Raw genomic sequence first — 144179 nt, forward strand, 5'->3', positions numbered from 1 at the left:
TACTATTGTTTCAATGAAGCAGGATGAATATCACTGTGTGCAAAGGTATGAAACATCGCTATCCTTAAGAATACCAATTTGGTTTGCACAGGAAGAAATACAAAATAGACTCAAGAGCTTGATCCTGCATTCAGCTGGTGATTCTGGGAGAAGTTCATAGAAGGCGGACTTGGAAGAAGTGGACCTTGAGGAGGTAGGACCTGAGCTAACCCCTAAAGGATGGGATTTGAACTGGCAGGTGGTAGTTGAGGGAGAGTGTATTTCAGGCATTGCGTATTAGCATTGCCACAGGAAGAACCAGTGACTACAGAGAACATTCACTGCATTCTTTAGGATAGTTTTAATATTCTCATTTTAATCCATATGAATAACTTTGGGCAAGTTACGTAGCCACTCTTGTCCTCTTTTTCTTTAGCAGCAAGGAGGGAATAACAAAGCAGGGCTGCATTACAGGGAAACCAGGAGGCATCCTGAATATGAAGCATTATAAAGGGTTTTATTCACATAAAGGGGAAGGAGAATATGCTCCACAAAATTCTACAGCCAGAATTTCAAAGCATCATTGTTGCCTAATGATGGTTTTAGCTTTGCCCTCAGTGAATATATAGTTGGAGTTTTGCAACTGAAAAATATCTTTGTTATGTTTTGCCTGGATCAAAGCACACATAAAGCCTGATCGAATGGAAAAAAAGGCACAAGATACAGGCGAGCGCCTCAGCATGACAAAGAGCGGCCCTCAGGTTTCTGCTAATGCCCTACCCGGTTAAAATGTTCTGAAACTTTTGTAAGCAAAGACTGAAAATCCAACAAAATTACCATATATGTATCTTATCCAAAACAGGTGCTCATGCATTACTAGAGATCAGAGAAAGACCTGAACTCCAACAGGGTGTGAGGCCATGCCCCCAAAGAAGAAGTATTTGTTAGAAGAAAAGCGAAACTGGAAAAACTCAGAAGATTGTAAGAGAGGGTGAAGATAAGGAAATTGGTTTAAATGAGAATGGGTCAGTTGTAACAAAATCCAGATTTTTTAGTCTTAGGGACAGAATGGAATAAGGAAGTTTTATAAAGATAAGTATCTTATGAGTAATTTATCAATTGTTTGCCTATAAATGAGATTTTTAAAATGAAAACTAGAGAAACTTTTCTTAGAATGAGTGAGATTGGTGTTTGTTAATACTGGGTCCAGAGACAGCTTGTTCTCCTAAAGCTGTAGTTTCTAATGGCACCCACGCACACTGAAGTTATTTTTTATCATGATTTGAGACAGAAGTGAAAGCAGGAGTTGTTACCATTCATTCTGTAAACTCCAACCGAACCTGGTAGAATCTTACTGTGATGCATACTTCTGGCATTGTTGGCATCTCATCTTCTTTAAAGAACTAATTAATGTCTGGTTCTTATCTTTGACTTCTTGAATCTTCTCTTTACCTTTTTCAATAATTCTATTAAGATCTTCTAGTGTCATCATATTTCTTTTTTCCTCCTTAAAGGATAATTCTTTGGGGTCCTGAAGTCCCTTTGCTACAAATGGGCTATGTATAATAGGACAGATGGAAAAGTAGGAAATTCAGTTTAGAAAAGATATATGGTTCTTGAGCTCAAAATAAAAAATGAAACAAAACCACCTAATTTGATTGTCTATTTCTTTTCTCACTAGAATGACTATTTATATAACAAAATTCAACTATATTGTGAGCTTCTGAGGAAAATTTTCTTATGCTTTTTTTTTTTCACCCCACACCTCAATGTTTAGGATAAAGTCTTATCCTTAGAAAATGCTCAATAAATGTACGTTGATTGAATTATTATATATGTACCAAATTGACTGGCTTGTCAACATGCCATTGATATTATTTGATTTCGATTTCTCAGAATATTTTGGTGTTTTCTTTCTTTTTTTTTTTAAGATTTTATTTATTCATTCATGAGAGACATGGAGACAGACAGAGGCAGAGACAGAGGCAGAGACACAGGCAGAGGAAGAAGTGGATTCTGTGCAGAGGGCCAAGGTGGGACTCGATCCTGGACCCTGGGATCACGACCTGAACTGAAGACAGATGCTCAACCGCTGAGCCACCCAGGCATCCCCTATTTGGGGTTTTTCAATGGAGACATTTGGAAGGGATGCCTTCATGGACCATGCCATATTTGTCTTCATATCCCTTATACTGGTTAACCTCATTCTCTGCTCAGCGCTTCCTGTAGGTAGAGGCTCCATTTCTGTTTATTGAATAAAAAATAGTTTCCATCGTTGAGCAATAGCTCCTCAATTAAGTTCTGTTATGAGGACCTGTACCACCAGATTAAATTTAAAAACAACACCAAATTGTTGCTATATGACCTGGCCTTTCAGTATTGAGAATCTAATATAATAATAAAAGGTTATTTCCTTCAGGGTATATTATCTCTCTAGCCAGCTGTTCATTGTTACATGCATGACGAGCTCCTTAGAGTGAAAAGGTTCTCCCTTATGTGGATGGAGGAAAAAAATGAAAACCACTTACCTGGTCAACATTATTTCATAGGGTGCTGAGGAATAAATCAGGCTTGGCATGACCTTCATTGAAATTTCAGATTTATTTACAGAGGTTTGTGCTGATCGCTTTATCTACTGGAGGCTCGGTTTCCCCTTGGTGACTCATAAGTAATGTGGTCCACGCAAACCCGTGTAAATAGAGCTAATATTTCAAGGGAGGTCATGCTATATACTCTTCCCCTGAGAATAGATGATGGCTGATTGCTGGGCTGATGTGAAATTTATCTTTGTGAAGGAGAAGAGGGAGTGTGTGGTCTAGAGGGCAGTATCCAGGGTTTGTGAATCCTAAAATGGGCTGAGATACAATGGGTCCAAGTGTTTGTCTCATGTGCTCCTACTTATGGGCAAAGATTAACAAAAGAAAACAATGTAACCCACTCAAGTCAAGTCTTTAATAGTCTACAAAGTCAGCATTGGTTTTTCTCACTTTATTTGTATATATTTTTTTCTCTGAACCACTAAATCCAGTGGTCTCCAAAGAAGAGTTTGGACCCATTAATAAATAGATCTGTAAGCTAATTGCCTCTATCAATTCCATTTCTTTTACTTTATTCTACTTTCAGTCTCTCACTATGTCTTTCTTTCCCTGACTTCAAATGTATTTTGCTGGGATTTGTTACACATAGTAGCTCCTTTCCCCCAATTCTATTTAGGTCTCTACAATCAGCAGCCTACTAATTTACCACTCAGACACTTCTCCATACATATGGAGAGATATCCACCCATCTACCTGTACCTAAAAGATGAATATAATGTTTCTGGAAAATGAAGACAAGCTTCTCTTTATAAAATATTTATTTAAAATATAAAATCCTGTATTCTAGGATTTCTTGTATCTGCTTTATATATTGTATTAAACCTTATAAATGTTATTAAGATGTCTAAGAGGAAGCAGATAATTGTATTAGAATTAATCAAGAAATATACATTAAGGGCATTCTATGACCTAAGTATGTTGTTGCTTGCTTTGTGAGATAAGGATCTTGTCCTCTTGTAGCTTACAATGTGTTTGGGGAAACAAGACTAACCCTGGGGGGAAAAAACCCTGAAAACCAAAAGATTGTACAGAATTTCCTGTGTGGCATGGACTTATGTGACATTCTAAATACATATGTGGTCATGGCAGTCTTCTTAAAATAATACTGAGGAATAAAGTCCAGAGCCCTTTACAGTTCTTGGATCCATAAGAATTTTGTAACCTGGCCCCAGCTCACCCAACCATGTCTCCATGCCAAGAAACTCTGTGTTTCAGATTCATGAAACACATCTTAACCACTATTATATTTATTCAGGGATGAAGAAGCTAAAGATAAATAACTTATATAAGATCATAAGGCATATTAGTTATAGTTACTTGACATGTAAGGTCCTTTCCAAATGTATTACCTTATTACCTTTATCTTCTTTCAGCTTGGAATGTCTTCCACCACTGTCTCCGACTAGGAAATATCAGTGTCTCAAATCGTCCCAGAGCTGAATGAGTTATTTCTTCTCCTGAGCTCATATAGCACTTGCTTCTACTTCACTGAATTTTAAGTTATCTCTTTAACATTCTCCCCCACTAGACCATGAGCTTTTTGAGGGCAAATGCTGTGTTTTATTCACTGTGGATTCCCCAGTGCCTAGCACCACAATGTTTTATGGGTGTTTTAAGGGTGAGTAAATTCTCAGAAAGTGGCAGCATGATCTTCTAAATGAGTAGGGAATGCAGCCACCTCATGAGATCTGAGGTACTAAATAGAACCTTCACACTACAATATCTGCTCCCCACCCCCCCCAACCTGCCTCTGTAGCAAAAGAATCCATGTATAACCCTGGGGCTAAGGTGGCTATGGTCTGATCCTGTGACCTAGAGCAAATTTTACCCTTATGTTTATCGTAGTATCTTGTATTATCATTGTCTGCATCATTTTCAGAAAAAGCATCAACAAGGTACATGCCTATAGGGCTCTCTGCCAGGTACTGTGGGTACAGACAGTCATAAAACCCATCTTTGCCCTGGAGAATCTAATATGACAGTAAAAAACAGAAACAAATTTTATATAATAGCACAGACCTTTCCGTGTAATACAGCTATCTTGGAACACTTTAAAAATGAGGATAAAAGGTACTACATCCATTTTCTGCAGGTTTATAATGTATAGTAACATGATGGAAGCTTTCTGAAGTCTTGTGATAAAAATATGTTTAATATTTTTTAATATATCTTTTTATTGAGATATTATTACATCCAGCAAGATAAACAGTTTTTAAGTACAGGGTTTAGGTTTTGAACCATGGATACACTCTTGCAACCAAAATCCTAAAGAAGATCTAGACTATTTCTACCACTCTAGAAGGCTTTTTCATGATCCTTGCCAGTCAATCCTCTTCCCCCTCATCCACCCTGCCCCTAAGAAACTATTTTGATTTCTACTCCTATACGTAGAGTGGTTTTGCTTGTTCTTCACACTTACTAGACAGTCCTTTTTAAATTAATTAATTATTATTATATAAAATTATATTATTATAATTATATTATATTATTATAATATATATTATTTATTTTTATTTATTTAATTTACTTATTAATATTACACATGTATTACATCGTGAAATATGCGTTGAAAATGCTATTTGGCTTTTAATGGATTTTCATATCCATTATCTGATTTACTTCAAAATAATGATATAAGGATACCTTGGCGCCTTAGGAGTGAGTGATTCATGCAGTGGTTGCTATAGGAATTGAGATGAAAACATGTCACTTTGGGTTTGTTTGAATTGCAACGGCTGCCCAGTGGTTACTGGACAAACTTTACCTGGCCCCTCCCTACGGCAGGATGTAGACGGGCGGAGAGAAGAGGAGTTCCTGGACACAGCAACAGAGCGCGCGAAGACTTGACGACGGCCATGTAGGTTTTGCATTAGTAAAGCAATCAGGAGACTAAAGCCCTGGGAATAACGCTGCAACCACACACCCTAGATCCTGCCCGCCCCCCCACCCCCCAGCCCTGAGGGCGCTCTGTGCCCTAGACAGGGAGGGAGGCACCGCCGCTGGACCCGGGGAAGCTTGGCTCCCCGCATGGTTTCACCAGAGGCGTTTCCTTAGCAGGGCTGAGGTTTCCATAACCTCCTTTTAGGGACCCAACTCACCTTGGATTTGAGCTGTTTTTCTTCTCACGCTCAGGGACACGACAGCTAGTGCTAAAAGAGGCTGTGAGGATGGGGCAGTGGACTCACCTGCGAGTCGACTAGGCGGGGGGCATGGCAGCTCCTCAGACGCCCTCTGACCTCCGTGGGAGCCATCTTCCAGCGTGCAGCCGCGAGCCGCACCTGACGCTAAGGCCCCCTGGGCGCATGCGCAGCAGCGCCCACTTCCGGCCTCCCGGACCCCGCCCCGTGGAGATGCGTTGCTCTGCGGGTCCTCGACCAGCCAGCCTCCTGGGTGAGTTCTCGGCTCCTGAAACCGCCGGTCTGCGGGGCCAGCCTCTCTCCAGTCCCTCCTCACCCTCCCGCCCTCTGTGTACCAGGTCCGTTTTGAAACGCACCCTGGACCTCCTGAGGTTGTGGACCCACCGGCTAGCAACAAAACTTTCTTCATGTTTGTTAGTAAATTTTATATAGGAGACAGAAGCTGCTCACAGCTTGTGCTTAAATTCCATCACCGGGGAAATGTTTGCAAAGATTTCTCATGTCTTGTAAATGTTGGGAATCCAGATTTGCCTAGAGCGTGGACGGAGAAGATGACGTCTCCACTGGTAGCTTCCTTGGCTCATAGCACCTGCTTCCCAGGGAATTCCTCTCCAAACAGGTAGGTGGGATTTTTGGTAAGCAATTTATCCAGTGGGATCACAGCATTTATGCTGAATCACTGACTCTGACAATTTTTGGACGGGGTCTTATATTTGTTTTCTGTTATTAAAACCAGTAGTGAGAGAAGCAGAAGAGAAACACACAGACTCTACAATGTGGTCAACATCACACTAAATTGGAGGTGCTGTCTTAAATAGCAGGAAAGAAGAAAACGGATACAGTGTAGACTTAGTTTTTGACACAATAAAAATTAGTTGCATTTTTGGCAACTTTTTGCCTTCTACACCCCATCCTGGCCCCAGCTCATCCACTTGAGCCTTTGTGCCCTTTTATTACCTCCCAAAGTTGTCTGCATCCACATTGCCCCATCCTGTGGTGAGAGCAGCCGAGAGAAGACTGTGAAGAGATAGGATAGGTGGTCCTTTTAGATGAGGTTCATGTTCATCTATTATCATAGATATGCAAAATATACATAAAATCATAAATTTTTTTTTAATTTTTTTAATTATTTTTTATTTATTTATGATAGTCACACACAGAGAGAGAGAGGCAGAGACACAGGCAGAGGGAGAAGCAGGCTCCATGCACCGGGAGCCTGACGTGGGATTTGATCCCAGGTCTCCAGGATCGCGCCCTGGGCCAAAGGCAGGCGCTAAACCGCTGCACCACCCAGGGATCCCCATAAAATCATAAATTATTAGAAACTTTCCATGCTATCTATTTTTTAAAAAGATTTATTTATTTAAGAAAGAGAGAGCATGCACACGAGTGGAGGGAAGAGCAGAGAGAGGGAGAAGTAGACTCCCCACGGAGTAGGGAACCCAATGCAGGCTCAGTCTCAGGTCCATGATCTGAGCTGAAGGCAGGCGCTTAATCAACTGAGCCATTCAGGCGCCCCCATATTATATATCCTTCTATGCTCATTTCACATATGAGGAAACAGGTATTTAAGAAAAGGAAATCCCTTTTAAAGTTCACAGTGAGTTAGCTGTAGGACCAGAGTTAGCACTCAGCTTCCTGGTTCCTTTATAGCCTGTTACCTCGTACCCTGGTAACTCATGAAATAGAGAGACAGTGGCCTGTGTACGTGGTCTTCTACCAAGGCAACATATGATTCCCTCTCTGTGGAACTCCATCACCTCAATCTCTACCTAGCAGATTCCTCCTCATTCCTGTGTTTAAGGTAAAATATGATCTTAGCACCCTCTGAGTTCCAGGCTGCCTTCCACACTCTTTAGAAGGGCCCTGGCTTCCTTTGCTACATGTTATCCTTCTAATTACCTATTAACTGTCTGCCTTGCCCTACTGTGAGTTGTGTGAGGATGCAGTGCCTGACACAGTTTATGTTCAATGAGTATTTGTTGGTTGAATAAATGAATATGGATTGAGCCCTTAGGTAGGCCTGTATATTTCAGACACTTCACAAAGATACACTGTGTATAGCATATAGACATGTTATTGTTACTTATTAATTTATTTTTAAATTCGGTTTTCATTGTTCCGCAACTCTGGCTAACTAAAGCAAGAATGAAATTTAATGGAAGGATACAGCGAACTTACAGAGATGGCCAAGAACTAGGCTTGGAAGAAGATAGGAACGGAGCCAGCTCTGGAGAAGGAGAAACAGTAATGGCTGAAACAGTCTCCTAGCAGAGAGAGCTGGGTCAGGGGCTGTGGCTAATCAGTGAATTCTTACTATTTAAAATCTCTTCTGTCACCATGAACAAGTTTCATGTGTCAGGGAAGGAGTACCCAATTAGCATAATGTTGAATCTGCTCCGTGGCCCCTTGATTTCTCAAAAGAAGATGCTGTTAGAAAAAAGTAATGAATTCTGAGTGAGATGGAAAAACAAAATAAGACATGTGTCCACTGTACATATACACAGAACTGCCTCAAGTCTTTCTATGCTTTCACAGATGGAGTGAGGTGTTCCTCAGCATGTTGGGTACCTCTCACATGAGGGTGCAGTTCTGCCAAGATCTCCGCCTTCTCCATGAGTGTGTGAGCTCCTGAGGCCTGGCATATACTTGTTATATCATAAATGTATTCTGAATGAATGAAAGGATAAATTTTAAAAAGGTGGTATGGTGATTATAAAAGACAGCCCTCAGAGAGGATGCCAGAGACAAGGATGCGATATAAGGTAGATATGGGCAATAATAATTCGACTTCAGGTGTATATTCAGTTCTCAATTATTTCTCATAACAACCTTGTAAAATAGGAAGGATAGTTATATTCCTTATGTTACTGATAAAGAAATTAGACTTAGAGTAAGTGATTTATTCAGGGTCACAAAACTAATTATTTGCAAAGCTGAGATCAGAATATAGGTCACCTTTCTCTTACCCCAATGCTTGATATGATGATTGAGTAATTTTTTTCATGTTTTTATTCAAATATTTGGTGATGGATGATAAGTCAGAGATGGATATGGGGTTTTGTAGGGAACAAAAGAAGCCTGAGGACATTTGAAAATAATGAGCAGTCTTGGAAATGAAGCTAATGAGAAGTACCACGTTTACATATACATAAGGTATGATAGCGGTGGGGGGTATGAGAGCAGGCACCCCATGGAGTAACAGTTCACGAAAAGAGTAGACTCATTACACACATTCAAGATATTTTAGATTGAGTGGTCCTATGGTACAGAAGTATTGCTATGGGATGAAAAGTCCCTTACAAAATACTTGTGAATACCCTGAATATGGAGACAAGACTTTTGTAGAGGGACCAGAAAAGTTTCTGATATGCCCACAGCACATATCCTTTTGGGATCCTAGGATTCTCGTGGATTGGGGCAAAGTGGACTTTTGCCCTGCCAGCTCACCTGGATGAGTTACCTCACCTCCTTTTGTTGTTAGTGGCTGTTAATGGAGGTATGTTATGTAGAACGCTCTAGTCTTCTCATATCCCAGCTTTGGCAGGAAAAACAAAGCATTTTGATTCAAATGTTTATTTTCCAGCCAACTCATTCCTCAACTCCTTGTTCTAGGTTAGACTTGTCATCTTGAAGCATTATTTAAAAATCTAGATTCTGAGACTACCTGTGAAGATTAATCTAAGATGGAGAAGGAATAATTGACACCTGTGCTTTTTCCTAATCTCAGCCAGTAACTCCAACATGCATATCCATTTCGGTGAATTGATTTCTGTATGTAAGAGAGAAAGGGGAAGTACTAGAAAAAAAAAAGAACAATGAGTATGGTGAGCCCTAATTTCCTAAGATCATAGGACAATAATATGAAGGTTTTTTAAAAGGTTAAAAAATAGACTGACCAAAAAAAAAAAAAAAAAGAAAAAGAAAAAAAGAGCAAACATATGATCCTGAGGTACCACTTCTCAGTATATATACAAAGGAAATGAGGTACTATGTTGAAGAGACATCTGCACTCCCATGTACATTGCAGCATTATTTATAATTGCCATGATACAGAAATGACCTAAGTGTCTGTTGAGGGATATATGGATAAAGAAAATGTGATATGTACACACACACATACACTTTGTCTCTTCTTAAATATTCAGTCTTGAAAAGGAAGGAAATCCTGCTATTTATGAAAACATTGATGAACCTGGAGGACATGATGCTCAGTGAATTAAACCAGACACAGGAAGATAGTTATTGCATGGTCTTGCTTTTATATGTGGAAGATCGGGGAGATGGGGATATGTAGGTCAAAGGGTATAAAGGTTCAGTTATGTAAGATGAGTCAATTCTGGAGATCTAGTATATAGCATGATGGCTGTAGTTAATACTGCATTATATACTTAAAATTTGCTAAGAAATGTTCTCATTATGCACAAACAAAAATCATAACTTTCAAATAATGGATATATTAATTAGCTTGATCATGATGCTCATTTCACAATGAATACAAATATATATGAAATCATATTCTACACCTGTGTAAATATATATAATTTTTATCTATTAAGTATACTTCAGTAACGCTAGAAAGAAAAAAAGATTGGAGCAAACCAATTCTTAGAGAAGTATTTCTGGAAGCAAAAAGTTCAAGGAAAAGGCAAGAAAGAAAACGAGAGGCATATGGATCCAGAATGAGGTGAACATGACCTATAGGCAGTAGCCTTGGTTGGAGAAGGGACCCCAAGAAAATCTTCTGCCAGGACAGGAAAAGAACATTACCACGTCCCATTGGATCCTTGAGAAACTTCTCTTATGAAGGTATCACTATTTAAGTAGGGGGAAGTGGGAAGGAGGAAGAAGAGAGAAAATTTTAGAATTCATTATTGGCAGCATTTTAATAATGACAGTGATGATTCTGTTCAGAGGTTCAACTTCACAAAGAAGGTGTTCTGTCATTTGGTGGTAGAGAAGTTTGGTTACTAGTATAAAGAAAGAAAAATCAATTCTTAAAAGTGGTGTTTTACATTCTCCCCTCAGTTATTTTAGCCCTAGTTTTTCTAAGGCAGAAGAGGAAAGTCACATTTCCCCTAAAAGTCTTGCAGACTGTAAATGTAAAGAGGAAAGGATTCCTGAGATGTATGTTTTGCCTTTCTATAGAGAGCAAAAATTAGCATTCAGTCTCCTTGTTACAAGTCCCATTTTGATCTTTTTTTAATTGCCAGGGAAAAAGTAATGAAGAGCAATTCTAATTTAGCCACGAAAATCCTACAAATGATAAAAAAGCCTGAGCTGACAGGTGCGCTGAAAATGGTCATGTCATTCCTCTCACTTTGAGGCTAACTACAGTTAATAATGGTCTAGAGTTATCCTTTGAACTGCTCATGGTGTCTTTCATCTGGAGAGTTCAAAGCCCTTTATAAACAATAAATAATTAGATCTCACAAAAGTCCTCAAAGTAGGAACATGAGAATTATGCTGTACCCATTTTACAGTTGAATAATGGATCACCCCAGGCCTAGAGCTGGCCATGGAAATGCAGTCCTCTAGGAGTCCTTTGTCCTTGACTGCTCTCTCATGTTGAGGGCCTCTCAACCTACTAGGAAAAGCCACCTCCACATTCTCATCTTTACCCTGTGCCAAACCCACTAATGTATGCTCCTTTCTTCCATCTTCCATTTTTGATCGTCCCTCTCTTGCTTGCTTTTCGGATAATCATTGTCTCTGTTGCTTCATGAGAATTATTATATCTCTGGTTTACCCTGTACCTTAAGAATTAGAATAGGGCTTCTGTTCCTTTTTAGAAAACAGTTAATGAGTAGATCTTTCTTAGTTATCTCATATGTTTGCAGCAGTGGCCCAAGCACTGCAGGTGCTACCAAAGGAGCACCTTTTAAGCTTAAATTGAATTTAAGCATAAAACACAGATCCAACCTTGTAGAAGCTTTAGGATGGTGAAGGGAGAGGACTGAGATTCAGGGTACAGCAAGGAGCCAGGCCCTGCATCAAAGGCTTTATTGTGTATTACCGAATCCTAGGGATCCAAGAATTCAGAAGGAAGGTCTGGGGATCTGGGGAGTCAGGCTTCTTGGAGGAGCTTGGGTTTGGTGGCAGTAGAGACTAAGTAGATTTAGGAGAGGCTTTCCAGGTCCAGGGCCAAAAGGTCCCTGGGAGGCCAGGGTGATGGGTTGTTAGAGGAGCATAACAGACAATTAAGTCTTTCTGTAGCATGCAGCATAGGCCCTTGAACATGTTAGCTATTCAAGGAAATGGGGTGTGTGACAGATACATGTAGCAGCGGGTGCAGAGCTCAGCGCAGCCCTGTTCACCGTGGTTGGAAACTTAATCTAGTAACCTGCAAAGAGGAGATTTGCTTCCTGTCAGACAAACTAAAGTTAACCTTCTCTTAATGAAATTGCTTATTCTCATTTTATTTTAACTACAGTCTAATGCCTGGGATCTTGAAGCTTGTTTCATGTATGTCAAGACAGAGGGAGGGCTCTGCTATATAACAGTATCTTTAAATCTAAAGTAGTCTAGGCAAGGGCTCATATAAATGAATACGCAAAAGAATGTTTCTTTTCAGGGGCTTTGTTCAGTGCTGGCTTCTGGGGGGAGATAAAAAGGAGTGGAGCTTCGATATGGATTGATAGAGAGCAGGGCACGAGTCCTGGGAAGAATGTAATGAGGATGTGCAGTGGGGCAATAGGAGGTACATATTTGGTAGGAATATGCAGCACTTAGTAGTTTTCAGAAGCTTTTTTTTTTCTGTCTACAGTGTTTTGTTTGATCCTTTTGACATCTTTGAGAAGTAGGCATGTTAAGTTTTATTACCCCATTTTATAGATGAGGAACGTGAGAATGGAGAGTTAGATTTTCCCTAAAGATGATATAGGAGTCTAGTAGCAGGGTGGGTCTAGAATCTGATTTTTGTTTCTCAATCCAGGGTTCTTCCTGCTAATGAGCTGTGGCAGGCTTGGAGCAAGGTGGGGCAGTGCAAAGATTCTGCACCTGACAGGTGTTGGATGATGTTTCTCTTCCTGTCTCTGGGGATGGAGAAGCAGCCAAAGAATCTAGGAGGCAAAGCTAGTCCAGGCTTTGTTGACTGGGACCTCTGCCTGAGCTAGTATTTTAACAATATTTCCGTTAGACAGCAAACTTAGTGCAGGGCCACGCACACAGTAGGTGTTCCATAAATATTTGTTGATGTTGTGGACTCAGTACAACTGGCTCACAGCAGGCCCACCATACCTAATCGCCTCAGAAAGGACTGGAAGAGATTGAAAATAAAAATCTCATCAATAATAGAATCTGTTGTTTTCCCTTCTCTGCCCAGGGAGACTTTGGTTCCTCAGTTGCATTTCCAGTATTTTAAGATGGGAATAATTTTCACAGTGGCAGGTTCAGCTGGTGAGATGCTGTTTTAATACGAAGGAAAATGCTAGAATAGAATTTAAGAATATTAAGAAGGGATTTGGTTTCTGACAGAAATATTAGCTGTAAAGGCCGGTATGAAGATTTTAGAGAAATTTAATTAAAATTTAATCTTCTTTCTAATTAAAGTTTCCTTTAATTAAACTTAAAATTAAATTTGCTTTAATTGGAGGAATTTAAAGGGTATTACCTTTTGAGTGTCAATCATTTTGAAAGAAAAAAAATTATGCTGCTTTGTCTGGTTTAAAATGAGGATTGGTGTCAAATTTCCCAAAAAGTAATAAAAATATTGTATTTAAATATAAATCAGCTCTCCTTGGTGTTTGGCTCCCCATTTTCCTGGTTCAAAAACATTTGGCTTGAGTTGCAGTTTCCCTCTATGTGGGAGATCTCTAGAGGAGGTCAGGTTTAGACCATCAAGGGCTCCCATATGACAGTTCTATATTTCTTTCTCCATTATTCAGGTTCCCTGGGGAGCTGCCTCCCTTCTGGCTGAATTGCTGTAAGCCTCCCTCATGCCTTTTTTGGAGAACCTGGTCAATTGATAAGTTTGGGGAAATGGCTGCCTCTTGTCTTTCTCTGGAGCTCCAAGCCCCTTTCATGCTCATTCCTTCCTGAAAGCCTTTTCTATGTGATATATTAGAATCTTTTCAAGCCCCAAATGTCATCCCTTCAAAAACGGGCTGAAAGTAAGTTAATTTCTTCTTCTATGATGGCTCTCACTTATGACTTCACCATTTCCAACAATAGCATCCTCATCATTTGATAAGTCCTTTATGGCAGCCAACACGGCCATAGCTTTAGTAGGCTCTTACTTCATTTCTGGGTGGGGGAGAGCAACAGCTTCTAAGATTCTCTCTCCCATCTATCTTGCAGGCTATTGTCAAATCATTAGTCTAAAAATATCTCTCCTTGTCTCCTGAATAAACTCCAAACTTCTAACCTTGGCATTCAAGGACTCTAACAGTTTGGCTTCAGTTTACCGTTTCCACATTCATTTCCCTTGACTTAGCTAACATACTTTTTTTTAGAGGGAGGGGGAAGGGCAAAGGGAGAGGGAGACAGGGAATCCCAAGCAGATTCCATGCTCAGCTCAAAGCCCAAATCAACTCAGGACTCAATCTCACAACCCTGAGATCATGAGCTGAGCCAAAATAGAGTTGGATACTTAACTGACTGAGCCCTTTTTATTTTTATTTTATTTTTTTTTAATTGAGAGGACTTTGCTAACATACTTAGCTTCCTCCTGCCATCCTAAGCATGTTCCTTTTTTAAAAAAATATTATTTATTTATTTATTCATGACAGGCACTGATTGAGAGAGAGAGGCAGAGACACAGGCAGAGGGAGAAGCAGGCTCCATGCAGGGAGCCTGACGTGGGACTTGATCCTGGGTCTCCAGGATCACACCTCGGGCTGAAGGCAGCGCTAAACCACCAGACCACCGGGGCTGCCCCTAAGCATGTTCCTTAAACACACCCCAAGCTTTTTGGCTTCTGGGTTTTTTTTTCATACCATTCTTCTAGCCTGAAATGTTTTCTCTTTCTTTAAGATCCTGATGGAATTCTAAATCATTCTCAAAGCAACCCCTTGTCTATCTGGCCTGGCATGGTGGCTCATTGTTCTGTAGCTCTGTAATGTTTATTCTGCACACTAATGTTTATATCCTTTATTCATATGTATCCTATATTTGACAGTTTCTCAAGCTTGCAATGTTTTATCTTCTCATTTGATCACTTGAGCCAGCTGTGACATATGTCACAGAAGTATCATTATTTGTATTTTATATATGACCAATATGTAGCTCCAGTTTTTTTCCATATGTTTTGGCTTCCTTAAGATCTCATAGCTGGCCGGGACACCTGCACCCCGATCCGGGACACCTGCATCCCAATGTTTATAGCAGCAATGTCCACAATAGCCAAACTGTGGAAGGAGCCTCGGTGTCCATCGAAAGATGAATGGATAAAGAAGATGTGGTTTATGTATACAATGGGATATTACTCAGCTATTAGAAACGACAAATACCCACCATTTGCTTCAATGTGGATGGAACTGGAGGGTATTATGCTGAGTGAAGTAAGTCAATTGGAGAAGGACAAACATTATATGTTCTCATTCATTTGGGGAATATAAATAGTAGTGAAAGGGAATATAATAGAAGGGAGAAGAAATGTGTGGGAAATATCAGAAAGGGAGACAGAACATAAAGACTCCTAACTCTGGGAAATGAACTAGGGGTGGTGGAAGGGGAGGAGAGCGGGGGGTGGGAGTGAATGGGTGATGGGCACTGGGGGTTATTCTGTATGTTGGTAAATTGAACACCAATAAAAAATAAATTTATTAAAAAAAAAAAGATCTCATAGCTGGTGAGTGACAGAGTAAAGATTAGAACTCAGGTTCTCTCATCCATACAGTTTCCAGCAAAACTGGGTTTTGGCTATTCTGTTCAGATAGTTTATTTTTTTTATTTTTATTTTTTTTATAAATTTTTTTTTTAATTTTTATTTATTTATGATAGTCACAGAGAGAGAGAGAGAGAGAGAGAGGCAGAGACACAGGCAGAGGGAGAAGCAGGCTCCATGCACCGGGAGCCCGACATGGGATTCGATCCCGGGTCTCCAGGATCGCGCCCTGGGCCAAAGGCAGGCGCCAAACCACTGCGCCACCCAGGGATCCCATGTTCAGATAGTTTAAATGCTTCAGAAGAGAGGACAAAAGCCTTTTAAGAACTCAGATTTGAAAACTGTTAAGATTTGCTAAGCTATATATAAGCTAAGTTATATAGGTAATCTTGCTATTTTATTCAAACTATGTATGACACAAATAAAAATCTTCACAAGAGGTTAAATGAAGTGACTTGTCATCACTAATGGAGAGATATACTCTTAAGGACATTTCTCTGTTTCCTCCCTCCCTCCTTCCTTTCCTTCCTCCCCTCTCTCCTTCCTTCTCTCCTTTTCAGTTCCTCTTGGTTCCTCCCTCTCCTGCCTTCCTCCTTTCCTCCTCCTTTTGGAAAAGAGTAAAAGTAATTGCAGTAAAAGAGAATGATGCAAGAAAGATAAATGGTTAAAACAGTAGATAAAATGAACCATGCTTTTAGGATAGTCCTTCTGTAATTGCTGCTCTGAGTTTTGAACACCTGAGAAACTGCTCTCCTGCTTTTGTCTGGGCCAAGGAATGGTTTCAGTCAAGGGCAGCCATGGAAAAGCTAAACATACAGGAAGCTAGTCACTGTACTTCATGGAATAAGGCATCAATCCAACCAGATAGCTTTTCTTGGGAAAATGAATGCTGTGAGCACACAGGGCTGGTGGCTTGCTTGAGGTCATGGCAGGTCCTGGAGTAGATGAGCTGTTTTCCTTGGAAGTTGGAAGCTCTAGGACACAGAATGACTATACTACTCCTGAGACAATTGCCTTGCTGTCCTGCTTCTCTTTGTGATCTTATAGGATTGTTACAGAAGACATCTTAAAATGTCTTAAATCTTAAACACTTAGAAGGTCCTGATTATGTCACTTTGTGTCTCAAAATCCTTAAGAATTTTGGATCTAGTAACTTTCAAATTATGATCAGCCTGTTTTGAAAACTGCCTGTCACATACCCTTCTAAACATTCCTCTACTGCTTTTCTAGATCAGGACTCAGTAAGCTTTTTCTGTAAAAGGCACGTTAATAAACAATTTAGGCTTCTCAGACCCCACAGTCTATATTGTAACTACTCATTTCTGAAAGTGGCTATAGACAATACAAGGGGATCCTTGGGTGGCTCAGCGGTTTAACTCCTGCCTTCAGCTCAGGGCGTGATCCTGGAGTCCCGGGATCGAGTCCCGCATCAGGCGCCCTGCATGGAGCCTGCTTCTCCCTCTGCCTTTGTCTTTGCCTCTCTTTCTCTCTCTGTGTGTGTCTCTCATGAATAAATAAATAAATCTTTTAAAAAAAATGATTGAGCAGGACTGTGATCCAGTAAAACTTTATTAATAAACACTGAAATTTTATTTAAAGTTTATACATTTCATTTCATTTTCACTTATACTGAAATACTCTTTTAGACAATTTTTTCCATCACTTACAAATGTAAAAACCATTCCTTAGTCTCTACAAAAACATATGGTAGATCAGATTTGTCCCCCCTGCGGGACCTAACTTTATCATCCCCACTGTCTCCATAGATATTGTACTCTTATCTCACTGGGTTTCCTGGGGATACTTCTTATTTTCTTACTTCCATGTCTTTGTTGATGTTGGTCTCTCAAACTTATCCTCAGCCTGGGTTTGTTGAAATTCTGCCGATGTTCCAAATCTAGCTCAAATATAGAATTCAGATTATATTCCAGATTTCCTATTCTCAAGCCATACTAGGAATAGGAAATGGTTAAGACTTTGAAATCATACTACCTAGGTCTGAATCCTGGTCTCACTGCTTACTAACTCCATCATCTTGGGCAGCCTAATCTTATTAAACCTCATCTGAAAAATGGAGATAATAACAGCACTCAATTCACAGTTCAGAGGGCTATTGTAAGAATAAAATATTATAAGCAAGTAAAGAGCTTAGCACAGTACCTTACCAGGATGAAGTAATCTGTTCATGTTAGCAGTTGTCAGCTCTTTGTCCTGGGTCCTGCACTTAATGGTATACTGTCCTTCTGCAGTTTATAGAAGAAACAATTTTGCTCCGAGAGCAAACTATGTAATATTCCCTGTTTTTGATTATGTCTTCATTCTTACATGTACATTCTAATTCCTTCCACTTGGTTTAGAAATAAAAGAGCAAAAGTATTTTTTTCCTTCTTTGTCTGTACTCACCTCCACAAAGGAAATGTTGTAATTTTCTCCTTTCTATTCTTTTTTAATTTTAGGTTTGTTATATGTGGTGATAGAATTAATGTGTTTCTCCCGTTAACAAAAATTTATGCTCTCAGAGTCTTATCCTACCACCATATCTTGGTTTGGGCACTAGAACCATCAATTTATATCAACTCAGTTGCAGGAATAATGTTGTTTTATTAATTCTTTCTGTAGAGCATAGAAGCAGGGCCAGGAAGCTCTGCTGAAAGAATTTATTTCCTTTCACTTGCTTTTTGATAAAGTGTGAAGAACATCAGGTAATTAGGAGTAGGAGGGTAAGATTTTTAAAAATCTAAACTCATTTTAAACCATGTCAGATACAAGTTGGAAACCAGCTTAAACTTTTTGAATTGAAATACAGTTTTTACAGTTATTTGCCTTCTATGGTTACTTCATCTATTATTTCATTCATTCAGGGCATTTAATGAACAGTTAGAGATCACCTTAGCTAGGTTGTCTAGGTGAAAGAAGATGAATGAGGGATAGTCACAATTAACTCAAGTAGCTTCCAGGCCATGAGAGTGCAGAGGCATACAAACAATGAGCTCTAACATCAGACAGAGTAAAATGCCTGGATTAGGCACACACCACTGTATGGTAGGAAGGAGTAGCTAATAGTGCTGGTCTAAGATGAAAAGGCTCAAGGGAAGCTGGATATGTCTTAAGGACTGGTGAAAGGGCTCCCCCATCTAATGGAATGGGATAAATGTGGTGTGTGGCAAGTTCAGGAAACAAGAACAATAACGATGGTTTGTATGAAAAGCAAATAATATGTACAGGAATATAAGGAGAGATGGAACTGAGAAATCTACACTCACCATTGAAAAGCTTATTGCATCCTTCTTAGATGAAGGCAAGGACACTCAACTAAAGATGATAATTATCTTTTCAGAAAATGTTCAGAAAACATTATAGAACTGTATATGTAATATGATAATTCCTGACTTTTCAGTGGTGAACTATGAGAATAGTAATCACCAAAAGCAATCTCTAAGAATGAAGCACACACCTTTTGATAAGCATTGTCAAATTCTCTGTCTCTGCTTCAAGCCAAAGAATCATAAAATCTTAGAATAGAGGGTCACCTGGCTGGCTCAAATCAGTAGCATGCGACTCTTGATCTTGGGGTCATGAGTTCAAACCCCATGTTGGGTGTAGAGGCTACTTAAAAAAAAAAAAAAAAGCTTGGAATAGAAAGCAACCATAATTGGCCTCTGATCCAATATATCTAGACATTTTTTTTTGGTAAGGATCCCTTAAAAATACTAGAAAACTTCAGGGCAGCCCAAGTGGTTCGGTGCTTTAGTGCCACCTTTGGCTCGGGTTGTGATCCTGGAGACCCGGGATCGAGTCTTGCGTCGGGCTCCCTGCATGGAGCCTGCTTCTCCCTCTGCCTGTGTCTCTGCCTCTCTTGCACGCTCTGTGTCTCTCATGAATAAATAAATGAAATCTTTTAAAAAAAATACTAGAAAATTTCCTAGATTCTCCACGTAATACTTGTGCTCTGTGATGAAAAAATTCATAATTATAAGAAGCAACTATGAATTTAGTTAAATCTTATTCACCTTTGCATGTATATTATGTTGAAGAAAAATTATCATAAAAGTGTATATATAAGCTATATTGTTTATTCAGGCTATAGCCAATGCTGGTACCCAGTAGGTTTGCGATCTCCTTGCATAACTTAAAGAAGTGTCTTCCCATATCCCAGGCCTCTAGGCCTGTCACCTCTGCTAAGTCTCCTGAGTGACTTGTTGCCTGGTTAGGTAGTGTTGCAGTCAGGGTAAGACTCCAGAGAGATTCAGTTAAATTCAGCTTTCAGTGATCAGATACTTCCCATGTGTTTAGTATTGTGCCAAGGCTCTGATGCACATGGAAGAGAGCCAGAAGATGGGATGCTTGCCTTCAAGGAGTGTGTGGCTTGGGACACCCAGGTAGCTCAGCGGTTGAGCATCTGCCTTCGGCTCAGGGCATGATGGTGGTCCGGGGATTGAGTCCCACTTTGGGCTCCCTTTGGGGAACCTGCTTCTCCCTCTGCCTATGTCTCTGCCTCTCTCTCTGGGTCTCTCATGAATAAATAAATAAAATTAATAAAAAAAATTGTTAAAAAGTAGTGTGTGGCTTGAGTGTTGCCTCAGTATATTATCTTTCTGCAATATATTATCTTTAAAGTTTCTCTTATTACAATTCAGTACAATTCAGTACAATTCAGTACTAATTACTGATATAGATCAATAAATGGAAAAAACACTCCATCAGAAAATGGGCTTTTTTTTGAACCATGGATTTAGCTTGTGACGAGAACCTTCATACACTTCAGTTTGCATATTCTCCATTCTGCAGTGCGAATGTCCCGCCCTAGACTTCAGGGATAGCTTTGCTCTTACCACCAATTCCTATAAGGGATGCTTAGGCAGTACTGTTACTTCTTTTCCTCGCCAAAGATCACTTTTAGTGTTGGTATGTTGGAATTTAAACAACGTACAGAGGCAGTGTTAACTATTTTGATGAGGTTGGGTAAAGCTTTTATGGACTCAGGGACGGACATTAAATGAAACAGTGGACAATCACTTTTACGCAATTATTGAATCAACAAATTATGCTGTGGTAGAAATGACGTGGGGCTAGATGCTTGATGACCTAGATTTTCTTCTTGAATTTTCAGTTCTTTTATGTGAATGGTAGTATTTCAAACTGGTGCCCATGAATGAGACCAGTGGGATGCAAATCCTAGCTCTGCTCCTTACTAGCTCTGTGGCCTTGTTCTTTAATGTGTCTGTGTCTTGGTTTCCTCATCTGTAAATGGCTGTAGTTCATGTATTAATAGTGCTTGCATCATAAGCTAACTAATATATGTGAAGCACTTAACCCAATGCCTATAGCATGACATCCAAAAATGTTAGCTATTACTATGTGCTAAAGAATAATAAAGTTTTTTTGGATTCTGACTTTTGGAGCTGGAACACTGACATTAATGGATTAAATGGATTAATTCTGACATTAAATGGATTTTAATTCTAGCTCAGTGACTTGCTAACTGGGAGACTTTAGGTAAGTTTTTAAACCTTATTTCTCTAAATCTCAGCCTCTTTTGTAAAATGGGGGAAATAATATGTATTACATTGCTCTGAAGATTAGTCCCAATTTCTTAACACATTCCCTGATACACAGTGCATAGTGTACTCCTTTCCGTTTATGATAACATTTAATGATAGTGATTTTTGGACATATTCATGATTGGCTACTATGTAGAAGGTCGAGTGCTAGTAATTTTGAGGAATAAAGTATCCTCTGTCCTCAAAGAACTAGCTACCTAGCGAGGGAAGTAAGAAATACTCATTGTTAGGGGTGCTTGGGTGGCTCAGTCAGTTAAGCATCTGCCTTCAGCTCAGGGCATGATCCCGGTGTCTTGGGATCAAGCCCAATGTCAGGCTCCCTGCTCAATGGGGAGTCTGCTTCCTCGGCCCCTCCCCCACTTCTGTTTTTTTTTTCTCTCTCTCTCTTAAATAAATAAAATCTTAAAAAAATACAAATTATTAACAATAAAAATGGGGTGTATGTCATGCAAAAGATGGTACAAAACATGATAATGATTAACTTCAGTTGTCTTAGGAGTTCAAATAAAACAAAGAGCAAAGACCTGTGATTATATAATAAATGAAGAGTCTATTATAGAAATGTATTTTTGGAAGATGACAGCAAGCCACATATTACCCCTTGTGAGTTTTAGGAATTCTTCATCTTGTACATTCTTTATAACCACTGTATTGTAAGTGGAAAATGCAATGTCTTAAATATAACTGTATTTAAAATTGGCAACAAAAAAAATGTACAAAAAAGTGAATAGCAACTTTCCCCCTGCTCAAAGTCTGAGAATGACAGATGTCCAAATTGGGAAATCTGCTATTACCATGTACTGACCATATTGGGTCCTGACCAGATTGAGTCATTTGAATAGAATGTTACTTCCAGTTTATTTCAGGCAGTTTGTGGGTTTATCTTCAATGACCCCATTGCTACCTCTCTTGCCATTCCCCACAGAAGCCATCCTGCCATCTCATCACCTCTTGGTTAGGAGCTCTTCCCTTGCAGTAGAGCATACATTTACTTTCTTTAAATCTCATTTTGTTTTTCTAATACCATCTTGAGTGACATAGAACTATTTTTCACCTCTTTTGGGATTTGTGATCTTTCAACATTTGCCCAGTTCCCTCCCCAGCCCTATCACCCCATCTAGATAACTCAGCTCTGATATTAGTAAAAATGTCCCCAATTTAAATGCTAAATCACTAGGTTATTTTTAAAGACTGTGTGCTGGGAGAAGTGAGGAGGGAACAAGAAAAGGCTGTTGATTTAGTGGAGCCAATTGCAAGCCTGTAGAGGTATGAATGACTGTGTGTTTTGGTGAGCTACCTGCCACGTTCCTTGGCTGGTGAGGAGGGGAGAAGTGGCAGTAGTCAACAAGAGACCAATTAAAGTCTGACCTCTTCATCGGTGCAGGTCCTGGCTGCATGTATCTGGGCCAGGAGGTGGCCTCTAACTACCTCTCAAACTATGCAGCTGGTTTAGGAGCTTCTATTCTGAGATTAGACAAAGGTGGGTGGAGGGGCATCCTGGAAGGACACTGTGGCTTGAGAATGGTTTTCAGTAACATGGCTCCTTTTGGAAGCAGGCAGTGAAGATGAGTAAAACCTTCAGGGAAAAAAGCAAGCAGAAGGTATAGGAGAAAAGAGTGCAAAAGAGCAAAATAGGCATTGCCAATTTGTTTTAAAGAACAAGAGGGAAGAATTTTCAAGGACAAAGTGTGAAAAGCAAAAGGGGAAACAAATACACACCCTGAAAACACATCACACACACATACACACACCCCACATTCAGGGGGATTCTCTGATGTTCAATGCAGCAGGATTGACAGGTACTTGTCTGCAGGCTCTCTTTGTCATCCAGAATCTATCAAACAGGCAGTTGCGAGAAGGCACTTTTCTGGGATGACAGTGTTAATGATTAAGGACTTTCTTGTTGAGTTTAGCTTTCCTGACAAACTGGTGTTACCATAATTAAATTCACAAACCTCCCTCCTACCCTTCAAATTACCATTACATGAGGTTATTTATTTATTTTTTTTCTATTTGCTTCAGTTGCTCTTGGCACCTCTCCCCTTGAACTCCTTCCTTTGAGAAAGATTTCTGCAGTATTCAGAATTTTTTTTTTTCCTGAGAAACTACCTTGTTTTCTTAGTCTGGCTGAACAGAAGTTGGATTGTTGAATATTTCCAGCTTTTTTGTGCTAGAGATTTCTCAGGCTGGCCAGGGCACCTCATGTCAAAGGTGAACATGCAAGGCCACTACCAAATTTTCTGAAATCATATGCCTTGGCTCTAAGAGTTCAACCTTAATCATTAATTAGTTCTGTATTTTGACCCTATTGAGTAGGCATGGTTATAGCATAAATTAGTAAGAATGATTGATGTTACGATTTTAAAGCAAGGACCTTACCTTCTAGATTTATTTCTAAAGTCTTCAGATTTATTTCCAAGTACTTTCCAACATATTCCTTTTGATAAAATGAGGATAATTTCTGTGAAGTCCAAACATTTTGGGCTCCTGGCCTTTGTTCATTGTAGTTCTCTGTTTTCACTAAGTTTATCCCAATTCCACCCTCTCTCAAGTTCCAAATCAAGGTCCACCTCTTTTTCTTTTCTTTTCAAGATTTATTAATTTATTTGAGAGAGGGGGTGCATGCACGTGCTGGTAGGGGAAGAGGCAGAGAGAATCTTCAGGCAGATTCCCCACTGAGTGGAGAGCCTGTGGTGGGGGCTCTAATTCATAACCCATGAGACCATGATCTGAGCTGAAACCAAGAGTCTGACACTTAACCAGCTGAGCCACCCAGGTGCCCCAAGGTCCACCTCTTCTAAGAAGCATTCTGTGACTGCCTGTTTTTGACAGATCATTTTAGATGACCTCCTCTATCTATCTATCCATCCATCTATCCATCCATCCTCTGTCTCTTTATCAATTAAATGAACTTTTTTTTTTACAGCAATTTTAGGTTCACAGCAAAATTGAATGGAAGGTACAGAGAATTCCCATATACCCCTTCCTTCACACATGCATGCCATTTATTTTTCATTTATTCAGAACATTCTTATATTTTTATAGCTTTTTGTCAGTGTGTAACTTTCATCTTCTTATTAGGGAGGGTAGGAGTCTTGTCTTCTCTCAGAGTGTCCAGGATGAGTTTAGTGCCCAAAAATGGCATGTTGGTTGATAATGCCATTATTTTTCCTTAGTCATAGAAAAGGTAAACATTTATGGTACATTTCTTGTATGATATCTTGCTTTTCAATGTTTCTATTGTTTTCATGATACACTAGAAATAATAAATACATGGCTAAATGTTCATAATGTACCATATCTTTATCCAGATTTAGTCTTAGGGAGACACCAACCTGGTCTTGGCCAATCATTTGAAATAAAAGGCTGTTTGTCACAAAAGCGCCTATTGCACAAGAAACTGTATAGTTGGTTCTCTTCAGATCCATCCATCATTTCCAGTCTTCTGGAAAAAGAACATCAATTGATGTTCCACTCATATTAGAGATATGCCTTTGTATACCAATGATTATGCCAAATGAAATGAAAAGTTTCAGAAAGTCTTCTTGATCTCTGCTTCCTCACCTGAACAGATCGCTTTAATCTATTTATGCCCAGAGTGGAAGAAAACTCACTTATCTAAGAACTTATGACTAAGGGTATTGAAAGGAAACTTCAATCCTCACAAGGGTAGGATCAGAAATGAACTAATTTTTGAATCCTATGCTCCTTAATGGGGTAAAAAAAGAAATTCTCTATCCAGACAGCTCTGTGTTTTTTTTTTTTTTCAGAGCAGGAGTTCGTGAAGTAAGTCCTTAAAATCACATCTGTTCACCTTATGTGACGGGAAGGAGAGGCGACTTCTGAAGCAGGGTGATTGAAATGGAAATACATTCAAATAAATGGACTCTGGGCTCCACTTTGTTCTAAATAACCTCTACTGTAAGTGATCAGCTTATTTGAAAGTATGATGGGTGGGCTATCGGGGCAAGGCTGTATCTGATTTTTTTTTTTTTAATCATTAGTCTATCTTCCCTTTTTGTTCAACCTTTTGGAATAAGGTCTTACACTCAGGGCAGAATAGGGGGTGGGGGAGCTGAGCCTTCAAAGGACACTCTGCACGTGTTTCTAATGGGTTTTCAAGTGCATTCTTCTCCCCTTGGACTATGTCTCTTTCAGAACACCTAGATTTGAAATTTGCTGTATTATCACTAGGTGGTCAGAAACCAAGGGATGCCATAAGTACTGATTTGTATATAAGAAGAGAAGAAATTAGATTTTCTTTTTAATCAGGAAAGCCATGTGCCCAACACCCTGCAGCACTAACAATTGCATCTTGCATAGCACAACTGGGTACCATGGTTGAATGTATCTGAGCTGCATGGGAACAAAGGTTCAGTTACAATGATATGTACATATTTGCATATGATCAGTTCAGAATTTTACTTTATAACCTCTGACTACACCTTAAATTAGTCTCAGGTTTTATTTAGCTTGTACATTGTCTCGGTCACCTGAATTGCCTCTTCTATATTTTTGCTCACTTGAGTGTTTTTTCAAGCAGAACAGTGAAGAAAACTTTCTCCTTTATTGAAAACATGGTATATTTTAGGCATTATATTTGGGGCTTTACATTCTTCAACTTATTTTATCCTTTCAACAACCCTTAAAAAAATACAGTATTATCCTCATTTTATAGTCTGGAAATTTGAGGCTTAGAAAGGATTGAGTGAATTGTCCAAATTTATATAGCTTATAAGTGGTGGTGTCAGGATTCCAATTCTCTATCAAGGCTCAGTCTTTTTTCCAAAATCTTATCTATATTTTATTTATTCACAGATTCAGCTAGATTTTCAGTTCCTGGACAAAGATATTTGTGTACCCTTCCTCCTTTTAGTACTTTCTTCCTTTCATCCTCCTTCTTCCCTTTAAATTATATGCTAATGGCACAAAATTCAAACAGTCTGGAAATATAGAGAGCAAATTTCAAGTCTTTTTATCTCTTTGTCCCATTCTTTTCCCCATCTTTTGAGGCAACATTTGCAATGTACTGTGTGTCTCTCTAGACAATTGTCTTTATACTTAGGCATGTACAAAAACAAATGCATAATACATATTTATAGTAATCTGCATGTATATTTCTACATTCACACATAAATTTATAATTTGGGTTGATATTTTTCCATAAATGGTATTATACTGTATATATTGCCATGAAACCTGATATCTTTCATGTAAAGTATCTGTTCCAGCTATTTAGTTCCATAATAAATCACCCCAGAATGTAGTAGCATAAAACAACCATTTATTATGTTCATGTATTCTATTGGTCAGAAATTTAGAAAGAACGCAGTGTGGAAGATAGGTCTCTACTTCCCAATGTCTGAGGCATAGAGGACTTGAAAGTTGGAAGATGGAATCATATGAAGGTTTATTCAGTCTTGTGTCTGAAGGTTGATGTGGCTATTGGTTGGGGGCCTTTGTTCCCCTCCACGTGGGCTTCTCCATCTGATCTCTCTGTGTAGTATAGTTTAGGTTCCCCCACAGACTGGCATTGGCTTCCTCCACAATAAGTGTACTCCAAAGCAGAGAGAGCCGGGAGGATGCTATATCTTTTTTTATGACCTTACCTGGGAAGTCACACTGCATCCCTTCCACTCAAAACTGTAGTTCATAATTCTACCCAAATTCAAAGAGAGGGGAACATAGCCTCATTTCTAGGTAGAAAGGTAGAGTTACATTGTGAGAAAAGCATGAGGGGTCGAGATGTTCTTATCTTCACGTAGGAAAAACAACAAAACAAATCATCTGCTACAATAGCTTAGATGTATTTCCATATCAATCTGGAGTCCTGTATAGTATTTTAAAGTTTTTAAGTTCCAGTGAATTGACATACAATGTAATATTAGTTTCAGGTGTTCAGTGTAGTGATCCAACACTTCCATACATCACCTGGTGCTCATCACAGCAAGTACATTTCTTAATCTCCATAACCTATTTTACATATCCCCCCACCTTCATCCCCTCCGGTAACCAGCAGTTTGTAGAATACGCAGGTATTTATAAGAACCTGGCTGGAAGAGAAATTGTATCTGAATAAGGAAGACACTCACTAGTACAACTGTAATACCTGTGCCCATCAACCATATGCTTTAGGTTTGAATTATCTTTTACCTACTTTGTGCTAGAAATAGAATGCCCTAATTTCTATTCTGTAGTCCCATTTCACTGTTCTGAGTTATCCTTTCAGTTTTTTTGTTGACATTAATAAGCCCTTGAGAGAATCACAAAAATTCTCTAATAATGGCTAAAATCTCTTTACAACTCGAACCTGTAAAATTGTTTTCAGTCAGGGAAAAAAGAACTCTGCTTTGTTGAATGTGAATGTCATCTTAACAAACATCTTCTGAGCAGTGTTTTTGTCCTTGCATGTATGGGAAAGAGTTCCACCTTCATGAGTCACACTTACTCCATAGTGAGGCTCAGACTGCTTCTCCTGAGGGAAGGTAGAAGGCTAAGTGGTAATCATAGCTATGGATCTCTTAGTACATGCCTTATGTTTCACTTATACCTCCACCAGCTTTCTAAAGTTGCCATTAATATCCTCATTTTCAGTTCCAGTGATTAAGGCTCTGACGGTTAAGTAATGTGACTTAAGTTTCATAGTGAGAAAATATCAGAGGTAAAACTCCAAGTCATTTCTGACTCCAAAGCCCACTATATTAAATATTGCCTCTCCTGCTCATGGACTCAGAAATTGTTATCTCCTATCTATAAAAATGAAAACGATATGAATACCTACTAAACACACTATTGTAAGTTTCTTACATACAATAACTCAGTCAATTTTTATAAGATAACTAGTGAGAGTATCATTATCTTTATTTGTAGATGCAGAACCAGAAATTAAGCAGCTAGCCTAAATTTTCCTAGCTAATAAGTTGTGGAGTGAGATTCCAATATGATATTCTCCAAAACTGTAAATGTATTTACTAGAATGGGTTAATTCATGAATTACAGCTCTGTAAACTATTATCACAGGAATGTTGATCTTCAGACTATGCTCTTACACTATGTAACTGTTATACTGCCCCTCCACATGCCCCACAGTGCTGCCCTTGAAGGCAGAGTTCTGGCCTGGATGGATCCAGTATGTCAACATGTGCATTATTCAGTTCTGAAGTTAATCGTAAACCTGAACAGAGGAGTCTGGTTAACTCACCCACAAATCTGCTTCATCTTGAGCAGCAGGATTCTCACCCCTTCTGAAGCATCTAATTAATCTGCTTAGTCTTCTTACTGTGGCCAGATGAACACAGCCTTGGGTGAGCAGAGGACCACCTCTGGCCTCTTAGAATGTGGGGAAAGAAACAGGGCACCCTGGAAAGGACTTGTTTTGGAGGTCAGCAGAATTAATGGCAAGCAATTTCTCTAACAGAGGGAGGGAATTTGGAATTCAAAAGTTTCTCTATTCTAAGAGTGCACATATTACAAGGAGGTAATAATGTCCAGTCAGGGCTGATGGTTCAGATACCCCATTTATAGCCTTAGCATGGGAAGGGCCCTGAGGCAACATTACTGCTGTCAACTCAGCTTGTGAAAGAAGCTGTGGAGGAGCAGCTATAGGATGTTGCTTCTGGGGAAATATCTCCAACTGCAGACATCTGGTTCCAGAATGAGTGCCCATGGAAGAGCAGTGAGTTAAGGCAGTGACAGGATCCATTGTTCTGTGGCCTCAGCCCCACATTCTTAGAATCACAGCCTTTCCAAGCCAGAGTGGCTATTGTCCAGAAATCTCCACCTGGGGAGGAGGAGAAGTTCTGAAAAATCAGAAGTTCAAAAAAAAAGTGAACAGGGTGCACAAGTTTGTATAGGAATTAAGTGGTAAAACTAGATAGGGGACCCAGCAGATATCTGCTCAATAAGTACTTGATGAACTACCAGTTTTAGTAAAAGCTTCCTGTAGGATCAACTCTGTTCTCCATCATTCTTCCATTGTTTAAAAAAATTGAACCCTACTAATTATAGCATAACAAGTATTGGTATTTAAAATCATGGCCCTGTGATATAACAAGGCTGTGAAGTATTATCTGATTTGTTAAAGATTAAATTATATCCAGCAAAATCTCTGGGTCAAAATGTATTATTTTTCTGAAGATTTGTAATCCCTATGAAGCACAAAATAATTCAGTTAATCAAAGTCTGATGAACTAAAACAGTCCATTCCAAGCAAATTATGCAAACAATGAAGTTTGTTAAATTCTAAAGCTGCATTTGGGATCCTCTATTAGATGATGTACCTACAATATATAACAAATATGGACATTTTGTACCATGTTCTTTCTTACACAGAGACCATCTTCCTGTATAATAACCATTGCTGTTAAAAAAAAAAATACATGTGGCTTAATTTGTTTTGATATAAATTGGGTTCTAACAATGGCCCCAAATAAAATTTTTAAAAATATGTAGAAAACAGTTTATCCTGTGCATAAAGGATCAAGCTGGTCTGAAAGTTTTAAATGCTCATAAAACTATAAGATGCCTAGAAAGGAAAAGTCCATATGATTGAGCAATATTATTGGGGAAGATTCTTTGCCTCTCTCACCTACAGCATGTCTTCCTCATCCACATATTTCAAGCCAGCTGTCTGTATTTTCATTACTTCCACAGGAAGGGACTTTACCCTTTTCTTGAGGGCACAACCCAGAAGTTACCAGCATCAATTGAATTAATATTCCATTGATGAGAACTTTGCCATATGTTTGGGAAAGGTAGTCCTAGCTAGATGGCCAGTTGCCCTGCTGAAAATTCAACTGTCATATAAGAAGGAGAGAATAGATAGTGAGAGGTGATTGGCAGTCTTCCCCATGAGACTCTATTAAATAAGAGTTATGGGTATTTCTTTTTTTTTTTTTTTAATTTTTTTTTTAATTTATTTATGATAGGCACACAGTGAGAGAGAGAGAGGCAGAGACACAGGCAGAGGGAGAAGCAGGCTCCATGCACCGGGAGCCCGATGTGGGATTTGATCCCGGGTCTCCAGGATCGCGCCCTGGGCCAAAGACAGGCGCCAAACCACTGCGCCACCCAGGGATCCCTATTTCTTTATGTCACTGACAGTTTCTGAGGATAGGCCATGTAGCAGCCTGTTAGCATAATAGAGATACTTGTACAACTGGTCCTTGTTCTGGTTCCATGGTTCAAGTTCCATTTTGAATTCAAAATGTACTTGGAATAGCCAATACTATTCTAGAGGCTGAGAGGAATATATAAAAAACTGTGCTTGAGTGTCTCTATTGTCCTACATTGAACCCTGTAGTCATGGTGTGTAGTCATGATCCATGATTGCTGAGTGTATATCTGACCCACATGTGGTCTTTTTTGTATCCATCTGCTCCAACTGGGAGTCTGGAGTACACATCACTACTCATGATTGTGTACCCTGTTAGTTGAGGGTCTGAAACCTTATATTTCATGTCTGTTGCTGAGCTTTCTGCTCTGGGTCCTGAACATGATTACTTCCTCCTCTGTCCTTGGGGTAAGTGTATTACTCAGGGTTCTCCAGAGAAACAGAACCAATGGGATATCTATATAGATACATAGAAAGAGATTAGATGCATAGATAGATGTATAGAGAGAGATGAAGGGAAGTCCCATGACTTCTGCAAGCTTGAGGCTCAAGAAAGTGAGTGATCTAGTTCCAGTCCAAACCTAGAGGACTTAGAACTAGGAAAGCCAATGGTGTAAGTCCTGGTCTGAGCTTAGAGGCCCCCAAGAGCCATGAGTACAGATGTGCAAAGGCAGGAAAAGATAGATAGCTCAGCTCAAGCACAGAACAAAATTTGCCTTTACTCTGCCTTTTTGTTTTATCCAGGCCTTGCACTTGTGAGGGTTATCTTCTTTACTAAGCCTACCCGTTTAAGTGCTAATTTCTCCTGGAAACACTCTCACAAACACACCCAGAAAAAATGTTTTACCAGCTATCTAGGCATCCCTTAACTCAGTCAAATTGACACATAAAATTAACCATCACATTAAGTAAATCTGGCCTGACCCAAGTAGTGTCTGTCAAATGTCAGTCTCATTTGTCAAGATTTTTTTATATGTTCATTCACTCAAGTTTTTGTTCTTACAAAAGAGTTGGTGGGAGGGAGCTCACAGTAACCTTTTAAGGACAACTCTGAGTTTGGATGATCCTAGAGTTATCTCTTTGAGTTTCTCTGTGGACCAGACTTATGTATCAACTCCAAGAACAGGAGCAAGTCTGCCTGGCTCAGTCTGTATCCTTAGTATTTAATACAGGATCTGACATGAAGTAGAAGCACAGGAAATATTTGTTTATTGAATATGTGGTACTCAAATATAAGAACATTAGAGAGGCCACCTTGAAGCAATATTAATGCCCTTTTAATACAGTTTTTTTTTGTTTCTGAACAAGAATTTGATTACAAAGACCCTAATAGTACCTTAACATAGATTTTGGATTTATCACTTAATAGTCTGAACTTTGCCAGAAGCCTATCTATAAAGGTAAGGATTTGTAGAGTTTATTGTTTGGAAAACAATGTAGATTAACCCAGTGCTATTTTTACCCCAACATTTAGGCAGTGATGATATTTGAACTCTGTAAGTAAATCAGAATTATACCAAGTGATATATTCTAATCAACAGATTTTCACTGAGAAAGATTTATGAGACTGAACTCAAAACCAGTTTAATGCCTTGGTCAGTTTTCTGTAGAGTACAGTTAAGCCATTTACTTTTACCTTATTTTTCTAATTCTATTTAAAAATTTTTTTTCTTCAGGAACAATTCTCCATGCATATAATAATGATTTAACTCCTCAGTCATCTATAAAAAATCTTGCAATAATGGTTCTGCCAGTCTGAATTTTCTTTTATGGCAATTATTTCTACCATATCCAATTTTCCTAGATTATATTCTCCAGATAAAAATTTGGGAAAGAAAATTAGATTCTTCTGTCAATTTTTAGTCAATAATACACTTTTCCATAATGCATTTATGGCCATTGTCAATTTTATTTTGTGGTGATTGTTTCTACTAAGTCTAATTTTTCTTGGTCAATTTTAGCAGTTTGGAACTTATTAACAGGTTGGGGTTTTCAGTTGATTTTCTTTTAATTTTATTGTGTGAAGTGTTAGCCTTCTTCAATTTTAACTTTGTTGATTTTTTTTTTTTTTTTTTTTTAGTATTTACTATTGGAACAAAAGTCCATGGTAGATGAAAGGCATTATGTGTGGAGTCAAACGATGGGGTTAAAATGGTAGCATCCTGCCTCACCATAGAAGCACCTCCAGTTCTAATGGAGAGATAGAGACAATCTTTCTTACACAAGGCTCATGGTAATTTTTACTTTGTGAATTTATGTTTAGCTATCCCTGAAGACAGAAATGGGAACAGTCTGGCCAAGGAAGCAGTTTTATTTCAAAATAAGAAAAAAAAATGTCTGTCAACTAAAATGGTGCAAGTTGACATGGAGTTGGTGAGCTTCCCCCTAGTGCTCAAAAATTTGGGTAAAAATCTGTCAGAGATGCCATTGAGTTTTCTGTATTTTCTTAAGAATTTCATATCAAATAATATTTTATCAGTTTATATTGCATGTAGTTTAACAGCAGATTTGAGTTTTCACTCCTTTTAGCCTCCATCTTTCTAAATTATAGACAACTAATTGGTTTAATCTAGTTTATTTTTAGGTCTTTCATGATAGGTTCTTGTTTTCTCTTCTGTTGCACTTCACCTTGCCCCCCAACCCAAACTCTGGGTTTCTGAGAATGTCGCACCTTCTACTTCTGCTTCTGTGTCTACTTCCTCGCCTTTCTCTGGCTCTTTTGTCCTTGGCCTTCAGAATTCTGCTCACCTTTCAATGGCTCTGAGCAGCCTGCACACTCTGGCCTGCTGAAGGCAGTCTAGGTACTCCTTCGGTGTTACTCAAATGTTTAGCAACAAGTGGCATTGGATTGTCTGGATGACTGATTTTCAAAAGTTTTATATGAATGTATTGATGACATCCAAACAGACAAGTATGACATACTTTGCCAAAAATACACAAAGAATTTTGTGTGGCTTAAATGAGGCTTAGTATGTAGTCCTTCTTTCAGGGCTCCCATGCTTTCAAGGAATCAAAATAAATCTCTGTAAACATTTAGAAAAATTACAGGACACTAATTATCCAACTACTCCATAGATGTTACAGACAAAACTTGCTCTAGAAGTTTAGGAATTAATAGGAATTTACGTGGGTGAGTGTTATAAAAGAAGGTTTATTGGAAGAGGTAAAATTATTAATTACTTATAGGCAGCTTTTATATTTATGCTCTGTATTTACCACAAAGAGAATTATTGTTCAGCTAGTGTTTCTTTTTTTTTAACAAGTCTCTTTTTTTCAAAAATAAATTTATTTATTTATTTATTTATTTATTTATTTATTTATTTATTTATTTATGAAAGACAGAGAGAGAGGCAGAGACACAGGCAGAGGGAGAAGCAGGCTCCATGCAGGGAACCTGATGTGAGACTCGATCCCGGGTCTCCAGGATCATGCCCTGGGCTGAAGGCAGGCGCTAAACCACTGAGCCACCTGGGCTGCCCTCAGCTAGTGTTTTGATTTAAAATTTATCTGTGAGTTGTAACAGAGTAAGCTGTTTTCAGCTGGTCTTTGGAGTAATTGACAATTTCACACAAATCCTCTTTTTACAAAAGAGATATTAGACAATCTGGATTATAAAGAAGGAGATCAAGAAACTGTGGCTAGAACTCTGGTCCAGTATGATGGTGGTTGAATCCTAAATTTCCTGGGAGAGTTCAAAGAACAATATTGAAGAGAAATTCCAGGCAGCATGGGATTCATTCATTCATTCCTGTCACAAAATCTTCACTGAGTATCTGTGATGCATCAGGTACTATCCTACTTATTGGGGAGGAAGAAATGTCCTAGACAGAATGCATTTTGGACTTTTCATGATTCTAAGTGGAAGAAGCATCCACATTTCCCCTTGCTCCCATCACCTATTAATAATACTCATTCTGCCTCCAGCTCTACCTTGCATGTAAAATGTTATTTTGTCATGAAAGAGCAAGTGAAGTGGCCTAGGGGAAGGGTAATGGGCCTAATAACCTCTGAATGTCCCATCCAGTTTGAGCAATCCATGATGCTTTCCAGCTCTTCATGAGCCATAAATCTGGAAAGCTGATCACCTTTCCCTGGTCTTCTCTGTGTTACACTAGAGCTGTGGCTGTTCCCCTGCAAGGCTTGCAGTTGACAATCATTTAATAATGCTCCTTCACTCTGAACCTAGGATTGCTCACTTTTAAAAAAATGGATCTGAAAACCCATATGGGGGATTATTCTCACTTTATATGTATATATTTTCCCTTGAAGGTGGTAACATATGGAGGAATAATTACAGCAAGATTTTCTTCTGTCATTATCGTATTTAACATTTTTTTCCCCACATGGAATATTCATTTTTAAAATCCTTGGCCAAAACTCAATGTTGTCCTTTTAAAAGACTAAACCTTTGTTGAGTTCTCAATCGCTGTGTAATCTAGGCTTAGCTAATCAGCCTCACCCAGCTCATATATCATAGCAAAGTGTTTCTCAGAGCAGCTCAATCTTGTGGCAATGATTATAAAACTATTGAATTTAACAGGCCCATTTCAGATGTGCCCTTTCAAACTGCAGCTGTGATGTCTGTGACACTAATCATCTTCCCCTTCCATTCTTTCCCCTTCCTCCTGTATACTTCTTTTTCTTTCCCCTCTTTATCCTCTTCTTCCTTCTTTCTCTTTTCTGTCTTCCTCTTCTTCCTTCTTTGCCACAGCACAAAGCAGGCAGATATTACATGCTTGCTGATTACTGTCTTCAGCTCATAAGGTCTGGTGAATTATGTGGATTTCTTCCTTCTAAAAGTTTGAAATCGAGTCAACATTCCCTAAGAGCTATGGTATTAGTTCCCTTCCCACAGGAAGATTGGGATCAAAGGGCAGGAGTTTCACACCCTCCTGATTTAATCCTAGATCACTTTCTACCATTTTGCATTATTTTTCCTTACTGCTACAAATGGACTGGCCTTCTCAAAATCCACAGCCCTGAATATGCTGCTTGCTTATCTGGTTCTCACCATGTTCCATACTGTTATCCATTAGCTTCTTCATGGATAAAGTTCAATCTACCTAGGAAATAAAGGGGAGATTTCTCATGGTTTTGAACCTTTGTTGTAAGCCAGGCAGTGTCAGAAATGGTCACATACCTAAGTTATCTCCTTTAATGGAAACAGCATCCCAGTAAGGTAGGTTTCATTATCCCCTTTCTAAGTTGAGAAAACTAAAGTTCAGTAGGATTTGAAACATTTGGATATTGCTGTTTGGACTTGAACTAGGGTTTATTGACTTCAGAGGAAATGCTCTTGTTTCTAAACAGATTTGTTTCCAACCATGTTACCTGAGGACATAGACTTTTTCTTTTGAATTACTTACATCTAGCATAGCACCTTTATTCAGGAAGTATCCAAACATTATTGTAACTACTTCTGCATTCTCCAGTATCCCAGTAGTATCAAAATAGTGCCATCCCCAAATAGATATTGATTAATTAACCCATTGATTTTTTGCATAATCTTTGAATATTCCCAGATACCATAATTTTTTAAGATACATGTACTGACTACCCATAAAATTAATATATCCTACCCATTATTTATCATAAAAATATTGTTTGTCATCATGCCTCTTTCTGGGTTTCAAATAATCTCCTTAAATAGGTGCCTTATATTTCACTTTCTCCATTTCTATGTTTTTAACTTTGATCTTGTGTTTTATAAATCTCATTTCAGTCTTTATCATTGTTAGAGATGGGGGCAGTTTGTGCCTCATTAAACCTCTGAACTCTCCTTTCTCTGGAATTACTGCATAAGATAGATATATACAAGTAACCATGGTAAAAATGCAAGACAAAATATATTCTGCTGATACCTGTGTTACTATTTCCAAATTTCCAGTTCAGTGCTCAGGAAAGCTGCACATGACTTGGACCAGGGAAGTCTTTGCTGCTTCCATCATCTCCTCTGAATCTCAGATAGTCAGGCATTGCCAAGTGGACTTGGATGCAGAATGTTTCCCAATCTGTTCCTTCCTTGCCCCGGTTGTAGCAGATGCAATGAAGGAAGTTAGAGAAGACTAGAAGGACTGTTTCTAGGAAGCAGGCCCTAAATACTCCTGCTTAGCATATTAACAATGTAGAGAGTAAGAAAGGTTGATAAGATGCAGGATGGCTGAGTAGGTCCAAAGAAACAGACCCTGCCCTTGAGGTTTAGCACGTGAGAGCTCTGTCCCCATACTTGGGCATTGACGTGTAACACACAGTGACCTTGATCACTTAGTGAGAAAAAGAATGGCTTTATGTTTCAGACTCTTAGCAGTCAAATTGAGAGCTGCTCTTCCTTGTTAGAAATTACTGAGGATGATGGGAAGAGGCCTGAGAGAAAGTTCCTTTACAGTAAGCACTAATTCCCAGTGTTCTCTCTATGCTTGCTGGAGAGTCTTCAAAAGTTGGGCACTTTAAAGGATATCCGCCTTTTCTCTGTTAACTTGTAGAGCAAGCTGCATTTATTTGTTTATATCTGTTTGCTTTTTGAGTAGGGGAATGAAGAGAGCAGCAGGTATGCACTGATCCTTCAAGTGTAGCAGCACAGTGTGCTGCAACCTTGGGGATTTTCCTGTTCGGCAATAGCCAGGTCATCCTAGTCTGCTGTTCTTTAGCAAAGCCCAGAAGGCTAAGCCTTGCTTATATGTGTCATTGTAATAGTCTATTATAGGTGGATATTATTCTTCAACAGTGGATTAAACAGTGACTAAAGAAATCAGCCAGATAAAAGTCAAGGAGAGATGGCTATGTGGATTTGGAGCTGTGACTTCAAGAATTTGAGGCAGGTCTGAGATCCAGGACAGCCACTCATTGATTTCTCTTATATCCAGGCCTTGGCATATGCCATTTGCCTTATGTTCTTTGTCCCTCCTGCTAGCTAGCTTTAACTGAATAGCTTACATTTCCCTCTTGAGTCTTCCCTGAGCATCTCTTTTTCTGCTGTTACCTGACTTCTCCAGGCTGGGTTACGGAACTTCCACTGTGTCCTTCTGAGGTACTATTCTCATCTCTAGCTTGTAACTGCTTACTTAATTTTATACCCCCAACTCCAGCTTCCCTTGGCTGTGAGCTCGCTAGGGCAGCTCCTGGAATGGGGATTAAGGTTCACGGAATACCTTCAACTTGCCAGACATTGTGCCAGATGTGTCCTATCCATTATCTTAATAAATCTCTACACCCTGCCCTGTGAGGTGGATTTTATTATCTTTATTTTATGGATGGGTAAATGGTGGGTTAGAGATATTAAGTAGCTTGCCCAAGGCCATTTATTAAGTGGTAGAGCTGGGATTTGAAACCAGTTTTCTCTGACACTCCAGCCCTTGCTTTTCTCCTGGTGTTGCCCTTCAGGTCCTGTGGTAGAGTTCACAGGCTCTACTGATTCGTACATTCACTGCTGGCTCAATTAATGTGGCTGTCTTTATTTCACTTTTCTGACCTCCTATCAGAGGCACCTCCAGCCACGGCTGAACCTGTCGACTTTTCCCTTCCCCTTTCAGCTTCTAGGTTTCTCCTGCTGACTAGAAGATTTGCAACTCGAGTGACAGAGAGTGACTGATATCATCCCCACTCATTTCACTGTCAAGGGTTGGGCCTGTCACCAGTTGGTGAATAATATGCTGGCGATGGGCACTGATCATAAATCCTTCCTCATTAGCTGTCACGGTCAAACTCACCTCCCCAAGTTGTGGAGTTCCAGATGGGCCATGTCCTGCACTTAGGCTTTAAAAAAACCTTTCACTACGTGGTCATTTGATTTTTCACTCTGATTCCTACTGATTTACATTTCTGTATTCTGAGAGGAAAATGTGAATCATTCATGATGGAACACATATTCTTTTCTATGCTTATCATGAATTGACACTCATCAGATTAGAAAAGCAATTAGCAGCTTTCTTCTAGATATTGAGTCTGAAAAGAGGCTGTTTTTGCTTGTTTATTTTTCTTGCTTTCTCTGTTTCCTCCTCATCACCACTCTTTTGCCAAATATGTTGTAACAATAATTTTTGCACATTGAGTATTTCACAGGTACAAGGCTCTGGTTGGAGAGCCTTATGCAGATCAACTCATGTAATTCTCACTCCAGCCCTGCAAGATAGGAGCTATCCAAGGCAGCTGAGTAGAACTTATCTGTACATGCACTGCACTTCTTCAGGGTACCATTAACATATATGCCATGTGAGCAGTATTCTTAGATCTGTGTAGTGGCTGCTCTTCTGGCACTATTATCACCTCAGTTTTAAAGATGAGGAAATGGAGAAGCAGAGAAGTTTAGTAATGTGCAGCCTCACACTGCTGTGGGTAGTGTATGCTGGGGTTCAGACTCGGGCAATCTGGCTCCAGAGTCTCCCTGCTTCCCTCATTGTACTGCTTCTTTTATTCTCTGGGTCACACTAGAACTTAGGAAATAAGAGATTTTATTTGGTGACATATTCTGGGCAACTAAGAATAATAAAACTTTCTCGCTTTAACAATTCTTGAAAATCTTTCTAAAATGACCTGGTTGACTTCCTGCTCTAAAGAGTTAAGTTTTCTGTAAACTATTTTTTATCTGTGTAAGTAAGGGTCCTGTAAGGTACATAGGTTTATTCTGAAACTTCACTTTTAGTTCAGAGGAATTTCTATGTAGATGGAGAAAGTATAGATTAGAAGAACCTCTCCATAAAACTGAACCTAATGTAGCCATCTGACCTTGAAAATTAATTCCTCATTTCCATGTACAAACTTCACTGGTACACTAAAATAATAGATTTCCTTATTTTGACTGTTAAGCTAGTTTATAATTGTCCATGGAGTTGATTTAATAGAACTTTTACTCCAAATTATGTTTCAATATGGATTAAATAAGTGTATATACTCCAATGAGGGGATAGAAAAAAATTTTTTTAAAGATTTATTTATTCATTTATGATAGACATAGAGAGAGAGAGAGAGAGAGAGAGAGAGAGAGGCAGAGACATAGGAGGAGGGAGAAGCAGGCTCCATCCTGGGAGCCCGATGCAGGACTCGATCCTGGGACTTCAGGATTAAGCCCTGGGCCAAAGCCAGGCTCTAAACTGCTGAGCCACCCAGGGATCCCCAGAAAAAAATTTTTAAAAAACAATTCCTTGATTATAGTACTCCAGGGTACCTTTGACATCCTGTATTTCAACCTTAGTTAAAAACCTCTGTGCATTTTTAGAAAAAAATATTTAAATTCAATTTAGTTAACACATAGTGTGTTATGAGTTTCAGGGGTAGTAGTTTAGTGATTCATCAGTTGCATATAACACCCAGTGCTCATTACTCAAGTGTCCTCTTTAGCACCCACCTCTCAATTACCCCCATCCCCCCTCACCTCCAGCCACCCTTTGTTTCCTGTAGTTAAGAGTCTCTTATGGTTTGCCCCCCCTCTCTGTTTTTATTTTTGTTTTTCCTTCCTTTCCCCTTTGCTCATCTTTTGTTTCTTAATTTCCACATATGAATAAAATAGTATGGTATTTGTCTTTCTCTGACCGACTTATTTCACTTAGCGTGTACTCTTTAGTTCAATCCACATCATTGCAAATGGCAAGATTTCATTCTTTTTGATGGCTGAGTAATATTCCATTGTATATATGTGCCACATTTTCTTTATCCATTCATCTGTTGATGGACATCTGGGCTCTTTCCATATTTTGGCTATTGTGGACATTATTGCTATAAACATAGAGTGCATATGCCCCTTCAAATCACTGTTTTTGTATCCTTTGGACATACCTACAAATGCAATTGCTAGGTCATAGGGTAGTTCTATTTTTAACTTTTTGAGAAACCTCCATACTGTTTTCCAGAGTGGCTGTACCAGTTTGCATTCTCACCAACATCTTTCATTTCCTGACTTGTTAATTTTAACCATTCTGACTGGTGTGAGGTGGTATCTCATTGTGCTTTTGATTTATATTTCCCTGATGCCAAGTGATGTTGAGCATTTTTTCATGTGTCACGGGGATCTCACCACCTCTGAAGGTTGCACTGGTTCATTAACAATACATTTGCACAGATTAATTTGTGGCTTACCCGGTTTCCATGACTTTTGGGGAAACAGAGTTTTCTGGCCTAGGCCATGTGGTGAGAGGGCCCTACGAATCACAGATACATGCAAAATTGATCAATTGCTTTAAAAGTGTTTGCCTCTATCTCTTGGGGTCTGATGCAGCATGACCCATGACTCTAAATATCTGCTCTCACAACTAACACCATTCAAGCCCCAGGGAAGTCTTCTCCTCATCTCTTTCTCTAAGTCCTCAAAATACCAAGCACTTGTATCTAAGTGTTGTGGAGGCTTGTGTTGAACACTGTGGAAGCAGGAGAAAACAGTGCTTTGGAGTATGGGAAGGATTTGAGCAGAGAAAGCATATAGTTAAAGTAAAAGTCATTATAATTAGCTTGTCAAGTCTTCTCTCAGAAGGCATGGAGATAATCAATTTCTGCAGTAGAGCTGGAGTCCATTTCTTATGGCTCTTCAGATTCTCTGTCATGATTCTGGAGGCACATAAAAAGTGCCATAGTGGCTAGGGAAATGTTGCAATATTAAATATATTATTTTCAAATTAGTATATACAGTTTTAGCTGTATGTACCATGCATGAAGAGTAATACTGATTCTTTACCTTGATAATTAGATGGACATTGAAAGCTAGTATAGTGAGTATTTTCAATTTTTAAATAATCTTTACTATACCTTACTATATTTTCAAATTATTAAATCATTCAATTTATGAAGAGAATAGTTCCAAAAATTTATTCATTAATTATTATTGATATTGTACCTTTTAACTTTTAATACTTTAGGAGAAAACTTTTAAAAATATTTTTATGTTGTATTTACATTTTGTCAAAGTACATTAAAATGTATATACTTTGATTGTAATTACATTTAAAATATATAGATCATTATGTTCAAAATCCAAATTATGTGAAAATATTGGTAATAGCATAATTTGTAATTTTATTAAAATGAAGTCAAGAAAATACATTGGATGGAATAAATATATAACTTATGAATTAGTAACATATTTTAAAATATCCACAGGGCCATCCATAGAACATTCAGATCTGTAATTGTAATTATTCATAATAATTAAATTCAGCCATCTTTTATATTTTGCCAAATTTTAGTCATAAAAAAGTATATATGTTTTTGACATTGTGGCTTGAATATACATTTTCCAAGGGAGTTGAATACAGAGCTTTAACTGTGTATTGCTTGGTTTATAACTTTTAAATATTATTTGGGCATAAGGTATGTGGGCCTTCAGTTGCACTCTTGCCCTGAGTCCTGCAAATGTGATATCCTAAGACCACAGATTAATCTCTATTGGGCTCAATCAGCTATTTATAATCTGGAGGTGGTGATCTCTGGTGACTATGGTGAGAATTGATATGCACATCATAGCACTTTGTAAATCCCAAGGCACTATTCCCGTATGTAAATTATTATTGTTTATCATCACTGTCTAAAAACACTTTTTTAATGAATGAAAATCTATTTCCATAACACAGAATAATAGAGTTTTCGAGTGGAGAGAAACTGCTTACAGATAATATAGACCACTTCTCTTTTCTTCCCTCTGCACTTTCTGAGACAGCCCATTTTATTCTTTGATAGCTCAGTTTTTAGCGAGTTGAAATGTACCCCTCCTTCTATCTTTGTAATCTGCTCTTATCAGAGGCATCATTACTGCTACACCTTTTTCCTGCATGTTACGTCTTGCCTGCCTTGAAAATTGAGATAATTTTCAAAGACATAATAAATTGCAATTTAAAGACACTTCCACCTCTTGTGAGTCTTACTCCCTTTAAAAAGCACTCACTAGGGCACCTTATCTCTATTTTCCTTGACATTACATTTTCTTTTCAAATATACATATCTAAGTGCTCCTCTCTTTAATGTCATGAAATCCAGGTTGACACGATCACTTTCTCTCCTGCTTTATTTCTAAACTATTAGTTTATTTTTTTTATTGATCAGAATTAAACCTAGAATGACAACTTCCCTCTTTGCTTCTTCCTTCTTCAGAGCAACCACATTCCTCAGTAAGACAAGCTACAGGTGTATCACATACTGTACCTTTAACATAATTATATAATTTCTTTTGTTGATGAGATTTGTGCATATATAAGCAGCCTATGTGGGGGAATTACCGAAATGCTTCATTAATTTTCATTTCCTATAACTGTGAAATCATCCATATTCCAACCTAGCAGATGTCCTGAGCAAAGAGAATTGAATGTAGTAGGAGTAATGGTGGGATCCCTATGATGAGTTAGAGAGATTTCTAAATATTGGTTTTAGTAAAATTCCTGCCCAAACCTTGAAACACTGTTTTTCCCCCCCTACAGAAAATGTATCCAAACATCTACATGAAATAAAGAAAAGTACAATTGTATTATATAGCTGACAGTGTGTGTGTATGACATTAACTGAGTGGGGTAGCACCGCAGCAGTTTAGAGTGAAGTTATGGAGGCTCATATCCTCCTCCTGCTGCCTCCCTTCCACATTGTCAAGTGATAGATCATTTGAAGTCAAAAGTAAACCCTATTGAGTTTGTATATCCAACTTAGGGTTGTACCAGGATTAATTATACCTTCTGCTACTTTACAAAGGATTGTCATCAATAAATTCTAATAAACAGGAGTAGAAAGATTTTATTCATGCCATTCCAAAGAAATTAGAACATAGTAGTGTTATTTAGCAATGCAGATGTTATACTGTTGTGTTGTTTATATGAAAATGGTTATGACATGGAGAGGTATATCAAATGAGTAGGAGAGAGATTTGAGCTGGGCTACTGTTTTGATTATGCGTATTTATTCATAATGCAGAAGTCGCTCCATGGAACCTCTTCTCCTAAGATGGATTACCTGTTTTTGGAATCCATATCCTATTTTTTTAAATATTTAGATGTGTCACTACCACCCTGGTACAATATTTATGAATACCTTTTTAAAATTGTACCTTAAAAAAAAAAAAAATAAAAAAATAAAATTGTACCTTAATTGGTTTACTCTCCAGAATTGTAAGGTGTGATGCTAATACCTGGTGTCTAAGTGAGCAGGGGAGATAATGATGTGGTGCTTTTGGTTGGCTGCTGGAGAATGGGCCCACTGTACATGGTGTGGAAACAGTAATTGCACTCTGACTCTGATTTGTTGTTTTGGACATAATGTTTTACCAGTAGGTCTCCTCATTTTCTATTATGGTTACTCTGTCAGAATCATATCCCTGTGCACATATGTTATTTTATGTACTCGATAGCAGTATATTAAAAAAAAAAATCGATGTTAACCAACTGACTAAAGAATTAAAATAATTAGATGACCTCCATGCATGCATGTGCAAGTGTGAGCACACACACCCCATCTCACTCTTTTTCCTTCTTTTTGTGTGTACGTGTGTGTGTGTGTGTGTGTGTGTGTGTGTGTATGCTTCTTGCTTGAAATATTCATCACATTATGGTCAAAGTGATTTAGGGAGTACTTTGAGTTATCAATATCATGAGCCAGTATGATGACTCTTTCTTCAGTGGAATAGTCACACCCAAGTATTTCATATGTTTTGGAAAGAAAAATAAAGCATAATAAATTTTTCTGGACAGAGAAGTTAATATCTTATAAGTAAATGTCCTATGTGGAGCAGATTAGAAAGGTCAAAGAAAGAAAGGGACACCTATAGTAACCTGGCAGTGCATTTTCAACTTGGCACAATAATTACATTCATCTTCAGAATTGGTACAGGTCCTATACACTTTTCACAAAGCCTTTTAACTTTATACTCTAAGCTCATCCCCACTTTACATTATTCCTCATCTCATCAAGCTCAGAACATGACATGTTAATTTCAGGTTTATCTAGTTACATCACACTTGTTTCCAATATGCTGGTTCTTCCGTGCCTACTCAGGCTAGTCCTCCAATCTAGTCCCTGCCTACTTTTCTATGTATACAATGCCCAAAGACTATTGGTTTACTAAAACCATAGCTTATTGATCCAGTGGCAGTTCTCCCATGTGTCTCTTTTATGATTGTTTATACCTAGCAACAAGGACAACCAAATATTGCATAACATTTTATTTTTGTGTTAAAAGTACACATTTTAAACATTTCCACTGTCTCTAAGCTAAGTAGATGAGAGAAGGGAGGAACCTAGTTGAAAGACACACTTTACAATTTCAACCCTATCTGATGGTAGTTGTAACCAGCTAAAACAAAGCATAGGGACCAAGGGCCTCTCCTGCCCTCTCCAGATTCTCTCAAGACTATGATTCATCTTCCTGTGGGCAGGGGGCAGGCAGCATTTCTCCTTGTGTGTCCCCATGAATGCGATTGTCAAGCCCATAGATATAACTTTGTCAAGATGACCTAAAGAGGAGATACAGCATCTGCCTTTTCATGAAGGTTTTTGAGGGTATAGCTGTGATTTTTACAAGTTACCAGCAGATGTGCCCAGTGGTTCACTTCTTTGACAATTGAATCATTTTAATTAAGGATTCAAGGTCACCTTACTTCATTATAAAGATATGAGAGAAAATCTGAAATTTCTGCAACTAAGTCTTCAATTAATTTAGTCAATAGGATAGTAGCCAGCATCTAAAGGGGTCTTATTATATAGTTAATAAAAGCCAAAATCATGGAAAAAATCCAAGGCCAGAGATATTTTTTTCTGTCTGTGTTTTTGTTACTGCAGATCCCAAATTCCATCTTCTCCCTGACAGCCACACTGACCATTTCATCTTGCCTACTTTAGGCTTTAAAAGTATGTACTGCCACTCAGTGATTTTGCCCTTTTACATACTGCACATATTTCTGGTTACCTAAATAATTTCTGATATATCTTTGCCTTTTTCCTCTCACTTAGGATGTAAGCACTTGAATGCAGGAGATTATTATGATTCTTTTTATTTCATAAAGTCACCCAAACTGTGATTTAGCAAATATTGAACCACAGTTCCTAGGGGAAATTGATCAGAAATGTTAAAAGACTTGTTTAAGACCACTATTAATAGGTGCCAGAGTTGTGATTCAAACTCCATCCACTAGCTCCAGAGCTGAAGCTTCTTGCACTATACTGTGTTGCTTCCTACTGTCTCCATCCTCTGGTCATTTCTGTATGAGAGCTGGGACAAGATGGCAGAGCTTTGTTTTATTTGACCTCAGCTGGGAAATGCAGATTGGAGTCTTGAATTTTTCACTGCCCTGGGCATGTCCATGCATGTCCGCAAATTACCCAAAAGCTAGGGAGTATTGATTTTGGGATTACAAATCAATTTTAGCAGTAGGTGAATTTGCAAATGTGGAATCCATGAATAATGAAGATTGATTGTATTTGTCATATTTCTTTGGATGCCCCAAACACTGAATATAGCCCTATGCTGGTACTGATTGCTCAGTAAGGTTTGTTCAGTGACCGGTTGGGTGAGTGGGTGAGTCAGCAGCCTCAGAATCAAAGTGCTAGGTTTATTTCTCATTCTTTTGTAGTATAACTTCCTGGTGTGCTGAAAGACACATAGTGAAGGAGTTGAGAGCTTGGACTCTGAAGACATAAGGCCTGATTTGGGTTTTAACTCCACCATTACGTCTACCCCTGTGACATTGTGCCTCAAGTTTCCTCATTTATAAAATAGGGGATATTAATAGTATTAATCTTAGGGAGTTGTTAAAAGAGTTAAATGAGTTAATATCCAAAAGGAACTTAGAAAGTGCCTGGTACAAAGTGCTATATAAATGTTTAGAAAAATAAAAAAATGTAAACAAAAGCAAAACCAAACTCCAGTACCATGTTCTGGATACCTAACATTGCAGTAAACCATTGTTACTGTATTTCTAAAAGTCAGTGTAAGTTTGCATTTCCCTGTCCTTATTGCAGATAGCAACATCCAGCTGCTTTCTTCATAAGAAGACTAGGAAAGTACGATGAAAACTATGTGGAGAAATATAAACTTAAAGAAATGCTAAATAGTCCTATGCAAGTCTGGCCTCTTCAAAACCAGGATGTGGTGTCTTGGGTCTGTCCTAGCGCTACTCTGAAACTTGCACTTGGTGGTGCACCCAGTACGTGGACAGGTAGCAATTTTGTTGTGACTTTCTCACACTAATGTCTTTGACTGAGCTGACAGGGCTCAGTGCTGCACTGCCAGAAATAACTGCTTGGGGTGGAACTGTATACATTTCTTCCCTTTTCCACCAATCAACAGGTTGTAACTCAAGATAGAAATGAGGCCCCTGAGTTCATGCTGGAAATGGGGGGAAAAAAGTAAGAAATGATAGGTTGTCAGCTGCCTTGAAAAGGTGCAAGGCATCAGAACCGAAAATAAAGACTTTATTGCCTTGCAAAGAAGGCTTGGTAGCATTCAGATATTACCTACATCTGCTTTAATGATTCCATTTAAGCTGTCATTTTCTGCATTTACCTTGCAGCATTCAAAAGCAACTACACTTAAGTGTTCACAGCCAATGCATTGCCAGCATTACAAAAATGGGGAAGTGGGGAGGAGGGTAGAAAATGGTATATGATGTATTTCAAAGAACAGTTTCCTTGTAGGAAATTAGCAGTGATTTTGAGGCTACTCTTAAAAAGGAATAAAGTTCCTTTGGAGATAAAAAATGCTGACACTGAACAGAGGAGAAGGAGGTAAGGGGACTGGATTCACTGTCCTGTCTTTTCTCTCTCTACCCTTTTGCTGTTGCTAGACACCTGGTCAAGTACTTTAGTGGGGACTGGAAGGAAGTGGAGGATGAGGTCACCCTGGTTTTATTCCCAGCATGACCAGTCTTGATTGATACAGGGACCAAATTAAAGTCTTTTCCCTGGAGATTCACTTGGCTGCTTCTGGAATGAGGGTAATGGGTGGCTATGAAGAAGGTCCCAAGTTTTTCTCAATGCCCCTTGGAAGTCCCACAGTGATTTACAGTCAAGAAATGCAAATCACCTTGAATATGGCAATTTTGTTATGGCTGGTCAAATATTCTTAATCAAATGCTGCAATTTTCTTTCTATGTAGGCTTCATTTTTCAAGTTCCAGCTTACAACCCACCACCACTATTTCTGATGTCTCTAGCTCCCAGAAGTCTCTTCCTCCTTTTGATTCCGATGGTTGTGGTTAACCTGACTCCAGGTCTGTACTTTGAGTGCTGAACTAGGGCATTTGTTTGCTTGTTTCTGTATCTGTGCTTATTTTCTTAGCCCTGCAACTAAAATTTAATTTTGGGAATTCAGAGTTATACTTTTTGAGATCACTCATGATTCCTGCATGGCACATTGCAAAGGGTAAGATTTGAAATAGTAATTGTCTGTTTGCTAATTTTTGCTAAAGGTAAAAATTTACTAAAGGTGACCTCCAAGTCTACACAGTTTACATGACTGTGTCTGTTTACTTTTTGGACTCTTCTTGTATGTTTTGCCTGTTAGGGGATTCTACCCACATTAAGCTAACAAATGGTTTAAAATTCATTATGTTACTGCTTGAACAAACTTGAGCTGACAGTTTAGATCAAGTGAACTAGGTAGGGTTCATAGGAAGAACACTTTTGACTAAGCTCACCTGCCCATCTATCTATGATTCTCAACTATAAGCCTCTTCAGGACCAGCTAATGGTGAAGCTAACTGTGCGGTCTTCCTTAGTACTGAGAACACAGGGTGCTCATGGTTACACAAAGTGGAACTTCATGAATAGCTTTTTAATAAATAAATGCATTTATGAATTGATAAACAAATTCAGCATTCTTGCCCAATTTGCTTAGCCTCCTTCAGATCTTCTATAGTCATGGGGATAATGCTTAGTGTCCTTTTAATATGGTGCATAATTCAACAGATTTATGCTCAGTTGTTGTGAGAAATCATTTTTAATCTTTTTTTGAAGGAATGAATAAAAGAAAATTAGAGATTCTGAAATAGATGGTAGGATCAGAAACAGAAACAGAGAGAAGAAATGTTTATTAATGTCACTCTATTGGTATTTTATTTTGTGGAAGGTGAGAGAATCCTAGAAAACATGGACTAGAGTTTAGTTATAAATTTTAATTATTTTCTTTCTTGACTAAGGGAAGAGGTCTTATCTTAATTTGCTTTTACATTCAAGTGCCAAGCAAAATGTCTAGAATATGGTAGGTGTTCAATAATTACAAAGGGTAAGCCAGGTGGATGGAAGTTGACAGCCTAATGGAGAACATTTTATTTGTATTTCTGTCTCTTCTTTTTCCACATACACTTCCACATGGGAGTTGGAAAGAGAAGGGAGTAAATTTTTTATTGCTGCCATTTTTATTCCATATCTCTGCCAGACCCTGGCTCTAATTCCTTGTGTTTGCAATTCAGAAAGGAATTGCACACCTCACTCCACACTCACCTTCTCATGTCCCATGAACTCAGGTCTCTTGTAGAGAGAATTTAAAGAAATAATTGCCATGGAAGTGCTAATAATCGAATGTAAATGGTTTAATTTTTTATGGATACTTGGCTTTACCAGGAAACAAGTTCTGATACCAAGAATCTCATGTCTAATAGAATTCACGATAAGATTCACCAAACGTATTTTTCAGTCAATAATTTAAAAAATATGCGTGCATGTATTTTTTTCTGAAGTCCAAATAAGTTTGAAAAGCATGGCTTAAACACAGTTAAGCACATTGGACTTCTCAGTTTTCTGTCTTTAATATACAAAAGCCCATGTGCTATTTTCTCATGGAACTTTTTTTTTTTTTTGAACTTTGTTTTTTTAAAGAATGTTTTGAAATATTAACATTCTATGTAGAATTCTTTGGAAAAATTTGTAATAAGTCACCTTTCTGAGCTCATTCACAGAGTGAGGGGTATAAACTTCAATCTGAAAACAAGCTGAAATGGAATAATTTTCTGATTCATTTTTTTCCATTTTGGAATTCACACAGCATTATTCATCTCAAGCTACAGGAATGTTGAGCACTACTTCCCCTTCACCAAAACAAGAAAAAAATACAGGTGTGTACAAGAAATTCTGCAATAGAATCACCTGCCTCAAATAATGACTAGTTTAGTTATTGATAAGGCTGGGGACAATAACTCCCTGAAATCTATGCTGTGACATTTCTCATAAGCCATATCTCCAACAAGTTGCTGCTTCAAAACCATTTATTAGTGAAGAGGTGTATCCTGAATACAATAATTTCCCAATAAAAACCACAGGTATCAGACTGAACGGATGCAAGCTGATGTAAATATAATGTTATGTTTTCCATAATCATGGCGGATTATTTGGTTAGTATTGAAATTTAGACTTTAATTTTCTGCCATGACCAAAAGGAAATTTCAGCCAAATGTGACAGAAACCCAGGAGGCTCTGCTTGCCACAGGTGTTTAATCATCAGGGATGCTCTTGGGGAATAACACTGATGGCTGGCAGGCCAGTGTCTACAGATGGGGAAAAGCTAGTGGGGGGTGGGGGAGAGGCAGGTTAGAAAACTATCACAATCTGGACAAGCTCCAAAGAAAATCTCATCTCTCATTTCACACCTTTGCTATTTGCTGTCAGTCTCTCTGCAAAAAGCGTTATTACTTTGCAGTGCTCAACAGGGGTTGATGGGCAACCCTGACGTTTCCCCTCAGCTTCACTGCCTTATGGATAGACTTCTTCATTAAAGCCTGTACCACACTTCTCTTGGTTTAATGGACATAAATATAGCTACTCAAAGAGGGGAAACACTTTCCTATCCATGAAGATATTATATCCCAGAGACAAAAGGAAAACCTGCTAATTGAGAATCGCACTTTGGTTTAATTACACAGATGCTAAAATAATGTAACTGAAGCTCCTTAAAAATATAATTATCCACTATGCAATGCTTGAGAGCATGTTTTATCTTTTTGCCTTTAATGCACATGATCAAGAAAGAGCCAACAAAAGAATCATTCCTGGGTAATTTAGGAAACTGGGACATGTTTGGGTTTGAAGATGTTTTAGAAAATATCTTGCTTTTGGAAGGAATCATCAAAGGTATTTTGTGAGTAACTACACATAAAATCCTTCTTTACCTGGTTGTTCTTCAAAGACACCTGGGATTAAAATAAATAATAAATTTTAGGGTAGCTTGAAACTGTATCCAATTATCTTCTTCAATATAGTAAAGAGTGAGTACTGCTGTACATTTGAAAAGACATACTGTGTTTGTGGTATGACTTGAAGAAGGTCTAGAAAGTGCTTTTGACTGACTACATATTCTTTCCACCTTTCATTCCCTAACCTTAAGCCCCATCCTCTTGAATTTATTATTAATGCTTACTTATTATATATTTTTCAAAGTATTTGTGTAGAATGCTAATATCTCAAAACACTGTTAAACATAAACCTGATTATGTATTGTTTCCTATCACTATTTGTGTTTTTATGTATGGTACTTTGTGTTTTGATGTTTGTTTTATTTTCCTTGTAAATTTTGTCCATTTCTATAGGTGGAGTTTGACATGGGTTATGTATAGTAAACACTGCCTGATTGATGCTAACATTATGCGTTTATGATTAACTTGGTGAGCAGTGCATACTATTGCTATCCTTCTAAAAAGGATTCTCAGCTAGAAATGTATGCTGAGTTAGCCAAAGGGAGGGCTGATAAAGCCTACTTATATATAGAAATCTAGACATGGCACTAAAATCATTTTTTAGGCTAAATTTTAGCCTTCAAAAAGTCAGAAACTTCTAGACACTGGAGATGGGTGTAGCCCTGAGGAGGAGAAAGGAAGTAGGAGATGGAATACATGGAACTTCTAAGGCCAATATGAGGAGGGGGATTATGGGTGACATGGTGCATCCATTGGTTAGCCTCTTGATAAATAAGCTGCAGAGGTGGGAATATGACAGGGAGGGAATGGAGCCTGGGCTAGCTAGGTTTAAGCTGAGGGAGGTTTTGGTTCCCCCTACTCGCCCCCTCTCCCCAGTGAGGCCATAGCGCTATGAAGGAGAGCACAGGATGAAACCTCCGGCTCTGGAGTCTGAATGCCTGGACCCTAATCCTGTCTTCATTTGTCACTAGCTGCAGAGCCTTGGAAAAGTGACCCATCTGTCTAAGCCTCAGTTTCTTCCTTTGTAAAATTCCCACTGAGTTAAGTTGATAATTAGATGAAACATTCCAACGACCACTTAAAAGAGTGTCTAGCTTGTTGTGAATACTCAAAAAATTATCTGGCATCAGTTCTCCAAAGCCCTGGAGAGTTCTGCTTTGCCAAACCATGTATACATTTCCAACACTGTATGTATGGACACTCAGAAGGTGATCTGTAGCTCTCAGAACTTTGGAAAAGAAAGAAAAATTGCTCAAAGTTTTGAGGAATCTTAGATTTTAATTCAGTGTTAAGCCAGTCTGTCTGCTACATCCTTGCTCTGCTAGGAGAAGAAAAGCATCAAAGCTAAGAAATGGAGCTAGAGCTGCACTGGACAATTCACAGGTTGGATAGTCACAGATGTGTTTACATTTACATCTAGATACTACATGGCTCATTACTTCAGGGTGAGAGGCTACTGCATACATGTGCATCTGCTAATGAATCTGGACCTCCCCCAACAGACTGCCTAGACAGGTACATTTTTTTGGATGATATGTTTTTGAGTGGAATGAGGAAAGAAGAAAGGGAGGTGTGTTGTTAATTGTTAAACATCTTGAACAATCAGTATTTCCAGTTAGTATTTCCTAATTTTTATATTGATAGAATTGTGATAAAATAATGGCCAACACTTACAGAATGCTTTAGATGTATTATGTTTATTGTGAAAGAAATCAGAAGCATTAATGAAATCTTTTTTTTAATGAAATCTTCTTGAAGGTGTATTTATAAGCTCATGTTGATAATGTTAGTTATTATTCTGCCACTGTTTGACATAGGAAGTTTCTTTTTTTTTAATTTTTTAAATTTATTTTTTATTGGTGTTCAATTTACCAACATACAGAATAACCCCCAGTGCCCGTCACCCATTCACTCCCACCCCCCGTCCTCCTCCCCTTCTACCACCCCTAGTTCGTTTCCCAGAGTTAGGAGTCTTTATGTTCTGTCTCCTTTTCTGATATTGACATAGGAAATTTCTTGATAAACTTTTCTTACCAGGATTGGTTTGTCCCCTTCCAGTCTTAAACCACATGAGAATTCACTGTAAAGAAGGAGGTACAAGAGTATAAAGAAATTTTTGGGTTAAATGGACCTGGGTTGAATCTTAGTTCTACTACTTTTTAGCTGTGTAGCCTTGAACAAATTAGGTTCTCTGAGTCTCAGTTTTCTCATCTCAAGTATGGAAATATTAATACCTATCTTTGGGGTCTTCAAAAGAGAAGTAATATATTTAAAATGCCTAGAATATAGCAGACACACAAAAAAATAGCCCCTTGGTAGGTATAATTTTGATTCTTTATTGTAGTAATTCTCATGCCAGACACTAAGGATGCCTGTTAAGTCCTACTACTATGGTCCTTGCATCCCAAAAGTTACTCTCTCTCCAGGAGCAAACAGAATTATAAGCAAGTAAAGGAACAGGTTTATCAGCATTTATTATAACTTCAAAATCTTCTTTCTCCACTGTCTCATCTAAGGTCAGATCACCATCACCGCACATCTCCACTTCTCCAGTAGCCTCCCAGCTGGTCTCTCACCTGTACTTCAGTTCTCTCCAATATATTCTCCACCAGTAGTCGTCACAGTGTTCCTTTTAAATTTAAGTCAAACTTTGTCATTTCCTTGCTGAAGACCTGCCTTTAGGTGCCTTTTACTCTTGGAGATCTGGATTCTAGTTGGAGGTACTTCCCTGAACTGAATGTTACCTTTTTTCATCTGTAAAATAAGTAAATTCACCCAGATAATCTCCACGGATGTTCATGTCCAAGATTTTAGAATTCCACTCTGATTTTTTCTGGTATCAATCACCTGCCAGAACTGAAAGTACAGATTTTTATTAGTAAGTGTGATTAATTCTAGCTGCTGTAACAACCGCCTTCATTCCTTAGAGGCTTAACTAGTGGTGTGGTAGTAAAATTTAATAACTGACTATCCAAACAAAAGGGAAAAAAAAATCCTTGATTTGTGGCATTTGCTATTTTCATGGGATGAGTATACTCACCACAACTGATGTTAATATTTAAGTTACAAAGATACATCATTACATACAGAGTTGGGAAGAAATGCTATTGGCCTTTCAGAGCTGGTATGAGCTGTCTCCAAGACATTGTTGGGCTTAAGCCAGTAATGTTTATTTCTCACTTTTGTGTCAATTCAGTATGATCAGTGGGGGTGCAATGTGAGGCTGTGCTGCTCACAATCATTTGAGGGTTCCTGTTGACAGAGGCTCTGCTGTGTTCATTGTGTTGCTCCTTAGGTCATGCAGGCTGTTGGCATGTGGCTGCATAACAAAGGACAAGAGAGAGAGGATCATGGCACTTTTGGCTGTGAAACCTAGAAGTGGCAACAGTACTTCTCCCATTTTCCTTTGACTACACTCAGTCACATAACCATGTAACTGCAGGGAAGATTGGGAAATGTAGTCTTCCAGTGTGTGTAGAAGTCCATGTCCATGACAGAGACTGGCCTTGTGGTAACCAGCCTGCCCACATGTCTCATTTTTTTTTTTTCCTATACTCAAACATACCTTTGTCTTAAGGGGTAGGGCTAATCTGCCTAAGACTAAATAATCTGCTGCTAGCTGACTGTATCTTCTGTAAGAAAGAACTGAAAACTGGTACAGCCTTAAATAAGAGATATTTTTCTTATAGTTTGGAGGCCAGAAGTCCAAAATCAAGTCATTGGTAGGACTGTGCTCCCTCTGAAGGTTTTAGGGAAAAATATTTCTGCTCTTTTCCAGCTTCTGATGATTGTTGATCATCGTTGGCATCACCTAGCTTGTAGATGCATCATTTTAATCTTCCTCCATTTGTACATGCCTTCTCCTCTGTGCCTTGTGTCTCTCTGTGTCCAAATTCCCCTCTCTTATAAGGGCATCAGTAATTGGATTAGCACCTCTCCTATTCTAGTATAAACTTACTTTAACTAATTACACCTACAAAGACTATATTTTGGGAAAAGGTTACATTTACAGCTATTAGGGATTAGGACCTGAACATATAGTTTTGGGGGACACATTTCAACCTATAACATTGACCTTCTCCCCCCCCCCCTCAAAAGAGTTGGACTTTTGCAAATCTTTATAGACCTAGTGTCTATAAAGGCTTAACTAGTGTAGTTTTGGTAAATTCTAAGGCTTAGAACTCAGAACTACAAACCCAAGGTAGGGACTAGAGTTTCCTAAACTGTGAAAGGGCCAGCAGGAAAGGGGGGACAAGTTTCTACTATGTCATTTTATAATTATTTACTGTCCCCAAAATGTGCTGGGGGAAGATCTTGTGTTTCCCATGGTCTGGTTTATGGTTCTGCTAGATCCCTGTGCTCTGTCTTATAATGAATGGTCCACAGGGGACCTATATACCTACTGCTGACTGTCTCTGGGAGCTTTTGCCAATTCGTACTGTTTGAGGGTGCAGCTCTGACAACTGCTTGGGCATGTGTCTTTTTTGCATGACATCTCTTCTTAAAACAAGCAATTCAAAATCCTGTTCAGTCACTGCGGACAGAACTGACTGCTCAGTTATGCCCATTGAGTGTTGATGTGACTCTTTCTTGGCTTTGCATGAGAAAAAACAGCTATCAGTGTCCCTTCCTATATCAAATTGATACACAGTAGTTGGTAAGGACAGGAGTATGCGAATTAAAACTCCCATTTGGGAAAAGAAGGATAGAAAAACATATAAATATCATTGATCCATAGTAAATTGAAATGTCTAGGTCAAGTGTTGTGAAGTTGAATGGGGAAATTCCTGATGAGACTGGTTTATCATCTGAGAGTGTTTCCTTTTATCTCTTTGGCTATTTGCACCACTCCATGAGGGAAGGGTTTCTTTCTGCTCACTATCCTCCCTGCAACATTTGGGATGGTCAGAGTTCGTCAGAAAAGCAGAACCTGTAGGACATATAATGGAGATTTATTATTAGGGATTGATTGAAGGATGCAGTTACGAAGCTGAGAAGTCCCATGATCAACAGATCATGGACTCCTGCAACCTGGAAATCCAGACAAGCTGGTGATGCATTTCAGTTGGAGCCTTTAGGCCTGAGAATCAGGGGTGTTGATGATGTAAATTCCATTTTGAGGGGCAGTATGTCTCAGCCTAAGCAATAAGGCAGAACAAAGAGCAAAAATTCTTCCTGCTTCAGCCTTTTTGTTCTGTTTAGGCCCTTAGCAGATTAGATGATGCTAACCCACATTGGGGAGGGCAATCAGCTTTACTGAATCCTCTAATTCAAATGCTAAATCTCTTCCAGAAACACCCTTAACAGACAGCCCAGAAATCATGTATAATCATATCTGGGCATTTCCTGATTCAATCAAATTGACAGATAAAATTAACTATCACTGTAGGCACTGGGATATGTGCCCTTCTTGGGGCTGTGGAGTTGTCAGAGCCCATTTAGAAGGCTGAGGTCACAAGGGTTTTTTAAAAAGTCCTGAATGGTAGAGGGGTTGTACTCTTCTTGGTTATGGTTTATCTAGTAACACACTTCCCTTGAAAAACTAGGTAGGCTGCTGATCTGTTTGCTTAAAGTCAATCTCACATGTTAGTAACTGAGGCACCCCAGTTTCTTTCCCTAGAAAGAGTCCAGATCTACATTATTTCTTTGCTTTCTCTCACTCAATGTTTTCCTCTTTCAGCTTAATGGCGGCTACCTTGAGGCAGTTGGGTTATCTGGTTATCTTTAATCTGATTTTTTTCCAGAAAGCTTGGTCCTAGTGGGGCTCTGTTGCTCAAAGCCTTATTTGATCTTTTTTTTCCTGCTCCTTAAAACCCAAGAAGCAGTCAATATTTGTAATCCAAGGTCCCATATTACTGGACTCTCTCTATTCCTTTTTCTTTTCTCAAGCTGATCAATTTTCTCCTGAACTTTATTATAATTTCACTTTATTATAATTTCTAACCAAATTCAGCAATAATTGTAAACACATACTAACACCCTACTCTCCTTCAAACTGCTTTACCTAGTGACAGGCTCAGTAGGTGTGAAATCTTCTTGTCAGGTTGTTGCACATGTGGCCTTTGCATAGCGCAAATCATCATCTTTCTAGACTCTAATATCATCTCCACCTGACTTCTCACTCAGTACAATGCATTTTTGGTCTTTGTTATAATAGCATTCCATTTCAAAGTGTCCATTTCCATACTAGAATAACTAGTGCTACCTATTGTGGGGGGGAAGAAAAACCAAAACAAACAAACCTCTCCAATTTTTGGTGGATTAACACATTAAACATTTATTCTTTATTCTGATTGGCAGGGGAAGCCGAGATACGGGGCTCTGCTCCACATGGTTAGTCAAGCACTCAAGGTCCTTCCATCTTTAGTTACTGTCATCATCAACATGTAGCTTTTCATGCTCACTGTGTTCACGATGCTTACCACTGAAAGAGGAGAGAAGACCCACCTGCTCTTAGCCATCACAGTCTGTGTAAGTCACCAGTTTTCCTTACATTCATTTGGCTCCATTGAGACACAGGAAGCAGGGAAATGTAGTTTTGCTATGTATCCAGAAAGAGGGAAATGCATTTGGTGAGCATCTAGAATGGTGTCTGCTAGTGATATAATTGTTTCTTTACTTTTTAAAAAGTAGTTTCGCCCTAGGTCATTTCTGAAGAAGGCAGCATTAGAAAAAAAGAGTGAGAAGTGTTGACCAGATAAAAAGAACCTAAATCAGAATGACCCCAGTTCAATACAACTAACATTTATTGGGTATTTACTTTTTTTCCTAACTTTCGTCTAGGTCGCTTTGATTTTACTGAGTCGCTTCTAGTATAGCATCTCTAAATGTCAGCTAGAGACTAAACATGGAAGGCACTTCATGATTATGCCACTTGGTGTTCTGTTGTTTTTGGGTGTAGAAATAAATCTTACCAAGGTGTTAGGATAATATATATATTTTTTTTATCACAAGGGAAATTTCTCCACTGATTCTTTATTCTTTAATTCATTTGGCTATTAACCGGAAATGTAAGAGACAAATATTATTTATAAATGAAATCCTTTTAGGCTCAGCTGTAGCTATGTCTTGTCCTGCAACATAGCCACATAGTGTCCAGGTATTAGGACATTATGATAACCAGATACTCACTGGTTGAAGCTGAGCTGAATAATGTATTAGCACGGGATCATGTCTTACCCTCCCCACTCCATTGAGTGAAGTGCTTTGTTTTAAAAACCTCCTTTGGGAGGCTTCACAAACAACTGCTATTTAGCTCCTAGATTCCAAAGATGATAGACAGAGGCCTTTCCCTGCAGGTATAGATAGCTTACCTTCTGATGGTGGAATCTGATTATTGGACCCTCCCTGCAAATGACCCTGTCTAAAATCAAACAAAAATCGGAGATATTGAAAACCAAGCAAGAAAACACTTAGAGTCTAGCAAAATTCAAATTAATGCTGACCTCCACTAGCAGAATATATAAAACGGTATACTTATTAAGAGGTGCATTTGAGCCATTTGGGGTTGAGAACTTTGCGTTGCTGATTTTGAAAGAAAGGAAAAAAAAGCAAACCCAGGCAGCTGCCCTAGTTTCTAGTTGGACACTAGAGTATTTACTTAGCACAGAACCAGTCAGAGCTAATGGTTCTGAGTGCCTCTAATGGGCCTCAGGGTTGAGCAGAGCCAGTTTTGGCAAGAGCAGAGATGTATGCCCATCTGAGAATGGGCATATCTCCTCAGGTGGGACTTATACCATCTTCTCTCTCCCTCTACCCTCCCTCCTCGGGAGCTTTCAGCTCCTCCCCACAGAGTGCGTGTGCATGCTTCCAAAGCTCAAGAGTTTGGATCGATACCTCAAAGTTTGGAAGTTTATGAAATCTTCCAAATTGGAATGAAAACATCTCTCTGGGTATTCTGCAGTGCTAGTAATTGGAAATGAAACATCTGAGTGAAGGCAAAGCATTCCCCAGACCTTCATCTTATTTCCACTCAGATGTAATCCAAAATTAACACTTGCTCCAGACACCCAGCCTATTAGCACCCGGAACGATTCCTCAGCTTCAACAAGAAGGGCAGAGGCTGGGGGCCTGAGTGAGTGGTGAGGGGCTCCCCCACTTGGAATTCCACCCTGGTAACCCAACAAGAGACACGCATTACCATTTAATTATAATGATGGAACAGATGTGATAACAAGGTTGTCTTCTCTGGCTCTGTTCCTGATGTCACCACAAGGGTTTCCAGTTGTTGCTCTTTCTCATTTTGCGCTTCCTCATTAATCTCAGCTCCTCCAGCTGCCTCCTGCTCTCTTCCCTGACATGTCTGGTCGGCCTTTGTGCCAGGCGATCACAGCCTTTCAGAGAAGTGGCTGCATGGGGCTGGGTCTTTGCTTAGTTTGCTTCCAGCCATCTGTGCCTTCCTGCAGGCAACCTCGTGCTCCTCTCGAAGCCCTGTGACTTCATCTTCACCAAATTATTGCATTTAAAAAAAGATATTTCAAACCCAAATGATTCCTTTGTGGTATCCATAAAAGACCATTTCCTTTGTATTCTGTGACTGTTATTTGGAATTTGCTCCTCATTAGGTTCTTGACCGCCTCATAGCTCCCTCCTCACTCTTGTCTGTTTTCCTAAATCCCAACTTGAATATAGTTATAATTATTGATTTTCCCTCAACATTCAGGCTTACCAAACCCAAAATCAGAAACAGATTAATGGATTCATTAATTTGACATAAGCTGGAATTTTGTATCTCTTCCTGTGAGAGTGAAACCTGAGGATGAAATTGATTTGGTAAGTTTTATATAAATACTTAACAAAATGTATGGTGTTTGAGATTTTGAACACAACTGGGCATGTGTACATTTTCCAGTTTTGGGTTTCCTAGCCTTTGTGGTATAGACAAGTGGTGAGCTATTAGCAAATTAAAATAGGGTATATATAAGCTCTTTGTTGAGAGAAGACATGTGTTTTTCTTTCTCATGTTATTCCCAGCACTTGCCATATGATAACTAATTCTACAATGAATAATAGTAAACTTCTACATTTTTTGAGCAGTTAATATATGCCCAGTACTGTGCTAAGCTTTTTATGTATAGAATCTCATGACACCTCTCTAAAGCAGGTCCTGTTCTATCATTCCCATTTTACAGATGTGAAAACTGAGGCCCTAGAGAGCTAAGACTTGCCAAAGTTATAAAAAAGGTATTGTTGGAGGCTGACTGGGAACCCAGGCAGGGTTATTTCAAGACCTGGTATCTTAGTCATTATACGTGTATATTTTTCCCCCGCAAAAAGCAAAATATCTGTGAAGTTTATCGTCTAAACATGGAAGCAATGCTCAAGCACCATAGCTAAGAAGTCTGTAATGTGATGTAGGTGACCATAATTATAAGGATCTGGAGACACAAATGGGTGTGTTTTCCAGTTTCTTACAGGAGGATGGATGCAGGGAGAGAGAGTACTGCAGGTAGGGTAGCACCTGATGCACAGGGAAGGGCCTTTGATTGCAGAGGATGGGAATGGGATTGCCGTTCCTGTGTTTACCTGTGGCTTTGCACAGGGAGTCAGACTCCTGGACGTTTCTGAAGACATGTTAAAGCAATAGAGAGAGCCACAGATTTGAGAACTAGATTATTCTTCAGATTATAGATTATTGCTGCCTATTTCCTAGACCAATAGCCTGACTTATGCTATGTGTGCAGTTAAAGTCTGAATACAGTGACATCTCTCAGCCTCAGGTGGTGAACCAAGGAGAGGAGCTAGAAGTCCTCGGCATTCACAGATGAGCTATTCTTCTTAAAATCCTCTGCTTGCTCTTTAAGCTGGAGCTGCAGTTTTACCCAGCAGGCACACTGGGCTGATCTGATTCTAGCTGTCTTCTTGATCGATCCCAGCTAGATCAATACAGAATGCTCATATCAGAGGTCATTCCTTAAAGCTGCAAGTTTAGGTCAAATAAAAGAAACATTATTACACATAAAAATGGAGAATTTACAGATTTTTTAGAAACAATTACATCATTGCAGAGCTGGAAAATATGAAGAATTTCAAAGAGTGACATATGTTTAGAGATATATAAACCCTTAGATAGTTAATATCAACTCCTTCTAGAGAATGTTATCCAGAGATGCACTCAGTTTGCTGATTATAAGTCAAGGTCAGGTGTAATAGTGTTGTTGCGTTTGGACCAGAGGTACCCAAGTATCAGTGATTACATATCTAGGGAGCTGTATGGTTCCAGGATCATCTATGAAGAGATGTGGAGGAGAGCCAGAAACAAAACCACTTAACCCATTTCAGTTTATTGTTGTTACAGTGGTGTGGCTCTTGGTAATTTACGAGACTGTCTGTGGGGTTCAGGAGCTCTTGAGACCTCCCGTCTAATAAAATAGCCATGTCGTTATTCCTGAGTGAAGGGACCGACATATATCAAGAAGTGCAATTTGTTTGATATCCTTTTGTACAGGAAAAGGAAAGGTTGTGGCATTTGTAGGTTAGTAAAAAGAGGGAGGAAGTTAAGGTATATAGGTATGTTGAGAAAGACTTTGCAGTTGAAAGTACATAAAGGTCCTTTTGTATTTAACATCTTGGGGGCATGCTAAAATTTCAAGTTGAAGCTGTCAGTTTAAAGTCTTAAATGTAGTCCATTGCATATTCCTTCAGGTTTTAAAGATAGCAAAACACTGCTTCCTTTCTAATAATTGGTTAAACCACCCCTTACTTGAAAAAGGCAGGCCACTTTGCTTTTCCTATTTGCAATAAAAACTATAATCCTGGTTGTGAAAGAAGGCATATGGAGGAGTCTTTATTCCCAGTGAGTTGTCCTTTTAAAATGGAATTCCCAAAAGAGGGGTTTTGTAATTACATATTGGATCATTTGATCCAAAGACTGTGTCCCTGAATGAGCAGTCTGACTCACTACACAGCTATCCCAGGAAGTGAAGATCCATTTAGTCTTCTTGTTTAATTTATAAAATTATGATTTTTACTGACAAAAAATAAGCCTGTGCTACATAAATTAATGACACAAATTTTGAATAATCTATGATCATAGGCAACAGCTAGGCCTGGATAATTTGATATAGCCCATAAAAGTAGAATTATGTCTTTATACGCTTGTGGGGTGAGTGTGTGCATATGTACTTATGTATTTGCATGTACGTATGTGAATGAGATAGATTATAAGGCTGAGGACTCAGGGTAGTACTGGTAGCATTGGGGTATCAGTTGGCATATAGAATTTTAATTAGAAAAGTTGAGATTTTCTGACTAAAAACTAGGAGTTTTTGTGGGTAGGACATAAATGTACAAATGCATGTATTGAACCATGGGCTTTTATAACAGCTTATTGATGACAGTGGTGTCACACATTCAGTACACACCTTTTCATGACAGAGTACAGAATAGCTTTCTTCTTCAAAAATATTTTTTGTCTGGCTAGAGCTTCTCTCAATAGTGCTCAGAGTTCAGTTAAGGTACAATTCAGAGTAAAGAAATCTGGCTTTTAAAGCTCTGTCTTTTCTGGTAGAAATCATTTAGTTTCTTCTCTGCTAATAGCAGTATTGAGTCACAGGGGAGTGGTTATAGGAGGAGTCTGATTGCATTCATTCCTCTTTGGGGTCCCTAAGAATGGGTATCCCTGGCATTGGGCAGAACACTAGCCAGTAACTTACATGAAGCTCAGGCATCTTTGCAATAATTCTTCCAACTGTCTAACTCAATAGCAGCCTTTGGAAGAGTATTTTTTATCTATGACAGTTGCAGCTTTCAATCCTAGATTGGATTTCTCCCTGTCCTCCCAGAAGATGTTTTAGTGATGTACCAGCTTTAGCATATGATTGGTAAGGCCTTGAAATAAATCCACAGCTAAAAGAGAGGCATGGTAGGGTAGGGTGGAAAAGGGCGTTCAAATTCACTAGTAAATCTAATACCCTGCTAACACCATTTTTAAGAAAGGAGGGACTTGTTCTTCATTTCTGTATTCTTTCTAAGTTTCTTAACTCTCTTTCTTCTCTTCTTATTGTCATTTCTCTGTAGAATCAATTAATCTGATTGGCTGTCACTGTTCTGAAATTTGTGGTGCCTGGTTGCTGCCAGGGAATTGATTTTTACATCTGACCTGGTGCATGGGACCAGTCAGTGACATGGTCTTCATGGGGTCTGAGTGTCCTCCATCCTCATTGGTACTAACTTACTGTGCCCTTGAACAAATACCTTTTCTGCTAGGACCTTAGTTCTCTTTATCCTGAAAACAATACAAAACTGGTTTTGTTCCTAAGCCACCTACCTACCAGGTAGAAAGGAGATTGAAAAATCAGACTTGGAGAACAATGAATGGGTAAGACACGGAGTGAGAAAATTACAGGCAAGGCCATGATCAATGATTGGAAGTCCACAGAGAAAAAGCAAAAGGAGAGGCAGAATGGGAAGTGCTGGGGAAATAGAGAAGGAAATGGAAGATGCATTGAGAAAGAGAACAAGTCAGCAAAAAGGAGGATGGATACAAGAGTTGCAGAGAGGGATGAAAAGCAAAATTTTCTTCAGGAGGAGCTTCTGAACCTTCCTGGGGCCATGGGACCTCTCTGGGCCACAAAGTGGCAGCCAGTGTGTCATACACAGCACAATGTGCCACACATAGATAGCACCACTTTTTATAGTGTCTGGGTTCTGCAGGGTAAGATGTGAGTGAGAGTTTTCAGGCAAATTCTGCCTTTTAAAGATGTTTTCCTATGGCCTCCTGGAAGACTGATTCTCTGAACAGAGGTATTAGATGAAGGCAGGAGCCATATCTATTGAAAAGTCCACAAAAATTCAGACTATCTGATAATACACAGAATTTTTCTGTCAATACTCAAGTGCAGCTCCAATAATAAGCCTGGCACAACAAGGGCTGTTCGTTGACCTGCCTTTGCAGAGTTATAGGCAGAGGAAGGCAAACATAGACATAGGACAAATGTGGTAGATGTCTGTGTGTACACGCATGCATGTATATGGGAACTTTTTTTTAGTTAGCTATCTTAATTCGGTAACTTTTTTTAATTAGGTAACTTAAAAACTAATGAGACAGTATGGACTTGAGATATGAGAGCTATTTTCAGAGAGGAGATGGAACATAAGAAGAATATGGACAATTTGGAATACATGGAGAGGTATGAGGTGGAGCATTCCTCCTGGTGAGAAAGATGAGGACACACCCAAAGGCATGGAAAGTCATGGCATGTATAGACGACAGTTAAGAAACTTTGTGTCTATCAAAATAGAGTAAATAGGTTCTGATGAGGAAAGAAAGTACTTAAATGTCAGGAGAAAATGTGGCATCATAAGCAAACAGGATAAAAGGAGCCTACGATTTGATAGTAGGTCAGGAGCTATAGAGCCTGTATTTCTCTCTTAGTAGTTTGCTTTGCATTTTACAAGCAGTTTTTAATTCATTTCTGGGTATAGAAAAAAGTACATTTTTTGGGTGTATAGATTACCATTATATTGATTTTGAGATCAGTAAGTGATGGCTGTTTAGACTTCATATTATTGTGAATTTTTAAGATCTAGTTAATTTTATTGTTATCAATGAAGATTGTATTCACCTGCAAGTAATACAAACCTGATTACAACCTGATTACAGATTCCTTTTTTTTTTAAAGGTTTATTTATTTATTTCAGAGAGAAAGAGAGAGAGGGAGAACATGAGATGGGGAGAGGGAGAGGAGTAGACTCCCTGCTGAGCGAGAAGCCCAGTGTCAGCTGGGGCTCCATGAGGGACTTGATCTCCTCACCGGGAGATCATGAACTGAGCTGAAACCAAGAGTCAGATGCTCAACTGACTGAGCCACGCAGGTCCCTTGATTTCAGATTCTTATTATGCAAACAAAGTCGTAGTTTTCGCACATAACAAAGGATTTCAAGGTCAGCAGTTACCAGGTTGGATCTGTGGTTTGGTGATGTCAGGGCCTAATTCTCTGTCTCGTGGCTTTTCCCTTATTGTCTGAAGATGGCTCTAGCCATTACATGCACAATCAAGACAGAAAGAAAAGAGAAAACGAAGGCCTAAATTGGATCACACAGACTCTCTAAGTCAAAGAGAAAGCTGAGAAGGGTGGTTCTTTGCTTTTCAGGCAATTCGGTGAGGTGCAGAAATGAAGAAGAGATATGGGAATAGTTTTTCATTGCCATAAACACCTATCATGATCATCTGGGTATTTAGTGATTAAAAACCTGTTGTATCTTCTAAATATGAAAAGACCTACAAAAAGCCTTTGGTGGCTCTCAATGTCCAGATTTTTTGTTTGTTTGTTTTGGGATTTTATTTAAATTCTAGTTAGTTAACATATAGTGTAATATTGGTTTCAGGAGTAGAATTCAGGTATTCATCACTTACATACAATACCCGGTGCTCATCGCAAGTGCCCTCCTTAATACCCATCAGCCATTTAGCCCACCCCCTGCCCACCTCCCCTCCAACAACCCTCAAGTTTGTTCTCTATAGTTATGAGTCTCTTATGGTTTACTTCTCTTTTTTCCCCGTTCCCCTATGTTCACCCATTTTGTTTCTTAAATTCCACATATGAGTGAAATCATATGTCTAAAGTCCAGGTACTAATATTATGTAGGAAGCTGCTGGATTTTTCAACTTTCATGTAAGAGTCATCATTTCTAATAGCTTTATAAATATTATTCATATTTCTCCCTATTTTATTTGTAAACAACTGCAATGCCAAATACAAGATTTCTTCCAAAATGCTAATAACCAGTTTTCCAGCATACTGTCTTCCCAGCAGTTTTCTGCTTTACCTCACGATCATGATCATGATCATCTTCCTCATTGTCAACATTTATTGTGCCCCCTGCATGTGAGGTCTTTTTATTTGTAATTCTCATTTTCATGATACTTCAAAGTAGTTGTTATTCCTGTTTTATAAATAAGGAAACTGAAGCTCAGATAAAAGTAAAGTGAGTTGGTCAAGGGCATATGGCTGGAAGGTGGCAGAATGAATTGAACGCTAATTCTTTTTGGTTTTTGGTTTGTTTGTGCTGACTTCCCTGTGCCCTTTTTTTTTTTTTAAGATTTTATTTATTTATTCGAGAAACAGAGAGAGGCAGAGACACAGGCAGAGGGAGAAGCAGGCTCCATGCCAGAAGCCTGACATGAGTCTGGATCCCAGGTCTCCAGGATCATGCCCTGGGCTGAAGGTGGAGTTAAACCGCTGAGCCACCTGGGCTGCCCTTCCCTGTGCCTTTTAAGGGAGTTTGCAGTTATCTATTTCTCAGATCCCATCTGGTTTAAAACTATAATTATGAATTCAGGGATAATTTTTCTTACTCTAACTCAACATTGGCTACTGATTACCTGGAGTCAGAATATAAAGGACCAACTCTAAGAGTTGCAAAAATTGCAGCTACCAATGAGATAAGCCTTGCTTCAATTATTAGGCAGAAGATAATGATTAGGTTTTTAATAACCTTAATCTCTCTTTGTCCTCTGTTTCTAGCTGCTTCATCTTGAAAATACTGTTTTTGTTCTTGATGAGAGTCTCCATCAAGAGCTTTTGATATGGGTCTTGCTTGAAAGGGACTGGTCAAATGTATTTCTATCAGTGAAGTTCCATGATGTGTCTGGAACAGTGGTTCTCCACACACACACGTTAGAATCACCTCAGAAACCTGAAAACATAACGAGAGCTTGCACCAGCCTCCAGATATTCTGATTTAAATGGTGTAGAGTGGAGTCCAGGCATCAGTATTTAATATGGTTTGTTGTGTTTTGTTTTGTTTTTTAGCTCCCCAGGTGATTCTAATGCTCAGCTTGAGTAGAAAACTACTGGCCTAGATGATTAATAGAGGCACTAATGGAGGAGAAGGAAGAGAAAGCCCCAGAGTGAGTGGTCCTCAAACTCTTTGGTCTATGGACTATTTTATGAGGGTGTTGAAAGAAGTGGGTCTCTTTAGAATTCATAGAGAAAATTGCCTGGCTTTTGATTAGACACTGATGAGTGAAAGGATAAGCAAATGACTAACGAGAGGGAAGTTATATGTAGAGGGTAACTTCATTGTGTGTTTCCATGATGCTCTTATAGTTTTTTAAGTATAATCATCCAAATTTACCAGTGAAAAAGGTAAGATCTTTTGGGATAAATACATTAAAGAGACTGTAATTCTAGTGTGTGGCAAAACTTGAATTAGAATTTTGATCTGCTAAGACTTAGTCCAGATTCTTTCTTATTCTGGAGATCCTGGAAAACACCCTAGTGGAGAAATCATGCTTGATGAACATCCCTGGGAGATTTCATGGAATGCATAGATTTATATTCTTGGGGTAAGAATAATTGATCTGATTTGGTCCCGAAATTTCATTTTGTAGGAGCTCTGTTCCGAACAATTTTCTCCTATCAGTGAGAGAAGCCTATTATGTCCTTAAACACAACATGGTGTCAGCGTAGATGTTTGCTGTGGCTATTCTTAATTCCCTAAGCCTAATGTATTTCCTTTCTGTTTAATGGTAGATGCCCCTTTGTTTCCGAAAGCCCATTTCTTACACTTTTTTTTTTTCAGTTTTCGAGTTTGATCCATCTGAAATCTATACATTATTTCACAGACATCAGTGGCTTTTTTCCAGGTTAAATTATTTAATGGCATTGTTTCATTGAAGGCTTCAGATTAGCTGCTGACACTTATTGGCAGAAAGAAACACGTTTTTCCATTGGGATAAAACATATTTTGTATTAGAGAAAAGAGCAACTGAATTGAGTTTCTGTCTTCTAAATCTTAGTTGTGGCAAATGAAGACATCTGGTGCTTTAAATGACAATTTACCTTTGTATCAAAATTAAGCATTAGTCACCCAACGTATATTTTCTCTTTCTCCCTCCTTCCCTCTTGCCGTTTCACTCTCCTGTTTTCTTTCCTCTTACCTTCTCCCCTATCCCCTATCCCTTCCCCTCTCTCTTGCCCTAGATCCCAACTCCCCTCCTCCTCTCACCTCATTCATTTTCTCTTCTCTTTCTGCGCTTGCTTCCCCCTCTTTTGCCTTTTCTAACTTACTATATTTTGGTTAGCTTATCTTCTCATCTTCTGAGTCTTTTCCTCTGGGTTTTGAGGTTTTAATTCCAAATGCCACTCATCTCGTGGAGTGAATAAATCAGGCATCTGAAAGGAAAGAGGGGAAAAATGAGGTTTGATTTCATTTCTCTTTCTTTTTCTGCCAAGAACTTTCCTTGGGAATTTTACAGAAAGAAATGGAAAGAACATAAACTTTGCCTGTTTTACTATCCAGGTGAGGAAATGGGTGTGAGGAGGTCAGCAGCTATCTGGGTGCTCCTGCCTCCCCATCATAGAAGCATGCAACTGCAATTAGGCATCTGTTTTCCTATCTTTTCTAGACATCTATCTGCCTGGAATGCCAGGCACTGCATTGGTATAACACTGTTTTATATATTTGCCAAAATAACTCAGAGCTACTATCTGACCATTTATCATCATCAGTAACCTCTCTGCAGTATATGCCCATTTTCCAGATCAGGTCAGTGGTCTGAGCATTGGTAGGATGAATCTTCAGCTGTTAGAGAGAAGAGCAGTGCTATATATTACAGAGCCTGGGAATTAGGGTAAACATGAGCAGTCTTGAATAGTATCCTTTTGGATGCCAAGTCCAAATGGGGCAAATGAGTTGAGGAAGAGCAAAGCCGAGGATGTTTGGAGCATGCTGCTCAGAGAAGAGGGGGCCAGGAGGAGAAAGAAGAGATCAGGAGGAATTTTCTCACGTTAATGTCATAATGCTGGAGGCTCCTTAGAGCCTCCTGTGTGCCTGAATGTGTAAGAGGTCAGGTTAACAAAGAACAACCAGGCAAGACCACCTATTATGGTGGGATCATGTGTGCCTTGAGAAAATGCTTGGCAACAAGCTAAATGAGGCTGAGTTGAAACCACTCTCAGCTCTCTGAGGTGGGCTATAGTTCTAGAGGGAGAAGGACCTTTTTCTTAGCAGAAAGGTCATTTAGGCTTACCTGATCAGATGTTGCACCTTGAACTCCGGTAACTTATCTGACCATAAGGATTTCCTAGTACATAAGAGTGGGGGCGCAAGACCCTTGATTTTTAGACTGACTTCATGGGTTTCTTCTACCTGCTGCTGTCCACTAGATAGCACTATGTATTATAATTGCAAAAAGGATGAAATGCAAAAAAAAAAAAAAAAAAAAGTGGTAAGCTTTTCTTTTCACAATGGTTTGAGAGGACAACCTCAGAAATTTCTTTTTTTTTTTTTTTTAATTATTTATTTATGATAGTCACACACACACAGAGAGAGAGGCAGAGACATAGGCAGAGGGAGAAGCAGGCTCCATGCACCAGGAGCCTGATGTGGGATTTGATCCCGGGTCTCCAGAATCGTGCCCTGGGCCAAAGGCAGGCGCTAAACCGCTGCGCCACCCAGGGATCCATGTAGCAATCTTGTGGAGACCAGGCATTTTCTGTGCCTGATTTAACCAAACACTTCTCAGTCACATCGTGCTAAAGACAGGACACGAATGCTAGGCTACAGCATCTTCGTCTTAAGGGTACCGCCACCTCCGCTTCACCGGGATTTTTCAGAACTTGCTTAACCATGGATGTAGTAATTGAAATCAATTATTCATTCCCAAGAAAGGAGCTGAGTAAGTGGGAGTACAGGGAATAGAAGTGGAGGTTATCACCTCAGCACTGACAGGCAAGAAAATAGCATGAAAGCTTTCTTGAATATAATGAAAAACGAGTATTTCAGGGAGTGATGAGTGGCCCTTTTTTGGATCCTTTATTCCAAATAAAGTGAAAATAAAGAAGAGACCAGGGATTGGGGAGATAGAAGGGGAGCTGGCAAGAAACAAACCAAGAGCATTCTTCATAGTATCTGTTTAGCACAACAAATTGAGGTCAGATAACAGCTGAAAAATAGTCATTACAAAAATTGAGTTGGATTCAGGAATTAGGAGTTCTGTAACCCATAGCTGAATCTACTTTGGAGATGTCAGCTCTCTCATCTTTAATATAATGTGTAATGTATCTGTGGAGCTACAGCTGTGCAAAAGGAATAATGCCTATCTGGCTGCTGTGCAATCATCATGAGACTCAGTAGAGAGAATACATTCAAAAGCACATTGGAAAATATAGTAAACTACTGTGCAAATAAAGGCATTTATATAATTGTATAAATTCCCTTTTTATTCCCAGACTCTTTTCTAAGCCCATTAGTCTTATGCCCTTTCTCCTGCTTTCCATATTTTTTCCCTTTATCTAAAGACTACAGTTATCTGATTTGAGGAGTTAGTGTTTGGCAGATAGATAGCCAAGCTCTTACACATGACATGCTCATCAGGAGAAGAAAATGAGGACAATATGGACCACCTTCTTTGAAGTGAGGGACCACGGAGGAAATCCACTCACTTATTAGTATATAAGTTTATTTATTCATCACTTATTTGCAGAGGGTCCACTGTATCACAGGCACTGCACTAGATACTTAGGATGTGGCAATGAATAATGCATAGTCATCCTCCTGAGAATGTCAGAGTCTGGTACTTTCTTGGAGGTCTTCCTGGAAAAATTCATATATTTTCTAAGAAAAGTCCAGAAATTTGCTAGGCTATGTAGATATCTTTTTTTTAATATTTATTTTTATTTATTTATTTATGATAGAGAGAGAGAGGGAGGCAGAGACACAGGAGGAAGGAGAAGCAGGCTCCATGCCAAGAGCCTGATGTGGGACTCGATCCCAGGACTCCAGGATCGCGCCCTGGGCCAAAGGCAGGGGCCAAACCACTGAGCCACCCAGGGATCCCCTGCTGAGCCACCCAGGGATCCCTATGTAGATATCTTTTAAGCAGAATATGTGTATTGTTTTAGAGGAATAGACTTTCCTTCATCAAATGTAAAAGTGATTGTATGTATTTGTATTTATTGTCTCTTTCTCTCCTGGAAGCAAAATACTGATAATTCATGCACCTAGGGAGGGAACCCAGATTTTTATTATATTCTTTGGAGGTTAAACAGTCACTGTGTTGGGTTGTACTGTAGAGACAAAACTGTGCCAGAAAGCTAGAGATGGTTAGGAGCAACCTAATTACATGGGCAAGGCAAGAACGCAAGGATGGAATAAGTAGAAAGTTGGCTAGGAAGGGATATGGATGAGTGGAGTAAGGAAGGAAAAATCTTAGAGTAGCAGGCGAGATAGAGAGTTTAGGAAATTAAGGAGAGGAACATGTATTAAGATATCGATGAATCTGCTATGGATGGGGTGACTCTTAAAAGATACCAAACATGACATTTAGTAAATGCTTCCTGAGCCAAATCGCACCATTCAGAAGAACTCAGATTATGATAATATCTGTGCCAAAAGGAAAATATTTTCAGTTGCTTTGTCTGAGTTTTTACCCAGATTTTCATCTCTACCATAAATAGATTAATCAATAGCAAGTTAAATCAACATATATTTAGTGAAAAGTTCTCTGTGTAAGAGGTTTGGGGTTCAAAGATAATAAGATATGAGGTTTTTCCAGGGCACCTGGGGGGCTCAGTCGGTTAAGTCTCTGCCTTTGGTTCAGGTCATGATCTCAGGATTCTGGGATCAGCCCTGAGTGAGTACCCTGCTTACTGGGAAGTCTGCTTCTCCCTCCCCCTCCCCCTCCCCCTCCCCCTGCTATGTTTGTGCTCTCTCTTCCTCACTCTCTTTCTCTCAAATAATAAAAATAAAATCTTTATTAAAAAAGATTTGGGATTTTTCAAAGATGAATCAAAGTTTTGGGGCAGATGCTGCCTTCGGAATACACACAATGACAGAGCAAATGTGACATACAGAAGAATGACACTGCAGAACACAGGAAGCCATGAAAGAGGTATGTTTAATCTGTGAGGGTTCAAAGAAAGCAATGATCACTTGAGTTGAGAATTTCAGGGAGAATTAGGAAAGGCACATGAGGAGGTAACGTTTGACCAGGAAAGTTATGAGATGATAAGAAAATGAATGTTTCGTATGAAAGAAACAAATTGTACCAGGAAATTGAAGGAAATGTGGCACATAAATAGGAAACTGAGCTCTGTGAGGGCAGTAGGGGGAAATTAAAGTTGGAAACGTCATTTGGGACTTTAGTTATAAGGTATGGAGTGACTTAAAAGCTATAAGCTTTGTACTTTATAGCCAACAAGGAGCACTTCACAATTTTTTGCCTATGAAGGTAATATTATAACCACATTTTTGTGTCAGAGATATTAATTCAGTCATCAATCAATGGTTATTTATTGGTTATCTACTCATTGCAAGGTAGTATGCCAAATGTTGATGAGAATGCAAAAGAAATAAATCGCACAATCCTCCATCTGAAGGTCTTACACACTGAGTAAGGAAATAAATACCATAGTCAAAGAAAGATGACTAATTATTGAATTACTTTACAATCATATTGGATAAATATAGATACTTGTAACACTATTCTGGCTTCCACTGAGTATAATCTAGACTCTTCCGTGTTGAAATTATTACAAGGTTGTCTCATTGTTCTCAGTTTGTAATCTGTTAGTAGGTTCTAAACTGCTGCTTGTAGAAGAGAAATTACATTGCAAATTCGAGTGCTGCAAACCCACTATTCTGAGTGGATTTGTAAAGAAAATCTTCCTAAGCCCCCTTCTCCCCCCCATCTGTGAAGTGCATTTAGCTGAATGGAGATTCTTTGTTTGTCTCAATGATTAATTGTATCTTGTACTGTCCTAGAACCTGATATTTAATTATCCTAAAATGCTTTATGAATATAGATTATGTGTCTCCAGGATCATGTGAATAGGCCAGGGATGTTTGCTGAGTGATCTTTTCTCTAGTCAATGTAAATTTTGCCAGAGACAGGCCGTGACTTCTTCATTGTCTGACTTTGAGCCAGTGCTATATCTGGAAAGAAGGACATACTACCATAGGGTGCCATTTATCTCAGGTCACAACTGGAATCTGGATCTTATACCAGCCTTAGCTATTAATTTTGGCTTATTTCTTTGTCAGTTAGGTGCACATGCATGCACTCATGTGTGCGTGTGCACATACACACACAATCAACAATATAGACAGCATAAAATGAGTTTTCTTTTTGTTTTTGATTTGTGTATTGCTTGTTTTATTTATTTCTTTATTTTGGGGTGAGGCACAAGAAAATTACTTGTCCTTTGCTGGTAGAAATCTTGGTTCTCCATCATCATCATCTTTGTTAATGTTGCTGTCATCACCCTGTCCTCATGACATCATCAACCTTACTATCAAAACCTTATGAAGTACTGCCCGTAAGTTGGATTCTGTGTTTGGCTATTTCATTCACTACAAAAGCGATGCATTTAGAATCCTTCATGGACAGGAGATGCCACCATTATATCCATATCAATGATCTGTTCTGTCAGGCAGTAGAATCAGATTGTGCTCTTGCCCAGGTAACTTTGTAAGATGACTAACTGGGATACGGAGCTTAGCCTGAGGCCACAGGATATAACATGTGTAAAGTTAGGACCTATACTTTTATATGGGTTAGATCTCATACACTCAGTACAGAATCCACAGGGCTAATTGCCTACAGGCAAATATGGAACTGAGAGGTAATGTATTAGGTGCAGATGAAGGCACTGATGTCTTCTCAAAATAGTTGCTTCCCTCAAAACCTTTTTTTCATATATTTTTTCTCCTAATGGAAAGTCCTTCCTTGTCTGTTCTAGCCATACGCTAAACCAGTCTTAAAATTGGCATAGACACAGGCCCACATCTGGAAGATATTAGTCTGCCCGAAGGAATTCAGCCTGTGAACTGGTAAGAATCGAAATAAAATATTTGAAAATTAGGTTTATTCCCTTGCTCTCATATTTCTACAGGTATTTACATTTTCTGGGTTAGCAGCCACATCACTCGGTATTGTTGAGTGTGGAAAAGGTTTGTGAAAACGTGGGCTGACAGATGTTTTGAACCTCTCTGTCTCCCCAGCTGCACCAGATCTAACAGCCTGAAAGTGATTTCCCTTTATGATATTTCATACCACATTGCAAATCTATATTGAGGCCTGTTTCCTAAATACATTTAAATATTAGCTGAATATAAAAATGTGAATACAGCCAACAATCCATGAATACGCAAATGTATTTCAAAACATTCTTCACCCTGAGAATCAGAAAATGGCATATCTGGGACAAGTGAAGATGGATACAAAAGACCAAAATGGAAACATACCTATCTGTGTAGATACACAGTTACTATTGTGTCTATCACCATAGTACCCGGGCCTTTTGTTGAGAAATATTTCTTTTCCTTAATGATGATAAACTCAGGAATATGCAGGAATAAGAGAGCTAATTTATAAATAACGTGAATCTCATCCATAATGGCCAGTATCGGGAGGCCATTATGTAGATGCATCCAGATCATTAAGTGGCAAGGTTGGCAACATTGCAAATTCTTTATCCATGTGCAGAGGCTGGAAGAGAGTGGTAGGAAGAGGGGGTAAAAGGCAAGTGTTCTCTTTTGGTTTTGGAAATCCAAAATATAATGGGAACCTCTCAATTTTGAATTTTAGCATTGTTGGCACCTGTAGTGCTTTGCTGCCCTTACTTTATAGACCTGCTGATCACGTGTATGCCTTCTACGTGAAATTTCTAGCAATGAAAGGTGTCCATGGATTCCATAAAAAGCACATTACCATGCCATGACTTTGTTTTTATTGTGGGTTACATAAAATTTCCCATTTACATGGTTACTAGTGATGCAACTATGATAATGCTTTATAAGAAATGTGTAGATATCCATCATGACCAGTAACTGGGCCAAGATTGAGTCTAATTTCATAGAATTCTCTTCAACTTTTTCCTAGAAAATCTTTGTCTCCTGTTTTTTATTCCCAGTGTACCTTACAAAGAATAAGGATTTTTTTTTTTAATCATCCCCTGGTATAGAGCAGATCCCATAAACAAATATTTGTTGATGAAGTAATTTTTGATGGGCATGAACTACTGTTTCTTTTTACTTTTTAAATAATCATCCAAGATAAAAAATAATTAGTGACTGAATCCTATAACTTGAACTATTTTTTAATTTTGTGTTCCTATAACATTTTCATTTCCATATTGCACTGGACATTATTGCCCAAATAGGAATTCACTTTAAGAGAGTGTATATATATTTTTTATCTTTAAAGGATGAATGAAGTTTTCCTTTTTAACATACTGAAAATATCTTGTAGGCACTTCAGTTTTTCTGGCATTTGTGTAATGTGGTCTGTAATTCTACAGGGTAGGTAAGAGCAGGGGTATTGTTTTTTGAGAGACCAAAAGGAAAAGTGTCATTCTCATTGGGTAGCTTCCCAGGCTCTTTGCTAAATTCTAGAAATATAATGGTGAACAAATGATTGATTCTGGACCTCACTGTACACAAAGTCTAGGGCAGGTACTATACTAGCTTAGGTAAAGAGGACAGAATATTTAAAACAGATCTTGATCTCAAGGAGTTTATATTTAGAAAGGGAGATTAGGCTTATATATGTAAATAGGTAATTGATCAAATCCTGTAATTTGTTTTTGTTTTTTTAAAGATTTTATTTATTTATTCTTGAGAGACAGAGAGGGGCAGAGACACAGGCAGAAGGGAGAAGCAGGCTCCATGCAGGGAGTCTGACATGGGACTTGATCCCAGGACTCCAGGATCACGCCCTGGGCCGAAGGCAGGCACTAAACTGCTGAGCCCCCCAGGGATTCCCCCATATACCGTAATTTGTGATATGGTGGTGGAGATATCAAGCACTACCAATACTCAGACAAAGATATTTCATTTTGAGACTCTCAAGGAAGAGAGGAAGGGACTGATTGGGGTTTAGGAGGAGATTTTGATTGGTGGAGAGAAGTTTTTAGTGGCTGGCAAGTAGGGAACAATGTGGTAGTGTATGGCGGCAAGTTTAAGGAAGGTATATCCAGAGGACATTGTTCAGATCAACACAACTAGGACAGAATGTATATGGGAAGACCGTATGAGAACCTTTGACTAGGTTTAGTGAAGTTTGAGTAGGCTGTTAAGGAATTTAAGCCAAAAAGGCCATAGGAGTCCACTGAAAGTTTTTTGAGTAAAGTAAAATTAAATGCTTCAGAATTATGTATCTGACAACCGGCAGGAATCTTCTGAGACCATCAATTTCTAGCCCATGTTCTCATATAACAAAATATTACATCAGCCCAGATAGGAAGTACTTCTGGAACATTCTCACTCCCTAGACTAGTAGAGATCACTGTGTTTTTTCAATTAAGATATTGGCTCTTTTGGCAGTGCAAGTCAGACAAATCAGATTTTCACAAATCAGAGACTAGTCTTGTTCATTTCAGACACATTTATGGGATATCTTTGATTACCTTAGATACTCGATAGCCTGGTATTGTCAGAAATTGATATACTGGTCACCCTGCTGGATTTCAGCACTTTTATAATTGTGATATATACAAATGAAATGAAGTAATAATATTCCACTTCCTCACATGAAGATCCTTCTTACCCATCTGCTCTGATGTCTCTGTAACAATATTATGAAGTTATGTATGACATGCTGATCCAGTGAGGATCAGAGTGGTTCTCAGTGCAGTGATTTTAGTATCATGTTCTGCATTCCCCCTTACTTCAGAAACTGTGCAAGTTAAAGCTAGGTAAGCATTATTTCCTTTTTTAAGTACATTAAGGATGGGTAGTGGGCAGCCAACGGGATAAATTAATTGTCTGCTTAATGCAGCTGAGTGCATTATCTTACCAGAAGTGGAAATCTTTAGCTTCCAGGTAGCAGCACAATGGGAGAAACCAAGCATTTACTTCTAAGGGATTCAAAACACCCCGAAATGAGGCAGTCAGGAAGGCCTTGGATAAAAGTGAGATGTATGCCCTTGTTAAGATGGAGTATGAACCATATTTTGGACTGTTCAGTACTTTGTACTGTTCTCTTCTTACTGCCACTCTGATGGCAGTACTTCGGCCATTTTCTGCCCCAGAAGTGGATTGGGCTCACTGCTCTCAAACATGCTGTTTCCCCGGGCAGCTCTCTGTGATCCTTAGAATTTACAGTCTGTTTTCCTGTAGGAGTGTTGATGTACTCACCTGGAATACCTGCTCTTTCATTCTTGCTCTGTTTATCTTCTACCCATTCTTGAACGTTTGCCCTCTCCAGGACACCCACCTTCTGTGTTTATAACTAATCCTCACTCTCATTGGTTTAACCTCTCAAACACCTATAGTAGCTAAAGTCCATGCTGTATCATCTAGAATTGCATTTCATATGTTTGTTCTCATTTCTGGTTGCTCAACAGAATTACCCATGCAAGGATTGCTTTCTTTTTTCTTCTTTTTAAATATTGAATCATTGGCTTTCACTTGGCTCCGCAACAGGATTATCAATGGAACTATCAATGGCACAGCAAAAAGGCTGTACCCAGAGTTTAGAACTTTGGATGGCCTGATTCTCTGCATTTGTATAAAGCTCTGCAGGTGATTCAGAGGCATAAAAGTTCACAAATTTCGACTCAGTATGTTTTGCATCACTTACTTTTGTTTTGAGTTAATCTTTTCTTTATAACTAAATTATTATGTGCTGAAGTTTCTTTGGAGTATTTTATCTTAAGGCATTTGCATTGCCAGTAGTATAGAGTATATTGCTTTGGTTAATTTATTTTGCAGAGATGTTGGGAGAAGAAGTGGTTCTTGGGAGAAGACATGGTTCTGATTCCAGACCTGCTTGTCCAGGGCAGTTGTTAAATGATTTTGGTCACAATGGACATGCAAAGACCCCCCTCTGCCTCAGGGATCTTTAATAGGACATTCAAGAGAACACTGTTTATTTTTCCAGGAACAGAAGCCTGAAGGCATTTTTAGATTTTTTTTTTTTTTTTTAGAGTGCAGAATTTATGTGAATGACAGTAACCCCAATAAAAATAAAAATTGGGGATGATCTGATATTCCAATATGCATTTACCCTGGCTACTATGGTATTCACTTGAGAAGAGGGTGGAACTCCAGATTCTCATCAGAATATCCAAACAGACCAAAGCCTAGTTTGTTAAATGCCCATGCCCCTAGGCCTTCTGGGAAGAGTTGAAATCAGGTGGGGAATATTTCATCTCCCTCTCGCATTGGTCTTCACTTTCTATTGTTGTGGGTTTTTTCCACAGTAGGAGCCATGCTGTAGACTATATATGACCTGGAAACTCACTGAGAAAGATACAGCTACCTCTGGGGTAAGGACAGGTGACCATCCTGATAGCTTCTTCAGTGGCCAGGGTGGTCAGACTGGACATGAGCATGCCACTTCCTTCCTCTTCTTAAGGAGGAGCCCATGTTTGCCTGTGACAGGACATGTGTCTCATAGAAAGCTGAACCAGATATGTTTCAGCTGCCTTCCGATGATGATGCCCCCCAGGTACTACCCACTTTCCTGCCCATCTACTGTCTCCTATTTCAGCTTGGTTGTTGTAAGAATTTTGTTAAATGGGAATCAGAGTAGTGAGAAAGGTAAAGCAGCTGCATCTGGAAGGTATCACCCTTGCCATGCTTTTAGGTCAGAGAGTCCGCTCATCTGGCTAAGCTACTTTTAGACCTCCTTTCTTCTCCACCCCTCCTTCCTCCGCCCCCCTCCACGGCACTGAGGGGAGGCCTATTTTCACATATGCGCTCAGACATGCAGAAGCAAATGCCAAAAAGAATTAACTGGAATAGCTCTATTAATTTATGCCTCGACAGTAATGACCTTAAGACACAGAAGAATTATATATTAATTTGTTTCTAGTGTATAGCACTGCTAAGTTAACACATTTAGGAGAATACACTTCCCTGTCTCCAGCTGTGAGGGTAAATGAGGCCGCCTGTGGCTGCAGGAGGAGTTCTGGCAGAGTCCCACTAGATGGCAGGGTGGCCTCAGGGATGGGCTGCGCTGCCGGCGGCTGCAAAACACTTTGTTTGCAGTCATTATTTGACACACTCAAAAATTGACAATTTTTTTCATGTTGTTCATTTGGAAATTATATTTAAACTTATTTATTTACATGGGAACATACATAACATGTATATTTACAAATATGCCTACACTGTCCGAGATAAGGGTGTTTAAGAAACAATGCGTCCCCTGCGCCAGGCTGGCTGACTTCTGTGAAATTTCCTCGCTCTGCAGACGCCCCGCTGTGCTCCACACCAGCGCACACACCACATCTAGCCTTATTGATGTTGGGAAGGGGAGAGATGTCTTTGAAAGTCAAAGGGCATAATCCCTTCCAGGAGGGAAACTGTTTTTAACACATAGTTTGGTCAGTTAGGGGTGGCTCAGAAAAAATGCGGAACAGTCAGCATCATACATTCAGCCTCTCCCCACCCCCAAGAAGATTAAAAGTAGAACCAGATTAGAGATTTGAATTTTATTCAAATCCCTTCTTCCCTTTCCTTTCCCTTGTCCTCTAATCTCTCCTACTCTTTTAGCTTCTTGTCTCTCTTTGTTCCTATTTCTATCAAATCTCCCTCCTCTTTTTCCTTTCCTTCTCAGCCTGAATTTCCACATCTCCCCTTTCTCCATCCTTCATTCTTTCAGAATTTGATGCTGCCAAGCTGCCTCTGATCCTGCATCCCTTTATGCAGCCTTTTCCTGTTAATGAATTGTTAAAATTTCATAGGGAGCGGTGACTGTGCTCTTCTCTGCTTCTGGACACCGCAGCTGGTAAGCTGCTTTCTTTCAGAGCAGGAAAAGTCACAGCTATGAGAGGCCACTTCTTGCTTGCAAACAGTTGTTGTAGGTTTACATAGTTTAGTATGCAAGAGGTTCTTTTTTTTCCATCCAAGTTTAGGTAGGATTAGTATTTCAGTTAATGAAAGCTTCTGGAAAAGGGAGACTCTATCCATGGTAGAGAAAACAGACCGCAGCAGTCTTAAATGCCTGGCTTTTTCTGTTTTCTGCAGTGGAAAGATTTCAGGAAACTCATGTAAAAGCAGAGGACCATTTGATGAATTTTCAGAGTGAGATTCTTGGAAATAGCTTCTGCCTCAGTTGCCTAGCAGACAATCTTGTATTAAAATCTGTAACTTTTAATATATTTCTTTCCAGATAAAACTAGAGTCATTTTCTTGATTGTTCTCTGGCTAGTTACACATGTGGGCTTTCTGTTGGTTGTATGTGCCTTCTTCCTTTTTGATTGTAGGTTAATTGCCTTATGAATGATGTGTGGGTAGAGAGAAATAGAACAGAAGGTGATCAATAAATTGTAGACTAGATTAAAAAGAGATTTTCCCTTAAAATATTACAAATGGGATATGTAGGCAGTTATATGCAGTTCTGTATAACATGTACAAATACAGTTTATGATCCACTTTGATATTTGCATAACAGTGTGTACCCTCTTGGAAAATTGTGTTGTCACATCTCTGATTCACTGTTAATTGTAAATTTTACCAATTTGAACTTCAGAAATATATTGGTATTATCAACTTGATATTACCCCCCCACTTTATTGCCTTGCAAAGTTGTGGTTCATGGAGATTATCTTAGGCTCTCAAAATTCTGAGGTTCTTCCAAAATTTTCCAGAAAAAGTTATGTTTTATTGGAGTTTCAGTGTTAAAATGTTATATTCTTAATAATAGGAAAACTATGTGATGTGTGCACAATACTTCTCAGTCATAAAGAAATACTGCTTAAACAGAATGTCCCATTCCTTCAAGGTGTTGGGTAGCTTAGTATTTAAGTAATCCTTTCCTTCTATTTTCCTCTCTTTCATTTCTTACCCCCTTCTCTTTACATCTTTCCTGTATGTTACTGTGCTTCATTAATAAGAAATTCATGTCAGCAATTTATAGGATAAAAAGAAAAAAAAAAAAAGAAAGCAACTGAATTTTCTTCTTCATCTTAGCATTTTCTTCAGACTGGAGGTGCTGACATTTTATAAATTTGTGCCCTTACCATAAACCTCGACCAAGTCCTCTAGATTATTTCAGGAAAATCTTTCTTCTCTGCCAATACTGGACACATTTAGAGATCTAGGAGAAAAATAAATTGTTTTTCTTGTCTACTGTGGCATGCTTCCTGTCGTTAGGTGAATAATTGAGCAGTTTATTTTAATCAGAAGCTCTTTGCAGAGGGGGGTGCTAGAGAGAGGGTTAATTGCTAGGGTAAAACAACTACAGGAGTTCAGCTTACTGGGGTGCTAATTGGGTAAAGGGTGAACATAAATAGTATGGAGAAGCAGGAAATTAGAACATAGGAGTAAATATGTGGATGTTAAGCTCCCAACACTTATAAATGCACTTAAGTCATTGGAGCTGCAAAATGAATAGCAAGCTGTTTTCAAAAATTTCATGCTGCAGTGCCAAGACTGGGATTGGCTTGGAAGAGAAAGGGAGCTTGGCTTCCTGTTAGTAAGTGACCTCAACTGGATCCAAAAGTTGGGTTTTAGGCTTTCAGCATCATTGATGTGTGTTGCAGGTAAAGGCAACTGTGGGTGAAGCCTGGCTTCTTCCCAGTAATGGCACGGCCAGGAGGCTTGAGGATGGCCCTGCCTTCTTGTATCTATTCAGTGCTTATGTATCCTTTGATAATACTCACTGATGTTCACCTCACAAATAAGAGTTAGATTTAAATCATCAAAATTTACAGAAAAATAAATATGATGATTTATTTCTACTTTTAGGTGTACTGAATTGAAATCTTATTCCTTCTTTTCCCTAGAGCAGGTTAAAAAGAAAAGATGGGCTAGACCAGCAAGTCTTCAACCTTGGCTGCAAGTGAGAATCACCTAGGGATTGTTTAAAACTCCTTGTTCCCATGATGCACCCCAGGCCCACTAAATTAGAATCTTGGAGGATGAACTAACATATCAGTAAACTTTAGAAAACCCCAGGTGATTCTGTTGAGCCAAGGTTGAAGACCTTGGAGCCCAGAGAAAAGCAGAGTTTGGGAAAGAGCAACTCTTCTGTAACTCTCTGTGATAGTGTTATTATTTTGCATTTAATGTCATGCTTTTGGATGTCTATGAGGGATAAAGGAAATTATGTGGAGAGGCTGCACAGTCATTAAAAGGTGGTGCAATTCTTATGCTTCAGGTCTGGCAAAAGAATCAGACTTTAGACTGTAATCAGGAACTGGGAAGGGAGAGACTGTAGAAATGGGAGAGGGGACTCTTTCTCTTGGTCCAGAGTGAGATGGGTGAAGATATCTAAGAATGTTCTGGTATCAAACCACTGGATGTCTCAAATTTCTAATCTGGTCACTGGGTGATATCTCTTCACTGTTCATACTCACTCGGGAATGCCACCCTGCCTAATAAACTGAAGCCTTGGGATAGTCTGAGGTAGGTGTAGTTGGACTTTAGCAAATCCATTAATCTCTTAGTATCTTTCACTTCCCCTTTAGTGGTTAATTATTAGTATTCTGTGGCTGCTGTCACAAATTAGCATGAACTTGGTGGCTAAAACAGTACAAGCTTATTTTTTTTTTTTTTTCACAATTCTGGAAGCTAGGCATACATACATAACATCCTTCTCCCTCCTTGGAGAAGATCACTGAGAGGTCTTGGATGCAGGTTGACATAAAAGCTAGCCCTGGCCAATGAGAGGCTCCTCACTTTCTCCTTACCTGGGATGTACATTCTGCCTACTGTTCCCTTAGCCAAAGCCATTTCTTGCCAACCCTTAGAGAGCAATGTGTCATTGAGATCATCTGGATAATATATGTGACTGAGCCCATTTAAGGCCTTTCTATAAACTCTTCAGATTGAGGTGAGTGGGTGGGGAGATCCACTCATCTTGCTTCTGCCCCAGGAAAAGCCTCATAGATAAATTCCTCTGCTTATGAAAACTGTCACCTACTAATCTGGAGTGGCCTCTTTCTTCAATCTCTCCTTGCATTCTGTGTATGGGGGCAGTTTTTGATTTGACCCTCAAAGTTCCTAAGTTTGCAAACTAACGTGTTTAAGTGTTCCTAAAGTTATATGTATCTTTACATAAACATATTGTTGCTTTGTATGCAGTTTTATTTTTCAAAAACATTGTGCTATGAGGGTGATAACATGTTTCTTAATTTTGAGACTCAATGTTGTATTTTTATGGATCCATCCATTTTGCTTTATGTACTTTTGTTGCAACCATTGCTTCTAATGACAGTAATATTCCACAGTATTCATTGACCACATTTTACTTTCTCCCTTCCTCTGGTTATGGACACCTAACTTATCTCCCCCTCCCTGCTACAATGAAAATTCTTGTACAAGTCGCTGTAGAATTTGCTCTGAATGATAGAGTATATGATTACTTAATTGGACCAAGTGTCTCTAGATTGTTCTTAGAAATAGCTATTCCAGTCTCTTCCTACTAGTAGTGGAAGAGGGTGATTCTTTTTCTCTATTCCAAGCAACATTTTACATTTCCAGGGTTATAATTTTTGTCATTCAGATAGATGTAATGTATATCATCAATTTAATTTCTATTTCTCTGATTATTATTGAGCTTGAATACCTTTCCATGCACTTGAGAGTCATGTTTGTATCTTTTGGCCATTTTAGTTTTCATTTGCTGTCTTTTTCTTCTTGGTTTGCAGGAATCTCTTTTATATTGTAGAGCTATGCTGTCCATTATAGTAGCAACTAACCACTTTTGAATATTTGAATTTAAATTAATTGAAAATTATATAAAATTAAAATTCAGTGCCTTGGTCACACTAGCTACATTTCAAATGTTTAATAACCACATGTTTCTACCATATGGCTCCCATATTGGATTATGCAGAGAATATTTCCATTATCATAGAAAGTTGTTTAGGACAGAGCTGTTCTAGTTTCTTGTTGGTTTTAGATATGACTAATATTTTCTTCAAATCTGTCATCAACATTTTCTGTGATATGGCAGATTAAAGATAGCTGCACATTCTTTCATACTTCTCTTAATAAGACATATAGTCTATCTCCTCCCTTTGAATCTGGGACTCTTTTGACCAATAGAATAGGATAGAAGTGACATTGTACGAATTTCTATGTGAAAGACTTAATAAACTGTCAATTTCTAATTTCTGTCTCGTGGAGCACTCTTTCTGGCAATTCTGAGTCTATGTAAGACATCTGATCAGTCTGAAACTGCCAAGCTAGAGAGGCACAAACTAGAGAGGTGCTCTGGTCAGTAGTCTCAGCTGAGTTCAGCCTATTAGTCATCTTTGCCTAGGCACTAGATGTTTTAGTGACACTGTCTTAGCTGAGTATTCTGTTGAGTGCTATCAAGTGGGTTCAGTCAACACAATGTGGAATAGGAGAATAATTCAGCTGAGATCTTCCTGAATTCCAGACCCACAAAGTCATGAAATATATAAAATATGGTTTTTTTAACCATTAAGTTTCAGGGTACTTTGTTATGTGCAATAGATAACCAGATAGCTTAAAAATTTTTTTTGATGTAAGCCATACTGTTTAATATGTACACTATTGCATAGCAGTGCTGAACAATAGAGCCTTAGCAGCAATCTAGACTAGAGTTCAGATTATAGCTCTGTCTCTTAGATGTATGAGACTCTATTAGGTGAATGTACTGATTTTCACTGTCTCCATCTATAAAATTGAGCGACTGATGCATCACAACACAAATATTGTTGTGAGGAAGAAATGAGGTAGCAGATGTTAAGAAAGCTCTTCTCACAGTACCTGACTCATGAAGGAGATGCTCTAATTGTTGGAACGTGCAAAGTACAGAAATGGCACAAAGGATAGATGAATGACTGCTTAGCCAAGTGAAGTGGAGAGTGGCTGTCAGGCAAGTGTCCTCAGAATTAAAAGGTTCATGGTGTATTAAAGGTACTATAGGAATTTATCAGACTAGCTTAAGGAGGAAAAGACATTTGAGGTAGAGCAGTTATGGTGTGCTAAAGTGAGCTCAGTCATTTATTTATTTAAAAATCTGTTAATGCATGCATGTAATATGTATCTGCATGTATTTAATATATGATCTACATTTATTTTGTATATATCTATAAATATGTATATACATATGTGTATGTATTCCTATTGTCTTTCAATAAAGATATATGCCTAGTTTTAATAGAGTCAAATTTATAATCTTTTTTTTGGCTTTGCTTTTGGCATCTTGTTTAAGAAATTCTTCCCAAGCTAGAAGTATTACAGATAATTTCCTACATCATCTTCTAAGATTTATAGTTTTGCCACTTATGTATACATTTTTAACACATCTGGAATTCATTTTTGTATATGCTGTGAGGTAAATATTTGATTTCACTTGGGTAACCAGTATTCCTAGAAAAGGCATTAAAGGGTTCATCCTTTCCCATTGATTTATAATGTCTACTGTGTCATAAATCAAGTTTCCAAATAGGTGCATGGGTCTGTTTTTTTCAACTATTCTATGTATTTCATATTTCCACAATGTTTTTTTTTTTTTAAGATTTTATTTATTTATTCATAAGAGACCAGAGAGAGGAGGAGGCAGAGGGTGAAGCAAGCTCCATGCAGCGAGCTCAAGGTGGGACTCCATCCTGGTCTCCAGGATCAGGACCTGGGCTGAAGGCGGCGCTAAACCACTGAGCAACCCAGGCTGCCTGCCACAATGTTTTAATTACAGTAGAAGCTATGTCTTGATAGTTGATAGGGCAAATTTCTCCCCATTTTTGTGTTAATTTTTTAAAATTAAAACTTTTTTAGAGTGGTTTTAGGGTAACAGCAAAAATGAGGGAAAGTACACATTGCAGTATCCCTGTCCCTGCAATGTATGCATAGCCTCCCCACTATCAACAACTCCACCAAAGGGATACATTTGTTACAATTGATGAGCCTAGATGTAGCTGTATTTTTATTTTCATGTTTTGAAGTTTATTTAATGATGTAGGAAAATACCGTATTTTTAAATGAACAAAAATGAACAAACAACAGCCATGTTTCCAAATCTTCTAGAAATTGTAGATATTTGTATCACTGAAAGAATGGAAAAGAACATCCCAAAAATTAACCTTGATTATTTCTAGGTGATGAAATCATAGGCCATTTTCTCAGTTATCCTCATAATTTTTTGTGTCTTGCAAATTTTTATGCATGTAATTGCTTTTGCAATCTGAAAAGCCAACACATCTCAACAGAAAGAACATTCATTTTGACAATATTTATGTGCCAAGAATCCTCAAGTAAATGCTCTGTTAAGTCTTCTTTTTCCTCTCATTCTTTCCTCTCACATCTGTCTTTCAGGGCTGCCCTATTGGGCACCTACATATCTGATATTTTCAATAATCCTGTCATGAGACACATGTTGCTGCAGCAAACAGTGTCCTATATAGTGAGCAGTTCTTCAGCTGCTCAAATCAGGTTTGGGTTCATACTCAGTTGGATGTGGACTGATGCTATAGAATTCTCTCTCATGGCTTTATCAGTCTTCAATCCACTGTTCACTTACTCTGCCTCTAGAGTTCATCACTTATGCTTGGAGACTACCTTACTGGAGTTTGGTTTATTGAGACTGTTTTAAAAAAGAATGTTTCTGTATAATTCTATTTTCTTCTTTGTATAGTCTCTGCTGATGTTGACTTGTGTATCCCTATAGGAATTGATATGGTTTTTTTTACAGTCTGACTCTAAGTGTGTCTCCACTCTTATCCCTTGTTGTGAGCAGAAATGTCTGCAGTTGTGGGATCCAGAGGTCACCACATGAATGTTGATGGCACTAGTGGTCAATCTCTCCTTGAATACAGTTAGTTGGCCCTGAGGACCATTCTTGAAGAGACATTGTATTGATCATGGAATCTCTACTATCAAAGCAACTCTAATCTTAGCTTATAGGTGGAGATGATAGTACTTTGAGTGGGTGCTGGTTCAATGCTTGAAGATAGCTTCTGAAAGTCATTGCTTCTTAATTAAGTTTGCAATTTGTCATCATCTTCATCTTCAACACTGAAATTCTGGATTCTGAAAAGATCACTAAGAATCATTGTGTTTTAGACAAGTATTGGTCCAGACACCTCTAATTTTCATTCTTTTGCTGTCCTTTGACTTGTTTCCTGTCTATACTGTACTTTTCACATTTGTAGACAAAAACAAATCGGTATTCCACACAGATTGTTGTGATGTCAGTGATCCACTGCTCACTTTTTTTTTATTGTCTAATTCATAAAAAATAAGGTTTTATCACCAGAGTATTGCATTCAAGGCTCTTAAAGACATGACCCCTTCCTCCATTATCACTTCCTGCTGTACCTCTTGGATCAGTAATTTCTCAAGCTCATCATCAAATTCTTCTCTTTTAGCAGATCCAACTTTCCTTTGCACTATTGTTCCTATAGACATTTAGGAAACTTAGGAAACAAAGCAAAAAGAACTTTTAGAAAAGCTCATTTTAAAAACAACCTTCCCTCTTTTTTTTTTTTTTAACCTTTGTATATATTGACGAGCCCATCAAGTTCTGTATGGCAGGAAATGAATCAAACTACAAATATTGATCAAGAAACATGTTTGTTGCTGATCAGAGATAACATTCCTTGTAAAAATGTGCATTTTGGTCAATATTTATTCCTTACTAAAATTACACAATTATGTTTTCTTCTCTTAAACTCAATTTGTCCAATTTGCTATAATGCAATTTCCTGTACCCATGTATAATTTATTTATATGATTAGCGTATCCTCTGTGGAAACTTAAACTGATATAACTTACGTTGAACAACATATCTGGGGCAGTTATGATGTGTTATCATCAGCTAAGGGAAATATCTTGCTCCTGAGTCACAAAAACAAATGTGTGCAAACAATTGCTTATAGTGATCAATTTTCATGGTGTAGTTCTAGCAAGGGCAGAGGTGAATAGAATTTATGCTAGTCATATAAGTAAATTGTCCCAGTCTTAAAGACAGTTAAATCTAATCTGGTAATAAGTGGTTAGCAAAGGATTCTTAACTATTATTACCTAAGATACATTATAATCATTAACTGATTCATAATGTATATACTATTTATGCAGGTAAAAGAGCTGCTAAATGAATAATCTGGTAACAGCATAGACAGTGTTTGCTCAGTGAGCATTTATAAGGTGTCTGGGGTATGTACAATACTGTGCTTGTTACTGAGAGAAATATAAATGAGTTAAGATATGTCTCTGCAAGCTAATATGGAAGACAGATTTACAGCAGTGAACATACAGAGCCTAAAATCACCATATGGTATGTGGTGTGCTTCAGTTTCTTCACTTGAAAATGGTCAATGCATATTAGCTATTATTGTTATTAAATATATATGAAGTAGAATTGAAAAAGATGTTTTAGGTCATTCTGGAGCTAAGAAATAGGGGAAGATTTTATGAAACCAGTTGGACTTAAGTTGATCTTGGAAAATGCTACATGTATGTGTGGAGAGGTAGTGAAAGGGTGTGGCTGCTATGTTGGCTGTTACCTGAGCTAGTTCAGGTTGCTGGAAATGACAGTGGCTTTTGAATATTAGGCATACTGATGGGAGATCAGCCTTGTTAATTGGAAGAAATTAGAGACAATACTGAGAATATAGATTGGACCAGTTGGTTGACTGTTTTGTGAAAGGATAAAATAATGTTGAATTGGAGTCAGAAGATAATATTTTAATCATTTTCTGTGATTAGAACAAGTCATATAGTTTTTCAGTTTCTCAATTTCTTCATCTGTAGCATGCATTAATATTATAAGATAATTTTATTTTTTTCTTAAGTATAATGAAATTTGGTTTTGGATAACTCTTATATAGCAATTTACTTAGGGAACTCAACACTGCTATGTGCTTTATACTTGTACTTCATAAATGCACTTTATAAATGTACGAAAAACTATATGTTGTACAAATATAAGTTATTTAATGATCATCACCATTATAATTATGGTTAATAACATTTGGTTAATAACATTTGTAAGTTGAGGAGGTGATTTATTCTGTAGGTGATAGAGCAAATGGATTTGTTTTACAATAGATAAATGTTATAAGGAAAGTAACATTGAAGCATATTGACCCTGGAATTCATTAGCATGTGACATTGAGGAAATAGTTATTACATACAGACACAATAATTCTTATACTTACTGCATAAAAAAGCTTCCATTTTGTCACAAAAAGATTAGATGAAGGACATGGATAGGAAATTCACAAAGAAGTTCAAGTGACTGATAAACTTAGGAATTTATGAACTTATAAAAACTTATTTAACTTAATTTATGCCCAAAAGACTATAAACGAAAGAAAGGGATTTTTAATTATCATTGGAAAAAAATTAAAATGTGGTGTTGATGAAGATATAGAGAAATGTTACTTGTACATTGTAGGAAAAGTAAAAATTAGTACAACTTCTGTGGAAGAACAACTTCTAAACTCTTAGAATTGTTTTACTCTTTGATCCCAACTACCATGTTAAAGTATTTATTCTAAGGAATTAATTATAAATACATATGTGAGGATTAACTTCATGAATGGTCATCACTGTATTATTTACAGGGAAAAAAATGGAAACAACTTACATATAAGGGATTATTTAACCAGATAAGATAATAATGAACCTAGTAAGGAAATACATCATTGACATTTTAATTGTGTAATAATGGTGTATAATAATACAGAAATATATATACAATATACCAAAGCAATTTCAAATCTAACTCTCTTGTCTCTGTCTATAAAATATAAATGTGTGTATGTATGTATATATAAATATACATGAATGGAAGTGCATTATAACTTGAGTAGGGATTATCTGTGAATGGCAGGCTTATACTTTTATTTGCTTCTTTGACCTATCTCTTTTCTTTACTGACACTTTATTCTATGATAATAATAATTTTTAAAAAAACACGCAAAAAAAACCCCCAAAAACCCAAGAAGAACTTGGTGGCACAGATAACTTCCCAGCCTGAATCTCCTTGAGGAGAGAGAACAAAATCTCCATAGTAAATCTTTTCATTCAGGTTGTTATATACAAGAAACTCTAGTGACTTTTGACCTATAGTGAACTCAGAGGTTTATCATATATTGACCTGTATTTGATTTTCTATCCTAATGAGGACTTCATCTGAATTTGAACAATCAGTCAGTTATTTAACTACTTGTCCATGCCTATTCAAAGACAAAGTAACATCAGTAGGGTTTATTTTGTGACAGTTCTCTATACATTTTAAACTTCTCTGATAGCCTAAAACCTTAAAAGCATTAGGAGATACTATTCTCATCTTTTGAAAATGCTGTAATACTAATTAATTCAGTGACAAAAATTACCTTGTTGGTATGTACTGTTTGTATTTGTTTGTTCACTTAAATGACCAGTTCACACTACTTCTTGGCTAGTTGGATCAACTGTCCAAAGAATTAAAAGTTAACACAATTCCATTCTTCAAAACAACAAAACATTCTTCCTTATACTGCAATTGTTAAATGATTATGCAAAAACACAAGTACAATTTATAAAAGCCTTTTTCACTTGTGTTATGTTAGATAGGATAATAAAGGGATTTGAAGGTCAGCATCTCTGGTTTAGCCTTTACCATTCCATAATCTCCCAGGAAAGGTTAAAGACAGTGATGTGAGTAAACATTTAACAAAAGATTGTCTGGGTTGGGGAAAGGGTGGGAGTTCTAATTTATGTATTTTCCTGGTCCCATGATATAAATATTCCCACCATAGTTGATTTTGAAATCCCATTGTGAAGTCACTGAATTCAGTTGGGAAAAGAGGTGTACAATCAACTATCTCAAGTCAGTATGGGCCAGCTACATCACATGTTGAAAGAGCACTTGTAACTACTACTGCATATTCTGCTTACATCTGTTGTTGTACAGGTCACTGTATGTTCATTATGACGTCGTTTTCCATTTAATGGGTTGTGAAGTTAAAGGGAAAATGTGTTGTTTGTTTTTGTGTTCCCCAGTGCCTCACACAATGCTGGGCACATAGTAATGTTTGTTGAAAAAAACAAGACTTTCAGTGAAATTACAACAGTGTTAGAGAATACATGGGGAAGACTATATAGGAAAAGTATGGACTAAAGAATTTAATCTGTGTTTAAAGTATTTGTGCATGAAATATTTTGTATATGACTACTCAGTCATTAGCCTTTAAAACATATGTGGCAGATACAGAGTTCTGTTTGATGAGTTAAAAATAATGGGAGAATTTGCCTTAGAAACAAACAAAATGGGATAAGTATAAAAACACAGTATTTATAAAAGAGAAATACTTCTGTTGCTAAAGCTAAATGCCTGGGAAAAAAAGCAATTCAGTTTCCCAATATTAATTATTGGGCCATATCCTGCTATTGATCTGTGCATGTAAAAATCAATGCCAAGATAAGGACCTTCATAATTGACAGGAGTAATTTTGAGCTATATACTCATTGACATTCAAAGAGCCAGGAAACAATGAAGACATTATGGATGAGAAAACTTTGGATTTATCTGAAGTTTTAATTACTAGTTTTCAAACTTTTAAAGGAAGTAGAGGAAGGAAAGGATAAGAGAAGCATATTATTTTATTCCCTAGTCCTTCCAGATTTGCAAAAAAAGATAAATATGTAACCAACATTTAACAGTATCTTACATTCATAGAGCCTTTTTTAATTTTGCAAAATTCATTCATACATTTGATTCTCATTTCAGCCCATGAGTAGAGGCCACATAGGTGTTTTTCTCAATTTCTAACAGGTGGGGAGTGAGACTACTTTGAACTCTGACTCTTAATGCTAATTTTAATTAGAATCATTTCTTCCTGATGAGTATATGTAAGTATATGGAGTTTTGCTTGAAAAGACAGACATGTGGACAAATTAATCAGAGGATCTTAATAAGCTTTTATTTTCTGGTGTGTTGTGGAAAAGTCCTGTATTTTCTCTACTTGTCCCACTTGTGTCCTCTCATCTGGCTCATGACAACTTTCAACGTGGCAATCTAATGGGAAGTTTGCAGTAAGAGAACAGTATAGTCAACTAGAAAAAGAACGGACTGCTTAGAATTCTTGTATATTATTTTACTACTTAAAAATATAAAGTTAAAGTACATATTTTATTGTTTTTGTCCACTTGGATTAGTTATTTTTTCAATTAGGTATGGAGTACCTTAAGACTTCTTTTTTGCAGCTCTGGGATTCATCTTTATGCTACTCCATATCAAAACATTCAAACATGATTTTGCTTTTTAAATTTCGGAGATCAAGTACACAAATCCTTCCACTTCATTTTCTCCCTCTTTTCATCAAACTCTTGTTTTAAACACTTCCATTTTCTTATTACACAAAAGGAAATAACATGAAATGCTTTTCCCTTGCTCATTTAACTTTAAGGTATAATAAAAATTTAAAAAACATATTACCATTTGTTTAATTGTAATTTTATATTATTTTTCCTGCACACAGTATTGGAAGCTGTGCTGGTATAGAGTGGCCAAGAACAAATTGGGGTTTAAGAAATATGGGTAGAGCCTATAGGTGTGTCTTAGTTAAGGATTACTTTGCTGGAAAGAACAGAAGCCCACAAACTTAGGTTCAAGTAGAAAGGAATTTTATTGAAAGAACATAATAGGTGCTATTGCAGTTAGTTAAGTTTATAAAACTAAACCCTGTTCAGACACCCATGAAAGGACTGGAATGGGCACATTGTGAACAGAAGCACCTCCATCGGCCACTCCTGAGGCACATGGTCTTTTGCTTCTGTGACTCTTACATGCTTGAGCCATTCTTTCTTTCTCTCAGTTGGCTTATATGCTAACTTATGGCCTATTTATTCATCTTAACTTTTCTCTGTTATTGCTGACTCATGCCTATTTATTCATCTTAATTTTTCTCTGCCCTTACCATCCATTTGCCTTGATGGTTACTCTAGCTCTGACAATACAGTATAAGAACTAATGGTCATCCAGTTGATTGTTGTCTAAATCCTGACAAGATGTTGTTTTATTATCTAGTGTGGAGTGGATATTCAGCCACGAGCTCCCTTTTCAGAGTCTGAAGGTATGGTAACTTCCATAAGAAGAAGGTGTCTGTGGTAGGAGAGACAGTAATTTGGAAATGTTAGCACACCCAGATTAAAAGGATGAAAGCTAAAATAAGAATAATTACGAAGATTATAATTATGAAATTGTAATCTTCTTGAGGATACTGAAATGAAGAACTTAAATAGAAATGGTATCAATTAAGGGTATAGATAGTATGGAAATGAATATGATTGTGTTTTATCTCTCAGGTAATGAAAACTGGGAGTATTGTGTGCAGGAAACACCCAATGAGAGTTTTATGGGATAAAGTTTATCCTGAGAAGGGTAGACTTTTGAAACCATAGAGGAACAGATCACTTCTACATCAAAGATGTATAGATAGTATAGCTATTATATAAAATGTGATTTATATTTCCTCATGTTGTGGCTTTTTATATGTTGCCTTTTGCCTTCCCAGGGTAGAGGATATTGCCCTCCCTTTACTCTCCTCCATCAGACAGAAATCATATAGTTCTCCTGTATTATTATAAATTGCTTGAGTCATTTGAAAGGATAGCACCTATCATGATGAGCACTGAGTAACATATAGAATTCTTGAATCACTATATTGTGCACCTGAAACTAATATAACACTATATGTTAACTATACTGGAATTAAAATAAAAAAAAACTTAAAAATGAGGAAAAAGAATAGCACGTATCACATTATTTTTCACAATATATATTTAACTGTGTCTCTTTCCCTCCAGTAGACTATAAAATTCTTGGAAGTATTGTATTTATCTCATCTTTTTATCATTCCCATCTTTGCATTTAGTTCAGTGCCTGACACATATCAGGCCCTCAATAAATGACAGTTCTCTTTTCTGTCCAAGGAATGTTTTGCCTCCATGTATAAGAATGATTTTCATGCTGGAAAAAAGAAGACCACATTGTGATGAAGAGGAGGTGGGCTAGGAAAATAGCAAAAGGTGAACTATATTCTAAGAGAACCTGTAAGCATGATCACAGAACCTCTTACAATGTGGATCTTTGGGTGCCTGCAGAGTATGTGACAGGCACTAAAGGATGGCAGTGGGGAGAGATTGTCCTGAGGTTGAGTGCAAGAAAGATACAGATCTTTAGAAATGGGGATCCCTGGGTGGCGCAGCGGTTTAGCGCCTGCCTTTGGCCCAGGGCGCAATCCTGGAGACCTGGGATCGAATCCCACGTCGGGCTCCCGGTGCATGGAGCCTGCTTCTCCCTCTGCCTATGTCTCTGCCTCTCTCTCTCTCTCTCTCTCTCTCTCTCTGTGTGACTATCATAAATAAATAAAAAAAATAATAGAAATGTACACATCCAGCTTAGTTCAGCCCTGAGGTGTCTTGTGGAAGGGAGATGAGAGTCTCCCTTCTTTGTGGAAGCCCTGTCTTCAAGCCCTGTCTTGTGGAAGGTCTCCAGATGACAAAAATAGCACTTAGAATGGAGTTAAAGGAGCTTGATTTCAGTGTTAAGTAAGTAAGAACTTTTAAGAGGTAGAAGAACCTCAAATGAGATTTGCTTTCAAAATAACTTTTAATAACAGAATATGTTCAAACAGAGGCTATAATTATCTGAGAGAGGTGACATAGAGATTCTTTTACTGGGTTGAAGGTTGTACTAAAAACTCTAAGGAACATTCCAGATCTAACATTTCATGGTGTTATGTTTGTTGAGTTGAATTGAAGCCTATGTGCCTTTAAAATGTAATCTACAGCTATGGTGATATCTATTCCTTTGGGGAAATGCACTAATCTGGTGGAATAGATGCTTCTTTCATGCATTTACATTTTTTTTCCTCACAAAAGTTGAGAAGAGACATAAAAAACTACATTTTAAATCATCCTGTACCTAGAGAAGAATATTTCAGAGAAGGAAAGAAATGACAGGCTTGTTAAGAATAAGGAAGGTTCCCAAGAAGATTAGCAAGTATGAATCATGCGTCCAGATCAGAAGGGTTAGTTCAATAAGGCAAGCTTTAAAAAGGTCCATTGGTCTGATCCCCAAGAGACAGGTTATAAAATGACTGATGCCAATCAAATTTCAAGTTGAAGGCTCTATGTATGTAAGTGCGAATGAGTGTGCCTGTGCATTTCAACGGTTGAAATGTCAAATCAAAACCAATGTCAGTCATCATGGTGTCAGTGCGGTAGAGATTGGAGTTGATGTGTAACTGTGGATTGGGGGAACTAAAAGGTCTCTTTAAATGTTGAGAATTCATCTCAGAGTGTGGGCAAGCAAGAAAGGATTTAAGGCATAGTACATAATCCTAGGCACATATATGGCTGAGAACGTTCCTACATTAATGTTGGAAGAATAACCATTTACCATAATAGCAAACACTTTCTCACAGACAAACTCTAATGGAGCCTTTTTATTTCTAATTCATTTAATCCCAGAGTTATTGTCCTACCCTTTTCTTGTATCCCCCACAACTCTTGACTATTGACTATAGCCAGCCCTTTCTCTTCAAAGTTCCCCAGACTGATGGTCATTGTGTCTTATATGTGATTTATTTGGTTTTTGAAATGTTCTTACAACTCCCTTCTGGTAATTCATTATAATTTAGAGTTAAAACAACAACAACCTATACCATGTGTTTTAGATCATGGTATACAAAGCTGAAATTTCACAGCATGTCCTATCATGGTATATCATTTATTCCTAGCTATTTAACATTGTAAGTTCTCTCCAGAGCTGTCCTCAGCCATTGTCCACAGTGTCCCCGTTTACTGACCTGCTACTGAAGGACAATGCAGCACCTTCAAGAGGAAAGGGAAAACAGCGTTATAGTTCTTCAGTGTTTCTGTTGTGACATCAGTGAGAGAGTACTTTTGAGTTTACCACATTGTTTAAGATTCTCCTTTATTTCCCTCTGTTATGTTACTTTTGCAAAACACCTCTTTAAATTTAAGCTCAATCAAAGCAACATACTTTAAACAACAAGGCTGTTGATTTTAAAATATGTGGAACAAGGTCAAAGCTTTAATCATCTACCTGTCTTCATCTCATTGACTGACTAGGTTTTGCTTGTTTCATTGGGATTTGATGGAGTGTGAGCTCCTCAAAGGCAGGAGCTATGACTTATTTGTCTCTTTGGAATAGTACTTTCCATGGTGGCCAGCATATGAAAGGTACTTATTCATCTATTTTATAAATACTTTTGAGCCTTAATTATGGTTCAGGCTTGGGGGAACAGCCATAAAGAACATGACAGCCTAGTGTCTGCTATCTAAAGCAGGCAACATAGCATATTGGTTGAAACAATCTGAATTTGAATACTGTACTAGTTCTACCTCTCAGAAAATGTATGAGCTGGAGAAATCTACTTGTGTCTCAGTTTCATTTATTTTTGAATCATAAGTAAGAGGAATCTTATTGGTGGGGAGACCTTGAGGATTCATTGAATTCATGCAGTGCTTTGACCACTGCCTGACAAAATATATTAATTATTTTTATGATTATGGGGTTTATATTCTAGCTAAAGGGTGGATAACTTAAAAATAATAACAGGAAAGTGTGGCAAGGGTTATGAGAAAGGAAATCTGGAGTATTTATGGAAAATTTCACAGAGGTATCTGACCTAGTCAAAAGGGCAAGTGGAGTGTCTGGAGGAAGCTAAATTTGCTCTCAGATCTACTCAGTTAATGCTGCCTGAGTGTACCTCATTATCTGCCACAGCAACTTTCTATTCCTTGTGAGACTGTTACTGAGTTTGTGAGTTATTTAGGTTTCCCCATTTTCCTCTCTAATTCTTCCTCTGCCAGCAGCAGTGGTGGCCATTTTGGCCTTGGTACCCGTCTACCTTGGTACCCTTTCTACTTAGCAGATTATATGCATGATCTCCTGCAAATGTATGATTTAGTTGTTGTCTGCTTTTCTTGGTTGATTTTAATTGATAGAGTAGTTGTAATCAAGTATGAGAGGTCCTGTGTTACATTGTTACATGAGGGAAGTGCTAGAAACAAGATATGGACAGAATAGATGTCCCAGATGAGTCCAGGGCTGAAGCAAAATCATGAAATAGATGACATTTATCTTCAGTGCTCAATACTTCCCTCTTACTAGCACATCAGTGTAACCGAAGACTCATTATCATCATGTTCCTCTAGGGGTTTTTTTCTGAGGACAGCAAACTAATAGACTGACTGAAAGTATGGTGTTTGTAGGATAAGTGTATAATTTGTTATTTAATATGACTTTTAATATGAAAGGGGTTGCTAATTATTATTTCAGGACAGTAGGCATAATCCAAGGCTGTCTTGGGCAGATGAGATATACAGTCATCTTAAGTATTAAAAACAATATATTAGGCTTTTGGAGATACTTCATTGTGTACTTAATAAATGCCACCTCTTTCTTTAGGCACATTTTACTTATAAATAAAAAGATCAAGTGAGAAAATAATGACTAACCTGTATAAATGCATCTCTAATGATAGAATTTTAGACACTTCAGCCCATGATGAGGAAGATATTTATTGGTAGATCACATTCCTAGTACCTGTTGAATTTTATACTTCATAAGTGAATCTAAACTTGGCCTAGGTATATCCCTTAAGGAACATTGGAGCATGTGTGTGTCCATGGGAATACACAGTCAGAGGAGTTGGCAACTCATCTCAGTTCATACACACCAAGACAAAGCACAATTAGGACTAAGATCAAAGCTAAACTGTATTCAGTGGTAAATAATTCATAACACACTTCCTTTTCTCATCTCCCTTGCTTAACCCAAACTGAGACCCATTTTGTGTTCCATTGCTCCTTTGAGAAATAATCACTCACCACCTCAGCCCTTTTCCCAATTTCTGTACTTTCTGACAATGTCCGCTGTTTCAAAATACCTCATTATCTCCACTCTCCCACAGAGCCTGCAATGTGATGGCATTTGCCTTGCCTGAGGAACGAAGAGACAGTTTTTCCTCTCTCAACAATCCTGCACATTGAGATCTGACCAGAGCATTCTCAAGCTGATTCCAAATGCGTTCCCTGGAAAGGGGAGAGAAGACTTGCTCATCCCCATTGTCACTGAGTGGGAGAATGTTCTGCCAAGTCTCCTGACAGATTTCTTAGTCAAAGAGAAAAGGTCTGTAGTGCTTAGAAAACAAAGCTATTTCAGGTTGCTTGGCTGTGAGCTGATAAACAAGGCCTGAGGTGAGAAATGCAAAACGTGGGTGTGTGTACACACATACCCACACACACAAGCAAGGGCCTCCGGTCAGTTGAAGACAGAACTGACATACTTAGCAGTCAAGCCACATTGCTTTCTTTCTGACCTGTTGGCTACATATTCAGTTGATAGCTTCCTGCTACCTATCACAAAACAATAAAAATCTTTTAAGAAGACAGTCCAAATTGCTCTAATACCTTCTTTAAAGAGAACAAAAATGCAGAAAGTTAGCCTGTAGGGACTTCATTTTTCATAGATATGCAATTTATGGTGTTTAAATATAAGCTTTTGATTTTAGGTTGAAACGATCTTGTCAAAAAGGTACATGAAAGACATTTACGCTGGGCTCTTTTCTACTTAAGGTTATAGCTGATCCTTCTCACGTCTTTTATCCCCAGAACACTTGACTGGCACCTGACTTCACTATTTTGTTTTAGTAAGTGATTCAGGGAAGGCTGTTTTCTGTTTTCCCTTTTTTTCTCCTTTCTTTTTTTGTTATGGAGGTAGATATTATTCAGGTTGGAACTACGGTGACATGAGTGAGGGGCATTTGCCTCAGGCACACTTAAGGGGACACCAAAGAACTCAGTAATTAAGTAATAATGTAATGTTAAAAACATTAAAATCAGTGCAAAAATTCATGATGGGCAAAATATCAAAATTTTTTAAAAAGACAGGATTAGTATTACTGATTTTTAGTTTTACCTCAGGCTCCACTTAGGGCTCTGCATGGCACTGGCTGGATGTAATGGCAACAAGCTGGAGAATGGGATTGCATTTCTAAGGCAAGTGTACATCTATTTCTCCATCCCTTCCAGGAGCGCATTGGCTGAGGGCACCATGGATCAGAGTCAACTCAATCACAGGCATTCATAGAGCAACAATTCTCCTCAGCCCATAGATACCATAATCACATAAAACAGCCCTGAAGGCGCAGTTCTCCAATTAAGTCTAAAGAGAGCGATGGGGCAAAGGCAAGCCAATTAGACAGGGGATTACACATCTGAGTGGATTTGCTCAGTAGAAGAGAGGGAAGGGAGGAAGAAATCAGATGTTGGAGTTAGGAAGGGATGAGACCATTGTGGAAGGTTTTGTGGTGAGACACACAAGGAAAACTGGAATGTGTGCACTGTATCCTTGGCCGTGGTTCTAAAGGTTTCCTGAGAAAGGTGCTGGCGTAGGAATTTGCAAACTATAGAAAACCTTGGACATGTTACTTAGCCTGTCTGTGATTCAGTATTTTTATCTGAAAAATGGGACTTAGAGTACCTGCTAATCACAAGGAAATGATGCACTATTCACTTTGTAAATGATTGCTATTTATTTATTTATTTATTTATTTATTTATTTATTTATTTATTTAAAAAAGATTTTTTAAGAGAGAATGTGTGAGTAGGGGTGGGGGGGGTAGAAGGAGGGACAGAGGGAGGAGAGAATTTCAAGCAGGCTGCACACTCCATGCAAAGCCCGACCTGGAGCTCGATCAATTGCACAACTTTGAGATTATGATCCGAGCTGGTCAAGACTCTAACACCTAACTAAGCCACCCAAGTGCCCCTGATTATTTTTATCTTTACACTCCCTGTTGAGATACAGGAATTGATTCATAGCTGGAGTGTGTTCTGAGTCTCCTTCCTAAATGATCTCCCTCATATTTTTTTTTTGTTTTTGTGGTAAAATATACATAATATGAAATATACCATTTTAACCATTTTTTAATGTACAGTTCTATGGTATTAAGTAAACTTACATTGTTCTGCAACTATCACCACCATTCATCTCCAGAAATTTTTTTATCTTTCCAAACTGAAGCTCTTATTCATTAAACACTAACTCCTCATTTCTTTCTCTTCCTGTCTCCTGGCAACCACCATTCTTTTTTTCTGTATCTACGGATTTGACTGCTCTAGGTACCTCATATAAGTGGAATTATACAGTATTTTGTATGTGTGTGTTTGACTTATTTCACATAACATAATGCCTTTAGGCTCATCTATGTTATAGTATATGTCAGATTTCCTTCCTTTAAAAAACTTAGATAACACTCCATGATAGGAACATATCACATTTTGTTTATCTGTTCATTTGTTGATGGACACTTGGTTGCTTCCACTTCTTCATTGTTGTGAATAATGCTGCAGTGAACTTGGATGTACAAAAGTCTCTCTGAATCTGTTCTTTCAGTTCTTTGGGGCATATACATACCCAATAGTAGAATTGCTGGATCATACAGTAATTCTATGCTTAAGGAACTGCCATACTGTTTTCCACAGGGGCTGCACCATTTTACATTCTTACCAACAGTGCACGAGGGTTTTTTTTTTTTTTTCCTACATCCTCACAAACACTTCTTATTTCTTGTCTTTTTGGATTCTATCCATTCTGACAGGTGGAAGGTGGTATCTCATTCTCGTTTTGATTTTCATTTCCCTGATAATTAGTGATGTTGAGCATCTTTTTTTAGCCATCTGTATGTCTTCTAAATCCTTTGTCCATTTTTAAAGTGGTTCATTTTCTGTTGTTGTTACTGAGTTGTAGGAGTTCTTTATAAATTCTGGTTATTAATGGCTTATTAGATATTTGATTTGCACATATTTTCTTCCATTCTGTCAGTTGCCTTTCACTCTGTTGAAAATGTCCTTTGCACAAAGTTTTAAAATTTTGTTGACATCCAGTTTATCTATTTTTTTCTTTTGTTGCCTATCCCCCAAATCATTGGTGTCCTATCTCAGAAATCATTGCCGAATCCAGTGTCATTAAAATTTCCCCATATGTTTTCTTCTAAGGGTTTATAGTTTTATCTCTTACCTTTATGTCTTTAATCCATTTTTAGCTAATTTTGGTATGTACTATAAAGAGGGATTCAGTTTTTTTTTATATTTTAAAAATATTTTATTAAAATTTTTTTAAATTTAAATTCGATTTAGTTAACATACAGTGTATTGTTAGTATCAGGAGTAGAATTTAGTGATTAACCAGTTGCATTTAACACCCAGTGCTCATTGCATCAAGTACCTTTCTTCCCTCTCCTCCACTGTGTGGATTTTTTTTTTGTTAATTGGAGCTCAATTTACCAACATATAGCATGTCACCCAGTGCTCATCCCATCAAGTGCCTCCCTCAGTGCCCATCACCCAGTCACCCCAATCCCCTGCCCACCTCCCTTTCCACTACTCCTTGTTCATTTCTAGGTTGTACTACAAAGCTGTGATCATCAAAACAGTGTGGTACTGGCACAAAAACAGACACATAGATCAATGGAACAGAATAGAGAAACAAGAAATGGGCCCTCAACTCTATGGTCAACTAATATTCGACAAAGCAGGAAAGACTATCCACTGGAGAAAAGACAGTCTCTTCAATAAATGGTGCTGGGAAAATTGGACAGTCACATGCAGAAGAATGAAACTAGACCATTCTCTTACATCATACACAAAGATAAACTCAAAATGGATGAAAGATCTAAATGTGAGACAAGAATCCATCAAAATCTAGAGGAGAACACAGGCAACACCCTTTTTGAACTTGGCTACAGCAACTTCTTGCAGGATACATCCATGAAGGCAAGGGAAACAAAAGCAAAAATAAATTATTGGGATTTAATCAAGATAAAAAGCTTCTGCACAGCAAAAGGAACAGTCAACAAACTAAAAGACAACCTACAGAATGGGAGAAGATATTTGCAAATGACCTATCAGATAAAGGGCTGGTATCCAAGATCTATAAAGAACTTATTAAACTCAACAGTAAAGAAACAAACAATCCAATTGTGAAATGGGCAAAAGACATGAACAGGAATTTCACAAAGGATGACATAGACATGGCCAAAAAGCACATGAGAAAATGCTCTGCATCACTTGCCATCAGGGAAATACAAATCAAAATCACAATGAGATACCACCTCACACCAGTGAGAATGGGGAAAGTTAACAAGACAGGAAACAACAAGTGTTGGAGAGGATGTGGAGAAAGGGGAACCCTCTTGCACTGTTGGGAATGTGAACTGGTATAGCCACTCTGGAAAACTGTGTGCAGGTTCTTCAAAGAGTTAAAAATAGATCTGATGTATGACCCAGCAATTGCACTGCTGGGGATTTACCCCAAAGATACAGATGCAGTGAAACACCAGGACACCTGCACCCCAATGTTTATAGCAGCAGTGTCCACAATAGCCAAACTGTGGAAGGAGCTTTGGTGTCCATGGAAAGATGAATGGATAAAGAAGATGTGGTCTATATATATATACAATGGAATATTACTCAGCCATTAGAAATGACAAGTACCCACCATTTGCTTCAAAGTGGATGGAACTGGAGGGTATTATGCTGAGGGAAGTAAGTCAATCGGAGAAGGACAAACATTATAGGGATCCAGTTTCAATCTTTTGCATATGGATATCCACTTTTCCCAGCACCATTGTTGAAAAGACTGTCCTTTTCCCATTGTAATGTCTTGGCAACCTTGTTGAAAATTATTTGACCATATACGCATGGGTTTAATTCTGGGCTTTCTGTATGTATCATTGGTCTGTGTGTCTGTCTTTATGATAGTACCACACTGTTGTTGTTGTTGTTTTTTAAGATTTTATTTATTTATTCCTGAGAGACACAAAGAGAGAGAGGCAGAGACATAGAAGGAGAAGCAGGCTCCTGTCATGGACCCAATGCAGGACTTGATCCCGGACCCAGGATCATGCCCTGAGTGGAAGGTAGACACTCAACCATCAACTGGATGCACTGGGCTATCCAGGCATCCCAGTACCACACTGTTTTGATTACTATAGCTTTGTTATAAGTTTTAAGGTCAGATATGGAGAGACTTCCATTTTTTTTTCTTTTTCAGGATTATTTTGGCTCTTCAGGATTCCTTGAGATTATATATTGTTTATCTTAAAAAAAAAAAAGCTTCCATTTTTTTTTTTTTTTACTTATGCCCATTATAATGCAGTTTCTAAGGAGCTAAAGAATATTCTAAGACTTGAGAAGTAGTTGATGCTCTCAAATGCTGCTGATTAAGACAGGCAAGGGCAGTATCTCCTAAATTTAGAAACAGAAAGATTTTTTTTCAGTTTTATTGAAAAATAATTGATATTCATCACTGGTAAGTTAAGGTGTACAACATTGTGGTTTGATTTAGATATGTTGTGAAATGACTACAACAATAGTTCAGTTAACATCCATCTTCTCATATAAATACAGTTTAAAAAAAAAAGCAGAGGAAGAAAAAATATTCTCCTTGTAATGAGAACTCATATAGGAAAGTTAGAGAGTAAATCTCATATGGCAGTGTTAGCTATAGTCATCATGTTGTACATCACAATCCTAGTACTTATCTATCTTATAACTGAAGATTGTACCTTTGACAAGATTAGTTGTAGTGAGTGGTAAGGGTGAGAGAGCCAGGGAGCAATGAGTTAAGGAGGAGTAAACTTGGAGGTGTAATGAATAAGAAGAAAAACTCTATCAAGATGTTGGTTATAATGTCTTACAATACTCTTTGGCTCCTTAGAAACTACATTCTCTGATTTCTTCCTATATCTTTAGCTGTTCCTTCCCAGTCTCCTCCTTAGGCTCACCTAACCACATTCTGGAATCCTTTCTCATCTATTTAGTTACTTCTAAGTGATCTAAAGCATTTTCCTGACCTCAGTGATTTCATGAACTTATTACCAAATTTGGCATCCTGTAGTTTAAAAATTATGAAAAATGAAGCAGAGTATAAAATTGTAAAAGCTCATAAAAGTATCAAAGTTAAATAGGCATAACTTGGGGGCAAAAGAGAGTTTATGTTAGGCCTAAGGAAATTTTTTTTTTTTTTTTTTTTTTTTTTAGGAAATATTTTCTTATTTTTAGTAGTCTTTTTATTTTTATTTTTATTTTTGAGTTAGTAGACAGAGCTCCTGAAATTATTGAGGAATTTTCTTTCTGGAATAGTTACCTGCTTGGTTATGTATTTTTACCAGAGTCTGTGCGACTGCCTTACATTAATTTTAAATGCACTAATTAAACTCCTATAATAGCCAACATTGTTTTTCCTCCTGGTAAATTTGGCAATGATTCTAACATACTGGGAAAGGGGCTAGGATAGGAGTTCCAAACTATACATGATTGTATGGTCAGGTTACTTAGCCTGGAGCCATTTCAGATTGATTAAGGAGATGGCTCTCTTACAGAACATTATTAAATGTCAATGCTAGAGAATATTTACATAGTGGGGCCTTATCTGTTACTAGTGCTAATCCAGGCATATCTGGGTTTTCAGGGAAATTTTATAAGGAGAGAGAGCAAGTGCTTCCTGGGACCAGGGGACAAAGGACTGCACAGACATGGGACTAATGGCTCTAAGTGGTTCTCTTGAAGAGAAAGAAACAATTATGGTAGAAGGCTGTGTGGTATAAGAGTTTAGAGATGGAAGGAGGAGACACTGAAAGGGTCAGGTGCAATGACACCGAGTCTTTTGACCCAGGCTGCCTTGACTGATGTCATAGGGTCTAGGTCAAAGAGACTTTAACTAATTATTCAGTCAAATAGAAAGATTTAGCTTTGGAATGTCTGGTAAAGCTGAGCAAAACTCAGATATCTTTGCTTGGTGGCTGGATAACTGGAAAGATTCATGGGGGTATTCATCACAGCTTACTTTTTACATCTTGCTTACCCTACACAGAAGCTAAAGGTTCAGAGTTCTACAGAAAAACCAAGGAAATGTCAGCATTTATATATGGATTTTTCCATTCATACAGACAGCAGCTGCATCAGGCAAATAGTCAGGATACATACCTTGAACCAGTCAGGAATTTGGGGGGTACCATGTTTATTTTCTGTATCATTTCAAGTTGACCAATTGTAGCAAGACTTTTGAACACAATTAAATGCCAGATTATGTGACCCAAATCATGTAGATCATAGACTCCAGCAAGAAAAAGACACATGATTATCTTCCTTCCCGGACTAGCAGCTCAGCACCTTCCTTTGTCTTTGGTCATCTGCCCACCTTACCACCTGGGCTATTAGGCTGGCTTTGCCTATACTGATCTGCCATTTGCTGTGTTTTACTTGGGCCTGACTGCCTTGATTTTTTTTCCCTGGGATCAAAAATCTACTATTCTTTTGTTCTGCTGGGTAACAAAAGCTCCTCTGAAAATGTATTCTGAGCCAAGGCATTCAAGGAATAATACTTTATAGATTATTATACCCATAGAAATTGTTTGTCTTTGATCAAGGCCATTTAAGTTTTTGTCCTACAGCAGTTAATTTTATGATGCAAGTGTTAACACTTGTGACATGTGAACTTGTGGGGAGATATCGCCTAGGGTGTGTGATGAGCTGGGCTTCTCTTTATCAGGAAGTGAGTTTTCTAGCATGGAGAAATGGCTAGAGCAATCAGTCGGCCAAGGAACCAGCTAAACTGACTTTGTTTTCTTTTCTGAGGGATAAATTAGGGAAGCCTTGGGGAGTAGGGGGTTGGGATTGCTTAGGATGTTTGAACTGATTCCCTCTTGATAGTTAAGAAATCACTCTGGCATAGCCGTTTGCCGTGGTATTTTTCACACTTTATCTAGCGTCCCGTGTCTCTGTTGCCTGAGAACTGTATTTATATTTACACTGTGAAGCGTGAATATGCCGTTGTCCTTTGGGGAAAGGGATTCATCAAATAATCCTTTTGCTTGAGTATTATTAAGTAGACCATGGCACTTCCTCTGCTTGTTTTTGCTTGGAGCCCTTGGGACATGTGAGGTGGCCTTGTCCAGTTCAATGGGTTTCGGCAGGGTGAGCCAGATTTAAAGAAACATAAATTCAGTTGAGAGAGTAGGTAACATGGCATAGCTGAATTATGGACTTTAATAGGCAAACCAAATAGTTAAATGCAAGATGCTTGCTGCATGCTAAAACTTAAGGAATGCATATTCAATGCAATGCATTATTAAATACAACATTGAACATATGGGTACCCACAATTAATGTATATAAATAGCTGATAAAATTGCTCAGTATTAGAAAGCTAGCGGCAAAAATGACCTCATATGTCAAGCAGACAAGTAGGCAGCTACCATTTTCTTTGTACACCTTACAGATGATAAATTAGTTTTATGGTCTGCATGGGGCCCTTATCACACTACAGCACCTAAGTGCATGATAAAGAAAAAAAATGCCTTGGCTCAAAAATCGAACTGGAATTTGGAGTCCCAGCGGAGCTCATTTTTTAAATGTAAAGAATTTTAGCCCGCTTCCTTTGGGGAAGATTTATTGTGGCCAAGAGAAATGTAGATCTTGGTTATGTGTTTTGATTAAAACTTGATTTTTGTTTTTATTGACACTGGGTAGAATGTGAATCCGTCATAACTGGCTGCCTATTGATTGAGAGCAGTTTGGTCCAATGGGCACAGGACAGGAAAAAGAAGGGGGAGTCCTGACTTTTATTTCCAGCTCGACTACTAACAGCAAAGCTGACCTTGGGTAAAACTTGGTAACTCTTTACTATCCCTGCTTGCTCCGTTTAATTCCCCTCAACGTTGGTAAATAAACACTGTGTTTTATCATAAGTTCATAGGATGTAGGAGAGCAGTTATTCAGTATAGATTAAAGGAGAATAGACTACTTTGTCCTAGCATTATACAGGGCAAACACTACCTAAATAAATGGCATTATTGTACTGTGTGTGTGTGTGTGTGTGTGTGTGTGTGTGTGTGTTGTGTGAAGAACCACTGATGTTAAAAATCTTGAGTAAAAAGAAACCCAGAAAGATAGCAGGCTCTGTCGCAGGGTTTGTGTGTGGTTTCTCAGCCTTTGTAACACTATGCCTCTTTCTGACAAACAAAAATCTCATGTACTGCTTTCCTACAATTTGCAATTCAAAATAAATTACATATTGTGACTGACTTCATTTACTGTAATGGGACAGAGGCCTGCTTTGCTTTCAAGTGGCAAGAGACCCCGTCCTCTCTGAACTCTTCCCCCCCTTGCAGTCACTGCTTTGCCAGCCAAGGGTCTCCTTAGCATAATTTTCATATCAAACCCCATCAGTGATCTGTTGTTTCATTATCAGGCAGGCAGCAGCATGTGTCTGTTATAGGATGCATTCTTGTGCCTCTGGGGTGTGGCTGAAACTCCAGAGGTGAGTAAGTTCCTTGTTTAGGACTCAAGCATTATTCAGAGAGCTGCTGGGAGAAAGGGTCATTTGGAGGGATAGTGAGGGGCAGCTTGAGGAAGAGAGTACATCTTTCCCTTTTGTCTCCTTTCTCTACTGGTGTGGTTCCCCTCTCCTATCCTGAAGTCTCCTGGGAAAATGGTCTCTTCTTCTAAATTATTTTCGAAAATTCACTTAATTTCTACACATCATTGAGAGAAATGTTATCAGTTTCTACTTTCCACATGGTAACCAGAAATGAAATGTCTGGTCGACCCTTGAGGAAATAGGCAGATCCTCACCAGAAGGACCCCAGCTCTAAGATGCTCTAAGGGGAAGTCAGAGGCAAAGCCTTTGGGGTTCCATTCTGTTGAGGTGACTTCTCTATGATTTCAGCAAAGCTTTGGCATTAATATGCTTTGCTTCACAGTTGTTTGTTTTGGTCCCTTTTTAGAGTCACAGGAATGGTATGAAAGGGAGCCAGTTATGTCCCTAAACTGAGCAAGTGAATGTTTCTTCTTGGTCCTCATTAGTGCTAGGATTTCATGTATGTCCCCGACTTTTCATTCATTCATGCATACATTCGTTCTGCATATTTATTGAGCAATCACTGGGCCAGGAGCCAGTGATACAAAAGCCTTCATGACCTTGCCTGTCTACTTCGCAGCCCCAGGATCCCCATTCTCAGCAGCACTACCATTTTCCTTGCTCACACTTCCTACCAGCTCTCTTGAACATCACCCAGCCTTTGAGCATGTTTCAGTCTCCTGTAGCTGAGTCTGTACATGATGTTTCTCCATCAAAACCATCTAGGAATGACTAGGAATCCAGTCATTCTGGATGGACAACTAAGATGTCCAGTTAATGGTCACCTTTTCCAGGAAACTTTCCCTAGATCTCTGAGACCAAGTTGGCTGCTCCTCCCTCATAAGTAATTCTTGTTAAGCTTTACCACTACAGCTGTTCAGTTTCATTTCATCCCCTCTAGATTATATATTCCTTGAAAGAGGAGACCATCCTCACCATTATATTGCCAGCACCTACACAGACTGTGGCACATAGACACCACCTATTAAAAACTTTGGAGTAAATCAGTGCAACCACAGTGATCTCTGTCTTACAAGCTGCATAAGGATGTGAGCCTGGAGTTTAAACCTTTTAGAGGAACAGGTTTACCTCCTCCTGGCTATTGTAGTTTAGGAGTGCCTAGGTGTGTTGTTGTAATTACAAAGACTCCAAGGACTAAGGATCATGGAGAGGCTTTTAATTTACTAAATATTTAAAATAATTGTTATTCATAGGCCTCTGCTTGGAACTGATTCCAGTCTGTATCTATGTTATATATAATTGTATGCCAATATCATTTGCTATATAAATAATGCTCAGTGCAGGCTTATTAGATGGATGTACATATACACTATTAAATCCTTGGGAGGGATGGAAAAATAAAGGATATTTAGCCATTCTTTCCTAGAACTATTCAATCTTGGAAATGCTGTATGACACTATATAGGAGCTCTTGTCTAGATTGTTTACCTAACTGCTCATGTAGCTCCACATGGCAGTTGTCATTCTCCTTGGCTGGCAATAAACTTATCATTACTTAAAGGAAACTAATCTGGATAGGTAATGACAGGGATGAATAAAGTCATTTTGTAGATGTACAACTGTGGTCATTAAAAATAAAGCAGACCCTTCTCAGGGGGCTGCTAACCTTGCCAGCTAGTTGACATTGTTTGGATCAGAGGACACTCAGCCTGTGTCTGAACAGAGAAGAAAAGCAGCAGGATTTCCAAACAAATGTTTGCTCTCTGGCTCTCTCCACTGCCTCCACATTTTTTTTTAAAGTTTTATTTGAGTTTATTAGCAGCAGTGGAGCTGATTAGCAAAGTAAACAAAATGGTACCCAGAAGTGGGGTCCAGCCTCCCAGTTATTGGAAACATAGTATGGGACAATCAACAGACATATACATTGGAAAATAACCTAAGAACATTTTTAAACTTATCTCATGGTTCTCTCCCTTCTCCTCTTAGTGAATATTTGGGCCCCAGAGACACTAAGGGACAAAATGTTTTGTCCTTATTTGTTGGTAAAGTCACTCCAGAAAGTGGAACGGACAAGAGGGTCAGGGTTCGGTTTCTTCTCACAGAGATTGTAAATGAGCACATAGACACACATGCAAAAAGTAGGATTTATGCCTCTGAATATGGCTTATAAGGAGGGAGTAAACCTCCTGAATTTAGCAATCAAATTTGTTAAGGCTTCTCTAAAGCCTAAACTTCCAATTAACAAGCAAATCATCATCAGACAGCTAGTGAATGGCAAATTCATTCCATTCAACATCTTTTCAAAAGTGGATTTTGTGCACTTATCTCCATGAAAACCCAGCAGGAAGATTTTCCCTGGGAGTGCTCCTACATCTGCCTGTTTTTAATGATGGTAATGGCAAGCAATATTCTACAATTACTTTGGCGATCTCATTTCAAGCATGCAAATCATATTATTGAAGAGCCTAGCAAAAGCCATTTGTTCCTTGGAATCACCAGATAAGTTCTGTGGGGTGAGCAAATGCTGCTTGGAGAAGGCCAGGCCCTTCTGTGTCATAACCTCAGCCGCACAGTGGTAGAATTTACTCACCAAGGTCACAAACAACCTAAATGCAGACATCAAAGGGGAAATGAAACAAGATTTCATTCGTAAAGTGAAGGAGTCCTTCTTTTCCCTCCATTTGTGAAAGATTAGCTTTGTTACTCTTTTACTTAATTAAAAATAACATCATTAAAAGAAAAGAAAACAACAAAACGCTGGCTGTTGGTAAAGTTCATGAAGTGAAAGCCAAGGCCTTGTTCAAAAGCAAGGACTTCTTTATGTACTAGCATGGTCCTGATGCCTTTTCCATTTTTTTCCCTACTTTCTAGCTTACTCATCTGAAACTGTAATACAGTTGGTCTTTATACATATATCTAGAGGCAACATAAATGGGATAAGGAAATAATCACAATATAGTAGCATTTTTAAGGGATAAAATTTGTTTAACAAATACCATATGTAAGATTTAGTGGGGAAAGGGGAAAGATAAACCAATAGTGACTCCTCTTAACAGGCTCACAAGTATAAAATAGAAGGACGTGCCTCTTTAGTCTGGGATGATCAAGGATGATGCTGTGTAAAGGTAGGAATTGAGTCTTATTAATCAGAGAGATAAAATTGCAATAAGTGATGAGGACTATCAGATCACATTCCAAATCTCAGAAATTGTGACACATGGCAGAATGGGGGAAAAACCAACTTACCTTTAAAAAATATTGCCTGGGTGGCTCACTTGGTTAAGCATCTGACTCCTGATTCCAACTCAGGTCATGATTTTAGGATTGTGAGATTGAGCCCTATGTCTATGTCTATGTCTATGTCTATGTCTATGTCTATGTCTATGTCTATGTTTATGTCTATGTCAAGCTCCGTGTTTGGTGGGGAGTCTTCTGGAGACTTAAAGGGCTTGGTTACTTTGAGATGTGTTGTACAAATGCTTGACATTAGAATGTGTCTTTTGTTTGTAGGGTTCTTTGGTTCTGGATGCCTTGGATTCTTTAGGCAAAAACCCATATAATCTGTTCATGTGTGGAAATGAAGAGGAGGAGTGTTGATATTTGCCTTTTTGTAAAAAAGAATAATTCATAGCTGAGGGTTTGAGCTGGTAACAGATTTCACATGTGGTTAGCATTGTGGCTCCTGTGGAACTCTACTAGAAACTTCCCTGGAGTATGCAACTCAGAATCAGTTGTGTTTAATTCTTTGAATCCTTTTTCTTTGAACAAAATTATTTGTTGACTTGAGTGGCATTTTCATCTAAGGAGTTGGGAATTTTCTAGAAGACAATGGAAATATTGTTTATGCTTTTTGAGTGGGGTATTGGTCTATAAGCACTCAGCAAGTAATTAACAACATACGTAGTTGACACTTAATAGCACTTACCATGTTCCAGGTCCTACAGAATCCATTTCATTTAATCCTTATAACAACTTTGTGAAATAGATATTATTATTATCCCCATTTTAGATGAGGGAATCAAAATACAGAGAGATTAAGTTTTTTCCAAATGTCATATACAGAAGCAAATTCAGATTGTCTAGCTCTAGAGTCCATTTTTTTTTTTTTAATAGGCTAAGGACACCTTGGGAACCATTGAAACAAGAATAATAGGAAGTGATAATGGTTCACGTATTTGATTTTTCCTTAAGAATCTATATGTTATGGCATAATAACCCAGTAATTGTTGTAGAGGCTCTGCTTCTAGGAGACAGGGCTATTGGTGTTACTCTAAGGCACTGTGTCAGCATATCAACCTTGCTGACAGCTTGGCCACCACGGCTGTCCCCAGACACATTAGAATTGCTTACAGCATCTGTCTTCTTGGTCTTTGAGCACCTGAGTTACATTCTGAGTGGTCATAAAAGAGTCATAGAGTGAGTCCTTTAGCTATCACCCATAACTGAGCTGCCACATTTTCTTAAGATGTAGAGAGTCAGGGAAGTGTTGATTCTGTTCTCCTGAAAGCAAGTTCAAACAACCCACTTTTCAACCTTGCTTTCCTATTCCTTTCTTCTGTGAATTTTCTTAGCAATTCTTCAAAGTGTCTGAAGGTTAGGAATGGAAGAGCTTGGTCATAGGAAGAAGGTAAGTATGGAAGATAAAAGAGTAAATATTCTTGTTTCACTTTTATTTTCAAGACTTAGAACCATAGGCATAGTCTTTTTCATTAGAAGCTGCATCCTAGCTGAGAAGTTGAGTATCTGCAATGCTTAAGAACTCTGTGCTCTAGAAGTCACTTCTTTTTGTCTTGAATGGGAATCAATAAATCTGAGTCAAAATCCTAAAGATAGAGAATGCAACAGGTTAATGACCATAGACACAGTGGCTGTTAACACATGCCAGTCAGGCTATAGAACAAAATGAAGCACAATTGGATAAGTGACCAAGCTCTGAGCACTAACCCAACAAATGGTCATGGTTCAACATTAAGTGCTTACAAGATTTCAAGATAGTGGCTTAAAGCTGCTTTTCACTGGCTGTTTTGGGAGATGGTCAAGTTGGAGAACATCATCCTTTCCTTCTCTGACTCTGAATTTTTGACTGCTTGGCATTGATTTTATGTTATTCTTCCTGTGCCTTGACATATTATGCATGTTTTAATTGTCCTTTTCTCTTTACTCTGACACTACTTTTGTTTGACAGGAGTGGCTAAGAGCTGGCCTGGTTTTTAGTCTTCTGTTAGATTGAGGAATGATAGTCTCTTTCCTGAATTTATGGATGATATGGAATTCAGGGAAGGGTGAAGAGTGGAAAATCAAGAAAGAAACAGCTTTACTAAACCAGAAAGGAGAGTTTCAATAAGTTGCCAAACTGAGGAGCTCTAGAACTAGAAATTGATAGACAAAGTGTAGGGTTAAGGAGGCAAGCAAGTCTGAAAGCAGACCTGGGTGATGGCCAGAAAATGGATTTCTGTCTGTAGCTGGTGTTTGCCTGACTGCTATGTGGAGAAGGGAAGATGTGATGGTAATTTTAAAAAACTAGGAAAAGGAGAAATATTCTCCCTTTCTCTCAAACCAGTACCCTTTACCATATCTGATTCTATTCATTTGACTTATTATTCATTACATTGTATATAATTAGTTATTTTTTGTATGTGCATATCTTGATTCCCTACTTTACTGTAAGCTCTTGGAGGGCAGGAATCTTCTGTATTCCACATATGATTGTCTTGAACATCTCAAGAATTCAGTGAATACTTGTGATGAATTGATCGAGACAGGTCATTAGGACTTGCTGCTATGGGCTATCCCTTGCTGCTTTGAACAGATGGTGGTAGTTTTGCCCACTTCATATGGACATAGTATGAGAACAGGAACTATTCCAGACACCGCTAGGAGGCTAGCCAGTGGAACTTGGACTCTGCATTATGGTCACCTCAGATCACAGCGGTCTGTTCACAAAAAGGAACTGCATGTGTTACTTTCATAGCACTGAAAAGGCATGCTAGCTAGTAAGAGGTCTTTTTATTTAGCCCATTACCATTATAATATGATGAAATATTTTTAAACTTAAACCCATCTAATTAACAATGTTTTTGTGACTACCCAAAATCTGTATACAAATATTTCATTTTTCTGATCATCCAGAATCATGAAGTGGATAATTCAGGCCAAAAAGTCTAAAGTTACCCATTATTTAGGTTAAAATTTTCAATTTATTTATTATTGTGCTGTTATCTAGATAACTGCCTTATCCCTATGGAGTTTTTGAAATCTTTACTAAATACTTCAGCCCATACTGATATCCTTCTGATTTGATCTTAGGTAACCCGTATTACTGAAGTCTCACATTTTGGCATTTTATTTCATATAATTGCAGTTGCAGTACATTTTTAACTTGTATGCTATAGTAGATGGCAAGTACTGCATTTTGTGTCTATTTTATATTTTCAGAATCACCTATATCAAATCAGAGACCAAATACAGTAAGTGTTCAATATATAGTTTTTGAATGAAAATGAATGGTAAACCGTGCATGACTCCTTACATCTGTTTTGAAGCCTGTGCCGAATCATTTGACTCCTCTCATTTGATTGCAAGCTCTTCCAGGGCTCTCCATCTATTCAGGATATAATTTCCTTAATTCCAAAGCAGTATCATTCAAGACTTATTTGTTTAATAAATATTGATGGCCTGTAATGACCATGGTTTTTAAGGTGAAGAGTATGCAAAGACAGCACTTGAATATAATAAATAAATAATAAAACAGCAGCCTCCAAGTGGGATGGCTTGGGCTCATTGCCCTTTAACATTAAGCCCCAAAACGTGAGATGCAGAGCTCAGAAAATGGTAATGGGCTGAGGCGCCCTCTTGGCAGTATGTTGCCAATTCACAAATATCAAGTATTTACTTTTTATACTAATGGTATAAAAAGAGAGTTTATGTCTGCTCCTAGCTAGGGTGTATGTATGTGCAGGGTCAGGGCGGAATATGCCAGAGCCATCTTTTTTAAAGCCAACTTCCTAAATATCACCACTAAATTTGTTGTCATTTCTGTGAACCCAGGCATCATTTCTGTAACACTGTTGTGGATGTTATGCATTTCTACCTGTTGACATGTTCTCCAATTACATATGTGGAAGTCATGAGGAGAGACTCATTGTGCTCTTTCTTCTTATCTAAGATGAAGTTTGTGCTCAATAAATGTCAATACCTTACTGATTGCTTCAGCCACTCATGACTGTTTCACCAGAATCTGTGTGTTCCATGAAAGTCTGTATAGAGACTAAAGTGTTAATAAAATCAGAACTCTTCTCTCCTTTAATCTCTACTTCATTCTCTTATTTGGTTGTAGACTCATTGACAAGCTTGCCTTCCCTCCCTAAAGCATTTTGAGGCAGACATTAAAGACAACTGATTATTCTTAAAATTCAAACTTTTCTACATCTCTTAGAAATGGTTCAGCAAGTTCACTAAGTTAGTATTAGAGCATTAGGGCTTAGCTCCTCCCAAATGTGGTCATTGTTGTCTCTCCACTTCTCTAGGATAAAGACCTTTGACTTCCCAAACTGTCAACCTGGTACTTTTTAGCAATATTGATGAAAGCTATCAAACAACAATGACAAGCCCCCAAAATAGATTTACAGGGTTTGTGGTGGCTAAGAGCTTGGTTTGCTAAAAATAAAGCTGCTTCTGCTCCCTACATCATCCCTTTTCTGCTAGACTATAATTAAAGTCCACATCTGAAATTCTTATTGAGCAGCAAAGTCCCATGAGTGATTGGCATCTGGCATCCAAAAATATTCTGCAAAGAACAGTGTTCTCAGTGGCACATTTGACAGGCTTGGCTCACTTTCAGTGCTCTTGGCTTCCCAATGAGTGGCAAACCAATGGATGAACAGGAAGATTGCTTCAGCCCAATATCAATCAATCAGTTGGTTCTTCCATCAATGACTTAAAGCAATTTCCTGTGCCTACCCTTTTTTACCCCACACTGGCACACGAGAGAAGAGTGATAGGAGAGAAATCAGCTTCACTAATTGGAACACTTTCTGCCTTTCCAAGTGCTGGGAAAGAAGGACCCAGCTTAGTAGGGAAAATGTGGTTCCCCAGCGAGATGGAGAATTGCACTTGCCTGCTGGTCCAAATAGCATTAGTTTTTTGCATAGAAATTCCACCCAATTAAAGACTTTTTTATTTGAACCTGAGATTTGTGGTCTCCCTGGAAGGGAGAGATTAGTTTTAGGGAGGAGAGGAAAAGCCTTTCCCATCATCTTGTTTTTCATGCTTGTGCTATTTGCATGAAAACTAGACAATGTGTGATTGCACATGGTTTACTCCTCATAGCATCCTAAATAAGAATATGTTGGACAATGAGAGTCATTTTTTCCTCTGAGCAGTCAAATAAACCTAATCATATGAATATACAATGAGATAAAACACCAATCTTGCACTGAAAGGTTTTATGATTTTAAGTAGACTTGTGCTAAACTCTTATCATAATTGTAATTAGAAAGAGCAGGCCAGTTTCCTGCTGCTCGAGCTCACATTTGACATGTGAACAGTATGAGGTTAGATGCCTGAGCTGAATTTTTGATTTGAACTAGTTTAGAGTAGCTGTTTGCTATGTTGCAAATACAGAGGTCATAAAAGTACTGTTAACTCTGCTGAAAACAAGTATATTATTTTTCTACATTCTCTAGAGACAGCCAGTATTTCAACCTTTAGTGTGTAAAGCTGTGAGTATACATTATGTTAAATAATAGAATGGCCTAACAAAGGAGAGCCAGATATATAAGAATTATAATGTTAGGACAGAGACAATGATCCAAATGTTTTGTGATGCATGTGGTCCATCTGCTAGGCAAGAGATGGCTAATAGCATGAATTTTTTAAGTTAATCAAACCTATTTCTCAGGTCTTGGTGCTTTCTCACTGTTGTGTCAAAGCAAGAAAAACAAAACAACAACAACAAAACAAAACAGAGGAGAAATATAGCAATAGTCCTGATGGGGAAAGAGTTCCAGAGATGACTTCAGAAGTAAGCAGAAAAGGTAAAATGTCAGAGATGTTTTCTGCAGAAGAAATTGATAAATCAATACACATTGACAATTTATGCTTCAGTTGCATCTTTTGGTAAGTTCCAAACTATTTGAAGTTTTGAAACTTTCCAACTATTTGAAACTTTAAAGATATTCTAGATGTAACATCCATAGATGTGTAATACTTGATACAGATGTCAAGGACAGGTACTTGCTTATTATTGCAAAGCCCATTTGCAATACTACACTTAGATTGGAAAGATGGATGTTGGAGCTGGAAAGATGTTTTACATATGTTGTAGTCTTTCTTCCTTACATGGAGAAGCTATGACCAAAGAAGGTTAAGGGATGGACATAAAGTCTCATAGTTAATTATGGAAGATCCAGAGTAGAATTTTGGTCCTTTGAACATGATTCAAGTATACTTTCTGAATTAGACAACCCTTAGAATTATGGTGTTAAATATGAGAAATAAAAAAGATGCCTCACCCACTTTGCATTAGTAGCATAAGGTACCACCAGAGGTACATGTGGGGCAGAGGCATGTTGAAGCTGGACTGTTTGTCTTAGAGTCTAAGCTCACTAGAGTTGACTAATATATTTTTAGGAGTTTTGTCAACTTATTGATGTTATGTTGGAAGCTTAAAATCAGCCATGGTGAGAAATGGTAGAATCTACCACCCTGGAGATAAAACATTTATCAGAATGTTGTTGATTGGAGGTATATTTAGGAAAGGAAGAGCTTTCAGTAATTAAGACCAATGCCTGGAATGACTTACATACCACTTGCTGGTATGTAAGTGTACCAAACTAATGCCAACAGCTTATTTAAAATGAAAGAAACGCTTAGTGAATTCTACTCCTCTAACATATGCTCATAGAAATAGCACCATCTATTAGAGATGGATAAAGCAGTGTTAATATTATACATGTGAACTCTCACTCTGGAGATGAAGAGAAGTGATATAAGTTCTTCATGTCAAAGGATAAACATGTCAGTCTTTATTAGAGCAGTCTAGGAAGAAATTCTGAGAAAAATTTCCTAAAGTGGAAAGTTCAGATCCATCTCTGGACAGCTTTTGGGTTTGGCGGGAGGGGCGTTTGTTTTGTTTTGTTTTGTTTTTGCTTTTGTCTATGGGAATGGTATTTACAGAATCAGTGTATTTTAGAGCTGTATGGAGAGATGAAATCCTAAGATATTCTAAAACAGAGAAAATCACCTATTTTAAAGATGGTGAGCTATTCAGTGGTGAGCTGGAGATGGCATGTTATGACTCACGAGGCTGAACGTGCATGCACATTTTTGAATGTGTGTGACTTTGTACTCTGAGACATCACTTTTAGAAGCTTGAAGTCAGCCATGATGGGATTTTTTACACCATGGAAACTGACAAACAGTACAGATCAGGGTTTTTTTTTTTTTTTTGTTTGTTTTTCCTTTTTCTACAAAGATGGTTATTAACCATTTACCAGAGCATCACTGGATACTATAGTACCCTAACATTAAAGCCATAGGCAGTAGTCAAAATTTTATTCAGAAGTTTTTTTCTTTTGAAATTATTCTTTAAAAAAATATGTTTCGTTAAATATCTAATTGTGAACTAGAAACAGGGCAATAATAGGCCTATGAAGTAAGAACCTTCTAGGAGAATGCGGGAATTCTCTCACCAAGAGATATAAATAATGAAATAGTTAAGACCACAGTGGAAAATTGGACTAATATTTAGTCACTCATCATTTAACATATGTTAAGACCTATAATGTGTCTACAGATAGGATAGGTGCTTCAGGGAATGCAAGTCATATACAAGTTTGACCTTAGTGAGCTTAGCGTCTGACTATGTAGATAAAACATAAACAAATAGAAGCATGCAGAAGAATGACCGACTCTTAAAAGACACACAGTGAGTATAATAAGGATTGAGATGGAAAAAGAGCTGAGTGTTGGGTAGAATCATCAGACAAGGGTACACAGGGAAGGTGAGGCTAAAGCAGAATCTTAAAGGCAGAGAGCAGTATTTGAATAATGCTTGGGGCATGGAGAGACAGTTGCAGACATGATCAATGGGCCACATAAGCAAAAAGTCTACAGGAGTGAGTGCTGCATGTATTAGGTCTGTTAATAGACTTTTCTGGCAAGAGTAGAAGTGGTAGCTGGAAAATATTACAGACAGAATAAGATACAGAAAACAGGCAGAAGGAAAGAAGATGAGAAGGAGAGAGGAGAAAAAGTAGGTAAGGAGTAAAGCAAAAGAGGAGAAGCAGAAAAGGATCAATGAGTCAAGGCAGGGCATTATGTGAAATAGCCCTTGCATATATCACATCAGGTAACTATTAATATCTGAGGTCAGACACTGTTCTTATTTCACAGATGAGGAAACCAAGGCTGAGCCAGATGAACTCTTTAAAAATGGCCAAATTATCAGGGGTGGAACCTGGTATCCATTTCAGCTCCTCTGACTCTAACACATAGACTCTTGCTGCAAGACCACATACTCTGGCACCTGGATCCTTGTAAACTCCAGCAGTTACCCTATAGTATCATTTTAGTTAAGTGCCATTCTGAAAAGGAAAAACATCACATTCGGGAACACACAGGAGGTTGAACCAGCTGTACCCCAGGCAAATAAACATTTCACAAATGGCTTGATTAAGTATGGAAACAGCCTTCCGTGTCTGGGTGAAGGTTAAGGTTGACAAAGGAACATCATTCTATATCTAACTGAAAAGACACCCAGGGTGAATAGCTATATGTTACAAAGGGAAAGAGGTTATAGTTGTTGAAATGGAAGGAGACCGAAGATTCAACTAAAAGGAAATACTGAATCCTGAGCATTTATTATGAACTGTACCTCTAAATCTTTCCCAAATGGCAGAATTACTGCAAGTTAGCTCACCGGGGAACCAAGGATACTTTTGACAGATCTATACAATCCCCTGGTAAAGATAAATGGGGTGTAATTTAAGTAGTCCCAAACTTTTCTGCAAGCTTCAAGATCACTGCACATTGTTGGATCTATTCATAATGGCCTGGACTGTATCCCAAAAATACCAGTGGGAGAAACTGAAGCGGACTGGCCTGGCTGGAAAAGGAAAATGAAGCCATTTGGACTTGGCTGGGGCTATGGAAGGTCTGACAGTTTGCAATTTATAATTTTTTTTTTTTTTTTGTCCTTTAACATTCTTTATCTGCCTTTATTTGCTCAACAGCCCTTTTACTGAAGTTCACGCTTAGCTTACCACATTCGGTGAAGCACACAGCAGTGGACAGGGGAATTTAATCTAGAAATCAGCCTGACTTGTCTTCGCAATGTATTTTAGCTTCCAGGACTGTGCTATGAGGATGCATAAGCAAGAGCCCTGTCTAGGTCAGGTGGCCTGAGAGCCCTGCCAGCATCCCTAACAATGCCTTTTAGGCAATGCTGTCAAGCAGACTCCCGTCTCCTTAACTGACAGCAATGAGCATTTTAATAAAATGAGGTTCTGGTTGTTTTGAAGCATGAAGCCTAGTAGAAAGGAGAATCTGATCAGCTTTCGCCATGCCTTTCATAATTGTGAATCCTTCCATCTGACTGCCAGTAATTCGCCTTCCCAGACATTCAGAATAGATCATCCTCACTTCGAGCTGTCTCAGACGCATTGCTTGGGATTCTTTCAACCTGCCCTGTAGCTTTCAGGTGGTAAGATGGCAGGCGTCCAGTCCCTCTGAAGAAAAAAGCCTCATTGTTCATTGTGCTGCTGTATCTTCCAGCCCTTTTTGTTATATCCCGGAAACCTATTTGCTTTTTAACTGCTGCCACATACTGGGAAAACATCTTTATCGAGTGGTCCTCAGTGCTGTGGCTTGAGTCCCTTTCATCAGGGGGCCTGTAAGTCCCAAGCTGAGATGAAAAGTTAGAATGTTTCTGTCTACCTGGTTATCTTTATGTCAAACCAATTTGAATGTCATTGGTCCTTATGCTGCTTTGTTGCTGAAATTTTGTTGGAATCATCACCATCTTCCCAGAAAGCATAATTCAGTACCACTGGCATATATTCTCAAATTAGAATTCCTTCTGGTTCTAAATACATGTGTCACATTAACAGTAGTCTATGAGAGAGGATTTTCCAATATAACAGGGAAACTTAGGGTCAGACATGCCACAAGAAAGGATACTTGTCCACATTGCTGCAAACCCCCCACCAACTCTCTCCTGTATTGCCTTCTTTTTTCCCTTCAGTGTATAAAGAAGCTTGATTTCTTCTGATTAGAGCTGAATTTAGATTCTAAACATACTGTCAGTCAATATGTATACTGTAAACATTCAAAGTGTGTATGACGCTGGTAAGATCAAAAAGGTATCAGTATTCTCACTGTAGATAAGTTTAACTACATTGCCTCCCTCCTGACATACAGCAGAGAAGAGATACACTAAGGAGTGCAATTAATAGTGTAGGATAGGGAAAAAGTAACTTAGGAAGAAAGCAAAACATGACTTTTGAGTAAGTAAGTCTGAGGAAGATAAACCTGGTCAAAGGACTGTTCTTTACAAAAAGGACTATGAGTATATTTGAGTCCCTGGAAAAGCATGGTGATGAGTTCACTAGATGATGGGAGAGCTATGGAGGGACACAGGAGTCCCCCCCCCAAACCAGCTTTTTAAATTGAAGAGGAATTAAATTTGGAAGAGGAATATAGACATTCAGGATACCCTAATTTAATTGATCCAACGAATTAACCTTGTTCTTTCTCCCTTGTGTGCCAGTCCCTGGAGAATATTACCAGCTTGATAACACATATCACTCAGCCACTTTGTTCAGCATTAACCCTGCTTTTCTTTCAAACTCTGTTTCCTGTGTTCCACAGCCAATCACACAGAGAGGACGTAGGCCTCCTTCTTACCAGATGTCTGTTATTTTGCGGACGTGACATACCAACATGTTTGGTGCACACTGAGGCCTATGAGGGTACAAGCTGAGCAGAAGAGTAACTCTTGCTTGATTACAACTCCTGGAACTCTTCATGGAAAAGACTCCTGTGTCATTTTATCTGCAGAATAGCAACTATATCAATATTCCTTTTTTGAACTTAAGCAATTTAGGGGTTGACACAATACTTGATGTTTCTTTTTATTTTTAGAACAGTGCTTTGCAGAGTAGTGATAAGAACTAATATTTATTGGCTGATTGCTATATGTTAGACATGGGGCTGAATATGTTTTGGGAATTATCTCATTTAATTCTCACAGTAGCCCTGTGACATATGCACTGTTGTTATCCCCGTGTGACAGATGTGAACACAGACTTGGAACAGTTAAGTGACCTGTCAAAGTATTATTCCTCATGTATGAAGTCCAGAACTAAATTCATGTTTGACCGATAATAAATACCTGTTGGGTTAATAAAAGAATTCTAGCAATTCCTGAGGCTGAGACTTTGGAGAAACCCAAAATCCATGAAGTTACACATTTGTAGGACTACCTTGACTTCCTTCTAGAATCTGGCCCTACCCTACCTATGTAGTGTATCTCCCCTTTTCCAAGTAGAAGTATTCCGAGCCCATCCAGTTAATCTTGCATGGTTAATTATTTTTCCATTTGCCTTTCCAGTCCTTTCTACTCTTCAGGATCCTACTGAGGATTCCTATGACAGTTTAGGTTGAAGGGTCTAACCATTCTGGGTTGTAGTCTCTGTGCCAGACCTTACTGTCTAACTTTACTTGCCTCTTCCAACCTGCTCTCCTGATCTAAAAATGAAAGTAAGCATAGTGTCTATCTCCCAGGCATCATATGAGGATTAAATGAGATAAGGCACTTGGAACAAAAGTCTGGCATGTAGAAAGTACTAAGTGAATAGTAATTATAGTAATAATAAATCAGTAAATATTATTGTTACAGTACTTATGTCAGACCATCTTCATCACATTCTTCTCTGTTCTCAAAGCCAGCACTTTAGTAGCAATTACATTTTACATGTGTGCTACTTTACTTTATTAACTGATGACATTTATCTTGCTCTATGACAAGGAGTCATTATATACAAAATTTCTGAGGATACAAAATTCCTGCCCTCACCTTAGCTCTAATCTGAATATGCTTGCAATGGTGCTGTGATCCCCAGGTAGGTATATAGTTTGTTCAGGTCCTGAGTCATCTGTAAGTAGGCAGAGAACATATATGACAATCACCAGATACCAAAGGGAAAATCATCCTTGCCTTAGGATTAGACTTCACTCTTGCTTGTGCTGATTAGAGTCCATCTCTTGCTTGCTGGATTTCCTGAATTCAAAATATGCATTGAGTTTGACCATAGGCTTGGTTATTCCTTTACACCATTGAAGATATGAATTTTGGCTTCCAGACTTTTGCTTATGACATATCTCAAATGCCTAGCTGCAGGTTTGCCCCGAGTCTATTCACTTTGAGAAACTGCAGTAGTAAGTAGTGGGAGAAGGACTCTGTTTCCTGGTTGAGTTTTTTTTTTTTTAAAGATTTTATTTATTTATTCATGAGAGACAGAGACAGAGACACAGGCAGAAGGAGAAGTAGGCTCCATGCAGGGAGCCTGACATGGGACTCAGTCCTGGGTTTTCAGGATCAGGATCAGGCCCTGGGCTAAAGGTGGCACTAAACTGTTGAGCCACCCAGGCTGCCCTGGTTGAGTATTTTTGGTGGTGGTGGTGGTGGTGGTGTGTGTGTGTTTTAACAGCATGTGTCTGCTTTCAAGAAATTTCTAGTTAGATTATGTAAAACCATGTCTTTGTGCAGTAAATTTAATCTCTTCCTAGCCTCTTGCTTCTGACAACTTGAAATAAATACTTTGACTAAACACCCTGCCCTGAGTGTCTGGTAAACTAAGTTATCTCAGCCTAAAAGGAGGAAAGGGAGCCAGAAATTTCATTTATTGAACAACTCCCTCCTTCTGTTCTCTGAAATCTACCTCCCCAAACTCCAGAAATAGGAGAATTTCTACGGAAATTTATAGATGGTGTTTGCAGGAGTGCTAATGAGGATATATAATTCTTCTGACACTTAAATAAAAATTGGAAACCACAAGCACCATTGTAAGAATGTATAATGATATATTAGATGTCTGTTTTACCCCAAGTTTGATCTGCTATGAGTGAAATTGTGGCCTTTGCTAATAGAAACATTAAAAGGACTTGAAGACTAGCTTTCTGTATTCCAGTATAGTAGTAGAGAGAATGGAAGCATCATGAAAACTGTATTTTATTTTATTTTATTTTATTTTATTTTATTTTATTTTTATTTTTTTTTTTTGAAAACTGTATTTTAAAAAGTAACTGACAAGGGAAATAAGAGATAAGATAAATCTGAGACAATGTAGGGAATTCAAAGTAAAGAAATTGCTTTGAGTGGAAGAGAACAAAGATAATGATATTTAAACACACATACACAAAATGTAATTGCCGAAGTCTCTATTGAGACTTGGCAGAGCAAGATTTATGAATGGAAGGACATAATTTGTTTTTTAGATAGTTTAATAGGTAGAGAAGAGAAAAAGTTTTACAGCTTCAAAATGTCTGTAACTGTGAAAAATCAATGAAAATGGGGTAGTGCATATGGTGGGAAGCATTTGAACTCAGATAAGAGGAATTAGACAATCAGTGATGTAGCAGGTGTATGCTGCAGAACTCATGCAGAGGGAAGATGTGGACAATGCTTTTCAAATACAGATCACAGAATGTCTATATTAGGGATGGGAAGTGATGAAGAAGAAGTTATTTTACTAAAAGTAAAAGCTACATACTTAACATTAGTAATTTTGCTAAAATGTCCGTGTGATTTTTATCAAATACTGAAGGAAAGTGATATTCTGGACTATTTTTTATTTTTAAAAAGTGATAAGAACCTTGGGACAAAGTGAGCATAGCATTCTGGAATTCATATTAAAGAGTAAGAAAAGATAATACTGAACTAGAAGTGCTCAGTATAGTGTAGAGCAAGAAGGTGAAGGTGTACCAGAATCTTCTGGATGTCATTCTAAACCACACGTATGTTCCTCACCCATAACTGATTATGTATCTGAATCTCTATAGAGTGTCAGAGGGTCAGGGAAGGACCATGAAGGTAGGGTTAATTGTTCTTAGAGAATCCACAGTGCCAGATCTTCCTCTGTCACTGACCGGACTCACAGTACACACACTATACACAATACACACAAAGTACTTACCCAAAGCATCCCACTTATAGATTCCCCCTGTGACAATCCCCTACCCCTTAAAAAAAAAAAAAAAAAAAAGCAACAGTGTCAGCAAGAGACTTGTTAGAAAAAAAAATTTTAAAAAATAAATAAAAAAAGAGACTTGTTAGATAGTGATTGGGAGTGAAAGTTTGGACAACTCACTTTTGGGACTGTTGATACCACTGGGCTTTTAGTTTTAACTGTGGTGGAAAAGAAGGAAATCTGAAGACTAAAATACTGGATTTCTTGTTCTACAGGTGTGGTTGAGTCTCTCTCTGTTTGATCATATTTGTAACCTGACTTTGTGGAACTGTTTATTGTTTATGCTAGTTATAAGAGCAATGTGACCCTCTGTAGAAGGGGAACTCATTTGGGCAGAGGATTGATTAACTAGGTTTTGAACATGTGGATTTTGAGTTGCTGGTGGAACAGCCAGTCAGATATGGCATTGGATAATATTGCCAAGGAAGAGATCAAGGACAAAGAGAGATATAGGAAGAAGAGCTATAGTTGTTGCAGGTGGTGGAGTATCAAGACATAGAGGAAGCAGAGTCAGAGAGAAAAAATATCAGGAAAGAGAAAGAAAAAGAAAGAAAAGAAAGAAAAAGAAAGGAAAGAAAGGAAGAAAAGAAGAAAGAAAGAAAGAAAGAAAGAAAGAAAGAAAGAAAGAAAGAAAGAAAGAAAGAAAAGAAAGAAAGAAAGAAAGGAAAAGAAAGAAGGAAGAAAGGGAAAGGAAGAAATCTGTAAGGTAGAGAAGAAGCTAGAAGAGTCTCTTCACGTTATGAGTTTAAACACCATTAGATTGGTATTGAGGCAGTCTTGTGGCTAAAGAGGGGATAGGAGAGTTGAAAAATAAAGTTCAGATTATATATTCAGAGCATGAAAACTCATTTAGAGAAAATTTGACTATGCTGGTTTTAAAATCAGATGAAGTCGAAGATTAAACGGACAAAAGAAAGAAGGAATACATGACTAAGAGGAAATGCTAAAGAGAACCACGAAACTATAAAAAAAAATTGAAGATATCTCAGTCCCAGCTAAACTGAGGCTCACAGAAATAATACTTGAAAACAAAAAAAAAAAGTAGTACTGAGAATTTTTAGTGCTATATACAAATCAAGGATAAGAAAAGAGCTAGTGTATAATGAATGCTTGGGGACAAGAACATAAAGGTAGTAGATAACAGAAAGAAGACAAGTTTGGCTCTGCTTCTCTTTCACTTTTACATTTTTGGACCAGTGAAAATGATGCTTCATCCTTTAGGCTCAAGTCTTCATTATAGTGAAAGGAGTCATTGGTATTGCTTTGTTGTAATCAACACCTTTACCATTTTATGATTCTGTATTTACAGGTTTTTTACTAGTGGAAATATATGGATATATCATTATATCTGCAGGTATTTAGTATCTGTGGTGTACATTTCTTCAGATCCTTAACAGATAAAGGTCAGTAAATTGACATAGCTGAAGGTCACCAAAACTACAATGACTAGAGTATGGCTTTGACCCTCATGGATATGTATCACACTCATTTTAGGCTTATTTTTTTTTTCTTTTCTTTTTCCATTTAAGAACTAAAACCCTGAAAAAAAGCCCTGAGTTCCTTATTTTAGTCTGAATGTGATCTGAAGGTAGTTAACCTTGGAAAGAAGGTAGAAATGAAGACAAACTTTCCTTCTGGCCTCCTGATGCTACTGTGTGAATTGATGGATCCCTCAAGGATGAATGCGACACCATGACAAGTGTGGAGGGAAAAGTTATGCTGAAGCTGACATTCACAGGGTGTATTAATTATAAATATCCATCTCCCTAGTGATCATGTACTTTTTTTTTCCCCCAGGAAGCAAACCGACCAAGAATTTTACTTTTGATGGAAAGGCAGAATGTTTGGAGTTCTTGTTAAGTTTCAATACCTTTAAGTGAAATTCATCTTCCCATTAACTTGAGAGATCTGTAAATCTCAGACTTGTGTATAAAAGTTGTTGGGTGCAGGGCAGGAATGTGCATTTTCCTTTTCTATGGCATTGCACAGAAGTTGGACTGAACCCTAAATCCAATTAATATGAATGGAAAAAAGTTGGACTTTATTTTTGAGGCTGAAGGGCTCGGGATTTTTTTGGCTATGATCAAGATTTTCCTTTCTATTAAGTTGCCAGAAAAGTGTTCCTTTGTTTAAATCTTGACTGCTGAATGTGTTCGTGATTGTGATGCCAAAAAGAGAAAGGAAAGTTGGCTAGGAGTGGTCATTAGCACCACTATAAGATGGCACGCTTCAGAAAAAGATGGTGGGCTTGTGAACACCACCCAAAGAAGAGGTACATCTCCTGCGTTTCCAGAAACTATGGTCAGCTACTTTCTTTTTTTTTTTTTTTTGGTCAGCTATTTTCTAAAGAAAAACAAATCTATCTGGGAAAACCACTATGTTTGTCATGTTTTGGACCAGGATATAAAAAGAAAATAGTGTTGACAGTATGTTCACAAGGAAGTTCTATGGCAACAAACTGCATATATATTTATTTAGTCTTCTTACACCATTTGTTGATAATGCAGACACAGCATTAGACAGCCTGTCTGGCTAATTCAGGTCAAACTTGATGCATTTTCTCAGCAGGTTCTTTTGCATGAGTTAAGTGCAGCCAACATTTAACTTGCACACACATATTTTAGTTCTCTTGATTTCCATATCCACTGAGGGCTCTGAAATTATGTCATTTTCTTGAGTTGATCGTTTATTCCCCAAGTGGACTTTTGTTGCCACTTCTGTTGCTCTTATTGTTTCCCTCCGGGTAACTTCATAAGAGCAAAAGGGCACACTTTACTTAATTTGGACATCAACTTTCTTTTCTTATCTGAAACTTCTTTATAACCCTTTTCCATTTTTAATGAAAGCAATTATCTAAGTGAACAAGCATATGCAAAAATATTTGAGAGGTAGGCCAGGAAGATATTTCTGTCCTTTTAAACAAACCACTTTTTATGTGTTTCCTGTTTTTTGGGATGAACATATTAAACCACATAGAGTTTTCTGAAGTGGTAAATCACCATTTTAAATCACACCATCCTTATTCTGTAACATTTTATCCAGGTGCCCATCATTTACTCATAGTGCTTAATTTTACTTCCTTTACAATATAAATTTGATAATATTCAGAAGCTCAGGAGCTATTTTCTTTTAGTCAAATGTTTTCCTACTGGAAAATGTCACCATGTAGATAAGTCAAAATAAGATCACCTCATGAATTTTCACAGGGCATATTTTGAGTACTGTATCACTCATTTAATGCTCTTTTACTGGCTAGATCACCCATATTCTTGATTACTTTCCCCCATTAAATCCTTAATTGCTATTTAAACCAGACAATTTTTCATAGTAATTCTTGTCCAGTCTAGTGTCCTGGTATTGCCACTTGATATTACATATGACATATAATTCCCTCTCATTCTTGAAATTTATGTGTGATTCATTTCTTTCTTTGCTTTTCAAGTTGGGATGTTTTAATTTTTTAAAATTCATTGGTCATAATTTTCCAAAAGACAACTTCTGAGCTGTCCTTAGAAAACAGATCATAATGTAGAAGTTGTACAACATTGCCCCTTCACAAAAAGACTTGAATTAATATAATCATTCAAAATTCCCCTTTTCTCAATTTAAAACAAACTATTTTGCACTTAGATATTTGTTATACTTGGTGCTAGACATATACATGCACCATTTTGAGCTGCTTTTACTCTTTCGAAATCCTAGAAGCTAGTATGCTTTTTATCAAAATTGATATTTATCCCTAACCACTCCCCTCTCCAGCTTTTGCTGTATGGTTTCATGCTAAGTAGTTACTGAAGATGTAACTTTTCATCTGATGTTCTTTTTCAGATGTCTGAAGAAACACAACATCATGAATATCTGTTTCTGTTTAGATTTAAACAAAACATACATATCTGTTTTTGTTAGTTGAACTTGATTGTGAACTGCTTGGTTAATGGAAAGTTTAATTTTTTGTATTAAGGTTTGACCATGTAGAATTTTCAGTATTCAGTCTATTTCAATCCATGAAAATATGGTTAAAGTTTATATTTTGACCTGCTTGGAATATCTGAATTAGTGTGTAGGTATGATTTTATTTACTTGAATAATTCAGATAATTGTTACATATCCCATTCCCTATGTATCTGGTTTTAATTCTTTTCATTTTAAGTTCTGAGGGACAGTTTCTGCTACATTGTTTAGCAGCCTGTGCCATTTTGGTCCAATGGGCCAGTCATGCCTGGATACTCAGTGATATAATTAGGGAATGTCTATTGCAGTATACTGAGCTAATTGCTTTATCCCATATTAACAGTGAAAATACCCAAGAGAGATAATAAATTACATAATTATATATTTCATTTTCACTTTTATGGGAATTTTTTTTTTTATGGGTAAATGAGATCATTGCAACTACAAGACTTGGGCCCCTGACCACCACTTCAGGGGAAGGGAGCTTGTTTTCTGTCAAATCATAAGCACTAAGCTTTTAGAAAAGGGCTGAAGTTAAGATCCTGCCGTGTCTTATTTCTATTTGTGTTCTGGCTTTCAATGATGGCAGCAGAGAGGCATAATCATGTAGTTTATAGAAAGCAGTCCAAAGTTTGGGTCCCTTCTCCAGCCCTGCGAAGGCTCCTCTAGAATGCAATGGGAAAAAACAAATAGGCATACCTACTTCTGCTCATGTCTCTATGATTTTTTTCCTCAAAGAAAGATGTCCAACATTTTAGAACAAAATCTTAATTATTCAGAGTCATGTTCTTTAGTGCTTAAATTCCTCAAATAATTGCTCAATTATCCACTTTGTTTTGTCTGTGTAGATACCCTGGCTCAAGTCCATTAACCAACTAATGTACACCAAAGATGAGAAAATTAGGACATTGTGCCTATGTTGATATTTCTGTTTTCAGCCCATGGTTTGTCTGTAGCACTGATGTCTGCTGTCCTCATTAAGAGTTATCAACTCAAAGTAATGTTCATTGCAACCAGCAGATAAGTTAAATAGGTATTTACTCTTTAATTGCCAGCTTGAAGAAACATTGTTTCTATATTTGAGGAAGAAAGGTAAATATCCCCTTTAATACTAAAGAAAGACATTTCAGATAAGAAAATCTCAACTTTTGGGATGCCTGGGTAACTCAACGGTTGAGCATCTGCCTTTGGCTCAGGGCATGATCCTGGAGTCCTGGGATCGAGTTCTGCATGGGGCTCCCTGCATGGAGCCTGCTTTTCCCTCTGCCTGTGTCTCTGCCTCTTTCTCTCTCTCTCTCTCTCTCTCATAGAAAAATAAAATCTTTTTTTTTTTTTTTTTAAAGAAGAAAATCTCAACTTTTGGTGAGAATGTAAGGATATGGGCCTTGCTACAAGTACTCAGAATGAAATGTATCTTAGGCTTTATTCCTAATGAACCACCATGTTTTTCTCCCTCAGTGGAATTGATGATGTCTTTCTCTCATAGATATTACTTTTACTTAGTTCCTGAGATTGTCTGGAGCAGCAGATACCAGTGACTTTAGCGACTGATTTGTGGCTCCTAATTTCTAGTGTTTTGATATGCTAGATAACCTGTAGGTTGATGACCTTCTTTTTATTTTTTTTTTTAAACATAGTAATCATTTTCCCTTCTGGGACTGTAACTCTTTTTTGAACTACAGCTTGTTTAGGGTTTGCCCTGCTGCATAGGGAAATCTTGTATGCAGTGTAGCATAGTAGGACAGTCATGGGCTTTTGGAGTCAGAATCCACCATTACAAGTTAAATCACCTTGGGCAAGTTATTTAACTTCCTTGATCATTATATTCCTTATTTGTAAAATACAATACTCATCTCATATTCTGTAAGGGTTAAATGGGTTGATAGACAAAAAGGAGCAGGTAAAGAGTTTGGCATCTTTTGGTGTTCTGTTACTGACATGGTCTTGCAGTAATAGATTTATTATTTGGAGCCTTATGTCCCTGGTTTCTAAATTACTTGGATTCTTGCCATAATGTCTACTATTTTCCTCCTTCAACTCTGGCCTCTTAGCTATTGAATGCTTCATTCCTGGTTTAGTATCTATACTGAACAAAGAGATGTGTGGATGGATACAGGGATAGAATAGAAATAGAATGATTCCTGAGCAAACCCATTCCATAATTTACTTTCCCTTTAGAGCACAGCCCTTTGGACTTCTGACTCTTCTCAGAAAGACCAGAACTTCCAATTAATTAATTCCCCCATGACCCCGTGCTGCTCCTTTGCCTGCAGTGTTCCTGATATTCATTGTCCTGAGACATTGTAGATTATGACACATTTTGGGGATTTTCTGGAGGTTAAGGCCTCTGTCTTCAACTACAGAACGCTATCAATAGAGACAATTCATGATTATCTTGATTAGAGAAACGTTTGTGTTTGTTTGTTTTTTAAGAAATGACCATTGTTAAGGCACATAGTACTTTTGAACAGCTCATGTCCCCTAAGACCTTGAAAAGCAGGCCACAGGAGCAACTATATTTTAATATGTGAGCAAATGGACTTGATAAACTATGCTGTGACAGCACAGAACAACACAATAGTCCCCTTAGAATACTTAAAAGTTGTAAGAAGGGAAGGGACGTAGAGCATAGGATATTCTGAAACCTTTATGTCTTGAACCATGTCATAACATTCTTCTTATTTACTATTTTGCAATCAATAATAGAGGGATTTTATTATTCAATATTCTTCATGTAAAAAGAACAGTTGTGTTTAGGTGTAATTATTGTCACTCTTTTTGGTTATAGTAAGATATCTTAATAGATAGGCCATGTCAGAGAGCTTTACCTTGGATGAGACACTTCTTTTCCCCAGTTGCTTAGAAAGGGGATGATAGTGTTAGATGGTCTGAAAGGAGTTCCACATCTGATTGTACCTATGAAGTAGTAAACTTAGAAACCAGCATAAGTAATATGTGATTTTTTTATTGAGATATAATTTATATAGTATAAAAGTCTCTCATTTAAAGTGTGTGATTCAGTGGTTTTTAATATATTCATAATTTGTGCAGAGCTCTGTAATTATAGAACATTTTCATAGCCTTAAAAAAGAAATCCTGTATTCATTAGCAGTTACTCACCTTGTCCCCTCCCCAGAAGCACCTGATGACCACCAATTTGTTTTCTTTCTGTGGATTTGCCTATTTTAAACATTTCATATAAATGGAATCATACATTATATATACTTTTATGCTAACCCTTTTTTAACTTAGCATAATGCTTTCAAGGTTCATCCATATTGTATCAGTATTTAGTTCATTTTTATTAACAAATATTCCATTATATGAATATACCACATTTTGTTTATCTGTTCATTAGTTGATAAGATACTTCAGTATCTTATGGCTATTATGAATAATGCTATTATGAGTGTTTGTGTACATTTTTTGTGTACACATGCTTTTAAATTTCTTGAATATATATCTAGGAGTGGAATTCCTGGATCAGATACTAACTTTATATTTCTTCTTTTTAAATAACTGACAAACCATTTTCAAGGTGGCTGTACTTACATTTCCTCCATCAGTGAACAAATGTTCCAACTTTTTTACATCCACTATTTATTCTATCTTTTTGGTTATTGCCATCCTAGTGAAGAAGTATTTTATTATGCTTTTGGTTTTTATTTCCCTAATGACTAATGACATTTAACATCTTTTCAAGTGCTTATTTGCCATTTATATATCTTGTTTGGAAAAAAATATTTTCGGATATGCTGCCAAATTTTTGATTGGGTTATTTGTCTTCTTTCTTTCTTTCTTTCTTTCTTTCTTTCTTTCTTTCTTTCTTTCTTTCTTTCTTTCTTTCTTTTCTTTCTTTCTTTCTCCTTCTTCCTTCTCTTTCTTTCTTTCTTTTTTTTTAAATCTTTTTTTTTTTAAATCTTTTTTTTTTATTTTTATTTATTTATGATAGTCACAGAGAGAGAGAGGCAGAGACATAGGCAGAGGGAGAAGCAGGCTCCATGCACCGGGAGCCCGACATGGGATTCGATCCCGGGTCTCCAGGATCGCGCCCTGGGCCAAAGGCAGGCGCCAAACCGCTGCGCCACCCAGGGATCCCTCTTTCTTTCTTTCTTTCTTTCTTTCTTTCTTTCTTTCTTTCTTTCTCTTTCTTTCTTTCTTCTTCTTTCTTCTTCTTCTTCTTCTTCTTCTTCTTCTTCTTCTTCTTCTTCTTTTCTTTTACTATTTTAAGAATTTTAAATGTTCTTTATATCTTCTGGATATTAGAACATTATCAGATAGATATATGCTTAGCAAATATTTTCTCTGATTCTTATGGTTTTTTTACTTTGCTGATGGTGTCCCTTGAAACATAAAAATTTTTTATTTCTATGACGTGCAATTTATATTTTGTTTTGTTGCCTGTGGTTTTGATGTCCTACATAAGAAACCCATTTCCTAATCTGAGGTCATAAATATTACTCCTGTGTTTTCTTTTCTAGATTTTATAGTTTTAGCTCTTACATTTAGGTTGATGATTCATTGTGAGTTAATTTTGTATATATTGTGAGGTGGGGGTGGGGGTCCAAGTTCATTTTGTTGGTTGAAAACACTATTCTTTCTCCCATTGAATTGTCTTGATACCCTTGTTGAAAACCATTGACCATAAATGTAAAAGTTTATTTCTAAACTCTAATTCTTTCCTGTTATGTTGACACATTGATGTGTCTACCTTTTATACTGGTACAAACCTGTCTTAATTATCTTAGCTTTGTAGTAAATTGAAATATTCAAATGTGAATCCTCCAGCTTTATTCTTCTTTATCAAAATCGTTTGGGCCATTCTGGGTCCCTGAATTTCTATGTGATTTTTAAGGTCAGTTTGTTAATTTTGGCAAAGAAGTTAGCTGGAACTGTGATGGAACATTGAACCCGTAGCTCAATTTGGGGAACATTGTCATTTTAACAATATTGAGTTTTTCCAATCCATGAACACAGGATGTCTTCCCTTTTATTTAAGACTAATTTATTCCAAGAATGTTTTATAGTTTTCAGCATAGAAGTCTTGCACTACTTTTGTTACATTTATTACTGAATATTTTATTCTTTGGTGCAATTATAAATGGAAGTGTTCTCTCAGTTTCCTTTTAGGATTATTCATTGCTATTGTATTGTAATGTACAATTGATTTTTGTATATTGATCTTGTATCTTGCAACCTTGTTGAACTTTTTTATTGATCTAAGAGCTTTTTGGTGAACTCCTGAATATTTTATACAAAATCATATCATCTGCAAATGGAGACTTGTTTAATTTTTTTTCTTTCCAATCTGGATGCCTTTTATTTCTTTTTTTGTCTAATTTTATGGCTAGTAGCTCCAATACAATGTTGAACAGAATGGTATGAAGGGGCATCTTTATCTTAAGGGATAAGCTGTGAGTGTTTTACAGTATGATGTTGATTGTGAATTTTTTTGTGGACACTCTTTTTAGGCTGAGGAAGTTTCCTTCTATTCTGATTTTGTTGAGTGCTTTTATCATGAAGAGGATTGGATTTTATCAAATCCTTTTTCTGCATCTACTGAGATTATCATTTGTTTTTTGTTTTATATTCTATTAATATGTATTAGTATGGTAGTATTAATTGGTTTTCATGTGGTGAATGATATTTTGGGGATTAATGCCATTTGGTCACGGTATATAAGAATTTTTGAAAAAAAAGAAAAAAAAGAATTTTTGTATGTTGCTAGATTTGGTTTGCTAGTATTTTGTTGAGAATTTTTGCATCTGTGTTTATAATGGATACTGGTTTATAGTTTCCTTGTGAAGCCTTTGTCAGAGTAATACTGGCTTCATGAGATATTGGCTTCATAGGATATTGGCTTCATAGAGTTTTCTCTCCTTTTTTGAGAGGGGAAATTCTTCTTTGTAAGAATTTGTGAAAAAATTTCTGTTTCTTAATGTTTGATAGAATTCACATGTGAAACCATCTGGTCTTGGGCTTTTCTTTATGGGAAGTTTTTTGATTGCTGTGTCAGTCTCTTTACTATAACAAGGTTATAGAACCATAACAGGTTCTAGTCAGAGTTTCTGTTTCTTATATCAGTTTTAATAGTTTCTTTCTAAGAATTTGTCTGTTTTATCTAGGTTCACTAATTTGTTCGCAAAAAAATTGCATATCATATGCCCTTATCTTTTTTATAGTAATATAATCCTTTTTATAGACTGGTAGTAATGTCTTATCTTTTATTCCTGAATCTGGTAATTTTAGTCTTTTTTTTTAAATCTATCCAGTCTATCCAAAGTTTTACCAATTTTGTTGCTTGTGATTATTATTAGTCCTGAGTAGGAGATACAGAGACTTTGCTAACTATCCTTTCTGACAAATTGTCAGAACTAAGATGTTCACACATTGCCTTATAAAAAGAAATTAATTATCTTTGGCTAATTATTTTCCCAGAATATCTTTATAATCCATTTTGAATATATTCTCTATGAATTAAGATGAAAACTTTGTACTTGTTGTAATGAGCACCAGGTGATACATGGATGTGTAGAATCACGATATTGCATACCTGAAACTAATATTATACTGTATGTTAACGAATTAGAATTCAAATAAAAACCTAAAGAAGAAAAATTTCTAAAATTATACTTTGGTTTGTTTCTTCTTGGGTTTCAGAGATCAGGAGATTGTAAAGAAGACTTCCTTAATTTTCCCCCTATCTGCTCTTTTAAATTATAAAATATGTTATGTCGGGATCCCTGGGTGGCGCAGCGGTTTGGCGCCTGCCTTTGGCCCAGGGCGCGATCCTGGAGACCCGGGATCGAATCCCACGTCGGGCTCCCAGTGCATGGAGCCTGCTTCTCCCTCTGCCTGTGTCTCTGCCTCATTCTCTCTCTCTCTCTGTGACTATCACAAATAAATAAAAATTAAAAAAATAAAATAAAATATGTTATGTCCCAAAAAGCCAACAATTTCTGTTCTTACCATCTGAGCTTTGCCCATCCAAGTGGAATTGACCTATTATTCATCATTTGTAGTGTTAAAGACTTTGGTTGTCTTTCCCTTCTGTCTTTGTTCCTGGATTGAAGGTTCCTTTTCTGGCAGTCTGTCCTCCCACAGAAAGTCCTTAATCAGTCCACTTGATTATTTAGAACTTTTCCATTGTTGTTCTGTTTCCTTTGAGGTGAAGTACTCAGAATTGCTTGCTGTATTTCAGATGTTAAGGCATCATGATTTTGTAACAATAGAGGATAATCTTCCTTGTGTGCTGGAAAGGAGATTTCAGGCTATGTGAAAATGATAATTCTGTGAAGTGAGAGGCTACAGGATGGTGGATTTGAAATCTTTGGAAAAGAAGGAAGAAAGAGTTTCCTGTGTTATCCCAAGGACAGATGCCTCAACTAAAGGCAACAGAACACATCTTCCTCTAAATAGTTCTGTTATAAAAATATTTTTGGTGAGAAGTTCCTACTCATACCAAAGTCTCCTGCTGTCTGAGATCAGAATCTGATTTGAAGTCTGCATGCTCCATCATTCATCTTAGCATTCTTCTTTGCATGACTTCTGCTGCTCAGTAGCCAAATGGAAGATTAATCACAGAATTAGCATTTTCAAATCGCCAACAATCTCCTTTGCAGATGTGCAGTTATATTGCTGAAGTCTGTTGTTTTGCCCTACATTTATTGTTAATAATTAATGTACATTTCTGGGTGAAATTATGTGCTATCACCATCTGGTTAATTTAATAGAAATAGTCAAATCTAAAGCACTTTATTAAATATGTTGGAAATAATCATCACCATTACTATAATGTAGCAAGCATCATGTTTTTTCAACAAAAAATGCCAGAAAATAGAACAATTCACCGTATGTCAACTTAGTTACTGTTACTACAAACTCATTTTTTGAAAAACTCTCCCTATATTATGTAGTCAGTTTGGGAATTAACAGAATGCAAAGTTCAGAGATTAAATGGTAGGCTATAAGCAGTCTATTAAATTTTCAGTAAAAAGCTTGGATAATAAAAGTAGTGTATCACATAGGTGAAGAAAAATTATGTCCCACCTCCTCATATTATTCTTCATATTGAATATCAAATGAAAATTCTGGAGAGTAACAAGAATATAATTATTTAGCATTTTTCTTCTTGGAACTGTCTGAGGAAAACAAATGGTGTGAGCTAAGTGTTCCTTTCTGAATTTGTAAAGTGCCAATATAATGAAGAAAACATATTTAGCCATTATACAGTGTGTCCTTCTTGATAAGTTTTGCTCTGAAGATTGAAACATAGATCACCACTAGGTTTTTAATATCTTCTTGTTAATGTTTTACTTATGTAATAATAGGATGTTCAATCTTCATGTCAAAGAAGTTAGCTTCCAGGGATTTCCCACCCTAGTCAGTATTGCCCTTGTCTCGAAGACTGGGATTCCTCCAGTTTATTTTTTCTCATAATTTAAATATGTTGAAACCTTCCTTTCCTTTCCCATTTGCTCCCCACTAAGGCCATTCAAGGACAACTTTGTGAGCTTGCATGATATCTCATTTCTCTTTGTGATAGTTCTCTTCTCATTTATTTCCCAGGTGAATGTCCTACCCTAAGTAGTTCCCAGTTGATGATCTTTGAGCTGTGAGTAGATAATGGTTTACACTGAGATTCTATTCTATAGGGTTATGCATTGTAGCATACCCAGAAGAAGGCCCTAACTGGCCTATAATCACAAATGGAACATGCATTAGTTATATTATCTCACTTTGTAATGAGAAATGAACACACTGTAGTCTCTGTCCTTGAGAGGAATGAAAAGAGATCATTTTTATTAATAATGTTAGCTTTCACTTATTGAGCTGAAAAGTGTGTATCAGGTAGTATTTTAAGCACTTTCTATGAATTGTCTCTTTTAATCCTCATACCAACTCTGGGGAGAAAGTACCATTATTAATCCCATTTTGCAGATTTGGAGGATAAAACCTAGAGGGATTCATTTATTTGACCAAAGTCACATGACAATTAAGTGGTGGAGCTGGGATGTGAACGTAGGCAGATTGACTTCAGCATGTAGTTCTCACCCTTGTTTGTATGTCAGAATCACCTGGGCACATTTGAAAAGTTACCTATGATCACATTATTTTCTCAGAATCTAATTAGTCTTGGGTGAGGCCAGAGGATCAGGGCTTTATAAAATTTATTCAGAGGTTCTTCAACATGGCCAGGGTTGAGAATTCAGGCTCGAGAGGCTGCAATCACTGGAGAGATTAACTTGGATTCAACCAACTGCAGAGATATCTATAATGTACAAGGTGTAGTGCTAGGAGCTTCACTTGAATGACCTCTTATATTTCTCACTGCAGTCTTGTGAATGGAGATAGACATCATTATCTCAATGATAATGAGAAATTCTCAGTGTAGAGAGATTAAGCTGCCTAAGATTTTCCAGCTAATAAGCAGCACACCCTGTATGAACAGAGTTCCTTTAACTTTCAAACCTGGATCTTTTAAATGATTATCATAGTGTATAAATTAACAAATATGTATTGTGTAGGTAGTATGAGAAGGGCAATGTGCTAATCACTATGATGAAAATACATGAAATTATAATAAATGCTATCAGAGAGAATATCATTGGTTATTAAATTAGCACTGCTAATTGTATATTACTGGCAAGAGTGCTAAGGGATTCAGAGGAGTAATTGATGATGATTCCATCAGTCACCTATGTGTAGTCATAAGATGCCTCAGAGGAGAGGAAGTATTTTTGCAGAGAGAGCCAGACTTCAGAACTGGCTCACTAAACTAAGGAAAAAATACAGGCATTTCAAAGATAAAAACAATATGCAGAATTAACCAGGACCATCACTTTTCCCTTGGAATGATGGTGAAGACAATTATCTCACATAATTATCATATTCACAAAGATCATGACTTGTCTTTACACATCGGTGTAGGAAAAACAGTACTTTTCTTTCTTTCTTTCTTTCTTTCTTTCTTTCTTTCTTTCTTTCTTTCTTTTCTTTCTTTTCTTTTCTTTTCTTTTCTTTTTTGCTAAAGTCATGTTTACAGGAAATGTTAAAGATTTCTTTCAGACCATAACTAGATGGCTTTTTAATTTTTTTATAAGTGACTCTATGAGTGACATGGTTTTTTACCTGGGTTTTTTAATATTTAGAGATGAAATTTAAGCCTCAATGCCATTCAACTTAAGGGTTCTTGGGCAGGAGAACTTGTCCAGTTCTCAAATTATACCACTGATAACCTATTTTTGTTTGTTTTGTTGTTTTTAAGCCACACTGGGCATGAAGGCTTGAACTGAGATAAAGACCTGAGCTATGATCAAGAGTCAGATACTTAACTGACTAAGCCACCCAGGCACCTCTGATCTTTTTTTTTTTTTTTTTTTTTTTGCATGACTGATATCTTGACTAATAATTTGAGCCCCAATTTTCGTGGCTCTTTGCAGCATTTACAGTAAAAAAAAAAAAGCCATGTTCTTTTTAGGCTCAAATTAAGACTTATTTAATACAATTAATGTTCATTTATTCATTCATTCAAACATGACAGTTTTTATTGCACACTTACTATGTGCCAGGTACTATTTTAGGTATTGAGAATTAGCAACAAACAAAATAAATTTCCTGCTTATATAGAACATACCATCTGGTGGAGTTGGTGGGGAAAGATAGATAATAAAAGTAAATAGACAGCAAATAAGATGATGACAAATGCAATGGAGATAAATGTAGCAGAAAAATGAGCATAGGAAGAAGCCAGATTAGGGAGATATTATTTTTGGGAGATAAGTGAAGAAATGAAGGAAAGAAGGGGCAAATCATTTATATATCTGGGAGCAGAGTCTTAGCCAGGGAAGTAACAAGAGAAGAAGGTTTAAAGACAGAAATGACTTAGCACATTTGGAAAATAGTAGAAAAACTAGTATGGCTAGAACACAGTAAAAAATAAATAGAAGTTAGGAGATGTGTCCAGTGATGTAGTGAAATCTCAGTTATATAGAACCCAGTAGGCCCTGGGAGGACTTGCCTCCTACACCAGTGAAGTGGAAAGTGGAAGAACTTGAGTAGAAAAGCATTGTGCTCCAGACTTACGTTGTAAAATAATTATTCAAATTTCTGTACAAAAAATAGGGAGACCAATTAAAAAGCTATTGCATTGTTTTTGCTAAGAAATGATGGTAGCTTGTACTAAGTGTCGGTGGTAGAAAGATGGTTATACTCTGTTTTGATTTTGAAAGTAGAGCCAATGGAATTTATTTTGGGGTTAGAAGTAAGTTTTGAGTTAAACAGAAAAATCAAGATGTTAGACCTGAACACATGGGAAAATAGAACTACAGTTTATAAAGATGGAGAAGGCAGCAGGAGAAGCAGGTTTAAAACCAGGAGTATTAATTTATACAGGTTAAAGTCTAATGCCTGTCAGACACCCAGTAGGTAATGTTGAAAGCATTTTAGAGAAGAGGTCTGGGTTGAGAGCTAATAGAACATAGATAACATTTAAAGCCTCAAGCTTGGATATATGTGTGTATATAAAGGAAATATCTAAACTTTACCCCTGGTGCAGCCCAGCATTTAGAGTTTGGTAAAATGAGGAGAAAGTAGAAAAGGACTCTTGAGAAGCAGGAGTCTAGGAGATTAAATGAGAACAGTGACCCAAAGGCCAAAAGAAGGAAGTACTTCAAGGAAGACGGAGTAATTAGTTATGTCAAATACTGCCACTGGCAGAGGCCACATGAAAACTTAAAGTTTAATCATTGGATTTTACAACTAAAGGTCATCATTGACTTTAACAAGAGTTGTTTTGGTGAATTTATCAAAGGTTTTCAAAGTTGAATTCTTATATGTGAAGATAAAAATGTTGCTTTCTTAGGGAATAAGAGATCTTACGAATCTTTTGTTCCTTAAATTCTACTGGTGGGTCTTCTGATACTTTGATTCTTTTTAAGGGATTTAAGTTTTTGTGTTTGGGATTTACCCCAAAGATACAGATGCAATGAAACGCCGGGACACCTGCACCCCGATGTTTCTAGCAGCAGTGTCCACAATAGCTAAACTGTGGAAGGAGCCTCGGTGTCCATCGAAAGATGAATGGATAAAGAAGATGTGATTTATGTATACAATGGAATATTACTCAGCCATTAGAAACGATGAATACCCACCATTTGCTTCAACGTGGATGGAACTGGAGGGTATTAATGCTGAGTGAAATAAGTCAATCGGAGAAGGACAAACATTATATGGTCTCATTCATTTGGGGAATATAAATAATAGTGAGAGGGAATATAAGGGAAGGGAGAAGAAATGTGTGGGAAATATCAGAAAGGGAGACAGAACATAAAGACTCCTAACTCTGGGAAACGAACTAGGGGTGGTGGAAGGGGAGGAGAGTGGCGGGTGGCGGTGAATGGGTGACGGGCACTGAGCAGGGCACTTGACGGGATGAGCACTGGGTGTTATTCTGTATGTTGGTAAATTGAACACCAATAAAAAATAAATTTATTTTTTTAAAAAAGTTTTTGTGTTTAATAAGAAAAAACAGACTAATGTACTTGACTATGGAAGATTTCTCAAATGGAGAAAGTCAAATACAATGTATTAAAAAGATGAGATGCACTCAACCTGTTACTTGGTCTTTGTTACTCCAAACAACTGATGGAACTGTAGGGTTATCCACAATAGGCATGCAGATAGGCGTCACACAGATAAAAATTGAAGGACTGAAAGACAGGCCTTCAATCTAAAAATTTGAAGTCAGTAAAGTTTTGTCTTAACACTTAGGTGTTAAAAATCTAAAAATTTGAAGTTAATCAAATCTAAAAATTTGAAGTTAATCAAATTTGTCCTAACACTTAAGTAAGAGAGGGAGAAACCATCTGAAAGATCATTATTACAGAGATTTCTGGGAATTTGCCCACACATGTAATTAATTCTGGACATTTTGATTATGACAATAGAGAGAGTTGCCAGAGTTAGCCAAATATAATGTATAGGTGAAACTTCATGTGATGAACAACTGGAACATCCATCAAAGAAAGACTGTAAGTGGTTGAAGTGGGATTCATTTTGGTTTGGAGGTAAGTCCATGTGATTCAGTATTCTGTGCTCCTAACCTTATAATATTTTACTGTCTTATATGTGCAGGGGATAAATGTCAAATAAATAATTTATCTTAAACCATCTGAGCTAAGCAAACAGACCTGTGAATCAAATTTTGACTTACCTTTAATTTGACATCTGTTTCCATTCCATCTTCTTTTCCTATATCTAAGGATGACCCTCCACTTTGCTTTTCCAAAAAGGCAGCCATTACTTTTCATTTGATAGAAGTTTCTTATTCCAGAATTTTTGTGTTAGAAGGAATCATTTAACTTTTCTTGACCTTAGTTTCAGCTTTTTAAATAGAAGTTTGGGTTAGCTGATCCGTATGGTCCCTTCAGGTGCTGAAAAATTATACATTTTATGGGTATATGTTAATAAACATGAAATCATGCTATTAGATATGAAGAGTGACTTGAAGTGCTTCTTTTTCCCATAAGGGCAAGAATAGCTCAATGATGGTGCTCAGTCACATTAGAAAAGGAGGAGAAAAGGTTACACAGTATCTCATAATCCTGAGATGTAGTGTGTAATTATCCATTTGCAAAAGGCTTTCTTTATGTTCTGTTTCACTGGGAAAGTTAGAGCAAAGTGAAAATAAAGTTCTGCAATTATGAAATCTGCTCACTTGGCTCTTTCTGCTCTTCAAAGTAAATTCTGTGTTAATAGAGAAAAGTTAGTTAGTGTAACAGGCCCCTAATTTGTTACCATTGTAATTATTTTTTTTTCAGACCCATTAACATTTGTGAATGAATTTAATGCTCAGTAAAATGACAATCTCAGCTGTGGTCTGATCCAGGCATAGCACCAGCCTGCTGGGATAAGAACCTTTTAAATTGTTTCTAATATACCTAATTTTCACTTAAAGAGTGTCCTCCTTTAAACCTTTGGAGACTTGCTTACCTGAGATTAAATGCTCCGTATATCACAGAGTAATCATTCATTCATTCAGTATTTATTAAGCACTATGTGTATTTGTTGTTCTAAGCACTAAGGATGAAGCAGGGCACTTGTCAGACTTTACAGTTCTACAAGGAAGATAGACATTTAAAAAAATTTCTACATGGTGTGCATATTATGATAGAGCAGTAAGATGCTATGGAAACAGTGTCTGAGCAAATAAGATGCTATGGAGACAAGGTCTGAACTTAGTCTAGGCCAGGGAAATTTTGGAGTAAGTGAAATTGGAACTGAGCTGTGAAAATGAATTGCAGCCAACTATGTGAAGTGTGCATGTGTCTTTATTGTCTATGTGCATGTGGCTGTGTGTTTTTGTGTGGGAGGATACAACAGGGATTCAAACAGGGAAACAACATGAGCAAAGGGAATAAAATATGACAATAAGGACAATATCAAGGAATCCAGCAGAGCCTATTAATGGAAAATTAAGATGGGAGAGTATAAGAGGGTAGGAAGTTCATGGGAAATGAGGTTGGGGAGATGAGTGAGGGGGAATAGGGAAAACTTTATAACATGTTAAGCAGTTTTGTGCTTAATTCCTAAGAGTAGTGGTAAGAGGAAGGATACAATCAGATGTGAATTTAAGATGATCATTTAGCTTCAAATGTGCATCTTGGATTGGAGGGGAAAAGCTAGGAAGCAGGGAAACCACAGTTCAGGTTCAAGAGATAATGACATCTTAGACTAAGATAAGACTCACTACTGGCAGTGAGTCTAGGGAAAAATAGACAATATTTAGAGCTATTTCAGGGACAAAACCACCAGGAGTTGATAGCATATAAGAAGGGAAGGAGAGGGGTGCCTGGATGACTTTGTCAGTTGAGCCTCTGACTCTTAGTTTTGGCTTAGGTCATGATCCCAGGGTTGTGGGATTCAGCCCTGCATTAGGCTCTATGCTCAGTGCAGAGTGTCTGCTTGAGTTTCTTTCCCCTCATCCCTCTCCCCCCACCAACCATCCCCAGCCCTTGGTCATTCTCTCTCTCTCTCTCTCTCATAAATAAATAAATAATAAATAAATAAAAAATTAAATAAATAAATAAATAAATAAATAAATAAATATTTTTAAAGTGAAGGAGAGAGAAGGGTCAAGGCTGACTCCTGGGTTTCTGGCTTAAGTAATAGTAGAGATGGGGTGGGGTGGAGTGGTATTTCACCTGATTAACATGGGCAACTGAGGTGTGTGACTGAGACAAGGAACTTGAAAGGAGGATTGGGGGTGGAAATGTAGGAAGGAGGAGGCAGTGATGAGTTCATTTTGGGACTTTTGAAGTTCAGGAGAGCATAAGACATCTAGGTGGATATGCGAGTAGGCAGCTGGATGTATGAGTCTGAAATGCAGAAGCTAAATCTGGATGCGATTTGACAGTCATTAGTATGTAGTTACTCTCAGTCTGCCAAGCACTGATTGCCCCTCTAGTATGGCCCTCACCTTAGTTTGAATTATAGACGTCTGTGAATATTTCTTATCCCCTTACAATAAAGAGGGTTCCTTGAGGCAGAAACTACATCACTTTTTTGGGGGGGATACACCCACAGAATTTTGAACAGTGCCTTCCAGAGAGATTAGACTTGACTACCAAATGTAGTTTTCTGTGATGATCTAACTTCCTTTACTAGGCGAGTTGACTGTGGCCCACTGAGCCCTGCCTCTGTTCCTCCTTCACTGAAAGAACCCTCCTGTCTCCCTTCCTGGTTTAAACCTTGCTTTCTTCTTAGTCTAGTTCTTCAGTCTAAAGAAGACAGCACAGTCTACAAAAGGACACTAAACTGGAGGCAAGGAGATGTGAGGAGCAGCCATCAGTTGTGTTTCTTCTAGGTTGAGTAATCTTGAGCATATCATGTTATTTCATACCCTGCTTACCCATCAGATAAAGAAATGGTATCTAAGATCCTAAGTAAAACACACTTCCACTTTCCCCTCTTTTGACCTAATTTATCTTTTGTTTATTCTCTTATGTTTTGAACTATGCACATTGGTGCTTATATTCTTAAATGTGTAGTTATTTACATATGTAAAAAATGTTCTCTGCCCCAATACATTCAAAGCTCATAAGGAGTTTATTTTCTGGTATTCCACACAACCTTCATTCTACTGCAGTGGTAGTCACAAGATGCTCAATACATACTTGCTGAATGCAGTTGGATAGGAAAAAGCATCAGAAACATGCATATGATGACTGTACATTTTTTTTTACACTTTTCCTTTGCCTCATATAGCCCCAACTCAGCAAGGTGTTATGGAATGGGTTTTAAATTCTGTTGTTTTTCCCATACTTTATCAAGGGAAAGTTAGATGATACCCTCTCTGAGATGCTATATGAGGATTTCTTTAAGTTTTTTTTTTTAAACAAGTGGAGAAC

The 144179-nt window shown here is 37.8% G+C and overlaps 1 long non-coding RNA gene across 20 annotated transcripts; it reads left to right on the plus strand.

Annotated features, from left to right (window-relative positions):
* Positions 1 to 5719: 5719 nt before the first annotated feature.
* Positions 5720 to 97572, plus strand: LOC111096759. 20 transcript variants are annotated; one of them, XR_005362457.1, is made up of 16 exons: positions 5720 to 6332; positions 8252 to 10522; positions 24871 to 25021; positions 32293 to 32445; positions 46128 to 46324; positions 47263 to 47376; positions 49149 to 49218; positions 51713 to 51807; positions 56593 to 56763; positions 58955 to 59064; positions 63317 to 63422; positions 66048 to 66145; positions 72981 to 73071; positions 93085 to 93180; positions 95251 to 95361; positions 97098 to 97572. It is a non-coding gene; the product is annotated as an uncharacterized LOC111096759 (long non-coding RNA). The 20 variants fall into 20 exon arrangements; XR_005362448.1 differs by lacking the exon at positions 63317 to 63422 and having other exon boundaries at positions 8252 to 8478; positions 8781 to 10522; XR_005362449.1 differs by lacking the exon at positions 63317 to 63422 and having other exon boundaries at positions 5720 to 5966; positions 6052 to 6332.
* The last annotated feature ends 46607 nt before the right edge of the window (positions 97573 to 144179 follow it).

This window comes from Canis lupus, chromosome 7 (genome assembly GCF_011100685.1).
Source record: "Canis lupus familiaris isolate Mischka breed German Shepherd chromosome 7, alternate assembly UU_Cfam_GSD_1.0, whole genome shotgun sequence".
Taxonomy (NCBI): Eukaryota; Metazoa; Chordata; class Mammalia; order Carnivora; family Canidae; genus Canis; species Canis lupus.